This window comes from Notothenia rossii, assembly GCF_949606895.1.
Source record: "Notothenia rossii genome assembly, chromosome: 2".
NCBI lineage: Eukaryota > Metazoa > Chordata > Actinopteri > Perciformes > Nototheniidae > Notothenia > Notothenia rossii.
The window spans coordinates 81,379,035-81,523,213 of NC_136904.1; the positions used below are offsets into that span (position 1 = coordinate 81,379,035).

A 144,179-nucleotide genomic window follows, 5' to 3' on the forward strand; every position below is an offset into this window, starting at 1 on the left:
GTGCTGATGTCATCAAACTCCATATGAATCACACTGCAAAGGTGTAATCATCCAACCATAACAGGTGTGTAAAAAGTCCCTCTAACCCCCCCACTTGTTTTTCCTTTGCGGTAGGCAGAGCCAGGCAGGCATATTGAAAGCTGTTGCAAAGTCCAACAACACAACAGGCAGACTGCCTTTGGATGCTATTTTCCCTAGAATAATTTAATCTGTATGAAAGTTCAAGATATAATTCAAACTCCTCCTTAATTAGTTGAATGAAACAATGGGAGAAAGAGGGAACATTGGAGGTTTGTGTTATATACACAAGGCAAGTTTATTTATATAGCACCTTTCAACACAAGGCATTTCAAAGTGCTTTACAAAAAAAAAAGACATTAAGAAACACATTATAACATGGCATTTAAAAACATTCATTTAAAAGCAAAGCATGAATAACAAAAGGTAGATGAATTAAAGTTACAGTGCAGTGTGCCATACACACATCTGAAATGTTTAGGTCTGCATTGCTAACTTTTTTGCAGATATAGTTTTTCTATGACCTCGCTTTTTTTCTACTTTATTTTTTAACTTATCCTTTAGTTATTCCAAGTTCATGCTAAAAGAACCCCCCTTTGGAAAATGATAATCTGACCCCATGGTACCTTTTAGTTTTTGCCGAAACTATTCCTCTTTTTTAACCATTCAGCTCACAGGATGCCCCCAACGCTGGGTTAATGTTGAACCAAACTGTTGCCCGATTCAGTGGTTTGGTTTGTCTTGGGGCAGGATTCAGCTGCCCAGTGTGGGGACATTGGCCATAATTGCTACCAGAATAGTTCACTCCACGTTCTGTCATCCGGTTGATGTTTCAAGCCTTCAGCCACAGCAGAAACACAACAAAACATCGGCCACATTAAGAAGGATTCCTGTTCTGCGACTGGGGCAAAAAAGGTGATCGGTGCCAGAACCTGTCAGTGATTTTTATTTCATGAACAACCCACCAAGAAGTACCTTTGTGTTTGGGAGAAAAGGTTACTTTACCTCACAATGCTGGACTATAGACTTACCTCCACACATTCAGCAGCATTTCTCACTCAAGTGCTGGTCAGGGACATCACACAATAAACATATGAGACCACATTGTGTGGGAGTTCAGTAGTTTATCTTTGGTGTTTCCTCGCCTGCTTTCATGTAACAAAATCAATAGAGAATGTCTAGCGGTTTTGTTTTAGTTTTTCTGGTGAATCATCCTTTCAAAGGAGTTCTCACAAATCGTTCGCCCAAATTCATTGTTTATCTCCTTCACTATTCTCTCTTTTCTTTTTAATAAAGTCGCTTTGTTTATTTCATAACCTTTTCTAATCCATTTTTCAGTGAGTGTGTCCTGACTATTGCCTGACCTCATAAGCTTTCTGCCCCCGTAAACACATCAATTTGAAGCGGTTAACTGTTAGATAGCATCTTTTTTGCAAGATGTGATCATATAGTCGGCAAATTGTATTTTATTAGGAGTTTTAAAAAGAGAATTCCTCCCTGTAAGAGAAATGCTTGGTAACCTTGACTTTGTTTGTTTTTTCACTTGAGGGATGTACACCTGTTCCCCAAATTTGATCTCATTATTGCAAGTGTGGAATTGTTTTCCCTCCGTCTCATCCATCTCACAGGATGAATTCTCATTAGAGTGGAGAAAACCAATTCTCTTTTGCGATATTTTTTTTCATTGCTGCCGTCTGCCTGCTGGCTGCTGGGGATCCTTGAGTTTGATCCTTATTTCTCAACACCTGGAAACTCAATGGAGCCGCCTGTGGTGACGAAGAAAAAAGCCTTTTATCCTTATTATCTGCCGGTGACTTACATTGTATCAGTACCAGGTCCAGACACTCATTTTCACCCATTGCATTCTCCTCTCCTACAAGAACCACTTATTATCACCACCATTGCCAGTTCTACTGATTCAAAAAGAAATGCAACTTTCTGGAGTATTTTAATGGTAACGCACGGAGATAATGAATGTCTTCCTTAGTTTATTATTCCACCCAATGCCAGCCTGTTCATGGGTTAAGTAATCTCTGGAGCTTGCATTGCTCCTGTGTGAACCTGTAGAGCAGATGAGAAGCAGAGTGTATGTCAGTGAGGTATGTGTGTCTACACACCCTGATGAAGGGGAGTGTACGTGCAGACAGAAAACCTACAACCTCCTGTCTCCTCTCTGTTTCACCTCAGGGAAAGTACAAGCTGCCTAAAAGTCATACTCTGTAGCAGACCAGTATTTATTCACCAGGGAGAGACACATACCACCACAGCCATGGGGAAGCAGGTAAGATCTGATAAAGCACTTAGTGGTATCGGGTTAAGTAAGTACATTTTGTTTCAATTGCTTAGCATTGCTAATCGTCTCGGACTGAGCAGTGGGACACATGGGTAGCAGTCATATAAAGGTGACGCTGAAGGCCTGAATACTTACACGTTAAGTTTTCTGTAAGAGTTGACATAGTTTTAACTTATTTTATAGAAATACTCTCTAATGACTGCACGTTATCTATAATACTTTAATATTGATTTCTCGAACATGTGAATCAGCATACTGCAGTCTGCACAGTCAGGAATACATCAGAGACACACAAGCATAGGAGTTACAGCAATTACCATTTGTCTTAACAACAAGTTCACTCTTGTTTGCTCATGAATCACATCTGCTGACTCAAATCAGCTTCCTCATTAAACAACTGAAGATGATTAAACTAGCAAATATATTCAACATTTCCTATGCACAGGGAATCATTTATTTGCATGACTTTGCTGCCCAAGTTTTCCACGGGCAAGCTCATGATTTTCAATGAGATTCTCATTATTCCTCTCCCGCTTTGTTTTGGTGAGAGCTAAGGCGATACCATGTTGTTTAAGAGAGAACAGAAATTGAAATTGTGCCAAATAACTGTGGATAGGGAACTCTGGTGAATTAATTTCAGTACTTTCCCTCTGGTTCTGCTATTGCTCGGAAGTGTCAACGTCCCTCTGTTTTATAAGCAAAGCATTCTTTCTTGGTATCAATCCTCTTTGTCTTTGGTATTGAATTATTACCGTTTAATTATTTTTTTTCATATCATAAACTGAACAGGGAATTTTTTAACGTTTTATTATAGTATTTTTCCAATAGTACTCTTCCTCTCATTACAAATCTCAGTTTCTCCAAATCCTCATGTGAAATGACAAAAGAAACAGTTTCTATCAGGTCTTAAGTGCCAGCTCCACCAGCAGCTGTGAGTTCTCTGAGCCCGCTTGTTGTGACAGGGAGAGAGCCAGAGCTGGTTCAGTCTCATTGTCAGAGCCAATGAGTGTGGATGGAAATGGGGTACTTGTGTATGAATGTGTGTGTATGGACTCAGTACACTGTGCAGTTGAGGAATATTCTTTTATCAGCAATACCTCTGCGGGAAAAGTAAATGTTTAATCCATTTCAAACTCCAGAGAATGTGCGTCATAGGCCAAGGTTGAGGAATGTGTCCTAGACTGTCTCGAAGGAATGCTTTGTTGACAAGTAGATGGAGTGAGCATACTTAGTAAGGCCACACTGAGCCAAGGCTCGCAGCAATTAGAAAACTGATCAGTTTGCCTGCCTCTTGACCTACACTGAGTCTGTTCACAGCAGAGACAGCCTACTTGGAGATATGTGCTTTAAACACTGACCGATATCAGTGTGACTGCAACAGTGACCACATATTCAAAATTGTCTTATTCCATCCCGATGCAACTAACCCAGATCAACAGCTGGGCTTCTGCCTTTGGCTCCAACTGTCTCCTTGGACACATGAACACATCTCCCCACAGCAGATGTGCAGACCTCCTCCAGCAGTTCTTGTTGTAGGAGTGCAGTGACTCTCTGACTACAGGATGGAGAAACAGCACAGGTGTTAATGTAAATCTTTATACGTCCCACACATAAGATTAGTTGTTCATTTAATTGCTAGTGCTACTCGTAAAAACAGACTTTATTTGGGATTTGGGGGTATAAGGCGGAGTTACTGTAGCAGATGTGAGAGTGATTGAATGCTTCACTTGCACCGTCTTTGATAAGATAAGTCGAGTGCTGTAGATGGGAGATTCTTGATAAAGACGTGACACTACTTTTCTTCAGTAGATCCCTCAGAAGCTGGAAGCAATTACAGACTCCTCCGAGCAGCAAAGAATGTAGCAGGCGTTCACCGCACCCTTTCACAAGGATTCATTTTTTTCAGGATAAAATAAAAGCCAAGACTTTCAGGCAATGGGGATGTGGTGTGGACTAAACACAACATATGACCTTACTTTCCCAAAAAACTCCTTCAGTGTTTTATTTCAATGAGTAATGCCAGACAGAGCAGTATTTTATTGTGTTGCTGTTAGCCACAAAGTACAACTGGTTTTCCAGGGGAATGATGTTAACCTTGGCCTTCCCTTTTTTCATATTATTTTCAAAATCTTTATATTGTGGCTTATTTTAATCATTCCATGAAAACAGATAATGAACTAATAATACATATCAGCTGTACGGTATCATGGTACATACATGTAATTGTTAACCAAGTCTACCTCTTAGGCCCCAAGCCTGTTTTTCAGGTTTCAGGCTCGAAAATGACATTCCCAGAACAAATGATCATATCTTCCCTTCTACAGTAAAAGGGTTAAATTAATAATCATTTTTTCTCAAATTAATGATAAACCTGTGAGTTGGATGTAGAAAAGTCAGAATCAATATAGATGTTTTTTATAAAAAAAAAGAATCAGATTGAACATGGTAAAAAACTGTAAATTATAGTGTGGATTATTTGGGTGGATTTTCCATATCTCTGGCCCCCCTTCTTCGATTTTGACATGTGACATCTCTTCCTGACCGTTACGGCCCGTTCACACACAGATATGAAAAAAATCTTGAAAAATCTTGATGCTGGGCGTGTCTGAAGCTTGGCGATTTCACGAGTCCAAGGCAACCAACAACCAATCAGGAATCTCCCAGGAATCTCCCGCCCTCCCCCGGCATACAAAGCCTGTCCATTCAATGTTAGAACTAAGTAAACTGGATATAAACTCCCCAAACAGGTGAAAACCTACCAGTTTCACCAACTGTCTCTGCCACCTCCCTCCATGCCTGATTCCTCCGGTTTAGGTCCCGGTAGGTGAACAGAGAACAGTCGTAAAGGACCGGGACATTTCCTACAGCGATGATTAATTTATCCTCCATTTTATGACATATGGAAAAGACCGCAGCGGTATCTGCATACAGTACATACGGTTTGATTGGCTAGCGCTTGCACTGGCGGGATTTGCATAAACGGGATTTGATTGGCTGATGCCAGCTTCGCAACCATTGGGAGCATCAAAAGTTGAACATTGCTCAACTTTTGATGCTCACGATGCTTGCAAAGCCCTGCTCCGCTCCCCACAATGCAGTTCGGCGAAGATTAAAAATCTTCTACGTCACCCCATTCAAGTGAATGGGCAAAGCTTTCAAAGATTTTTGTCATGCCTGTGTGTGGACGGGCCGTTAGAGCCAATAGAATCGAAGGGAAATCGTCCCATAGACTCTCGTGTTAAAAAAAAAAAGATGGCTTCTTTGCGCATGCAAGCTTCTGAAGTCCCTGCTCTGATATCTTGAAACGAAAAAGCAGTTTTATTGCTTTTGGATTATCAGAACATTTCAAAGGGGACACAGTCACATTGGATATTAACCTATGGATTAACTGCAGCATCGTTTTTATCGTTTTAATGCCATTGAAGATCAGTTTTGACCAGACCAAGGTAAGCCATGTTAGCGTGTGTGGTTACCTAGCGCAACATGTTTTGATGTAGGTTTTTGTTATTTTCTCCACAAATTTGTAATCTTTGAGTGTTGAGGTGGGTACCAATAGATTCTGTGTCTCCTTACGATCATAAATGATGTGTTGGATGTGCACCTAGGATAAGTAATAAGGGTGCTTGGAGTGATTTTCGGTGCAGTAATAGGTTAGCATCTTCATCAGTTTTAGCAAATTTGAGTTTAAAAAAAAAAAAAAATGAAAAAGATCAGTTAAATGAGTTTTTCCCCATTATATGGATATAAAACATTCATAGTTTATTAAATATGAAGGTTCCTTAGACGTTGTTTCCTGCAAATGACGCGATTTCGGCCCCAGATATGGGTCCGTGGGGCTTAAGAGGTTGAGGCATTTATTTTAAAGAAGACTAAGCTTTCTTTCATTGATGGCACCTCTAAACAATGAATATACATCTCCTTGTAAATGTTTTTAACCTGAATTAGTTCGCTACTTTAGCTTAAGACTAAATTCAATCAAACCAGTTAAGCTGTAAGCTTTTATGTGCTTGTTTTCCATAATAGAGAGGAGAACTACGTTAACAATTGATTCTGTTCTTGTCAAATCCAAGAACACAGCATCCATTAAACTGCAGCATACAGAAGAGGAGAATCAATTCCAGGTCAATGCTCACAAGAGTCCTATATGTTCTACTGGCTAATCATAAACCACATGCATGTAGACATTGACTGAAGGGATGTACACAGCAGATAATAAACACACACGGCATCATGCCTGTGTGATAAATAGTTTAAACAATTTTAAGGGTGGAACTTTCTGTTAAATTACAAACCATAACACCTCCTTTCAGTGCTGAGGATAAATTGCAATATGTGTTAATTGGCTAGGTAGTAACGTGTTCATTCATTTGCTTGATGTTTGGATTGATTGTGTGTTGCTTACATGTAGTTATGGGCAGTATGCCTTGGGGATGAAAGCAATTATAAATCTTGAACCTTTGCCATGGTGAACACAGACTACGCTCTCATCTTATTGTTTACTGAAAAAAAAGAGGAGTGGCTGTTTTGTTTTGTCCTAGTTAGGAAAACAATCACTGCTGCTTAGATCAGCATTTAAAAAGGCAATCATGATGCCAACGCATGTGCTGACTCAATTAGGCACGTGCTGTAATTACAGGAGTTTCTAAGGGCTTAATAGCAAACATAACATGATAAAGATATTCTGTTTTGGGTAGCCTTTTATGTGGCCTGTGATCTGCTGAGGGCCGTTTAGTGAGCAGCAGAATAGCACATTTGTTGTGAGGATGTGTGGAGCTGTGTATTAGATGCAGCCATGCAGCAGAGCCCTGGAGACTGATCCCATCTGTTCGGGGCCCGGTCGCATAGTCACAAACTCATCAAAAAATGCTCCCCAAGGTTAATGCACCCCCCTTTGTCTGCCCATTTGCTACATCTTTGTCTTTTGGCTGAGAGGGTGGGCAGCCAGGGGCAAGAGCGCAACCCTGGGGAGGAAGGGGAGGGGGGCTGATGGACTGCATTAATGGCTACAATATCCATGAAATGACCCAGTGGAAGTGACGCTTCCTGGGCATGTTTTACGCTCGCATGAACACACGGCTGGGGCTGGGACAGGGTGGGGATCTCTAGAAATGAGGGAGGGAGTATTGAAAGAGACTAGCCAGGATGCTACTCTGTGTTTTGTTTAGTCTCTCATCCATGTGCTACTGATGAGAATGCTGAGCCTTTGATGAGAGTTGCATCTTCTTGCTGTGTTTGAGAGGATCACGCTGGACCATAGCAAGTAAGTTGAGCCATTTGTTTTTTTTTGCTTCTGAATTGAAATGAAAAGTTGTGATGATTTGCATGTCAGCACTGGGGTGATCATAGCAACCCTATCATCCTACTAATTAAATAGGACTTTTTTCCGTTCTTTCTTATGTTTTCTTAATGTACAAGGTGTATTTGGACATTTTAAGATTATCTATAGATTTCTGGATTTTTTGTTTAGTGCAAAATTAGATTGTCCTTTCAAGGTGCTTTGCACCAAGGTGAAGCATAACCTTTTAACATGGTGATCTATCTTTCAAACATCTGTGCTCCTCCTCCCTGCAAGTAATTAGGTTTCTCTCTAGCCCATCAAAGTTTATGTAACATTACATTTCACAGCCTATTTTTTTCCAACTTCTTATCTGCTTCTTCAGAAAGGCTTTTCTGGCCCTTTGCAGGTCTTTGTCCAATTAATACAGCTTGATGTAACCGCTAGCACGAGCACTGCCTCAGGCAGCAAATGGCCTTATTTAATGGGGATGAATATTCATTTGTTTTGATTAATCGTTTCGACAGTGCTGCTACTGATTGATAAGAGGATAAATGTAGTAAAAATCCACACATATTTCTGGAATACATTAGATAACACTCAGAACGTTGACATCTTGTTTGCCACTAATAAAATAATACACCAGAAATATATGTGTTTCCCAACCTCTGGACTAGATTCAATTGTGGCTTTGGGTCCTATTTTATCAATTGTGAATGTTGTCACAGTTAATACATTATGACAAAGTAGCTGTCACATATTCAAATTTAAACAATTCATCATATTGAGTTGAATTTCTGATGAGGCAAAGGAATAGACAAAAACAAATGTTTTCCATCCATTTTCCGTGCCGTTAGACTATATGTTTAAACTATGTGTGTTAGCCCGGACCAAGGATCAGCTTGGATTTCCAGTGGGTGAAGTGGGAACAGTTGCTCAAACCGCAGCCCAGACAAGTGTTTCTATTCTGGAATGGATAAAACAGAAACAGACATTTTTCCACTTGGTGTTTATTGCAGTTCAGAAAAGGGGCGGGGCTTTGAATTGAACTCAGGAGTGGCAAAACCATTTTCCCCTTTCAAAACACTAGCCCCAAATGTCAGTGTTATTCTACAATCCATGTAAATGTCATGGGTTTTATGGCATTTTATTGCATTGAAATGAATTTTAGTGTGCAAGAGTGAATAGGCAAAGTCATTATTTCATGGGCAATTTATGGATTTATGGCAATGTGAGTCCTTGGGCAGAAGCAATAACACTGTCTTGTAGATTTTCATCTGTATTTTCATGTATTTTCATTCATCTGGGGAGTGAAGTGAGAATAATGTATTATTCTGTGTGTGTGTGTGTGTGTGTGTGTGTGTGTGTGTGTGTGTGTGTGTGTGTGTGTGTGTGTGTGTGTGTGTGTGTGTGTGTGTGTGTGTGTGTGTGTGTGTGTGTGTGTGTGTGTGTGTGTTTGTGTGTGTGTGTGTGTGTGTGTGTGTGTGTGTGTTTTTACATAGGAAATGGATTTGTTCTGTGCAGTTTACAAATCCATTAGTGGGAGTAGAAAGAGCCAGGCAGAGGAGTCACATTGGAAGTCATGCTTAATTCGTCTATTGTCGTTCCCTACTTGTCAGCATAAGAGTTTAGTTGTGGTCCCTGGGAGCTGAGTGACCCGTCTCATTGTCTCCCCGCTAACACTTACCACATTTCTTTCCCTTACAAAATGCAGCAGACTTTAGACTGGCATGGGATGCTGGAAGGAACAGCAGAGTGACAGACAGCAGTAGGCTTGACTGAGAAACAAACAAGCTGTGAAGAGAGGGCCGAAGGTTTGCCAATGAAAAGATTAGAGTGGCATTTGGCTGAAGCGCCAAGATGCATCGTTGCTCTTCCGTTGCCATGCAGCCATGGCAACGGAAGCTTTATGCTCTCCTCCCAGTCCTCCCACTGAGTGTCCAGACTGTACCAAATAGTCATATAAAGGTCTCCATGTCGACCCTAATCTTAAGTTCTTACAACATAAATCCCATTGTGGCTGTTTTAAAAGACATTTGCTTTGATTACTCATTCCCATATAACTTTATCTTGCTTTCAATAAAATGGAAATGGGTGAGCCGCATAAAAGTCTAATATAACTGTGCATATAACCTCAGCTGAGCATCTCTGCTAGGCCCATCCGTCTCAGTGCTCCCATTTGTCATGCAGGGCACCTCTGTTCCCCGGTGACCAATCAGGAGTGCCTCCTCGGCTGTTAAAAGCGCCCCCCTCACCACCTCATCATCAGTTGTGATTGACAGCCTCCCACAGGAAAGAGGGGGGTTATTTACCTCCTTATGTTCTCATGGGACTAAGTTAATGATCCCAGCCAACAAAATAATACAAAGAGGGAAAAAGCCTGAGAAGTCGGCGCCTGGTTGAACCATTTGGAGCTGTTTCGGCTTGCTTTAGAGAGGATTAGAGAAGAAGAGGTTGTGTGAGAAGAATTTCAGAGATAGCGGTGAGACAGTCGATGCTGCAGAGCCCAGGCAGAAAGTAGGAGCTAAAGGGAGGCTTCTGAGGAAAGCCAGTGTTTTCAGAAAAATCCCTTCCTTGGCTTTATTGCTGCATTCATCTGTCACCCGTACCATGGACTGTCTGGTTGACTGACTAACAGACTGTGAGGTAAGGGATCATCTGTATTTCCCATGGGTGGCACTTTAAGTGTCTTAAGTTGGGCTTTTAGAAAGTTTGGGTTTGTTAAAATAAATACAGTATTTGGCATGCTTTTTGTCTATGTGTTTAAAATGTAGCAAATAATAATTGGATTTGCAAAAAATGTCAAATCACAATAATTACAAAATAACATTGATGATAAATTAAAGTGTGTTTGGCTTCATTGCACCTTATTGACATACTGGCGTAATCAGTCTTCAGAGGGGACATTATCTTCAACACATTTGCTGCTTTTACATACCGTCACTTCTAAGTTGTTTTCATGGTTCCCACAATTTTCAAATGTTCTTACTTTGTTGAAAACTGCAGGCTAAGCTCAAACACAAGGAGTCCTGGCAGGGGCATTAGGTTACTAGTCCAAATCAATCTATGTCTTATGTGCTGAAGTTTGACCACACAACATAAACATTTGCTTTACACAGTGGTGCCATATCATAACGTTGTTGATAGGGTCATTTTAGGTAATGGTCTCTAACTAAATACCTCAAACCTCATATTCAAATAGTGAAACAGGCTCAAATCCAGAGCTGAGAAACCGATCAAACTTTCTGTGATCAGAAACGCTGTTTTGATGCCAGTTGAATCAGCTTGCACATGTTTGTGTTGGGAACATTTTCACGTTGCAGGAGACTGGCGAACAGATGCCAACAAAATGAAAATACTTTCAACACTCTCTAAGTTGTGACCACAATACATTCCTGTGTATTTCCATTTCAGTGAATGTCTTCAAAAGAAAAAACAAAAGGGTGTTCTCGCTTTGAGGAAGTAAGGTTGCTGAACGTGGGTTCAAATGTGGCTTGCATCCTAGCACCATCTGTGCTAATGTAGTATGACAACTGCACACAGAGTATGAACGTTGTGTGGCAAAATGAGTGCACTGTGTGTTAAGTCATACTTCATGTTCTTCATGTTAACATTGACCTGGATACAAAGTGCCACTGTCCTTTCCCATCATTGATTTCTGATTTACATTATGCACTATTTCATTGGGCCAAATCGAATTTCGCCTTGAGCATGAATCACATTTTCCAGCTTTAGCAGTTCGGATTTGCTCTAACACGGCTGAAATAACTTGTAAATGTCATTGTACAAATTATGAACAAATCTGAGAAAATGTGTGATCAATTTTAATTTTTTGGCTCAGGATGATGTTTAGTTATGGATGAAAATAAACTTTGTTGAGAGTCATGGCAACACTCCTGCTCTGATGGCCTCCAGTGATCGACCAAACAGCAGGAGTCCTGCCCCTTCCATGTGATTGGCCAGTACAACAATTTTGCAGCCCACTGTGTGTAGATGGGATAGGTACAGTTCTCAGGGAAAGAAGAGGAGAGGGTGGAAAGTTTCGATCCTCCTACTGATTTTCAGTGTGCTTAGAGAGAAAGGGTTAGAGGGTCAGAAACTAAATGAGAGTAGGAGAGACAAGTCACTGTATAGTTCACACTGCTGCACTGGACCAGCTTGGACAGAGCCCACATATCCACTCTGACTGACTTTAAATGAGGCGGTATTCTCTCTTGGATGTAATCATGTGGCGGGTAAGTCAAAGAGTTGTTCTTAACTCAGTCTGTATTATATTGTTACTGCGTCTCTTTGTTTTGCAACCAAAACATTGAGTCATCATAGTTTCCAAGCCTTTAGGCAGTTCTCTGTGCAAGTGCTAAGGTTGTTTGGCCTTGTTGTGTTCAAAGATTCCTCTATTTGAACACATAATAATGCTTGAGGACTAAGATGAGTAAGTGAGAAGGCCAAGGGGAGTTTTTGTGATTAAAAGCCTCACAGAGAGTGGGAGTAGTTCAAGTTTCCTCTGTCAATGCAGCTCAGCACATGCCCATAGGATTTCTGTCAGCCTCTTCCCAGACTCTATCTACAGATAATCATATATATATATATATATATATATATATATATATATATATATATATATATGAGCAATCACTTGAGTGTTCCTTTTAATATTATTTCTGAATTTCCTTTAAATTTTCTGGTTCGTCATAAAACCGGAAGATATGCAGCGCCGAGGGAGACAAATCCAGCCTTTCATCCTTAATCTGGTGGCCTCATGACCTACAGAAAACCATTCACTCCGCTGATAAGATAAAAGATACTGACTTTTCTCCCCTGCTAGATCCATACATGCTCTAGCAATACATCAGGACACAGTTTGTGACATGCATACATAGGATTTCATTGTCATTTAATCGTTTATTTGAACAGGGAAAATGCACATTGCTGAACACTTTAATCAAATAATTTAAAGGATTTTAACTTTGAGCTAATTTCCATCCGTAGATTCATTCTACATGAGGCTAATGATGTGTACAACTGGGGCATTGCTGTTGGGTTCGCAGTGCCAGTTTCCCTTATTAATTAGTGACTTATCTTGTTCCTGCGAGAAGGAATGTTAGACATCTTCCCACCCGTGTGTGCAGCCTTTGATCACCAGTGTGACAAATAGATATCAAGCTGTCACCATGGTAACCCATGTGGAGGTTTTCATAGAGGACGCTGCATTGCTTTAAAGTGTATGGTATGGTAAGATTTGTGTTTATTTAGGGCTATGTTACGATTGTATTGTCATATATAATATTATTATGATTATTGTTCTTACTGCAATTCGTTTTTTTTAATTTGGGATGAATATAGCATTTGTATAATTAGACTCAATAATTTCTTATGAGTAATATAACTGCAAAATATCAAGATGCTATTCTGGAATTTGTTATGTTGAGAAATCTAAAGTAAGTATAGAAAACGTGTTTGATGTAGTTCATAAATCAGCCACACGATGTCGCTCTTTGAGTGTCTTCTCCATTGATAGCACTTGAGGCTATGACGTACAAATCCCTGATCAACACACCAGAAAAGACAGACAAATATGCTCAGAACTTGTGTGTGTTTTGATGTTAACGAACCTCTTCCCCGCGATAGTTTGGGATTGTATGAGGATTAATGAGCAGCAGGCTCATGCTTGGAAAGTCACATTCTGTAAAGTTCCTGTGGTTATGGAAAGGATGCGGTGTTTTCCCGACGATGCCACCTGCCAAGCCGCGGAGAGGAAATTAGAGTTTGGTGCAACTCTTGTTCCTGACCAGGATGACCTTTTAGGCTACAGCACAGACAGTAAGAGCACTGAAAAATGGAAGAAAGTGGAAAATAACTTAATCAGCTCAACTTCTCAGCCTGTATGAAACTCATTAACTAAACTTCATGTGCATTATAGATTTTACTGCCATTTCCTCATCTGGAGCTTTGTAATTAAAACATCCTGCATCCATTATTGGAGTACGCAGGATACTTTTAATGGAAAGTTAAATTGAGTATTTGTTACTTTCATACCAGTTTATATCTGTTGACATGAGTTTGCCAGATGAGTGCACACATGACAATCACACTTCTCATCATGTTTGACAGATGTTTACAGTATTTTAAATGCTTTTGTAGTTATTTTGGCCTCCACAATACTTCACAAAATCTGTAATAATAATAATACCCTATATGTCAGCCAACACCAGGCTTCATGCAGCTAATCTCAGTAATGTGGCATCTGCAGATCAGGTAGATTTGTCAGTCTAATCAGCTACTTGTGCTGCCACAGCTGTAAATCACATTAGGCCTGAGTGGGCCGCTGCTGAGCTGGCTGCTTTAGGGAGCAGCAACAGGCCACACATTGGTCACAGCCACGCTGAGAAGACAGGATTACAGATAAATATGTTAGATGTCTGCCCCAGGAAAGAAGACAAAGAGCAATCACACTCTCTCAGTCGCCCAATACGTGGTTCAGAGCCATCATTAAAGGTGATAAAAGACCATAACCAAAAGGATTAGAAAGTGCTTGAGCAGGAAATTGTCTTCCTATCTGAGAGGATGTAATTGTTTCATCTCTAAATGAGCCATTACTTCCTAATCAAATAAAACTCCAAATGTTAAATCTTTGTGCAAGTTCATCATTTGACAAAGCGCCACACAGTTAAAAGCGTATGTCTCACATCTGTCATATCTGCTGTTATCGGGATTTAAGACTCTTGGAGCATAATTCTGTAGTATGCAGATTATCTCTGACTATTACCCATAGCAAACATGGCTGTGAAAGTAATACATATGGATGTCATATTGGTTGTTGGGTTTCTTTTAGGACTAGCTTTTATAGGATTCTGGCATTATATACTATAGCTTTTGGCATTCTCTTGTCCTAAATGCTGCATTATAGTTTTTGACAGTTTTTTTATTGCCTCTGAAAAGCTATCTTTAAGGAGGCTCAAAGTGTCCTTTCTAATCCAATGGTCACATACATCGGAATCAGAATCAGAAACAGGTTTATTACCAGGTAGGTTTACACTTAAGAGGAATTTGACTTGGTGTCGTGGTGCATACATAGAGATAGAGACAGATAGAGAACTAGAAACAATATTAAACATAATACAAAATATAATATAATATAACAGTATTTACATTGCAATGGAATGGAATAAAAAAGATTAATATATGGAATAAAAATCGGCAGTAATAAGAAAAGAATAGAGTCTATGTGGCTGAGGTAAAGTGTCAGTGGCGGGCCGGGCCTTATTGATGAGGCCGGTAGCAGAGGGGAAGAAACTGTTCAGCTGGCGAGAGGTTTTGGTCCTTGATCAATGTATTGGTACAAGTATGAAAAAGTACATTGTGTTCAAATTCGAAATATGGTAGCAATCAGGAGAGAGGAAGAAGAAGAAGTTCATATTTTAAAAGACAAACTTCTAAATGTGTGCACTAAGTTTTAGGGTCCTCTTGCTGATTTAATCACACTAAACTCCATCCCAGTTGGGGACCTCTGAGAAGAAACTCAAGGAATGCCTGTCACATTCCCGTGCATCACCCAAGCAATGTAGCTCACACACCCACCACTTTGTCTGAACTTTAGCGTCTCTTTAATATTTACAATGTGTATCTGTCTGTCAGAGAAGATAGCCACTCTGGGGACTCCTTTTGAATGACAGGAGAATTCAAATAGAGAACAGTGGGGGTGTGTCTGGAAATAGAGCCACATGGTAAGCAGATGGTACATCAGTGATTCCCACACGAGGGCCAAGTGGGACAGAGTTTTGCGTAGCAGGTGATGTTTCTGTCTTTATTTGAAGTCTTATTTGTCAGGAAGGATGTTTGTATGCTAATTTACTTTAATTGTTGCTGTCAAGGTGAATTGAGATTTATAGAATGAATATAGTATTACTTTACTGTTGACGTCCATGGTGCTGTGTGTTTTTTCAGTCGGCAACTCATGAGGGGTATTACATAAAACAAGCCTCTGGGGACTTATTCTACGTCACCTTGTTTTGTGGAGGGAGTCACAGAACTCTGTCCCATGTTACAGATGAGTCCTGCTGCCTCGCTGATGTGTGTGTTTCTTTGGCTTTTCTCTTTTAAGTCCCTGGGGGCATAGCCAGGAAAAGTTCCAATCCACAGCATTGTGCTACTAGAAGCTAGAGGGATGGCCACACAAGGAAACCTGAAACAGATCCTGACGCTTTGAATTTCTGAATGGGCAGGGCGGAGAGGACAGTAACCTGCCTGTGAGGGGGAGGGCTGGGGCTCTGCTGGATCCTGCCCCTCCGCTTTGCTGATTTCCCCTCTCTCTCTCTCTCTCTCTCTCTCTCTCTCTCTCTCTCTCTCTCCCTCTCTCCTCTCTCTCTCTCTCTCTCTCTCTCTCTCTCTCTCTCTCTCTCTCTCTCTCTCTCTCTCTCTCTCCCTTTGGCTGTTGTCTGCTCTCTCTCCCTCTCTCTCTACTTCCAGTACCGGCCAGCGCTCCAGCTGTAGGTGGAGCTGGCTTTCCTGGAATTGTCGGGCAACTTTTCCTGTTGTGCTTTCTACCTCTTGCTCAATCTCTTGCTTAATGACAGCTCTACTGCAGGATTACAGGGGGCTGTGAGGACTTGTGCCATCTGGATGCCCGTATCTACATCCTGCTGGGGCTTATGGCTGGTGCCTTTGTTGTCATAAATATGTTTTCATGATTTAGGTCAGAAGTTTTCCTTCAGCAGAAATGTCTCGGCATTGCAAAGTGTGGCGAAATCCATCGGTGGGTAAAGTAAACTGTGTATGAATGGGAGAGCTTTCAGGAGTGCGTAGTGTACTTGGGACTGTAAGGCAGTTCACGTTGGCACTTTGCCACGGTGTTGTTTTACAAGCTTTTATAACTTCAGGATATTTTATAGCACAGGCGATGACATCAGAGGATAAGCGTCATGCATTGTGTTTGTTAACAAAGCTCTTTATTCATTTTGTATTGAGGACAGCTTGGCTGAAGCAACAACTTAACCTGACCTGTGCGAGTACAGTAACCGTTGTATTGTAGCTGGTAGCTTTGCTAAAAAGGCCATGGTGTTATCTTGTATGACAAGTAAAGTAAAAACATGTCAAGCACATGGATGAGTAACATAGTATGTTCATGTTTGGTGAGATAAGTTTGTTTTTAACCTACTTATACATTCATTCATTAATTAAGACGCACTGCATAGTATCTAAAATTGTAAAAAGTAATATAAATAATAAATAAATGTTGATTAAAGGTAATGAATGAAAAAATACCAACTTTCAAACAATATCTGTGCCAAAAGGCTTGATGTTTAGCATACTTTGTTAAAGACTGAAGAGTTTTCATGGTTGCATTTGATCCTCTGTAATAACTTCTAGACACCTGCATCGAACACTCTGTCTTTAAAGAACAAAATAGCACCAAAAAAAAGGGCCACCATAAGTATCTCATTCACTAGAGACAAGTGCTTTAGCTGCGTGTCTGTGAAGATTTGAATAGAATGGGAAGAACAAACCCAGGTCTGTAACTCAGAGGTAATTGCTGTATCCTCCAAACTTCAAAAGGCTACTTGTGCCTCACTGTCCTGATAATGAGCTTTTGCCTTCTTCACACATAATGAGTGGAGGTAGTGAGTTCACAGAAAGACGCTGTGAGCACAGTGTGTCCACTCGCAGCTGGGGTGTCTGACTGGCTGGGAACAAAGGCTTAGTGTCTGTGATAGTGTGGAGCCCCAGCCATCAGCAAGCAGGCCAATACACTTCTGCTTGGCTGAGCTGTCAGTCTCCCTGGCCTGCTGGCCTTCGGACTACGGTATTGAAAAGAACACATTGGGGTAGGCTAGACTATCCCTGTGCCAAATTAAAATGAGCCGTTGCTGCATTCTCAAAGTTGTAAGTTCAGACAAATAAAACGTACAGAAGTCTGATATATGTATAACATGCAGACACGTGTTATTGTTTGAATATTCTCCTGCTTCCTTGGTTTATTTTCAGATTTACTTGATTTCCATAATGAAATATCTTAAACAAATATTTACATACATTATATTTGAGGGTTGGTTTGCAATGGAAATCAAATGAAACTCAGGAAAAGGGGGAATCGTTTTGGTTTTATTATCATAAGTACACATAGATAGAGACAGGATATGCATGGCTTTTTCTTCACATCTAAACTTGGACAAGGGTTATTTACACAAGTGTTGTTATTTTTGATTTATCATTTGGTTCATAACATCTCAGAAAACATGCTGTTACAATTTACTGAAGCCAGAGGTGAATATTTGGTTTTGTCTGACAGCAATCCAAAATCCAAAGATATTCAATTGACTATCCACTAAAACAAAGTCAATCAGAAAATCCACACGAATGATATGCTGATACAAAGGATTGTTTTGTTTTATTGCTTAAAAGATAACCTTACAATGTAATACTTGCATATTAAAGTCAATCCTTTTTTTAATCCCTTTCTGTGTCATCTTTACAGATAGCTGATCAGCTTCCCTGGATTTCGCTGACGACCTCACTTTGTTTTGCCTGAAAATGGAAACACTGGAGTCGGAACTGACCTGCCCAATTTGTCTGGAGCTCTTCGAAGACCCACTGCTCTTGCCCTGCGCTCACAGCCTTTGTTTCAACTGTGCCCATCGTATCCTCGTATCACACTGCACCCCCAGCGAGCCAATTCAGTCCATCAGCGCCTTTCAGTGTCCAACCTGTCGCTATGTCATCACTCTGAACAAGAGGGGCCTCGAGGGACTGAAACGCAACGTCACATTACAGAACATCATAGACCGATACCAGAAAGCTTCTCTGAGTGGACCTAATTCTCCTAACGAGACTCGGCGTGAGCGAGCCGCGCCAGAAAGGAAAGCCATGACTTCTCCCGGTGACCGAGTGCAGTGTCAGTTCTGTGAGCAGGACCCCCCGCAGGAGGCCGTGAAGACCTGCATTACCTGTGAGGTGTCATACTGCGACGATTGCCTGAAGGCCACACACCCCAACAAGAAGCCTTTCACGGGCCACCGTCTGATCGAGCCCTTACTGGACTCCCATGTGCGAGGGGTGATGTGTCTCGAGCATGAGGAGGAGAAGGTCAACATGTACTGTGTCACAGATGAGCAGTTGATCTGTTCCTTGTGTAAGCTGGTTGGCCGACACCGGGATCACCAGGTCGCAGCCCTCGGTGACCGATTTGACAAACTCAAGGTAAGAAATGATCTGTAGTTAGAGGAATGCTTAGAGAGTTATTGTGCACCGAAAACAAATGTTCCTACTATCTGTGGACCAACACATTTAAAAGCTGATTTTAGTATTACTCAAAACCGTTTTACATCTTATGCAGTGTCACAGTAGCCTATGCCAATATAACAAGATTTTTATAATAAATATGTCAATTTAAAATCTTTAAAGTGAGCTTTTGAGCAGTTTGACTTGTGCGCAGATATTGAGATAAACTGGTTCATCAGCACATTTTGGAAAGGTTGCAATGGTTATGATTTTGGTCGTAACTCAGCGTCTTGTATTGTAATATTGGTAATTGGATACTTTTCACTGCAACTTAGCAGAACTAATATTTGTATAGGAAGGGTTCCAGTTTGGATCCAGGCCATGCTTCCACTGAATTGTACTGGAGTTAGATTCGATAAAACACATTATTATTCCGTTAAGAATGTATTAAGTCCTGTGTCTGAAGAGCGTGAGCATATGCATCAAATGGAAATTATCTGCAGTTTGATGAACGCAATGTTATGTTTCTTGCAAGTAAGTTGATAATGTGAAAGTTATTGGCAAGGGAGCTGCCTCTGTGTTTATTAACGTCATTGTGAAGAGATTAGTTTACAGTCAACTTCTTATGATAAACAATACGAAATAAGGAACGCTACAAAATTACATCACTCAATTAGATTTTCCAACAACTTCTAACGATATAGCGTATTCATTCTATGCCATAGAACTCGTAACCATTAAATAGCCGCATTATTGAACTGCTTGGCGTCATCCATCACTGTGATGAACATGGGCGCTTTAGTGTATTTTGAATCAACAAAACACACACACAGACCATCCTTCCTTCTGCTTTGAAAACAAAAAGACCTGCATCTATTAGGTAATATTTGCTAAAAACTACAATCCCCAGTTTTTTTTGTTTTTTAAATACTCTTTAAATTGGATTTATTTCGAATACAAAATACAATATGGCCAGCCCTGTTATTTAAGACCAAATGTGTCATAACCCACAAATAGTATAACTGAAGTGAGTTGGAGGCTGTCTCTCTCATGTAATAACACCCAATGCAAGAGAATGCTTTCACAGTTTTTAGGTTAAGTGCAGTGTGCACTTTCTGCAGAAAGACAGACATCAATAAGGGATGAGAAGATGCCTTAAGCTGGAGCATATAAAAAGGTGGCTCTGTATTTCTTCCATTAGAGACATGAATCAGCTTCTATCATAGGAGTGAGAATATAGCTTAGCGGGTCAGTGCTTTGTCAACACATTGTTGGTCTCTATTATGTCTCCAGCAACCTCGGGGGATAGTTTAACATCAGCACAGCTTTATAGTGAAGCCTTTGACAAGGATATAGCTAGTCAGCGTTGACCCACTGTATGTTACTTAGTGTATAAGGTAAACATACACATATTTACTTTTTTAGCTTTATTTCAAATATTGAGCCTTTTAACTCTGTCAAAGGTCATCCTAAAGTGTATGCTGAGAATTGCATGGCTTCTGCTGCATGAAATAAAAATGAGGCTCTGCTTTGTTTCCAGAAAACTCTCCCAGTGTTCATGCATGACTCACAAAAGGGGGGGTTTTCTCTATCACAACACTCGAAACCCTTTAGTGTACCCGCTCCTCTCTTTCACAATGCTTGGTCACAGTGGAGCTGGGATGCAAGCTAACCTTTGCAACATTTCTGGCACGATAGGTCAGAGGACCAGTCTTAACCTGTCTCCTTTGTTTGATCATGCTGTCATTGTGCAGAGCTCGCCTGGCCGCTTTCTCTATGTGGCGGGGAGTGGTCTTTCACACCAGGAGGCAGACCAGGTGATCATCATCATTTCTCTAATTCCACATTCAGGGACTGATTCAATAAACAATTGAACCTGAATGTTGCTTTTCAAAGGTTTATAAACCTTTAAAAAACAACACCATAGCAACTTGTGCCACATAGTAATGTGACATAGTGTAATGTTCTTTATCTTTCAATAAGCACAGAAGCTGAGTGGGTAAAGACAACAGGGTGTGGGATAGAGCGCTTTATCTGCTTCTTCCTCTCCCCTATAACATCCAGCCGTCGCTAGATGTTATTTTGCAATGGGATATGTTCCACCATTTTTTGTTGTTTTTATTTATGTTTGTATCTTGTGGACCTCATATTATGTGAACTCAGCTGCATTGTTAGATGCCTCGAGTGACACAGGAAACAGCAATTCCCATCTTAGAGAGAAATTGTGTTTTCTCCCGGCACGCAGGACAGGACCCAGGTGGTTTGCAGCAGAGCTTGTTCATAGTTTCTGGTTTTTCCAAACACATGTTTACAGCCTCAATGCTTCACTTTTCTCAAAAACTCCCACAGAAGGGGATGTTGTGTCATTGAAGTGAGTCTGCGTGTATTTGTGTGCACGCATGTATAATTCAGTAATTTCTTCAGGCTGGTTTGGCATAATGTGAGTTGAGCCTGGTCTGGTATTATATCTGGTATTATAAGCCCTTCGTAAAGTTTATATGAATATATTTTTGTGAAGCGTCAGATGAGTAGATTGAGCTTTTTCTAAAACCATTAAATACATAATACATAATATATTTAATAGTGTGTATTTCCCTCGATAAAGAAGAGGTTTTCAAAATCATAAAACACACCCTGTTATGGTTATTTATGAACAATCTAGGATTTTGATTAAAAAGCGTGGAACAACCATCCACATTTCCAAATGAGGATTGGACCCGGCTTTCTGAAAGCCATTATTAACAGTCCTCTTTTACTGCAAACATTTTGACCTGTTATATAGGTAATGCAAAGTTGTTACTTATAACATATATGATGGATCCATTCTGATTAAGTACCCCGTTAGGCCAGTGAACAAGCTGAATGGAGTTCATTGTATTATTTACACCTCTGCTTTACATAGCCTAACACGTGAGAATACACAGTAAAGTCACCTAAATTATGACATTTGTTTAGAATAAAACGTTGTAAAAATACCATTTCAGTATAGTATATGCAGCAGGAGTCTTGAGTAAATGGAAACTAGATTAAAAGTGTATATTTTTACACTAGAAAACCATACTATGATTTGTTTTGCTGGTTCAATGAGAGCTTAAACAGACCTCCAACAAAGCGAAAACCACAGATGTGTAGCGGGGTCCATGGTGTTCACAGGATGAAGGGACAAACTCTGACAATGGATACAATTTCTAATGTTGACACAGGATAAAACTCCAAGTCCTGTCAGTGACCTGTCAGGACTGAGAGAGGAAGGAAGAGAGACTGGCCAAAGCAAAGGTGTGGGACCAGAAGCAGTCACATACAAAAGGAAGCTGCTGTTCTTTCCTCTCATCAGTAAATGACTCTAGGAAAGAGACCTCCATTAGAGTGAGCTGTTGAAACACACAAAGGGTATTAATGTTGCAGGAGAAGCTGTATTTTAGGCGCTTTCAGAAATACTGTGTCCCTCCACCTTTTCCATTTGCTCTCCCTCTCTCTGTTTGGCTACATACTTGTCATATTCAGACATCAGAATTGCTGGAGGGGAGTTACAACCCTATACACGTGGCTATATTCAACAGCGATTTGATTAATATGTTATGTTTCATTTGTCCTTTGTAAAAGTTTCGAACTCGCCTCATCTGTGCCGTCAACTCTGCATCTGAAAAGGCTTTCATCACATTCTCTTTCATATCAATAAATTACATTTGTGAGAGCAGTAAAATAAAACCGTTGCTATTTTAGCACGCAGTGACGCACCCACCTTATGAAACTACAATGTGAGAAGTCACTGTTGAAACTTTACAGGCCTCTTTCAGTTTGGTCTATTCTTTTGACTATTCTGAGAAATGTCATTTTTGATCCAGGGAAATCCGGCGCAGTGCTTACAATTATATTTTAGGAATCTGTGTTTTATAATGTTTAAGCTTTCAACCTACAGTATGGAGATGAATTGGATATTGCATTTATCTGTGATTGTACACCATTTACAATGTGAACATCTCAGGCAAAAATGCATTCATATCTTAAACTTTTATGAATAGATTAAAACCAAAAATAGTCCGAGTTTATCTGATTTACAGATAGCACCTACAGTGTCAGAATTTCTTTTTTTTTAATAGTTTGTAGTTTTAAGTTGTGTTGTTAAAATGCCTGTCAATCAGTTATATCATTTTACAAGCCTCTGTTGTTGGTGGGATTATACTTTTGCTTTCATTGAACTCATGGATAGCACCCTTATGTAACTTAACATCAGAAGATGTCTAGCACAACCACAATACACAGTCATTGTGCTCCCCAATTACAGTTAGAGATTAAACTTGAAACGTAAGCCTTTGATCTGAGTCAGTGATTAACACAGCCGGGGTTTAGTTGTCCAAATTACTGGCAGATGCTCTGCTAAGCTCTATGGCCTCAGCAGGCGGTACGATGGGGTCTCTGGCACAGGGAGGACGGGGGGGGGGGCTACACCGAGCCCAATGTGGCTGTTCATATCCAGTGGCCGCCTTGAGTATCCTTTCCTGTGCCCATTACACTCCAGCCAGATAGGGACCTTATCACCTAACTCTCCTCCTAGATTTATTCAGCAATTTTCTATTTGTCGAGGGGGCAGGGTGTAATGAAATACTAATTTTGTTTTAATTTTGTTTTGCAGCATGCTTTGGATTCCAACCTTAACAGTCTCATCAAAAGGACCACTGAGTTGGAAAGTATAATGGGCAAACTCATCCAAACCTGCCAGCATGTGGAGGTGAGCTTACTTTATCTGTTCTCTTTCAGATGCATCTCCTTGCTTCTGCGGCATATCGTTAGAAACAAAATAAATGAATAAAAAAACGTGTTAACACAGTGATGAATGACTGTTTCTCAGAGAGGCTTTTACTCATGTCAACAAGACTAAGTGCTCATGTGTCTATACAGTAGGTTAATACATTTAGTTATCTGCATGCAGTTTTAAATCAAATCTTTTCAATGCAAGTGTCGGCCCCCTTTGGATGCTAGGAGTTTTATATACGAACATCAAGTAGATATTATGAGAGTCTTTGAAAAGCATATCAAATCTAAAATTGTGAACGTGTGCATTGCAATAGCTGTTATCATGCATCTAATCAAATGGAGTTGCGCCAAAAAACATTGTGTCAAAGCACAAAAATATCATCATATCTCTTATCTGTGCTTCTGTCCAGGTAAATGCGTCGCGACAAGAAAACAAGCTGCTGGAGGAGTGTGATGTTCTGATAAATATCGTGCAGCAGCGAAGACAAATCATAGCCACCAAGATAAAGGAGGGGAAGGTACTGTTATTCACCTTTTGTGTTTTGATAACCTTTGTTTGTTTATCACCTTGTGCATGATGATAACCTTGCCTCCCCACACATCTGACAAGCTAGCATACAGCTAAACAACAGCTGATCATGTTGTCCTATAGGAATACTGCAGTATCAAATCACTGCTGTCGGGTAAAACTAACTCAAAATGATACTTTTTGAGGTGTCACTTTGAACTAATCAGAAACATATATCTCCCTAGGAATAAATTAAATTAAATTCTGAAACTTCCGTTAAGTACATGAAAGGTTTTGCTGTTATAGCCTTGCTTGGTCTGATATAAACAATAGTTTATGGTGGCTAATATTCACACACATTTATGTACACATTGTAACTGACATTTCCTTTCCATAATTTCATTAATGTTATAACTCTACTTTGTGCTACTGTAAACTATATTTTGGCAGATACTTTCAATTTACAGAGCTAAGAAGCAATAGATATTCCTCAAAATGTATCCTTAAAAATCTTTGAATTAAATGTGCTGCTGTTTCCGCTTTTTGTAATTTCCCTTAAATGTTATGTCCTATGTAACTTAGGTGGAATGAAAAAACAATGCATTGAAAATAAATCTTTCTGACATCTTTTAACATTAGTTATTTCGGACTGTTGCAAAATGTCCTCAGATCTGTTAAGATAAATTCTTCTATGTGGTTTTGTATGGTCTTTCGAAGCTAACTGCTCTGAATTACCACCCTGTTAACTGCTGTTTTTCATCTCAAGTATCAGCCCTTTGCTTTGGAGTACTGCTGGCACACTGTCCATATATTTACTGTGCCTGTGCCGTGCCTCTTGAATCGCTTCCCTTCCTTTCCCATGTCAGATGCCATTAAAGGGGCAGTGGCATGCTGTGCCATGCTCAGTGTCAGAGTAAGGTCAGCCCTGCTTCCTGTGATGGCCCTCTGGAGGAGGTGGAGGAGGACCCTTTCCTTCCTCACCCCATGCCTAGTGTCAGCTTCTGAGTGTCTATGACAGTGTTATGAGGGATGTTTCATAAACACACCTTGTATGCCAGTACAGCTTTAATAACAGGTTGAAGCTCACAGTATTGTGGGTTTTACACATCTGTAACATCGAATTGTTCACGGTGTGAATCATATTTTCCATTGGAGAATTCCCTCATTAGAGAGGTAAAATCAAATCTTGCATCTGGAAAGTTAGAGCCCTGTGCATTAGTAGTACATTTGTTGCTTATTAACAAAGTTGTTCATCTTTTAACAGGCTGTGCGTATGAGGAAACTAGCCCAGCAGATAGCCAGCTGCAAGCAGTGCATCGAGAGGTCATCCTCCCTCATCTCTCTGGCCGACCAGACCCTCAAGGAGACGGACCAAGCTCGCTTCCTCTTAACGGCTAAAAGCACCTGTGAGAGGTAAGGGAACAAAGACAGCCAGCACTTTCAACAATCATTACGTGTGGTGTGAAAATCTGTCACCATCTAATAATATACTTCTTTATTAAAGAGTTTCCATGGCAACGGCCTCCTCTCAAATCCTGTTACCAGAAATGAACCTGAATGACACCTTTGACAGTTTTGCCCTGGACTTCACGAGGGAGAAGAAAATGCTTGAAAGCTTAGATTACCTCACAGGTGAGTGTGCAGGTTAAGCACACAATAGGATTTTGTTTTTGCCACAAAGCCTATTTGTTAATTAATTGCTCACTCATGTTTTACTGCCAGATGAGGTTTCTGTTTCTTGAAACTCAATGATTTGTTGTGTTCCTTTTATCCGAACGGTGCATTAAAAAAGTATCTTCATTCATTTATAAATGTACACTTTGGCATGGATAAAATAAGGGACTATATATTTAAATTAAATGTGTAACAAAAACTGAAAAGCGTACACATTTTAGGCTACACTAAGCTTATTTTCGACTGAATAAAACGTGTTTGAGTGTTTATGCTAAGAGCCCGTTGTGTAGCCAGAATTTAACTCTGCATGAGGGCCGTGGCTGTAATAGCTGGGGGAACTGCAACCTAGTGTAATTACACTTTTCAGAATAAAAAGACACAAATGGATTGGTGCTACTTACCACCACTTGTCTCTGTTACATGTTGTGAGTGAGTTTTTATTGTTTTGTCGTGTGCAGCATAGAATCAGGTTTTTTTACTGCTTCATAACAAAAAACATTTGTCTTTTTTTTTCTGATTGCAGCACCAAATTCACCAGTAATCCGTGAGGAATTATGTACAGCCTCATACGACACGATCACAGTTCACTGGACAACAGATGATGAGTTCTCTGTTGTATCATATGAACTCCAGTACGCCATCTTCACCAGCCAATCAAATGTTGTCAGTAAGTCTATATGCAGCTCTCTGCTGGGAGTGCTCTGCACTGTTAGTGGTGGAAACATGATGGAGGGATTTGAAAGGGATTTCGCTCAAGGACTTTAAATTGTTTGGGGCCTATGTTACAATATCCAACCATAATAGTAAATTATAGCAGAGGGAAGGGAGAGCTCTGTCCATGATTATGTGTAATGACGTTTACAAAAATACACTGACATTTTTGCAGTGTGGAAGGGATGTGGGGAAAAACACCTGCTGGGTTTACATCCAGATAAACATCATAAGCTCAATATTATCTGGGGGTTGAAATGAGCAGCACACTGATTGAAGTGATAGCTTGAACAAGGTCACAACATGTTCGATAAAGCAATTTATTCTCGTCTGCCTCAGTACTCCAGCACACTTGAATGAGTGGTAATCTGACTTTATTGGATAGTCAAAAATAAGACGCATAGATTTAAAGACTGCTCACAACTACACTGTATTGTCCCATTGAATGAGGCTCTGAGTTTTCATTATAAATAGTTTTACTAGTCAGTGATTTTCTGCCTGTCTGCGCTCCAGGTTTGTGTAACTCTGCTGACAGCTGGATGATTGTACCAAACATCAAGCAGAATCACTACACCGTGCACGGGCTCCAGTGTGGCATCAAGTACATTTTTGTACTGAAGGCCATAAACCAGGCTGGAACCCGCAGCAGTGAACCGGGGAAACTCAAGACAAACAGTATGTGAAGAATTCATTCCATAATTCATTTTCCATGAGAATTGATAGGCATGTTACAAACTAGCATTTTTTCACTTTTCTTTTAAGGTCAGCCATTCAAGTTGGATGCAAAGTCAGCTCACAAGAAGTTGAGGGTGTCCCATGACAACCTGACGGTGGAGAGGGACGAGACGTCTTCAAAGAAGAGCCACAGCCAGGACAAATTCTCCACCCACAGCAGCTACGGTGTCACAGGAAACGTCTTCATTGACAGCGGCCGCCATTACTGGGAAGCTCTGATAGGAGGAAGCACATGGTAAAGACATTTGCACATTTTCGACAATGCTAGTGGCGTAGGCCTACATTTTCTCTATTTAAATTGTACAGTCATAAGTGGTCTCAAGAGGAAGATTTTTTTTTTACTTTGATTACATGGGATTTTTGCTCAAGCGCGACCACATTTAACTCAGGAATGTCAAATATGTGATATATTTATGAAACTTAAGAGGGACAAATAGTGATTTTTTATTAATACAAAATCTACAGTATCTATGTAGAAAGGTTGTGATGACATAGCTTCACCCTCATATTTGTTTGTGCTAATAGGCAGATGCTATTATGCTAACACGCTAAACTAAAATGGTGAACATGGCACACCTGCTAAACATCAGAATGTACACATTGCCTTTGTGAGCATTCTACAGGCTGACAATAGCATTTATCTGAAAGCTCTGCTATGAATAAGTAAACCTCCCAAAGCCTATAGCATGATGCTAGTCTTGTTTATTTATTTATCAATAATGTTTAGCTTTGCAACTATATGTACATGTTTGCATGAAGTTTCACAGTGTTTTTCCATTGGGCATACAGGTTTGCAGTGGGCATTGCATATAAATCAGCACCAAAACACGAATGGGTCGGCAAAAACTCCGCCTCTTGGGTGCTGTCTCGATGCAACAACTCATGGGTGGTGCGTCACAACTGTAAGGAGATGCCCATCGAGCCCTCACCCCACATGCGTCGTATCGGAGTGCTGTTGGACTATGACTCTGGATCTCTGTCCTTCTACGACGCTGTCGGCTCTCAGCACTTGTATACATTTGATGTCTCCTTTGCTCAGCCGGTGTGCCCCGTGTTCAACGTGTGGAACAGGTGTTTGACGATCCTCACCGGGCTGCCCATCCCAGATCACTTAGAGGGGAAAGATTATAACCATTGATGAAACTTCTCCTGCTGGATTTTTCTTGTGTACCCAACAATAGACCATACTGCTTGCACCTAATTGACTGTGATGCCCACGTACTGTTAATAAAATAAAAACAGTAACCAAACTTGATGCAATTAATAGCTCAGATGTACATTCCTAATCAAGCCTATGTTGAAATTAACCTGAATTATTGAAGAAATTATTTACAAGCATTGTAATGTATTTCTTTGCTTTGCACATGTACTTTATGTACATTACACTGCTGGATGGTTTTAGGGGTTTGCTTACAGTTTGAAATTCATATTCAAATAGATTCCACGTTTGTTTTACCATCCATGTGTTAAGGGACTCTTCGACTCTTTTTTGTTTCCGGAAGGTTGTTTTGTTTGCTATTTTAAATGTCATGTATTGAAAGATTTTTTTAATCATAGCACTTTGAGCAGTTGTCACTATAAAATGAATTTCTAAGCCACTAATAATGCAAGTCATAATGTGAATGTTAAAAACACTTAGATCAGATAACAAAAACAGTCATTAATAACATTAATCAGTCAATTCAGCAATTTACAAATATTTATTATCTGCTCAGCATTATGGTATAACTCATCACAATTTTCCCATTTTCTGTTTTTCTGTGACAAGATGTAATAAAAGTGACTTAATTTCATTCCGCGTGTGATTTGTAGTCCTTTTCGTATAGCATGCTCCAAATCTGTCTCAGTAAGACGATAATTGAATACGTTGTACGACCGTTGTTAACACTAATTTTTTGTATCTCTCAGTATGGCTTTAACAAGCTCTCACAACACCACAGTGAAAAGAAAACAACAGCACTATAGAGAATGCTGTCAGTCTTGCTTTACAGGACTCCCACCGAACCACACTGAGCCAAAATACGCCTTTTGACAAGATTTGCTTTGACATCTCTTTTTGTTCAGGAGTAACGTGGCTTGTATTCTGTAGCATCCCCTTTCAACTAAAGTAGACAAGAGCAAAAAGAAAAAAATGAACTCTTGGTGACCTCCCCATGAGACAGCCTGCAGACAGATCTGTAATATGTGAACAGTCCCTCCTCCATGTCATGCCACCAGGTTTTTGTTGGATTCTTAGTTTACCTACTGTAAAAAATAGATACTAAGTAATTTTTCTCAACTCTGCATATAGTTTTGATAATAATTGGTCTGAAACAAGAAACAATTATTTAAAGACCAAAGACATAATTTGTCATACAATGTTGATGTGAATAAGTTGATACAGAATCTTTTGGTTGGCTATTTTGTATTATTAACATGTTTTAGATTCAAATCAGCATAGATTGTAATGTGTTTGCAAACATTTAATGACTTTATATTGAAATAACAAAAAATGATAACATGTTTCCGTGTCTGCTTTTCATTATGACATAGAAAAACAGCCTTGTGGTAAAGAACACATCTACACAAAGAGACCTGCTTGTTTTTCTTCTTTGTTTTACCTTCTACACGCCTAAGCAATGAGTTGGCTACCAGGCATTTATTAAACTAAGGCTCTGCATGTCTGAGGTAAGAAAACGTGTCCTTGCTTGTGTGATTGCAACACTTAGGATAAGTCTGATCAAGCGCTTTAAACTAAATTAGTACTTTAAGAAAAGAAAACAATTTGCAGATGTAATGAGAAAGAACTGATTTTAAGTATTAAAAATGAGCCACAGGGCTCCACCTGCTGGATTTGTAATTTCTTTGATAAATTATTGGGCTAGAGGCCATATCTCTCCCGCCCAGAAATTCCATCTATCACATTGGTCTATTTGTCTTGTGGTGTTATTGTAGCTTTGTAATCATGATATAGTGGGCTTCAGATAAGATACACACATACAATAGATACAGTGCAGTACAGTAGAGGAACTGGATTGAGGTCCTCGGTGCAAAACATAAAGTTTTTATGATGCAACATTTAATGTCATTTAGTGATATATGAGGCATATTATACACTCAAGGGAACTGAAGATAAAATTACTTCTTGGTCAGGAATAAGACTAATGTGAAGTGAATCCCTTATTAAGATTCTTATATGGAGTTTTAATAAATAATTATTAAATAATACTATAACAAGCATTTTTCATCGTTTATCTATCTTTTATTAATGTATTAAAATATAACCCTACTACATTATTTCATTTATGGACAGTTTATTATAAAGTGACTTATTTGATTTGAATGTTGTAATACAACACACTTTTAACAGTTAACATACTTACAGAACAAAAGAAAACAATAGACACAACAAAACACATGCAAATATCAAGAGAAAATGAAATAAAATAAAACAAACACATATATCCTAGCATTAAAAACAAACATGTTATGCTTATGCATAAACGTGAAGAAAGGCACAGTACTTTTTCAATTTTTTTGAGAGGATTTAACAGTATTACTACATTTAGCATATATGTTTGAGTTAGTCATGATAAAGTTGCAGTAAATACATTTTATAGTATAAAAATAATATGAATAGATAAATCAATTATTTTTGGAAAAATTCTCCAGAAAAAACAACAGTACAAGGGGTAGGCTACACATTTGGAAAATGACAAAAATATTCTGTATTTATGAGAAATACTTTTGTTTGTTAAAATATGTTACATATTGAAAGTGGAAAATGTAAATAACTATATTAGTAGATTTTTTTATTCCAGTTTTTTTGACACACACTTTTGTCCTCTAATAACATCATACCTAATATTCAAAGTGAGTCCCAAACGCGTTAAATCTATTAAAGGGGGTTGTGTTTTAAGCCATGTCTTTTTACGAATACAATATTTAGCTAAAGAATTGTTCAAAAGAATCATACAAGCTCGATCTATAGTTTTGAGACGATATTAAAATCCCAGTAGCTGCATGACATCGGGAACCTTACCAAGCTCCGCCCCCTCCCGGAACAGGAAGTACCTGCTCGCTGCTGCTGACGTTGTTGCTGTACGAAATGACGATGGCGTCCACAGATCAGTCCCTCTTGGACTTAACAGAAAAAGACACCCGGGAGAAACTGTCATTATGGGATCGACGGACCGATGCCATGGCTCCCCTCACGGAGAAACAAATGGACGCTGTCCTGGAGATCCGAGCCGTCGCAGAAACGCTCTCTGTCCCGGCAGAGGTAAGTGTGACTCCTGAGCCAGCTAGCATGCTAACAGAGGTTGCTAACTTACTTTCTTAAAGTCAGTGAGGTTAAATGACACCAGAAGTTGCCTCTTTGTGAATTTAGCTCAGCTATGTGCCATGTAAACATGATGTTACCCTTCATATATCAAGGGATGTTAGCTTGTGGGCTAACTAGCATGCTTACTCCGCCACGTCAAGCCACTTAGCTAGCTTCATGAGGAGGCAGGTTTAAAAACAGAGAGCTTTGCTTTGTTTGCAGCTTCCCATCGAGGATTTGTGCAGCCTCTCGTCGCGGTCCTTGCAGTCCCCCTTCACAGCGACTATTCCCCAGTCAACAGAGGACGTCCTGCTCAAGGGTTTCCAGATGCTGGACATGGAGAATGACAGGATAGACACTGCACAACAGGTGACTGTCATTGCCAGCAGGAAGCACTACTGTAGAGAGTCAGACATACACTATCACAGTAAGATACATGTTGTTAATACAGTGCCAATTTGTGTGTTGCAGTTTTTTTCTTGGTTTGCCAAGTTACAGGCAAACATGGACCAGGACGAGAACGCGAAATACAGGTGAATAAAAGTGCTTTACCCTTTCTACAGTGTTCTGAATGTATTTACTGTACATGTGTTTAGGGGAGGACTGTCTTAACAACACACTTCTTGAAAGGATTATGCAGAACCAACTCACTTGCACAAGGCAAAACTGTGTTCTTTACTATTAATATAAGTATTTCATGTCAAGCCAACTCAATGCTCTACATTGGAATGCCGCAAAGGCTAGCTTGACATAATTCAGTGACAACAATACTACAGACATATTCATTTTGTTTTAAGAAAGTTGCATGAGGTGGGTCAAATCTCAGGGCATCAGATTACGATCAAATTAACAAAATCCATAAATAATCTGCTACTAAGCTGGCGCTGCCCTATTAGTTACACTCTTACTCTGCATTACCGGCCACACTTACATTGTTGACAACAAAGCCAGTATTTTGCCTTTGACAGCTAGTGAAACACCTTCAACAACAGCACATCAACTTTTCTGTTAATACTTTTATCTAAATGCTTTGCAAACAAGAAGCATGCCTCACTTCATCATTGTTTTCTATTTGTAAGCACAACAATAATAATTCTGCTTCACCTTCAGGAAAACAAGAGATGATCTAAACTGCTACCAGGAACAATGCGATGCTATTCTGAAAGATGTGAGTGCCGCCCTGGAGCACTTGGACTCTCTTCAGAAACAGTATCTGTTTGTGTCCAATAAGACTGGCACCCTGCACGAAGCCTGTGAACAGCTCCTGAAAGAGCAGGTGAGCTGCACGCTGCTCTCTAAAAGCCACACAGCAGATTCCTAAAAGATATAATATGTTTCAATTCTAATTTCACTGAATGTATTTTTCCTGAAATACAGCACATGCTGGGTATTTAGTCAAAGTCAACTTTATTATCAATCTTTCCGTTTGTGTGTACAGACAGAGAGATCGAAATACCGTTTCCCAGAATCCTGAATACAAAAATACAAATATATATAACAATATGTATATCCTATATATACACAATCAACAGACACATTTATACATATGCACACATTAAAGGTAAGGTAGGTAATTCACTTCTGAAACACTTTTTGTTATATTCTATGGAATGCTCTTAACATCCCGATAGCAATGAATATATATAATGCTTTGACAAAAAATACATAAACAAATGTCATCTGTGGAAGCCGTGACGCTGTAAAAAGCACGACCAATTATTTTCACCGGCCCGGCTAAAATAACTGGATGGCCTACCTGCCTGTCAGCCTTCCATCTGTGCACAAACTTATCTCGTGCCCTCATTGGTCATGTGCGCGTTCCTGTGTGTTGGAGGAGGGGCTCTGTAAGGAAGTCTGAAGGAAGAGGCTTTTTTCCGGCTGCGTACTTTCAAATTCTAGCGCACTCGAGCTGGTTTCTCCATTCCTACCTACCCTACCTTTAAGATAGAAACACAACAATCAATATATACAAAATAACAGTCACTTCAATATCTTTGCGAATGTTCATTAGTACAGGATTGTCCATAGCATCATATCATACTAGCATATTATTTGAAAACATAAAATCACTCCAAACCAAGAAACTTCAGAATTAGCTTTCTCAATGATTGGAGCTGTTCGCAATCATGTGAAAACGACTGATAACACTCAAAGTAGTCATTGGAGATGACCCAGGCATGCAGTACACTATCTGGTTCAGACAGCCTGACATAGTTGTAAGCTTGTCTGAATATAAGATAGCTGGCGAGCATTCTACAGCTCCAAAAACCTCAGCTGCTCATTCTTTCTGCGGCATATTTCATTTCTTATCGGAGCTGCAGTATTCCGTTTCTTTTTCTTCCCGCAAACAGCTGCTTATGTTCACAAATGTATGTCAATTGGACCACTGGAAGAGCTTGAACTGAGCTGCAATTAAACTGTCATTTTGTTTTGTGTAAACTGTGGTTGGTTGTTTTCTCTCTTTGCAGTCAGAACTTGTCGACCTGGCGGAAAGCATACAGCAGAAACTCTCATACTTTAATGAGTTAGAAAACATAAACAGGGTATGCTGCTTTTTGTGTTTTTATTTGACATTGTGTAACATTTGGTAAAAACATGTATGCATTGTAGATGATGTACATAACAAGTAATGATTACATGTTAACCAAATTATTATTATTATTAAAGATCAGCAGTTGTTTCCCCTAGGGATGCATATCGTTGACTTTTTTACGATACCGATACAGATACCACTGAACGATACCGATACTCAACCGATACATATCGTGATACTTTGAAAATGTATCATTCCACAATTACTCCCATGAAGCGCTTTACGATATAGTTAACATGTCAAATTAATATTAAATTCAATTGTGGGATTTCTTGGACCTTTTTAGTACTGAACAAACCATGAAAAATACATTAAAAATATGAAGAAAACCGATTATGGAATATCTTTTATAACACCCGCCATCAGGTGTGCCGCGTGAATAGCACATCTTGTTTGTTTTTTTAAAGTATCGAAACCGGATCTGATTTCGGTACGGTATACCGTAGCCGCCAGTAACCGGTATTTTGGTAATACCGGATACCGGTATGCATCCCTAGTTTCCCCACATTAAAAACATTTTCTGGATGTCAGCTACATATCTTATGTTATTTTTTCTAAAATGTTTAATTACTTTATAAATACTTTGGCTTGAGCTTAAAAACCCATGAAATAACACATTTGATTGTAGTTTTTGAAGTTTATAATTGTAACTGTTTGTAATTAGGTTAAAACTTGATATTTCTTTGTCTTTTTGCAGAAACTGAACTCACCAACATTGTCTGTAAATAGTGAAGGCTTTATACCAATGCTGTCCAAATTGGATGACTGTATTGAATACGTTTCTTCAAATGTAAGTAGCTTGACAACATTCCTATTCTGCTTTTACAAATCTCATTTAAATACCAGAAATGTAATAATCAGCTACTAAATATATGTTCTTAAAAAAGTGCAGTAATTACACCTTCTGTGTAATTAAATGCATTATTTATACAAGTGGGAAATGTAAATCAAGTCACTGACAACACATTGTTTACTTAGCATAACTATATGACTCATGCATTGCAATCTACGGTATGCGATCACAATAACAGCCGTCTAACAGTTGTTTATCTCTGTTCATGCAGCCCAACTTCAAGGACTATCCGGTTTATTTGGCCAAGTTTAAACAATGTCTTTCTAAAGCTATGCACTTCATGAAGATCCACATTGTAAACACTATGCAGAATCTCACAAGCCAGTTAACCAAAAGGGTACGTTTCCTTCTCCTACAAAGTCAAAAACAATATGAAGAAGCATTCATACCATAAGTGCATAGTTTAATGCCAACACTTGATATTATATTTCTCTCCCCCAGGACTCAATGGGCTTGACCAACGCAGACAGTGCCTTTACTCTTTACTATGTTAGGTATAGAGCAGCTGCACCAAAAGTCAGGGTAAGTTGTTTTATCCACTGAACTTACACATATCATCTTTTCTGTAATAAAATATTGATTGATGCTTTTTTCTTCTTTCAGTCACTGATTGAACAGATAGAACAACGAGCAGAGAAGATCCCAGAGTGAGTGGTAGTGTCTCTCCAGAATAAACGGGCATTATTCCGGTTGTATTTTGTTTTTGGTGCCAAATCAACCCATCTTTCCTTATATTGATGTGGACAGATACCATCAGCTCCTAGATGAAATCCACCAGTGCTACCTGGACCAGAGAGACCTGCTCCTCAGTCCCAGCATTACATCCACCATTACTGACCTGACCAAGCAAAACAGCAAAGACCACTGCGCTCTGGTAAGGCATGACTGGTTCAAAGCGCGACTGGTCTTTATGATCTATGAAGGTAACATTTGAGCTTGCGAAAAAAGGCACACTATGCTCCCTCAGGAAGGTTTTCTTGGATTGTGTGGTGCATGTATAGCTGTGCACATGATACATTAGATTGTGAACAGCAGGCACTAGGGCTGCTCGATTATGGCAAAAATCTTAATCTCGATTATTTGGGTCAATAATTGTAATTGCGATTATTAAATGCGATTATTCATTGACTTTGAAAACATCCATTTATTGGAGAATTTTTTTTGAACAGTATGTTTTTAACAGTTGATTACCCTGATCTTTAAGTATAATTCAACTGAAAAACCAAAAAAAAAAAAAATTCTTAAAAAAAAAAAAAAAATCGTTTTTATTTAGATTACGTTGTTTTCGTAATCGTTGCAAGCCATAATCGTAATTGCGATTAAAATACGATTAATTGAGCAGCCCTAGCAGGCACCTAAAGCTTACTCCTAATTTGTTGAATTTGAGTGTTGTTTATATACTCTGTAATACCTCATCTATAAAGCAGTGGCAGTTCCTTAACTGTTCAAACATGTAACTGACCTCTAGTAAGCACACTACTGTAGTTTGAGGTTCAATATTTGAATTGTAACTCATGCTTCAAAGATCATTTTGGCAGCCGACGTATGTGTTTTGACTCTGCTGTGGCATTTCAAACTTTTCACTAATTGGCTTGAAGGGGATGCTATCATTTAAAGGTCAGAATTTCATACAACGAACGTCATAATAGCGGCACGACCTGTCCGGGTTATTCCTTTTGATGAAACTTGAAAGGTTATGCATCTTGTTAATCATTGCTGTAATGTGAGCTTGCATTATTTATGTGATAGGATCTCTCTTGCTTGTTTGAAGTGGAGCCCTAGTATCGGGAGTCACTGCAGTAAGCGATCATTGTGTGTGTTTGTACAGGTTCGCAGTGGCTGTGCCTTTATGGTTCACGTCTGCCAGGACGAACACCAATTGTACAACGAGTTCTTCTCTAAGCCTACACCTGCACTGGAGTGAGTACCTCCCGCCTCTTTGGGTCCGTGAGAAGTGAACACACACAGAGGGAGCCATTGTTTTGCATTACGCATGCAGGCAGGACTTGTTTGTTTAAGGCGTGACAATTCAAAATGCGTGAACGCCATTTCAAGTTTGGTTTGATATGATAAGCGCTTGAATAACAATTTACACAGCATGGGTGGACGATCTGTATTTCCATTTATGGGGTTAACGATTTAACAGTTTGCATAATTATTTCTTTATTCCTTAACTTGGAAGAGAAAGTCTGAGCATGAAATGAGCAGGAAGTGTAATTTTAGACTCCTCTCAGCTGAACAAAGCAATTACATGTTGTTTAATGTCTGACAGCGAGCTGCTGGAGAAGTTATGTCTGTCCCTGTATGATGTCCTGCGGCCTCTCATCATCCACATCATCCACCTGGAAACCCTGTCTGAGCTCTGCAGTATCCTCAAGAATGAGATGCTTGAAGACCATGTTCATAACAACGGTAGGTCAGAGCTTTTGTTCTCCTCAAAGCTTCTCACTTGTCACACAGGGGAGGTAATTGCTGCGTTACAGGGATAGAGCTCGGCTGGAGTCTGGACTGAAATATTAGCGAAGAAAAGTTTGGGAAATCTCAACTTTTTAATAAAATGATTTTTTTCCCTGGAATCGTCCTTATGTAAAGTGTGTGCAAACATTAAAGTGCTTGATGGATTACACACGTTTTTACAAGATGAATTTCTTGGGCGTTTTTTTTCTTTTTTTGACAGAACACAGTGCTCACTTTTAGAAATGAAGGAGAGAGAGAGAGAGGTTTATGACTCAACAAATGTCCCAGGGTCCTAATCAAATCTGGGAGGTTGTGTCTGTATGGTAGCACTGTAACCAGAGTCCCTGTGATACACACTTTTAATAAGTAAGCTTTAGAGGCCCTAATAGGCTGATATTGTGCCAGGTTAGCTTTTTCCTCAGTTTCCAGTCTTTGGTCTTGGCTAAATTAGCCGGCTGCTTTCAGTACTTTAAATATTTAATGGAGAGACTTCAGAGCCGTAGCGAACACAAACTCCAGTGAAAGTAAACACTCTTCTACTTTCTTTTTTAAAACAAAGACTTCCTGGGGCAGTAGCTTGCTTTCTGATTTCCCATCACATCACAGACCCTCGTATAACTTTAATCTGATGTGTTAAAGGACTAAAAGACACATTTGTAGTGATATTAAAGTGGGTGTATTAAAGTGACCTGTCACCTCTTTTATGTAGCCTCTCAGCTGGGATCCTTTGATGGATTAGTGAATCAGATGCTGGAGGATGTCCAGGAGAGGCTGGTGTACCGGACTCACATTTATATCCAGACTGATATCACCGGCTACAACCCGGCTCCGGGGGATCTGGCCTACCCCGACAAACTGGAGATGATGGAGGTGAGTCTGTTGCGCTTTGAAGGGATGTTGTTTTGTAGAATCTTTAGAAACAAAACCTCCATTAATTTGAATCAGTTTCGCTTATACTCCACCGGCTTAACGCAGCATGGATTTAATTATGGCTGCGACTTCTAAATATTTTAATTAATTGTTAATATATGCAGTATTTTTGGGTTGATCGTGTTGTTTATGAAATGCGAAAATCAGGGAATAATGCCTGTGAAAAGTTCCCAGAGCCTAAGATTATTTTAATTTGTATTCCTTGTTGCATTGTAAGCACTTTGAGCACCAGGAAAAGTGCTATATACATTTAATGTATTATTATTATTATTGGCTAAATGCTTTAAGTTGAATTTACTGTAAATGTGAGCTTTATAAGGCTTGGGAATGTCTGCACATATAAATAAATATGCAAATATTTCTGTCATTGTTGTCATAGCAACGTTTTATTTTACTCAATGTATGTCAAGAAAGGAAAAAACTTTACCAACAACAACATGTTTTACCAAATGATTGTACAGATGAAGGGCCTTGAAAAGTCTTTAGTCTTGTGAATATCTGTACTTGTTATTTAATATCTTTCATACCCATATTTAACATCTCTTAATTATGTCTTACATCAGGACAGTTTTCCTTATTTGAAACGTCCAGGATTCCCTTGATACTTCTTCAGTTGTTTATCTGTCTTTCTGTGTTTCCAAATCATTGTTTCTGCTGCTAGAATTGTTTGTTTTGTTAACTTAGTCTTTAAAACTTGTTGATAGAAAAGGAAGAATCTAAAACTTTGTATCTTTTTTTAAATCCTGTTTTTCCCTTTCTGTCACCCAATAGAGAATAGCTCAGAGCTTGAAGGAAGAGCAGATGAAGCAGATGTCACAAGAGGCCATGTTTTCTGATGTTCAGCTTGAGAGTCCTGATGGCAGAAGAAACAGTAATGCTGGTCCGTTTTTTTCAGACCCTGGCTTCTTAAACATTCTACAACAATTGGTGTTATCGTTGCCTGCACTTCATCCTTTTGTTCCATGAATGCAGGGCATGTCGAAGCATCGCGCCTGCAGTCATCTATCTCTCCTGCTGATCTACACGGCATGTGGTACCCCACTGTCAGGCGGACGCTGGTCTGTCTGTCCAAGCTCTACAGATGTATAGATGTGAGTCGTCTTTCTTCATCGTAGCTGATTTAAAAGTGTTCTATCCTAAAATATGGCAGGATTTTTGGTATATATTTTTTCTGATGTTTGTATTTCTTATTCCTGAGTTTCTTGTTTGTGATTGGTCTTTTTCCAGAGAGCAGTCTTCCAGGGTTTATCTCAAGAAGCCTTATCTGCCTGCATCCAGTCGCTGCTTAAAGCTTCAGATATCATCCTTAAAAACAAGGTTGGCACACATTCTTAAGAGTACAGTGTGGTTTTGCATTTTTACTGAACTTTTCAGATTGTTATTATTCTAAAAATAGCTAGAAATGTGCTTTTTCTTTTGACGTTGAAATGAATACGATCTCTTAAGATAAAATGTGCTCTGTTATTAAAATTCCTTCTGGCTGCAGACTCCTTAACTAAAGCAGCTGGGATGTCATTTAAAGTTTATTTTAATGGGTGCTTTATTATGCTCTACAGAGTATTCAGCAGACCATCTTTTATTTATGGGCTTCTCTCACCTTCACATTTGCTGTCTCTCTGTGCTAACTGGCCCGTTTCAACCTAACACTTCAAATTAAAGCGGCAACATCAATCTCAGAGGATGTTTTCCTACCCCATGTTGATGATGTCTTACTCCAATGTTTTAACTGACCAATGAATGCTTCAGCTGCCTGTTCCATCACAGTGTCCCTTCCTAGCTATGGTTATCATTAGACATATTCCCTCATCGTCTCTGAGATGGTGCTTTTTGTTTCTCTGTGTAGCTTGGGTAGTCGGCAGATGCCCTTTTTGTGTTGGCAGCCTGCAGTGTGGATTTAACACTGTGCTATCACTTTCTGTAGACGCAAATAGATGGGCAACTTTTCCTGATCAAGCACCTGCTGATAGTGCGTGAACAGATTGCCCCGTTTCACACCGATTTTGCCATCAAGGAAATCTCACTGGACCTGAAGAAAACGCGAGGTAAGATAATTAAAGATGGCGGGAACATTAGTGTTCAGCTCCATAAAGCTAGTCATTACATTCTCATGCTCATTAAGCAACTTGTGCCTATCACATGCACCAGTGGCAACAATTAATGTGGAAAGTACAGTGCAATCCAACACCATAATGAACATTAACCGACGGCTCACAGGGCACATCCGCTCCTCGTATCACCCTCATCTCAGTCCAAGGTCATATTAGATTTGGAGCACTAGAGGGCACTCTAATGCTACACCAGCTCTGATTTAATCTCTTTGCTTTGTGCGAAGATGCTGCCTTCAAAATCCTCAACCCTAAGGCTGTTCCCAAATTCTTCAGACTTAACAGTCACAACGCCATACTTGAATTCCTGCTGGAGGTAGTGTTTTTATTTTTTTCTTCCATTTTATTTAACCTACCATACACTTAATGTACTTTGATAGCACCGTGCCTTAGGGATTCTCCGCTTGACAGTGCTAACGCCTCCGTCTGTGTGGCCTTCAGGGAACGCCAGAGATAAAGGAGCACTACATTGACTCCAAGAAGGATGTGGACCGACACCTGAAGTTCAGCTGTGAGCAGTTCATCCAGCAGCAGACTCAGATCTTTGTGGGGAACCTTGAAGAGTTCCTTACCAAGGTAACAGTTGGAGCACTTAGAAGGCAGATTTAGCCTCAGGCAGCCAAAGCTCATCCTGACCTTCACGCATTAGTTTTCACCTTTTAAAAACCTTTTTTTGAAAAAAGGAAAATTCCCATTTACTCTTCACTGAAGGTCTCATAGCGTTCTTGCAAACTCGAGACAAAATTGCTTTTTTTGATCCAGGATATTAAATTATAATGCTAGTTATTACTGTGTGTAAATATGCATGTGTTTTCTATAATTTATTATCTTTCTATGCAGTATTTGCGCTGCAATTACCGGTTGCTTTATTGCTTCCACCCACTCTTATCTATTATTATTTAAGTAAATACAGCTTTGTCAAATTCAAAACTGAGTTGAAGTTGCCAGAATGGAATCCCAGCTAGTTGTGCTTGGTTATAGCTTATAGCAGCACCAGTTCAAATGAAGTCTTTTCAAATAGTAAGGTTATGTTTTGGCTGTGTGTGCACTCAGGTCGCAGCTCTGAAAACGATGGCCATCCAAGGTGGTCCCACGTACAGTCTGTCTCAGCAACCTTGGGCACAGCCAGGTAAGATTTGTCTCAGGGAATGCCACTGGCATCATACTGTAATTCATCAAAACGTGTAAAGTGCATGCTAGAGGGCATGTCAATGTTTTTTCTGCTTCTCCTCATACCTTTTTTTCCTTCCCTCTTTTTTAGCAAAGATCAACGATATAGTGATGGCTACCTACCGGGTGATGAAGAGCAAGCTGCCAAGCACTTTACAGAGCATGTCCTTGTACTTATCCAATAGAGACACAGAGTTCATCCTTTTCAAGCCTGTCCGGGTGGGTAGCGGAAACGCTAAGATGTAGCATGTTTCTTTAAAAGTGTTACAGCTCAAAATATGTAAATTAATTTTGTTTCATGTGGTGGTTTCAAAACAGAAATACCGTGCGCTTGAGTCAGTGGTCTAATAAGTCATTTTCTGAAAATATGTAAATTAGAGGCTATTCCAATGAAACTGAATAGTATAGGTCTGTTGTGCATTGGTATGTGCAGACATGTAAACAAACCTCTCATAGCATCAGAAATCATCATGACTAATATTTATATTTCAGCAAGGTCTAGTAACTTTAGTTAGAGCTCTTTCAATCAGTTATATGTCCAGGTAAAGATGAGAATCCGGTGCTTGATGTTACTCTTGGACCGACCCTTTTGTTTAAATCTGACTTGAGATTGTGCCTTTAGCTATACATGATCAGCGGGATTGAACTCTAATAGAGAAGTCTTTGTGCCGCCTGTGCACTGTTCATCAAGGTGCCAGGTGAAGCTGAATGAGAGGGTAACACAATTCTGCCGTTGACATGGAAACAAGATAGTGAGGGGACATAGGCCAGATGGAAATGTAGTATTAATTTCCCTCCAGCACTCAGTAACATGATAGCTTTTTTTCCACAGAATAACATCCAGCAGGTATTCCAAAGACTGCATGCCTCGCTTCAGGAGGAATACAGCGGAGAAGACCTTCAAATCATCGCGTGTCCATCGATGGAGCAGGTACAGCACTGTGGGATTATCACAGCCCAAGGGCACCTCACATAGTTTTAATAATACTGCTGCAAGTTCCACAAACTGCTGAGAGCAACTTAAGTGGGGAAACGGTAGATAACGTATCCCAGCTAAGTCACAGTGAACACATCATTTTTTTTTTTACGCCTCTCTTTCAGATTAACCTACTGCTGTCTGTGAATAAGTAATGTCCAAGTTTGGAAACACCCTCTGGATACAGTAGCTATGGGATGTTGCAACTCCAACCATGACCAGTTGATGTGACGCTGCCGATCAACATGAACAGAGACTGTAACCTGGACTGGGAGAGATGAACTGAACGGAAAAAAAAACCTACACAAGGCCAAAGATTCTTCGACGGAGGCTCAAGTAGCTACGAGTATGTGGAGGTTCAGGTATTCTTGTTGAAGTCCATAACTGGGAAGTGGAGGGTATTATTTGGGTACTGATGGTTTTGCTCAACTTAAATCAAATCTGCTGTTGTGGTTAGGGTTGTCTTCATGTAGGAGAAATCCATTATTTGACAAGGGTGGATTCATGATCTCAGTTGTATCTCTCTTAACACCAAATTGTTCTGGATAAAACCAATTTGCACACTATGTGAGGGCTGGGGGGGTTGCATTGTGTTGAGAGTGTTCAGACAAGGACACTTTAAGTGTACAAAAGGAGGCACTAAAGGGTTGTTCTTCAGCCTGGTAGCTAAGGGCCAGTAAAGGGGCTTCAGATGCCTGGATTCCCTCAATAGGTTTGGAAGGATAACAAGAAAAAAGAGCAGCACAATATTTTATTCCTCTATTTTAAAATGCAACAGCCTTTGTATCATTCAGTAGAACTCGCTGGTCTGATATAGGACGCTACAGGTTTCCTCTCTGGTCATAGCGGAGTCCACCCAGCTGATCTTTACGGACGTCTCTTCCACGTTTCTCTCCTGAATGTTTTTGTTATTCTGTTGCAAATATGTAAAAAAATACAATGAAATCTTATGTTTTATACTTTTTCCTTTTTATACATAGGTTGATTAAAAACTAATATGCTTTTATTTTTGCAAAAAGAATGCACCTTTGCAGTTTTGCACTGTGTACTGTATGATTTATGGGTTGTGTTTCATGGTGGTCTTCGACGAGTTAACAAAAGTAAAAAATATTCTAACAATGTGACATTTACTTCGGTGTGTCCCATGTGAAATGACGTGTACAGTTAAACTATTTATGAATATTCTGATTAAAAAAAAAAAGAAAAAGGTTCATGATGTTTTTTGCTTTTATTGGAAGCACTTGAAAAATCAAATGATGTGAATAGTACAGTTTGAGTCACTTCACACAAAGACCATCGTCTGCTTTAGGGGTCTTCTTGGCAGACTGTTGCTGTTTCATTGGCAGCTGCCGTCTTTCCGTCTGTGAGATGAGGCTTGGCTGGGGCTTGACCTTCCGTGGACTGACAGTCTTTTGATCGGGGATGAGGGACTGGATGTTCTGGAGCAGGGCGTTGATCTCTGCACTCTTCTGCTGCAGATACCTCTGGAGCATGTCGAGCCCCGGCAGTGTTAGCCCTTTGCCTTGATTCAGCTGCGACAGCAATATAAAGTAAAGCCCAAAAGTCCGACAATTTGGTCTTTTTCCTCAGCTTTTGTATTTCTACCATGAATATTAATACCACGGTGACCTACCTTCAATTTTGCCCCTACATTTAGCTGTACGCTCCGCTTCCCCGAGGTGAAAGCGATGCAGATGTGCTCCTGGGATTGGATGCGGATGTTGAGGTTAGGGCTCAGTGTCAGAGCGAGGGTCCGGTAGGGCGGAGCATGAACATGTTGCTCTTTGTCCAGCCAGTCCCAATGTTTCTTCAAACCACCTGTGTCACTGCAGTAGGTGCCTCCCCATGGAGAAAGATTCACACTAAGAAAGAGAAGCAGGTTGTTAGCAATAAGCCTTTCAGAGGGTTTAATCCTCTCAACCACACAGGTTGTCATTTCTGCAAATTCTATTGATAAAAATACAGATGAGCTCCTATGGATAGCTGTTGATTGTACACAATTATGTTGGCTATATACACATATCCAATAATCAAGCATACCAAATACAGCCATTGTTGTGATAACAGGTTGCCTGCCCTTCAGTGGTGAAAACTGCCTGAATGCGAGGCTGTGGATATTTGTCCTCCAGGACCAACACGCAGCACCAGTCAGATGATTGGGCAGCTGATACAAGAATAGCAAGCCTGCCTGATGGATAGCTTTCAATTAAGATTAAGGTAAAAACATTCAGACACTCAGTATGTATGATCTCATGCCAGTAAATTGCCGGTTAAAGGATACCACACATGCCCAGTTCCATCAGGAAAAACCACGATAAATATCTGACCATTGCTGTAGTGTTTCACAAGGGGTGACGTCCTCTGTTGAACCAATTTCAACATTAATAATCAGTGAAGGCGTCTATGCTTAATGAGGCGTTCCACATTGATATCATTATTTATACCTGCCGTCCAGCATTTTGTCCATTGAAAGAGAAAGTGTTTCCAGAATCCTCGATTTCTATATATTCTATTTCAGGGAATAACACCTTCATCATGGCGGTCACAGCATCATCTGAGGGTATATTGTGTTGGGGGGCACATATTTGTTGTTAGCTTGCTGTAATGTAGTAAAAGATATCAGGGAATGTTAGAACAAGAAGTGTGTGTGTGTGTGTGTGTGTGTGTGTGTGTGTGTGTGTGTGTGTGTGTGTGTGTGTGTGTGTGTGTGTGTGTGTGTGTGTGTGTGTGACCTGCTTGAGGGCTCTGAGGATCTGAGCTCCTTTCATATTCCACACCTTTTAACCTGCGGTGTGTCAAGGAAAATGTAACATCAGAGATTTTGGGCATAGAAATTACATTTGAAAAGCGTCCAATGGTGGAAGCCCATAATGGACGATTGAACCTGACCTTTGATCTTTCCGCATCGCCGGGTCCCTATTCCGTGCCTTCTGGCAGCAGAGAACCTGCCACAAAGACAGAAAGAGAAACTCATTTAAATAGATATTCAGCCACAATATTCAAGGTCCTTAATGAGTCAAATTCCTACATCAAGGCAACTAATCAGGTTGCTCAAGACATTCAGACCCTAACATTGTATTGAATGCTTTTGTACAGTTCTGGTAGCAGACTCTTTCCACCTTCCTAAACTCAAATGTATTTTTCTATAGATATAAAGATGATACATTTAGTGTGAATTATTTTCGCCACAATTATTATGGAGTAGAAATGTATTATATGAAACTAAAACTACTGATTGAACAACTTAGTTTGTTGGCATGCCAACATTTTATAATTAGCACAAAGCACAACATATAGCTGAGGGGGAATGACATTCGTATTGCCGTTCATTAGTCATAGAATATCAATGTGTTTATCTTTCACGTTTAGATGCTAAGCTAGAACTAATATTCACATTTGCATGGCTTCCATAATCATCACAAGTCCAAGCTGCACACATTGACACTAAATGCAACTCCTCATTTAGCAACATGAGCAAAGTAGCACGTTTTTTGCCAGTTCTGTCAGTTTGTATTTAACATGAGCGTGTCACCATATGAACAGTAGTGTTAGCTGCCTGCTCTCTCTCACCTCCTGTGGGTCGACACTGTTGGCGATCTGATGGCTGGCCACTGGGGGTTTCTCAGGCTGCTGGCAGTGCTCACAGCGAATGTTCAGCACAGTCTGCAGCTTCTCCTCTGATGAGTCTGATCCACTTGAGGATGAGATCTGAAAGAAATCATTGGACAGGCATTTTCAGTTTTTTCTTAAATCACATTTTCTTTTTAAAAACACACTGTCACCAATACATAGCATCCAAATATTCCAGCTAATGAGGTATTCAAAAAGCATGTTATAGTCTGGCATGTTTTGAAACAAGCTCCAGCGATGACAGGAACGTTTTTGATTCAAGACAAACGCAGACTAATTGCATGTTCCATAAATGAATTCGTATTTCTGCGATAAGAGAAAAGGGAGCAGTTTAAAAGTGGCATTTTCCTCCATACCTTGTCCAGATGAGTTAAAGACTCCTCAGTTTCTCCTTGGCAGGCTGCGGGAGCTCCGGGAGTTTCCTCGCTGAACGAATCCAACACTTCATTATCTGGGGATATCTCCAACTCAGACTTCATGTTTTTAGGAACGCTCTGAGGAGAAAAAACAAAGACACTTCATAATTTATTAACTTCTTTGAGGTCTTTAACTTGTGCTTCATGAATAAATCAAAACCATGTCTCCCGATACCATGTCATATCATCCCTCACAAGATCAAACTCACGCTGTGACAAGTATAGACAAAGCTATGAAAACTTCAGTATTTCTCTAAAACACACACAAAGACTTCATATATGCTAATTACATCCGTTCTCCATTTGTCTAAGGTGTCTCTATGAAGTCTCCTTCAAATGTTAGTTAAATGACATAAAGTTATTCTACTTTCTGTCCTATACATCTTTTACTTTGTCAAGGACATCATCACTAAAGTTGAGAGAAAAGGGATACCTCATTGCGAGTTTGAAACCTTAAACAATCTTCGAGGTTACTGCACCTTACCTGCTCAGATGCAATCCCCACATTCTTATGAGGTGCTTTTGATGTTCCTACGTTGGAGTATTTATAGTCTGCAAATGCAAAAAATATATTTATATACATCTCAGACATTCCCAACCAAGGTCAGATATTCATAATTAGCATGAAATGTGAAAAAATTGTACCTGGATTTTGCTCTTCCTCACATCTCCAGTCAGTCTGTGTGCCAGCGCTGATTCTGGTGACAACTCTCCCGTCAGATGCGTGGATCGTCAGATATTCAGGTGAGCTCGTGCTGGAACCAGTTCTTAATGATCAGTTTAAGAAAGCCTAATACATGCAGGGGTAAGATGCCATAGCAATAACTCATGTGCTTTCAGGATATGATACAACCCTACACAACTGCCCTTCAATAACTGTATGGGAGTCCTAGTGTTTAAAGAAGGCCTACATGTTTAAATGTATAACTACATTGTCTCTTTTCATCATCTTAAATGACGTTACATGTTAGCAAGATTTCTGTTTTCTGTTCTGGATTGCCATGTTTAGTTTAACTACTGTTCACGATGCAGTTACTAAATTATATTTGTGGCATTTCTTTCCAGACCTCTGTGTGTTTTCAAGTCCATGTTTTGTTGCCGAATGCATCTCAGGTGATCCGCCTGGCGTGTCAAGTGTTGGTTCTTCATCCTCTTCATGTCCTTGACTCATTGTGAGAGGTGAGCAGAGAAAAACCACAAATGAAAGAATTAATACAAAAAACATTTTAAATCTGGTACAGAATGTTTTGCACCCTAGTGATCCATAGCAACCACATAACAATAAGCATGCTGTTTCTATGGCAGAATCATTATCAGAAATGGAAGAGAAGGAGAGGGGAACTGTACTTTCACAGTACGCCTCTTCTTTCATTTGATCTCTTTTCTTTTATAGTTCCTACCACTGCCATTAAATTCAGTTCTTCAGATAACATAAGACAAGCCTTTGAGTGATCTCCAGAGGGGAAATTCAGGTGTTTTCGCAGCACAATGACAGAAATCTGTACGGGTAAAGTGAGAGGGAAATAATTGGAGTATCAAAGAAATATACATATTGTAGGGTCTCGCTAAAGGAGCTCAATGAGGCACAATATGAAAATAAGGAACCAAGACATGTCATAAGGGTAATTAAAATATACATACAGTACCAGTGTTGTACTTAAATGTAAAATGTAATATTGTCTCAAGCGAAATTACATAGTGGTGTTATTCATCTGCGGTAATAACACATGTTTTACTACGATCATATTATTGGTAGTAGAACCAATGTGCTGTACTTATTTTTTTAAACATCTAATCTACCATGATTCATACCTTGTTCTTTTGCATACTGTCAATGCTGTACATACAGTACGCGGGTTCATGCTAAAGCAAATAGAAATCTGACTTATAGAGAATATAACAAAAAATGATGGAAAGAGAATATTATTTATTTCACTTTAATGTGTTTGCAGCTTCTGTAATTGATGTAAAAAAACGTGCACATAAGCCAACTGTCTACATCCAACTTCTATGAGCACGATCATTTTCATTCTGGGTATAATCGTCCAACAGTGAGCATATAGTAATTATATAATGGAAATAAATAATTGCAGTTGTTTCCGATACCTACAAGTCAAAGAAATGCATTGAAAAAAAGATCTGACTGATTTTTTTCTAAAACTAGTTGTGCTTCTTTTCAATTTAGATGCACTGTAGGTGTTTCGGTATGGTGCTTTAAAAGCCTATTCGATGCACTATAAGCTTCTTTGAGCATTAGGAACAACGCTTTAAAAATCCCCTGACGCATTCAGTTTTGAAAAGAGATGATAATAATGTGTATTTATCATAAACATTCTGTGGTTATCGCTCTCTGTCTCCCTGCCTTAAATGCAGCATGAAGGGCTTGGTTTTTAAAAAGGATATTCATTTATCATATTTCTTTTGATTGTGCTTTTAACTAGATAACAAGTTAAACTAGATGGAAATAGTTTTAACTCTTACATTGGGAGTATTGTTAAGCTTTAATACACCACAAAATATTGTTCTATGTGTATCTCCTGATGATATTTTAAATAATATACACTATCAAAATGAAATAGACTAATATAAAATGTATGCAGGCAGATTAACGGCGGGTGTTTTTCAGTAGCTGGATTTCAAATACATTTCAAGGAATAGGTAATTGGATATGATTGGAAAAAGAGTTACAGCATATAGCTAGAAGTCAGATGTTGGAAACAATACTTTGGTTTCCTGAAATGTTGAAGGTCATCATTTAATTATGTGGTGTAGATATTCTCTTTTATTCGAAACTATCCATTCACAGCAGACGAAAGATAACTGTACAGATATCTGGAGGAATTATTTTGTGGTGATATTTGATAAACGGTAGAAAGACATTCTACCAGTGCTTCTTCACAATCGTCCATAAATCTTTTTCTATCGAACTCAAGCTTTACACTCAGAATATAACCATGAAAGACTAAGCACCAGATACTCAAGACGTTTTAAATAATACAAGGCAATAAACTGTAACACAGCCATAACCGTTTCAGCTTTTTTCCAATTTTGTATTTCTCACTTAATTGACATGGGCCTTTATCTCTTCAGGTGACTCCTCCTTTTCCATTTGTCTGCTAAGCCGCCGTGCCTGGGCGATGAAACTGTAATGTGGCTTAATGTTCCTCAGCCTCGCAGAGTGGTGGGACATGAAGGTCTGCATCTGGCCAAGCAGAGAGTGAATCTCTGAGCTCTTCATTTGGATATATCTCTCCAGAACGTCTTGCCCCAGCTTGTCATGGCTCTCTGGAGAAATGAGCTGCATTGAAAGAAAAATAACAAGTAGTCCCTTTTCAAAAATAAATCCCGGCACACATTGCAAAGCGTTAATTATAGCTGTTATCTGCTGCATACAGTTTGGTGTGCTAAAACACGTACAGTACATCACTGCATGCATTTCATATCACATACCTTTGACCCCACATTGAAGTGCACTCTGTTTTGCTTATGTGCGAAGGTGATGCTCACGCGTTCCTGTGAGTGTATGCGCACACTGATGTGTGGGGCCAGGGCAAAGGTCAGAGGCTTGAAGGGGAGGTTACGTACATGCGGGTCACCGTACAACCAATTCCAACGCCTCCTCAAAGCTCCTGTCTCACTGAAGCAGAGACCTCCACCAGGGGTCAAATTCAACCTTCAGACACACCACAGAGATTAGCAATAGACAAATCCTCCCCTGGAGCGTGTGGGCAGCAGGTTAATCAAAAAAGTGTCTTCGGTCAAAAAGTCATTTATAAAAGGTCTTAACCATGTCGTGTCTTACACAATAGATTCGTTTTTGATATTTGATTGGTATCTGTCTGTGTGAGTTAAAAGCTTTCTGGCAGACAGTTGGATGAGAACATTGAGGTGCTGTTCCTTTAAGACCTTATTTTAGTAAGACATTTGCCTTAATGATTATAATAGCAGTTATAATAGAGTAACAATTACCACATCATTCCGGTGCGATGATAGCATGTGGCGTGGCCTTTATTTGTGAAAATGCCTTTGATGCTGGGCGATACATCATTGTCCTCCAAGATGATGTAAGTGAAGTCCGCAGCTTCTGAGGAGGATATAATAATGGCTGCTTTCCCAGAAGGGTAACTTGTGTCTATTAAGGATCATTAACACCGTGCAAACCTTTCATCAAAGGGAACAAATGTGTAGCCTCTCATTAAGGATGTACTCCTTGATCTTACACTTCTTAAAAGGATACAAAACATTTCCAGTTCCATCTGGACATAGGGTGAGAAAGCCCTCCCCACTTTTGTAGAACTTCCTAATCAATTCCTTGAGCTGTGATGCAAAAGAATCAGTTATATTTCTGTTAAATACATTGAAGATAGAACAGGTATTGTTAAGGAGTATATATAGGTATTGTTAAAACATGCAGTGCGTTCTTACATACCTTTGGCTCACCGTCTGTTTGTTCTTTTACTGAGAACAAGTCAGTAGTTTTGTTGATATTTATCTGAGGCATTGAAGGCTCACTGTTGTTGTCTATCGGCAATACAGAGATACAGAAACAAAGAGGATATCCATTTATTGATATTTTTCATGGAGAAGCATGAAATACTGCACACTTATCTTTTTAATGTATACTTATTTGTGTAATTCAGGGCCCAAGGTTGCATACTTACCAAAGTCTGCAATTAAGTTGTCTGCTTTTCTCCGCTGTCGCAAAAGCTTCAACCTGTATACAAATGTATATTTTGTTATTTTGAGTAGGAATATGTGAAAAACAATGCCAACACCTGAAGGGTATGATAATTAAATTCATACGCCACCTGATTTCTCATGCTACTGGTATAACAATAAGAAATATGGCTTTTTTTATGGCATGCACTATGCCACAAACAAAATCAACATGCATGCAATGTATGTTTGTCCTTGGCAGCCAGCCACTCGATCCATAAAATATAATAAATGCAGAAGGCAACAGGGCATTCATGTTACTCACCTCTCCTTAGCCTGCTTTTTAGCGGCTTCCCTCTCCTCCTCACTCATGACAGGATCATGCGGCTTCACATCAATCTTCCTAGCTGACTCCTTCTGTGCCAATGTTTCTCTCTCTCCCATAATAAGCTCTCTCATTTGTTTAGCTTGTTTGCAACAAAAGAGCTGAATAATGGGACATTTACAACAAAACACATTATTTTTTATTTGCAATGCTTCTCACTTTTTTTAAACACAAATCAACATTCTTTTGTCAAGGTTAGCCGAACAGTCCTGATTTCTACTCTATTTCCATTTATTTTCAATTTCTTGTTGGAGGTAAAAAAAAAAGCAATACTCACCCTCTTAAAGTGTGTTTCATTTTCCAACATCTCACCGTGTATGAAGGGCTGACAGAGCTGCTGGCAATAGTCGCACTGTGCAAGAAGCCCATCCTGTTTAGACTCAACCTGTGGAACCTACGGTAAGGGGGAAAAAACAGACTCACAATCACCTCTCCACCTCTGATATTACAGCCTCAACTCGCTGCTATTACTGTGGAAAATGAAAAAGGCCATCACTGTCATTTCCAGGCACTATCGGCAATATAGAGATACAGGACAAAATCACCAATACCTCTCCAACATGAGGAGTTTGTTTTGGCTCTGGCTTGTGTGCTATGAGACGAGGCAGACCCACACTCGGTATATTGTGCTCAATCTCGGCCATCTTTTCATCTCCTGGCTCCTGATGTGAATACAAAAAAGCAATACTCTTACAGATTGTTGAATTCAAGTAAAAATACAACCAGCTTTATATCAATAAACCTTGTACATTTTCTTAACAAGCATCTCAATCTGTTTGTTGCACATGTTGTAATGGCTTTGTAGAGACAACATTTTTGATTTTGGTGGTGGTGGCAAAAATGCTAAAATCTTTTGGAAGTAAAAAAATGACATGGACATTTGTAAACGGTCAGAATGTTCTCATGTTTACAAATCACAAAGTGACTATTTATTTATAGTACACCGTAGGGTATTTTTGCAACTGTTGCATAGTACAATTTTTAAGTTTAATTTAAAAGTCACGATAAACCCTGTGTGGATATAAAAAAAGAAGTTCGCTTAATCAGCAGCTTACTTGGCTAAAGCAGATGTGGTGTGTTTTTGACTGCAGGAAGATTCTGGGATACTGGCGCATATGGGCATGGCTTATAGTGAGTAAAGAGTACTTACTTTAAAATGACTCTCAACCACAGTAGGTTGTGAGTAAGCATCACAACCTTACGGGAATGGCAAGCATTAATGCACGTATTGTAACACAGCCACAATGTTGTGTCACCAACAGCTGCAACCCTGGTCCAGCTAAAATGATTTTTGATGAGTGCTGTCACTAAGGAACTTTTTCTTGTGAAGACATTTTGCTGTTTTTGACTACAAACTCTTATTCAGCTCAAAGTGTTTGAGAGCTTTGAGTAATGCATTGAGACAGAGAGGCTGAGTGGACAAAGTCAGCAACACGGCCCCGACACAACCGTTGTGTGTGCGCTACACAATGTGTAAAACAGTCTGTCCTTTGCTTATATGTGTGTTTGTGAATGCAGTTTTGTATACACCTCTGTGTTGTCTGCTTGGGTGATGTTTTATTCTGCTTTTGATTCGATATGCATCGACTATTTATAATTGACGTTTTAATTGTTGTAGCCCATTGCTTGTTCCACCCGCCGAGGTGTTATTAGGTCTTTTTATTTATTGTAATTTTTGTTTAATTTTATTATTTGGTCCACACTGAGGAAGACAGTTGAATAATTAATACATATACTTTATTGTTAATGCAATGTATCACCATATTACCTCTTTATTAACCACCCCCTTTTAACCCTTTAACTTTTACTCCAACATTTGAACAGTCCTCTATTTTACTTACGTACATTTTGTTTCAAAACTGTTGTTTTATTTGAGTTTTACATTGTAGTACTCTTTCCATTCTTGAGGCAAAACCCTTATGTACAAAATAAACTCTCTAGAAATGATTACTCATTTACATTGACTAATTAATATACCAAATATTACCATGGAATATATTATAGTAATAAAACCAAAACTAAAGCACTTGTTATGCAGAATGGCCAGTTTCATTATAACATACAGTGTATTATATTATTGGATTTTCATTATTGATCCATAGATTTATAATCATCACTTGCCGCTGATGCAAGTTATGTGTTAATTAATTTGGGGGTCATTTTAACTAATTTAGCTACAGTAGTGTTTACTGCTTTTGATTTTCATTCATTTCTTGATTATATTTTCTATTAATCATTGTTTATCTGCAAGTACTGTAAAAGGTAACGAGACAGAAATACTGAATGAAGTACCTCAAAATTGTACTTAACTACAGTACTTAGTTAAATCTAATACTACTACTGATTTTGAACGGCTTAGCGCTGTATGAAGAAGATTGACCTAACTTGACACTGCTTAGTTGAAACACATGTTTTGCTTTGAGCAGGTTACCTCTGAAGAATCGGCGACAGCCTCCATGTTCACCACCTCTGCCTGCAACAACGGGGGATTTTCAGTTTCCTTTTGAACTGCACAAAAAAGAAATAATTAGGAGTTTGACAGATGTCTAAGTCATGAGAGACAAGATGGGGCAGGAACAGGTGACCCCTTCCCACCCAAACTGATGACATGGTTTACCTTGACAGCTGAAGAAGAGGCTCTGCTCCACCCACTCCCAATCTGTCTGGGTCTGAGCGCCCACCAACGTGATGAATCTTCCATCCAGTGAGAGAACCTCCATGAACTCTGGTGAGCCTGGACTGCAAAGATGAACAAAGACAGAGTTACAGCAATGCTCTACTAGAATGGCTCTACTCATCTTAAAGCTACAGTAATTGATGTTTGTCCTCTTGGGGACATAGGAAGTCCTCAGCAGGAAACAAAAAGACACATCTGTCATTATATCATCATGAAGTAATTTAAGTCAAGTCCTAACTCTGTTTCGCTCCTCAAAAACTAGTATTGAGTATTTATGTATACAGTCTACTGTATGGTGTTTACTGCATTCACCAGTCAACCATTCAAGGGATTGTTAGCAGAAAAAAGCTAATTTGTGAAAACAGCTGCCTTCTGAGCTTCAATGCTAACTAGATAAGAGACTACAGTTGAGGAAGATACATTTAGTGAAGCTTTAAGGCCTCATTGTAGCCCTGATATAAAATGCTGGCTTCAGTACCACTGAAGGGAAATGATCGTTTGTCGGTTTTGGTTTCCGTTGTCCTTGAGCCAATGTCATACCCTAACTTCATGCTCATGTTTTGGGACTAGGCCTTTACCTTTTCCATCAGAGTGGGCGATAGCCAACCGTTATAATACAAAACATCCCGGTTTTCAAAAGAAATAGCATTCACTTTGACTATTCCCCTGCAGTAATGGTGGTTTAGTGAGCACTACATATATATCATAGAGCAGTGACAGTGCTCAGTTTCTTTGACCCCGTTTACTAGCTTCACCAACAATAATATGACAATAAAAAAAACATCATAAACAAAAAGTCAAGCATCACAAAGTGTAACAGATCAATTTCACAGCATATCATATTAAAACAAAAAACAACTGCAGTTGATTGATTAAATTTTTACAATGCAGTTCAAATGTATAGTCAGAAAAAATACACTGTGAATTCTTAAGGGAATGTTATATGAATGCTACTGTCATATTTATTGGACTTTCCGTCATGCTACAGTAAATTAGCAATGCTCCTTACGGATTCTCTTTTATAGGCGATGTACTGAAGCGGCTTGGGTCTCTCCAAAGGCCTATGGAAAAAAGAAGTTACAATAATAAAAATAAATAGACAGCCTGAATGTTAACAGTCATCAGACTCTTTCACATCCAACTCACTTTTCTTCAGTTGTTCTTGTGGAAATGTGCCGGCACATAGTTTCCCAAGGTCATTTGCCACTAGCGGAGCGCACATTTGAGCGTTCAAAAGAGAGCTGGAGTAGTTGTCGGTTATGATATTGACAATGGGATCTCTCTGGTTGTCGCATGTCTCTTGCTCCTCCAGGCTCTTCAGGTTGTCATAAAGCTGTCGAGGGGAGAAGTCACCTTCTTTCGGACTCTCAGGAGATGCAGAGGCACAATCCCTTTGGTAGGTTGGAGACTGACTCATCTCTTATACAACGTGATATGTCGACTCAAGCAACATCTCTAGGACTCTCTGAATATTGCACAGTTCCATTTGTATCACTTCTGTTATTGTTCAAGTGCAGTTGCCCGGCAGTAGTTTTGCATCAAACCCAAGTACATCCAAAATGTCATAAAGTCACAGAGACAAGCGTTCCTGTTCTCATTACATTACTTATAATGACTTTCAAGTGCAGTGATAGAGACTCTGTGGCTTCAAGCTCTTTACTAAAATAGACATATTGCTACACTTAGATTTTGTGTGGAAGATTTATGTCAAACAAGATAACGGCCAACTTTTGAGTGTAGAGTCTGAGACAACACTGTAACATAATATCCCTACCGAAGCCAATAAAATGATCTCACTCTGTGATAACAGACAATACACTTCAACGCTATCCTTTCATTGAGGATGATGCATCAGGGGAAGTAATTACAGTCGCTACTGACAGATCGATGACTAAGGCTGACAACAATACCTTAGTCTATAAAATCCTGATTTCCCTCTGCTGGGTCCTATCATTTATAGCAGGCGATGCAACGAAGCAGAAGTATAGACGTCTTTTGTATTGAACAGTCAGCCTATTTTGTAGGTATTACACAGACTCATTTCATACAGAGTCTGTATGTGTACATCTAAAGGTAAGCTGGCAGAATTCAGTTTATCATATTGTCTCAGTGCTGTTATTTACTGTTGCCTTTTGATCTGTGAATTCAATTAATAACTTGCCTCACCTTTAAATGCTTTGATGCAAATCTCAAGGCTGTGCTAATTATTTTCATTTTCAATTTCACTCCAGTGCTGGAAAAACCATTTCAGGGCCTTTTGAGAAAATCATCAACAATGTGGACTATTGCTCTCGTTCTTTGTTTGGGGAATATTCTCATCGGAGCAGAGACCAGTGATCAGCATTCAGAACCGTTCCCTGTAATTGAACTCTCTGAAACGACATCCCCTGGTCTTTTAATATTGGAAAAACAGAAATCCAACAGCTCAATTCATCCCCCTCGGGTAGACAGACCAAAAGCACCGCACCCTCCTATGTGCTTGCAGTCAGCTGGAATCAGAGACGCCTTCAAATACATCCATACTTTGGTTTCTCTTGTGGTATTTGTCGTTGGAATAGTGGGAAATTCAGCCTTGTTGAAAATCATATATGTAAACAAAAGCATGAGAAGCGGACCAAACATTCTCATTGCCAGTCTTGCTTTGGGGGATCTAATCCACATAGTGATAGACATTCCCATCAACGCATACAGGGTGAGTTAATCACATAGCGCTGTGTTACATGTACAATGAGAAAAACAATGTTGCACCTTGTCCTGTTCTCGGCTCTTTTTTTTAATCCATTTTCAAACTTCAATCTCACCTTGAATTGATTTTGGGTGTTTTCTCATTGAAAATGTTCTTTGCTTTTTTTCTTCAGATCATGGCAGAAGATTGGCCATTTGGCTTAGTGCTGTGCAAACTCGTCCCCTTCATACAGAAGAGCACTGTTGGAATCACTGTGCTGAGCTTATGTGCTCTGAGTGTCGACAGGTACGGAGATAAGCAGCTCTCTCCTGGGCCCTACAAGGAAATAGTGCTCGCTGGCTACTTACTGTATTTCATCAAGCAGATTTGTTTAGCATGAGTCCTTGAAATATTCTTGAAAAATGTATTATAGTTACAGAGAAAGAAGTCCCCCAAGCCATTACATTTTCCCATTGATTTTGCAGATACCGAGCTGTAGTATCCTGGAATCGAATCAAAGGCATCGGGGTTCCAGTGTGGACGGCAATCGAAATAACTCTGATTTGGGTTATTTCTATCCTGCTGGCTGTGCCTGAAGTTGTCGGCTTTGATTTGATAACAATGAACTATAAAGACAAGCATCTGAGAATATGTCTGCTTCATCCCATGCAAACCACACCGTTCATGCAGGTAATATAATCGTCTCGAGACTATGCAACAGGACAACACAAACAGATCAACACGTGTTTGTCTTGTCTTTTCACATCCAACTTACAGCAATACTCATAAGTGTTGACAGGAAATGACAGGAATAATAGCTCTAATATGATTTTCTCATAACTTCATGTAATAGATGCCCACACATTCTCGTAGAATCCCTTGTTAACGTGTGTGTCTCAGATATTGTTTTATGCATGCTGTAACATAGCAACCATCGGACATCATGTCATCTGCAGCAGTGTCTGACTTTGGGCTTATGTCGTGTTAAATCAACAGTTTTATAAATCAGTGAAGGACTGGTGGCTCTTTGGTTTCTACTTCTGCATGCCCCTGATTTGGACGGCCGTCTTCTATGCACTCATGACCAGGAAAATGCTGAAACATTCGGAGAATACATTAAGCGACCACACCAAGCAGGTTATTACTTTTAAGTACATTTGGCCATTTCTGGGGCATTTTTCTCATATTTTTTTAAATAAACAGAAGTCTAATATTGATTATATCTTTCCTTTTGAAGAGAAGAGAGGTTGCAAAGACAGTCTTCTGCTTGGTGATCGTGTTTGCACTCTGTTGGTTGCCTCTGTACCTAAGCAGAATCTTGAAATCAACCATGTATGATCAGAAAGATCCTAAAAGGTGTCAGCTACTGAGGTGAGCAGGACAGATTTAACAATGTTTTTCTCATTGTTCGTCACATAGTCCTCTCTCATTTGACTAATTGATATTTTATTTATTCTTCTTTCTCAGCGTCTTTCTTACCCTGGACTACTTTGGCATTAATATGGCATCACTCAACTCGTGCATCAACCCTATTGCATTGTACATCGTCAGCAATAGGTTTAAAAGATGTTTCAAAGTAAGTTAGATTTTTTTACTTGTTCCTATGTATGGCACAATTCACTTTCACACAAGTCTAGTGAGGCTGAAGGCATTGTGATTTACATCGGGTGAGCTATCATATGTGTCATCAAGGCCATATGGAGTCATGTCTGTAAAACGGCCAGTGTGGAGAAAGCAATGACCCGAGGGAGTAATAAGTGAAAATGGTCTGGAAAAACATTGTCAGAAAAAAGCAGACACTTGGCAATCTATCAGGCAGTTTGTCACTGAATCAGAGTGATGTGTTATGAGGGAGAAGAAAACATAGCTTCAAGGCAATTTCCAAAAGAAAATGTCTTTAAAAGCCTTTATTGTATTTCGAGCTCAGAAGGACATGTCTAAAACATACTTTGATTTGTTTTGGCTTGTGCACACCACAGTGCGTGAAGAACTACTCTCCCCATCTAGTAATGGTATTTTCCCATTTATTTATTTGTTATTGTGTGTTTTCCGCTACAATTTATCCTTTTTCCTCTAATTAAAAGACAATCCAACTGGAGATTGTTCTCAACAATTGTCTCAACAAAGACATTAAACAGAATTGATTTCTATTATACCCTCTCTGAAGTCTGCAGCAACAAGGCTTTTAAAGAAGAGTCATTATTCAAAGACAAGCAACAAAAATTGCACTCTGATTATACTGTGAAGGCTCCACACACAGATACACTTCATTATAGGCCATTTTCTAAATGTGAAGTTGATGTTTGTTGTTCTCTGGCCAAACGTCTTCGTGTTTGTGGTCCCTCAGGCATGTCTGTGCGGTTGCTGTCGTCTTGGAGCTGTCACTCATGACGATGTGCAGTCTGTTTTGAAGTCCAGAATGCAGGATCAAGCCTCGGAGCAGAGCAGCAACATCAAAGCTCACAAGCAGACGTCCACGCCCCTACCTGAGCAGGAGAACACCTTACCGTGTTAACCGAACTCTAAGAAAATGTATTGTGAGTTCTTCTTTTTTTTCTTTATTACATGCATATTTGGCAATCAAAGTTACCAACACACCTCTAATGGTTGCTAAGCAAACTTGACATGGCAACCTAATAAAATAAATCACCATTTGAATAACAGGCAGCATTGTCTGTTGTAGTGCTGTCGTCAGTTGAACATCTGCTTTAGTATGAGCAACCTGGAGTCAGACTGTTCAGACTATGTGCCCCCGGGACTTGACTCGCTCCCAACCATTACATCATATATTACCTACAGTACTACCTATCCTGTATCATGCATCACAGCTCCTCAAATCACTGTTTTGGGCACGATGTTAACCTGGCACCCATCAACAGAAATCTTGTCACGGCTTACCGCCTGCATACAGTATTTCTTTTAAATCTGTTTCTGGATTCTGGTAAGACACTCTGCCGTACGAAATCAAGCAAATGGGAATTTAGGATTATTACGGTGGGTTTCATGTGGAACGGTGTATTATTAGCACATAAATGCCTGTTTTGATCTGTTAAGTTTTCCCGTACACAAAGAGTTTATAGCGTTCCTTTGGTTCTTGAACCTTGAGAAACATATTAAATTGGTGCCAAAAGTAGATTCTGTCTCCAACACTGAATGACTGATTGATGGTGGCCTATTTTTAATGCATTGTTAAATGTGTAATGCATGGAGACACTTTATAAAAGACCTGAGAGTGGGGAAGAAGGAAAACGAAGATGACAGAATGAGGTCAGGAGGAGAGCGGGAGGGGTGGGGGGGTGAGATGAGCACCTGATAGGTCTCCCTGTCATAGGACAAGGCAAGCACAAATAGAGCGCTGTTCTTCACGCTAACGCTGTTTCAGTCTGCAAAACTGTCTTCATGCTGTGCACTGGAATGCCTATTAAAAGTTTATCTTGTCTAAGTAAAGAGAATACTCTCAGCTGTTTGAAGATTCAGTTGTTTGTTTGAATAAAAGCTTGTGATGTGTGTAAGGCTTATAAATATGAGACGTGTAAAACTGAAATGACCTAGTGGTGTTTTCTCTAACTAACTTTCCAGTAAAGTAATCTTTATTGCTCAAATTAAACTTTTATATCATAGTAATACACATTAATTGTAAGCACATGTATTATAGACATGTCTGAATGAAAAATACCTTATTTAAACCTTAGATAAATAAAGCCATACACTTTTTGATGAATGGTTCTCATAATACCATCCACGTAAAAATGCCAGCTTTGTTTTATATCATGACTTTTTCATAAGAGTGCAATTGTAAAATGTGTTTGTTGCTGTAATAGCTCTTGGCATATTGAATAGAGAGGACAAGGAAATGCTGGTTGCACATCACATCTCATCAAAGCAGCAGTCTGACATCTTAATGTACCTAATCGGCTCTCCTTGCTTTCCTTCACACACAAACACTAGATCAATTAAACAACAGTTTTTTTCAATAATCAATGCGATCATTTAAAATCTCAGTGCATCGCTTACAAGCTTTGCCTTCAGAATTGTAAATGTATCCATAAAATCAAGCTGTTGTAAAGTTAATACAAATGTGAGCCATCTGACTCTAAATGTGTTTGTGATTAGAGGAGCCAAAAATATGTTTTAAGAGAACAGAGAGAGTAACATGCGTGCTTTCCAGCCCACACAGTCACATTTCCTGCTGCGCTACACACATATGAACCTCTCTCTGTTCTGACATGAGAGACAGTGTCTCTGTGTCTCTCAGGCTTTGACTGTTGGATACAACTCTGTTGGACAGGATATGGGAGTTCGAATACGCTCACTTGTGCTGGAGCCAAATTGTACTGTTTTTGATCCCTCACAACATGGTCCATGTATTTGTTGTGTCTTATTTGTGCACTTTTTGAAATCTGTCCTGCTTTTTTTTAATAGGTCTTCTTATTTTGTCATTTTTAAACTCATTTAATTTAATATCAACTGTGTATGTTAATTTAGATGGCTTTCATTATTATTATTTGTACAGTTATATGACTAAATGGAAATCCAAAGTTTACGTTCTTTTAAAAAACGTTTTTGTTGTTGTATAAGTTTGCACTATTTTTCAGTTTTATTGTGTTTCACTGTTGATGGCTTGTGACCTAAGATTTTCATCGTCATAACTACACTGTAGCTATGTATGTATGACTAATAAAAGCCTTGAACCTTGAACTGCAGTGGCACGCTTCTGTCAGATACTAATTTGAGTCAAATTCAGTCACATCCTCTCCTTAGTTGATGTAAATGCCAGCAGATAACTCATTTTAATGGTGTGGTGCTATCATGTCCGCAGCAGTACATTTCACAACTGGCGAATGACACTGACACAATCATGCACATCCACAGAAGGTTGACGTCAGTGTCAACATGGGCGAGAAAGCAGGTGTCTTAGACCTTCGTTAGTAATCTCTGTACACACAAGGCTTGGATAGGGGTCCCCACGGAGCTGCCCAGACTCCCCAGACTGTGGATTTAATTAAACAGTGTGAAATTAATTAATCAGTGGGGTGGCAGGTATAAGGACTTCTCACTGCCACTGCTCACACAGCCAAGACAAGCATTTCATGTGTGGTGACAGTTATTAATTTGCTGTATGTGTTATTATATTGTTTCTAGAGATGCTGAAATTCAGGGAGATTAAAAAGCTTGGCATGGGAAAAAAGTCATGCAAATTATCAAAATAACAGCTCCCGAAAATCAAAGTGTAAACCTGTGTTTGATCTGTTCTATCAATTAATTAAAATGTTCAGTTCTGTATAATAATGTGGTTCAAATTAGATGGAAATGAGATAAAATATTCATTTAGTTATCTGGGGAATCTGCCTGGAGGGCTTTTTAGTCTTCAGTCTGGCTCAAAATGCTGTCCATATGGCAATTATGTACAGTAGTGTTGCAGGAGGATTGGTCTGATGCCTACTGGCAGAGAGGAGCCTGCTTGTGACAAACTGCTGCTAGGATCTGATGTGAGTTGAGGGAGATAATGAGGCTGTTGTAAGCCTTAAGTATAGCGCATGCCCCCGGTGTGGCATATCTACGGGCTCAGGCTCCTTCATTGTTGCACGTGCAGCTGAGGATTAAAACACATTGACTTTTTTTTCTCCTAAACTTTGTTAGTACTTTCCGCAACTCTTTGGACAACTTCTGCTTTCATGTGGCAAGCCTCCTGACATTGCTTTGAGAAGGATCTGTTTTTCTTCCCCTTTTTTCTTTTTACAGTTTGTAGATGTGAGTTCTTGATTTGATTCTGCTTTGAGCTATGCATAGCTCTTTTTAAACACCCCAACAGACGACGTGTACATTCTTGGGTACAACCTGCGGTGACTGAAGTTTTGACAAATTCCATATTTTGATAAAGAATCTTTTTATATTGTACCCATGAGGTATGCCTTGGCTCTTCAACATGAACATTAATTGTCAGGCTAAAAAGAATTAAGATACAGTGGTGGAAATAATTGTTGTTGATATACTTTACCGTGTCTTCTGAGAGAATACCATGCCTGCTGTGTTGTAAAGATAACTTTCCACTGCTTGTGAGGAACTCTTGACATCCGATGCAGGTTGGATGCCTCCACCACACTAACTGTCACACATACAGAGCGTTACTAAGGAAACAATGGTGCAAATTCCAGGACTGTGTCCAATTTAGACCTACACCACACCACAGGTTTTCTATTTGTGTGTAACAAGGACACCATGCAACCAAGTGCAATACACAGGGAAAAAAAATCCCTGCAGTGTGTGCAGAGTAATTGAGTCACCCGGGGAGAATTTCTATAATGTTTCATGACGGAGAGTGTTATTCACTTTATACCGGACCTCCCTGAATAACAACATATAGACCATATTTACAGATAATAAACAAGACACGCTCCCTATTAATACCAGCAGGCATTTAATTAATGCTCATTATGGGCTTGCATACTAAAGAGGAGGGTGAGCGTGTGAGGGAGAGAGAGAGAGACAGAGAGAGAGAGAGTCAATCGGATACTCAAGCCAATGGCAAGGAAACTTCAGAGAAAACTGCAAATGGCAAACTACTGGGCAGAGCTGCAAGTGGTCACTCAACCATGGGATTAAAACGCATTTAAGCCTTGTACTCGCCAAACCCCCCACCCCTCATTCAGCCATGTTATTTCTAGCCATTCAGGAGAAATGAAAGACAAATGCTTGGTGCCTGGGTTGTTATTGCCGTTGCGAAACTGCAGGTTACAGGTTCTTCACGATGTCAGCATCTATAAACATGTTGCAGTGCTTTCTTGCAGAAAAACATAATGAGCTAGCTAGTCTAAAAGGGTTTCTGTGTTCTGGTGAAGGTGCAAAATGGACTGTCACTACTGCTTATTTCATTTATGTCGGGATGTAATGGAAAACATGCAATCAAATGTAGGACACGTTTACTAGAGTGCTTCACTTCACACTCCTATTCACACTTCTAAAGCCTCTTGGGCAACAACAGGCAAATGTATGAAAGGCTATCGACGTATTTATATGCAGCTCTATTGAGTGCATGGGCTTGATTAGCACAAATCCATGCCACAAGATAAATCACCAGCTAAGATATCCCAAATGTATTGTGCTGAGTGTTGTTGCCAACAGGATGTTGGTGGGAAAGCTTTTGATTCAGTGGTCACCAGAGTACCACAGACCCCTGCCTGACTGTGCTTGTTTTGATGGGCACTGATGAAAGCGCAGGTGGATGCGAGAAAGCTCCCCTCCCTCGGCTGCTGCGGACTCTTCTGTGGTTTCCTATTAGCACAGGAGTGCAGGTTTGCAGTCTGGCTGCTGGGCACAGTGGGTCAGTGCTCACAAAGCTCTGTTTGTTCCCTGGCCTGCAGGGCTCCCAGGGTAAGCTTGGCTCCAGAGGGAAGACAAACAAAAAGGCACCACTGTCTCAAACACTGAAGCTGCTCTCCAACACATTCGTCTTTTCTTCTCAATGGGGCTACATTTATCTTCTAAGGAGAGGAATGGTAAAAGGAAACATGTTTTTTTTTAACAGGGCCTCAGGATAACAAAACTGCTGTTGTTTTCAGCTATGTGTTTTTTCTTAGTTTAAATGCCATTTTGAGTTGTTGCTTATGGTGATATGTTTTTTTGCTTTTTGCTTTGTGCTTTTCATCTCCTTTTCTCTGGCTTAGACTCAGAGCTCTTTGTCTTGTGCTGCTGTATCAACATATTCTGAGTGAAACCCAAGGAAACCGCCGGCAGCAACAGGCACATCACACATCATATTTGCATGTCAGCTGCAGTTACTAACTTTAGAGATGTTATATATATATATATATATATATATATATATATATATATATATATATATATAGCTACTGAACCCCAGCTAGCACAGCCTAGATATGAAAGGTTTCATTTGATTAATCAACTATTTCGATGCATCTCTTACCTCCATACTCACTGTCTGTCTGTGATTTCTGAAGATGAAATAATGTGCAGGGTGCTCTTCCAGCTGCTGTCAGGTCAGACATTCACTGTTGTGCTGCAATCTGCAGTCCAAGTATAACTCCATTATTGAGGGGACTTTAAAATGGGAGCTGTGTGACACACAGCGGGATGATTTAGTTTAACGACCATGGCAGTGACAGTGCTGTGATGGAAATTGGACTCCCCCTGCAAATTTACATCACTTGAGGGTACTTGGGGCTCTTTTAGCGGCTGCACTCCAGAGCACGAACCATCAGGAGGTCCTGGATATGTCATGCTTGTCACCTTCCTTTAAGTGCATCGGCAGACGTGGGAGAGGGATTAATATTATATAGCCTACGGAAGCACAGAGGCCGTCTTATCAGCACTGCAGATGTGATAAGCACCTCTACCCCCATGAAAACCAGGAAAGATCTCCAAGCAAAGAGACAAGCATCTCTTTGTGTTGTTTCCTCACACTGCTTCAGAGTTTCAATGCGGCTTTAGTGGCAGATATGGTGTAATTTCACATCTGTTGTAATTTGATGTGCCTGGATCACCCTCTGTGAAATCGTCTTGATCGCAACATGGCTCCTTTCAATTATTTAGAAAGTTGGCATATGGCTTAAGAGATCTAATCGGACTTCTTTTGATTTTGAGGTATTCAGAATAGTCACACCACAATCCCCAATAACAGCTTTGCAAAAAAGCCCTGTCTCTGTGATCCCGTTATTTTGTAGCTTATCCAGACTACTCTGTTTTTTTGGGAGAGGAAAAATACATGGATTTATTTATTTAATAAAAATGTCACTTTTAAAGAAATATCTTCCATCATTGCCGTGACACTCATCTCACATTAGTTCACATCAATGCAGATGTCAGTGTGCACAAATTGCATTGCCCTCAAACGGATTCTGAGCTGTGAATGGAAGTTATGGCAACCATTGCTGTCACTTCAGTTTTATCAAAAAAGCACCCAGTGGAACCATGGAAACAAGATGTGACACCAAAAAATATCTACATCAAAGCCAGCATATACTGTAATTATAATTTATTGAAGCCTGCTCGGTCAAAAAGGTAATTGATCTGCTCTGGATTCAGTCCCACACCTTCCATTAAACATACAGCTCACTAAGCTTTAGTATTACATGATGCAAAAATGAATGTGCTCACAAATAGGAATATGGCATTCATGTTTTCCACTTGTATTGTACAGAATGAAGCAGCATACATAGAGAAAGCGCCTGTTTATATGTCAAATATTTTGTCTGGATAAAAACTTGTCAAATTATGTTTATTGTACTATAGATTTTCTTACATCATGATCATCATTTCATGCTAACAGCCACAGCTTTCTGGCAGCATTTACAGTCAAACTGAAAATAAATATCTGCATGCATAACTACACAAAAGAAAAGTTTAGAGACCTTGCCAGTCTTTCCCAAGAAAAAATAAGATATGTTTTATCATGAGTGTTGTGTGATCAATCAATCAATCAATCAATCAATGTGTTACACAATCCCTAAAATGCGTGCCACCCACCAGCGACAGGGCATAATGACTCGGCAGGCAACCTGGCATCCTCTGTAGTTGTAAGGCCAGGGCCAGTAGCCATTCAGAGGCTCACATATTCTCTGACAGTGAGTGTAGCTGCGCTGGCATTCTGAGCAGCAGATCCCTTGGTGGTCTAACATGGTGTCAAAGGTCATGGCGCCTTCCTCTTGGACCCCTTCGTTGCGCTGTAGTTTTAAAGCAATGTTGTTTTTTAAGAGCAACCTTTTCCTTACATTTTTCACACATACTCATTTGCAATTCAAATCTTGTTCAGAAACTTTCATCCTCTAAAACATGTGACCACATTTCTCTAAGGAAACATGCATTTTTAAAAACCAATGGGAATTATCACTTCAGTTCATAAGTTCATCAACTTAAAATTACAGCTATTACCCCAGTGACCTGCAATCATAGCCACTAATACGACACCTACTCAACAGCTGTAGCACTTTATTAGCTGGCAGAGGTTAGCACATTTCCACACAAGTACTTCTATTTCTTTGAAGATTAATTTTTTAACAAGACTTGCATTTTAAGCATTATGAAGTCATCTGAAAAAAGTGTTAACAAAACAGAGAAACTTTTCCAACGTTACTTTAAGGGTTGCTTAAGGGCTTGTGCGTCTCTTGATAGTTAATAAAAAATTCACAAGCTCTGGAGCTTTGTTTATTATAAACAGTGTTGTTGATGGAGTTGGTACTCACATGGTAGGGGTTTTCGGGATTGTATGCTGACCCCCCAGCAGACTGCGACCCCTCCTCTTCCTCCACCACTCTGGAGGTGTCGTCTACTGTGTGACTCACCGGGTTCCTCTCCTCAGCATCTGCCTCCAACTCCTCCGTGTTAAACTGTCGTTTGGATCGCTGTGTGTCTCTCTTCCTCCTCTCCCCATCTGTTACAGCAGCCACGAGAGGCAAGAGTATTGGGTCAACATCCACAAGACGCCATGCATGTCCTCAGAGCTCAATCCTACATTGCCGGAGCTGTCTCAGATGCCCTGAATAATTAAATTAGCAGCAGTGATTTCAAGCAGTCGTGCATATTTTAAGATCATTCTTTTTTAATACAGGACCGGAGCCTTTTTTGGTGTACTCTAAATGTGGAGTATGTTCAAGATGTTCCAGTGTTTCACCGACTTCTTAGTTCAAGGCTCTACATTTACAAGTGTGTCAGCAGAGAAGCAGGGCGATCACAACCAAGCTTTAAATAAACTACAGTATGAAAGAATGTACACGCATTTAAATGGAATACACCATAACCTGTGTTTGCAGGTGAGTTTTATAGACTCTTTGGAATAGAGTAAATCAATACATAATATGAAAAAGTGAGCAACCTTTAGGATAGGTAGATTGGAGCCAGTAAATGGGGAGTTCCCCGCAAAGATTCAGAATTGTATTGCTCAGGAAGCTGGTGTCCTTCAGCGGCTGCTCAGCGGAAACCCATATGAGATACTCCTCATCAAACCTCACTGGGATGACTTCATCTGTCTGGCAAGAAGAAAAAAACATTGTCCTTGAATATGATAGAGGTATGAGCAGAGGATACGCTTTATTTTAACGCTGTCTTAATGTTGTGTATTAAGTGGTGTGCATATACCAGGTCAAACATCAGCGACTCTTTGTTGTGAGCTCCCATGTGTGGAAGGCTGGCTTTGATTTGAGATTTTATATAGCACTTGTCTCCTCCAAAGAAGCGGATTCCGGTTATTCCCTGCACAAAATCACAGAGATGCCATGTTTACACACAGCTTTGCTACTTTGCAAAGCACACATAAACTCCCAGCTGAACTACCTCAGGAGGAGAGAACAAGGACAAACTCACTCACTATTTCAAAGTCATGAATTTCCACAACTTCCCCAGCTCCACTTCCAGTTTTAAATCTCTCCAGGTTGTTGTCTGAATCAATTTCCACGGAGCCTTGCCTCGCCTTCCCATTGATGTTCATACTGTAACGAACATTATAAACCTGGCAGGATTCAAGGAGAAACGTTAAAATGACTGATTCTAAAGTTATGTAAATCACAGTGTAGCACACAATTGAAATGAGATACAGAAAAAACCAGCTTAATAGTGCTCATGAAATCCCCACGCACAGTAATTTTGTTGCTCCTCTTACAGAAATCCTGTGTTTATTTTAAGCATGGTGAAAATTGAGCAAAGCTCCACAGGATATGCTGTTTCAAACCTTAATGGGAAGATTGCCCTACAGGTGCTCCCAATACGACATTTAAACAATACATGATTTTTATATAAAATGGAGTACAAAAATTGAAACAATTTATGTGGTTTGTATTTCATTTGTAAAATAATGAAACAGTCTTAATTGATATTGATACGTTTTCTCTGGTATTAACATACATATCTTTGCTATAATGCCTATAAAAATGTTTTTTCATGATCTTTTCAAGCTAAAAACATCCTAAAGCATTCTTGCAGTCACTAGAAATATGCTATTGAAGCAGCGCTGTAATACAACATAATCCCCAGTCAGGACTTACATTCTTATCACTGACTTTCCACAGGTAGAGAGCAGCCATGGATGCACACAGCATCAACACGGCACCAACAATAAGAGCAGCAGCCCCAAATCTCAGGAGGCGACTGACGGAGGCAGAGGTTGGCGCACTTTGCTCCTTTGGTTCAGAAGATTCAAAGTTAGAGACTGGACAATCACATTACATAACAATCCCAAAAACGTTTCCCATTCCAGAGTTTTATTTACATGTCACAGATGCCAATTATATTTATCATCAAAAAGGTTTTAAGCCCTTCTTACCGGAGGCATGTGCTCAAAACAGCCAGATCCATGAGTGGTATATTGGATTTTTTCCATAGTCCCTCTTCTGATGTCCTCTTTAATTCCTCCACTAATACTGAGGCTTCTCTTCGGAGAATCAGGTTATCCACCAGGAGGTTTTTTGACATTTGAGTGTGAATGACGCACAGTTGATATAAATTCTTTGAGCTAAATTCTTCATCTAAATGTTACCTGTGAGTCCCCTAAAGCAATGTGGCCATCCTGTGGTACCAAACCTAAATTAGACTTTTAAAGATGTCTGAACTCAGGTTGCTTTGTGTCATATGTTGCAGTCAGTATTGTTATTGGTGGAAGAAAGGTTGTAACTAATTATCAGCCATTGTTGGGAATAAAACATTAACAGCTATATTCAAGTCATTTGTACTTTGTTCCTTTCATTTAATTATCCATGTATATGAATGCTGCTGATTTACTGACATTTTTTCTCTGGCAATTGTTGAGAAATGGAACAGATTGATTTCCCTGTGGTAATACTTATATGCAGAAGCGTGTCTTCTTAGGTCTTTATATTGCTACACAATTGTAGAAGACAGCCCTGACTTGCAAAGCCAAACACACAGACACGACCCTTGCTTCATTATTAATTTTGTGATTTGACAGTGGGAGGAAGGTAGTTTTGTGGTCAAGGTTATTCGGTCCTTATCATTACTTAAAAAGAAGAAACATAGTAAAAGAAAAAATCAAGTGTGCAGTGCTGCTGTTGCTTGGAAACAGATTGAACCACATTTTTGGATAACATTTTTTTTGGTTAGCTTGGAGGCAATCAGAAAAGGTGAGCAAATTTCTGACCTCGAAGAAATATGTAATTATAAGAGCATTTGATCAGAAATGCAGTATTTGCATGCATATTGAGAAAGCCCAGAAAGTACATTGTGTACCATGAAAAGAACATGACATTGGATTATGCTTGCTGTTAATTTAACTGTGGGCAATTGAGCACCACATTTTATTTATTGGTTTATAAGCCTTTCAGGCAAATGAACTGCATTCAGTTGGCTAGTTAGGGTTATTTTCTGTGCTTTTCCGACTATTTCTCAAGTTAATAGGTTGTACTCTTCATGTAAGATAAAAGTATTTAAAACATTTTTTTAACTCTTGTTCAACAGCAAAACATCTTCGGTTTTCACTCTTTATTTGTGCAACAATGTGACAAAATCTACCACAAACATGGTAATCTTTCATATTGATTGTTTTCCACAACAGAAAGGCCCCATCAGCCTAAAAGTCCATAGGTCATGCCCCTTAAATAGTAACACATGCTCTTGAAAATTCATAATAAAATCCTTCTTTACATTGCATCATTATGAAAAATATATTATTAATGTACAAAATCTTGCATATTACACATGATACAATGAACAGTCTTGTATGAGCCAAAAGACACATGACAAACTACAAAACACTGCAACAATTCAACATAGTCAATTAAGATAAAAGTACTGTACAGTATAAAGACGGGATCCCTTTTGATGACTTTTTAATCTTTAAGAGTTTGTGTACTCTGGAATGGACATCTCATCTGTCTCTTGTATTCTGGCTGGTGTCTGTGGACCAACGAGAATATAGTCAAATTCTTGGTGTTGGACTTTTTCGTACACACTTTGCAGCGCGTTGGTTTTGGGTAGGAGAGCTGGGTAGTAGTTTTCCCTTCCGGTGTTCCTTGGAAGTGAAGCAGTCTTGCTGAAAGTTGACAGATGCGGTCCGCATGCCATGCTCGTGTTGGGCCTTGTAGCCGAAGGGCTCCAGCACCGGTCCGAGTGTCCCAACACTTTGCACTCGCTTGTACATGCCCAGAGACCTGTGGAAAACAGCAGGGCTGTCAGGTGTTATACGAATACATTTTCTGGTTCACCTGCTGGAGGGCGTTTGGTGTTGAAAGACCCCAGTGAGCCCAGGTAAGATCAATCATAATATGTCCAGTGTATTAGAAAATACATTGCTGTACCTCAGAGGGTACCATCTGGCTTAGATTAAAATATGAACCACACTATCAGAAGCAAAAAAGCACACCACTGCATGGATTTCACCTTTACATGTTTTTTTTTTTGTACTAATTGATCTGAATCTGCACTGTAATATTATATTTTATTATGCCTTTGTTCCACTCACTGTTTGTTGGCGGCGACTCTTTTTTGTGCACATCTCCACTTATGTCAGAATCACTGTCATTGAAGTCACTGTCACCTTTTCCACTGTCCTTGCCACTGATGTGGGGATCTCTTGCTGAGATTGTTGTGAATGAATTACCCTTCCATATAGTTATCGGTCTGACTGTCTCTTTCCCATAGCCCGGTAGCGTAGAATAACCCTGTGAAGACACAAGCAAATCGACACACCTTTTGAGTCAAGGTTCAAAAGATGACAAAGTTAGTTTGAGAGGAACTTTAAATATCTCTGAAAAATAATGACTGACCTTTAATTTACCCTCCATCACCCTGCTGTTTGACTCAAAGATGCCTGCTGCTGGCCTGCCATCCTCACAGCCTGTCTCTGTTGTGTTACTGCTGGCCAATGGAGGGTTCTCTGGAAATGGATGGGCATCAAACACTTTTCCATTGTGGTTGGCAATCAATGAATCAACATGACCACTTTCCACGTTCTCCACATTTGGTATGTCTTCTTTATCATCATCCCTTGTCTCCTTTTTCCGGCGGCTGCAAATGGTTGTGATGAGAATGATAGCCAGCAGGAGGAGAGAGCAGCTCCCTGCCAGGACAATGATTATGGCTATGGACATGTCCCATTCAAAAAGCTCCACGTTGCCATTTTGAGCCAAGGAAGGCATACTGGGTACGGTTCCTTCTATAAAGCTGAAGTGTATAATGGCTGTGGAGGAGAGTGTCGGGGATCCATTGTCACTGACCGCCACTGTGACTTTGACATTGTCTGTGAGATCATACGTCAGCTGTCTGCTCACGTGCACTTTCCCTGTGTCTTTGTTGACAGAGAATCCCAGGTGACCCCCGTCTGTAATTTTATAGGACAGCTGTGCATTAATACCCTCATCAGCATCCGTGGCCTTTATCTGAGTTACAACATATCCTGCAGGTGCATCTTTGGGCAGGAAAATCTCAGCAGATCCTTTGTAAAGGGGGGGCTCTATGATAGATGGTTGGTTGTCATTCTGATCAACTATTTTTAGTCGGATGACAGCTGTGCTCTGCAGCTGTGGTGACCCCCCATCACTTGCTTTGATATGTATGTCTAGCAGTTTCATCACCTCATAATTAAAACTCCTCAGTGCATATATGGAGCCAGACACTGAATTAAGAGACACAAAGGTATTCACTGGGGACCCCATGATAACACTGTCCACAAGTCTGTAAGTAATTTTCCCATTATTGTCCAGATCCGCGTCGCTGGCTTGCACTGTGGTGATATAAGCGCCCGGGGCGTTGTTTTCCACCACTGAAACTTCATAGACAGCTTTAGTAAAGTGAGGGGCGTTGTCATTCTCGTCGGTGAGCCTAATGGTGTACTGAGTGATCTTTCTCAGCGCAGGTGACCCAAAATCCTCAGCCATGACCGTCAAGTTATACTCACTGATCCTCTCCCTGTCTAGGGCTGCTGCTGTAACTATCATGTAGCTGTCCTCGTAAGCCTGTCGGAGTTTGAAATGGTCGTGGCCGTATAACGTGCAGTGGACCTGGCTGTTAACACCCGAGTCTCTATCCAGGGTACTGATCAGCGCCACCAGACTGTCCTTCTCTGCAGACTCACTGATGTATGCAATGCCAGTCGAGATGGAGGTCATTGGGGTGATACTGATTTCTGGGGCATTGTCATTAACGTCTGTGACGTGAATTATGATTTTACACACGGAGGGGGTTGGGTTTGGTCCCAGATCAGTCGCCTGCACGTCTAGCTCATATGTGCTTTTGTCCTCAAAATCCACAGGTCTCCGGAGTGTCAGCCGACCTGATTTATTATCCACTTGAAAAAGTTCTCGTATCTCATGAGAAACCTGTTTCCCGAACCCGTAGGCGACCTCTCCGTTTAAACCCTCATCTGCATCAACTGCGTTCAAGTCCAGTATAACAGCGCCAACCGGTGCGTCCTCTGGCAAACTGACTGAAAAACTATTCTGGTCAAAAACGGGACTATTATCATTAAAGTCAGTGACTTTGATAGTTATCTTTGTTGACCCCGATCTGTAAGGGTTTCCACCGTCTGTGGCGACCAGCTCCACAGTGTATGATGACTGAGTCTCCCTGTCTAGCTCTTTCATTAGCACCAATTCCGCATATTTAACCCCATCCGCTCTCAGGAGCACATCAATGGTGAAATGACTGTTGACAGAAATTTGATAGCTTTGGATGTAGTTTGACCCAACATCAGCGTCTGCGGCTGGGTCTAAAGGGATACGGGACCCCACTGCTGCATTCTCCGAGATCTCCACTACAGATTCCTTGTTTGGAAACTCCGGAGAGTTGTCATTGATATCCTTTATTTCTACCTCAACGTGAATCAATCTGTAGCGCTCTTTGGAGAAATGTACAACGTCAAAAGTGATGAGACACTGTGGAGTGTGCCTGCAGATTCTTTCCCTGTCAATTCGTTCCCCGACAGTGAGTTCCCCGTCGCTTTCTCTTACCCTGATGAATGAATCATTGAATTGTTTCATCATCCTGAAATTGGTCTTGGAGGAATGAGACAGACTCAAGGACATATCCTTGGCAAGGTTTCCGATGACAGTACCTGGTGCGTCCTCTTCATAGCTCTGGTAACGAATAGTATTTCCCTCGGACTGAACCAGTGAGGCAAATAAAAATTGATGGATTAAAAATAAAAAAATCCACCGGTGCCAATAAGTTATACATTTTCCTCGTATCATCTCCGTAGTAATCTTTCCCTTGGTAAGCAGCTTCATTGTTAGCTGAAAAGATGAGACCAGTTCACCTCCTGTGTAAGCTCTCCATACAGCTCCCGCTTTTCTGAACTGAAGAGTGCTGAAAGTGAAAGTTGCTCGCTCCTTGTGCGCAGCCAGCAGATACGCTTGTTGCCTCCCCTTCAACACAGCTCAAAATTCTGCAGTGGCGGGGTTTATACAGCTCCTCATGCTAATGAGACGAAGTGTGACCAATCCCTTGCTTAAGAATTAAAAATACCCCCTTGTGAAAAAAAGCTCTAAGCCTGTTTTTGAGAGAGCATTTGCTGAAGGAAGTTGCAAAATAGAAGAAAAGGGCAGAAAGATATGGCATTGCTTGAAGATAGTCGATGCTCTGTGTACCGCCTTTTTACAGCCATTACCGGGTGATGGTTTTATTTAGCAAGAGCCTATTTCTTCTTCTTTTGATGTTCAGTTTATTGTCTATTAAGCATGCCTCGGCGCGACAATGTGTGTGTAGGTGCGCGTGTGCAAATGTGTGCGTGCATGCGTGTACAAGGCCAGCTCAATTGTTTTGTTTTTTAGTAAACTGAGCGACGTTTTGTTCAGGGTGAAGCTTAGCGCATTAGAAAACTAAATTAACAAAATAAACTCGAAGAGTAAAAACATCCAGAACACTTCTGGAGGAGCTGTGGTGCTAGATCGAACAGTTAATATGGCAATAGTTGCATTTTTTGAGGTTTTACTAAATTAACATGTCAGTAGACACCATCTACTTGTAGCCTCATCTGAAACAACAAATCATTAGTCTCTATAAGAACCTTTTCTCATGAGATCAAGAGGTTTGTTTTTCCAATTATATCCTGTTTCTTTCCTGGATTATAGGAAACATATTTGGGCTCCGTTTTTATTTGTATTCTATTGTTCAAAGCCAATATGTTTATCTCCTGGGTTTTGACTCTAACATCTCTGAACCTCCAAATATCTGTTTAAATCTCCTTAAATTGACATTATGAACACCATGATCTTTGCATGTGTTCATGTAGTCTACAATGAACAGAACAGTATTGAACAGAAACACATTATCAACAAAAGTAGGTGGACATGTGATGATTAGGCTTTGATTATTCATTTATGGTTTGAGGCTGTTTGGAGCTTAGCCCTTTGGTTCCAGTTGAGGAAAATCTGAATGCTAAAGCACACAGTGATATTTAAAACAATAGTGTGCTTCCAACTTCCTGGCAGGGATTTACTGTTTCAACATGACCATATCCCGGTGCACAAAGCGAAAGTCAACAAAGAGATGTGCTTCAGAGTGAGGTGTTAAAGAATGTGATAGAGCCCTGATCACAGTCCCAGTCCCAAACCACTGCAGGTCTCATTGCCCAATCAGCAGCGGACCTCACTAATGCTCTTGTGGCTAAAAACAAGTGAACATTTATTTTGTATTAAAGTTCAACAGCTGTGTTCGAATTGCGTTCACTAATTGATCTAATGCTAGGTTGTTTACATTCTTTTAGTATGGTAGTAAGCTCTTTATTAAACTGTTTTTCATGGGACACAGTAAACACCGTTAACATTAATAGCATTTAAATCAAACCACTGCTTTAAAGCATACTTTTCTGGAATTCAGTTCAATGCAAAGTATTGTCAGTTAGTGTGTTTTGCGGATTAAAATGCAAGCAGACATTTCGATATTTTTTCTTTAATGCAAGTTTAAGAGTGTTTAGGAATGTTCATAGGCATCATTAATTAGATAGCCAATAATAACCTATGCAGCAACGTTGCATTGAGGTGCATGTGTTTCTTTATTTCCAGAATGAAATGAAGTGGAATTCATTGTAAACGTATGCACGCATGGAATTCTCTTTTGTGTCTCAATATGCAACACTCCTGTTTAGATATGCTGTCCAAACTCTAGCAGAGTTTATTAGATTTGCTAGAGTCATTTTTTATTCTAACATAAGTGTTTGTTTAGTTTGTGTTTCTTTGTTCTTCTGCTGTGGAAAGCACATAGGATATAAACACGGAGAATAATTGTTCTTGTACCCAGCATCTGGATAGTCTCTTGTTATTGGCCTCTGCTTACAATTTATCTCTGACTATTTACTTCTAACTTCCCCATCTAGGCGACCATATATCTTAATGGGGCGTGGAGGAGAGTTGTAAGCAGTTTGTGTTTATTTTGCTCATAACAATTTGTTAGTCAGCCATAGGCTACAGTGCACAGCATGCTGTGGTTTAAGCACTTACAATAATCTGAAATACTAACAATATAGCAATAATGATCTGAAACGATGTGAAAAGCCCACAGAGACACAAGGAAAGGGAAAAGGCTGCAGTAAACAACACAGGTAGGTTGGCAATGTTATATTATAAGCTTCCAGCTAATGGAGAGAACAACTGTGACAGTTTGTTTTTATTTCTTTCAGCAGCGTTTATCACATTTGCAAATAAACTCTGATCATGTTTGAGAATAGGGTAATATTTCAATTGCTGTAAATAAGGCAGTTTAATTATTTTCAAACTTAGTGAAACAAAACTTTACAAATGAACCCTTACCATTTCCAGATTTCAAAATATTGTATCGGGTACAGTATAGCTCGAGTTCAGAGGTGAAAATATACTAAAAAAGAAACGTGAGATCCTTTTTTTGTTTCATCCTTTGATGCACTTCTTCCCATGCTGAAAACACACTAAGTATAGGTTTAAGCAGCAAATGTAATACCCAATCAATCAGTGAAAGGTAGACATAGTCCTTTTTACTGGGTTTTACTGTTAACAGTTCTGTAAAGGTCCAAATTCCCACGTGTCCTGATGAGATCTCTTATATTGAACTTGTGGTCTCATTAAGAGGCTAAATCTGAGGGTGAAATTGAGAAAACATGTGTGTTGTTAACAGCACACTTGGGGTGATTTTGTGAGAAAACTGGTTACAATTAAGGCTCTACTTAGCAGTATTTTCAAAGTAGAATCTATCAAATGTTCATGTGCAATGCAAGGTGTTGCTGGCAGTGACAAGGCAGATAATTATCTCCTGGAGTGTTTTGTTTTTTTGCTCTCACCAGTGTCGTTTCCATTCGCAGCAGGCAGCTATTTTGAGCAAAAAGCACCAAACAGCAGACAGACAAAGTTAGAAACTGGTCAACACAGCGGAGTGTTTGGCTGCTAAAGAGCCAGATGTTTTTTTAAGGAGTTGGTGAAGATCAAAACAGAGCCTGAAGGGGAGTGAATATTGATCTTACATTCATCAGGTGGACACAAGTACATGGCTCCAAGTCAAGGTCAATGCGGCTGCATATCTGCTGGATGTGTAATTAGGCTACATGTTAGCCATATCAACTTTGTAAGGTCTAGTCAGTGTTGTTTTTACATTTAGTTGAAATAGCAAGAACAAACATTTTCCAAAGACAACTCTCTTTGGAGTTTATATCATAGCGGAAAGCTGATTACATATCATCTTCATCAACATAATGGATAAGCGAGAAATATCTGCATAGCTGTGATAATATTCCACTCAGTCTTCTGTGCCCAGAGAAATGTGTACAACTGTTGTCATAGATTTAATACCAAAGTGGCAAAAAATAACATTATGAACATTTATCGCAGGAAGGAAATAAGTGGAAAGCATTGAAGATCATTAAATAGTTTAAACACTTGTTTCAGCTCAATTTAGATCCACGCGTTATGTAGGCTGATTTTCCCTTTAATGAGAATAGAGGTGATCATAGACTCAGCGTGGGCGACTCTCTTTGGATTACATTAAACCGGGTCAAATGCCTTCGGTGATAGATGGATTATTATACTACAATACAGCATTAGTTTGAACTGGGACACGGAGGAGTTTATGTGCATTTATGATAAGTGATGGTTGTTTATGGTTAAGAAGGTTATTTAGCAGATGGTTGTTTTTATTGTGGTGTGCAAATTCCAAAGTTGGCTATAGCGCTTTTATTTACTTGTAACATAAAACTGTATTTGGGGACAATTGGAAACATAAAATATATAGAATTCTTTTTGCAGGGATTGATTTTCTGCTCATTATGACGACTCAGAGATTCAAGCTGCACGGATGTCTGTCTTTAAGATAAGCAATGCTGCATAGTTAAAAAGGAAAGCAACACAGAGAGCTGAATATTATTCTGACAAAATATTATATTCTAATACATGAGCTCAAGGTCACTTTCCCAGGAAGATTTAATACTGCATCCAAGGCTCTGCATTCAAGCTTCATTTTATATTAATATTTGTACTTTATTGCTTTGTGGCAATCTCTATACCTTTTCTTGTATTCAGGGTGAAAGCAACCAACTATCACAACCATCAGAAAAATGTCTGCATGGTGCTGATGGAAAAGCATGATAGCATTTTCCTGATTTATCTTATATACTGTAATTGTGTCGAGTGTCTATTTCCATGAAAGTTACTGGCAAATTATACACAGCCTCCAACAGATTCACCAACAGAGCGAAGGAAGCAAGCGGCACAAGGAAAATGTATGAGAGGAAAAAAGACTTTAGCAGGGAAAGATATTTCAAATGTACGGTTGGCCCACAGACACAATTCCATATTTAATGGGATTGTAAATGCATTCAGTTTCAAGGGGTGCCTTTGCATTTTAAGTTCTCTAATCACTCTGGTCCATAATGTGCCTGAAGAAATGCCATGATAGTCTATACATTTGTAGAAGGCACTTAGCCTCGCATTCTTTCACAAAGATTAGAAATCAGAGGCAAATTATAGGCTACTGTGGTGGAGCTCAGCTCAACTCGGTTTCTCTAGTGGGAGATCACTTCCCTTAAAGAACTTAATATTCAACGTCTCTGATACACTCTCCTCTTTCCGTTTGCCCCTCAAACTCTTTGTTGTTCAGCTTATAAAATGTGAGTTACATTGAGTTTAAGTGGGCCTTCTGACAAACCATCAATAGTTATAAGCAAAATGAGTTGCAAGTCCCTGCTTAGGAGGAATAGTTAAAAGCATTTGAGACGTAAGACAACAACAACACTGTGTTCATATAATAAGCTACATTAAAGATTCATTAACTTTTATAAAAATAGATTTATATAATAATATTTTCTCAAACTCTCACTATATTCTGTCAGCAGTGTGTGAGACTCATAGTCTTTGATAAATCATTCATCTGCCTCCTCCTGTTGCTTCTAATGGATTCCGCCGCCCCCATAAGAAAACAACATCCATAGCAGAGGAGTCTCGTACGCAGTGTTAATCTCTGCTAGTGAACTCAGATCAAGCTGTTAAACTAGGCAGCGCTGATCGAATATGAATCAAAGCTCTCTCACTGCATCGTCTATGTCTTCGCTTAAATGCCTTCAGAAATATTTAGGTGTATTGTTTAGTTTTTAAACAAGAAAGTTTGTTCTGGTGGTTTCAAATGCAGGGGCCGGGTCCCTTCAAATTCAGGGTACAGATAGTAGACCGGTCTTTTTCTACTCTGTTGTCTCCCTTTGTGGAAATGTTATTTATGGAGTTATTTATAAGATCTGTATTTAACTCTTACATAAGTATCGATGACATCTGTTCAGTATATTTGAGATGAATGTGGTGAAATCTTTGGTTAGTAGGTACACATATGATAGGCCTTAAGCTAGCAGATGAGTCGAGGTTAAAAGATACATTCCTGCTAATGTGGTACTATGAGCTCCATAGTTAACTTGTGACTGATATTGTGAATTTGAATTATGCTTGAGTTTTTTGTACTCAAAAGGTCTCTATTAGTAGAATCTAAAATAACAGGAAGATGAAAAGGTCTGGAAAGGAATAAAAGGTTTTGTAACGTTGGTAATTTATGTATTGACAATGCCTTGGGGATGAATATAATGTTGTGCTTTAATTAAAAACACAAACATTGGTGATAAAATTTGAAATACTTGCCAAAACACTTTGTAAACCATCCAATCTAGTTTTCAATTGACATTATAATTGAAGAAAGACAAACCATAGTTATACTTCAAATACAGTTGGTGCTTTTTTATTAATGTTCTGCCTCTTTAAATTGCTAAGATCATGCTAAAGATCTATTCAATTATTTGTAATTCTGTTTTGTTCAATGTTTGTACTCTGTTTTTACCAAAACAATGCAGTGAGTTTAAGAGAGTCTGCATCTTGGTTGGGGATGGGAGACAAAGCAGAAATGATTTAAGATGTGATTTATTATGTACATGATCTTATCATATGTGTAATATTAACATGATATCAATTTTTCCTTCTTTTTAAATATCAGTTTTCTTCAATACCGGCCGCCTACATCGTGACACCCTCAGTCTAGAATAAATACATCTTAATCTGAAAGGATTTATTTTAGCTCTGAGATAACATGGTAATGGGGTCAAAGTCCCCTCCTTTTTTGTCTTCATTGTGTTCCATTGGTACATATGTTGACCCGGTCTGCATAATTGCCCCATTGTGTTATCACAAGTGACACACTTCACAAGGGCTGCTTAACCTTGGCATGAACGTTGTGTTTTTAACATTATATGCTGTGGGGTTATCGAGTCAGCACTCATTTTCAACTCACATCTCTGAAGTCAGTTTTACTCACCAAAGCGATAAATCAGGACATCAAAAATCTGTGGTGTGCCAACGTAAGGATACAAAGATTGGCTGAGTTTTGTAGAACAGATATGAAAGGGAGTATAGATCGTCTTATTATGGGCTGTTGAAATGCATTCCACAAAACATGCTTTTAAATACAGGCTGTGAAATCTCAGGTGGCCAAAGATCCCAAAGGCAACATCAGATCTTTTTGTTCTGAAGATGCTCTCAGCTGATTAATTCAAACATCAAAATAAAACTCTGGTGTTTTCATATGCGGGAGTAAAGCCTCGGAACGTCACAAGGGGGTTTCAAAACCCATTGGAAGCCTTAAACTCAGAAAGAAGCCAATGTTATGTTTTATTGATTCCTCTGCTGGAGTTTGGAGACAATCAGGCGGGTGAATATTTCATTTCTCCCTTTATGTTTGGACTGAGTGCCGTATCCCAGTGTTCAAGGTGTCTCTCCAGACATGTCCCGCAGCAGACATAAACAAAGTTATTAGATGAGCAAGACAAGATTTAGAGGGAAATTCAATGCTGAGAGCTTTAGAGGAGACCTCTGACAGCACGTTTGGGCAATTCAGACTGTCATGCCTCATTGTTCTGTGGGGAGGATGTGTGTTGTTTGACTTTGAATGTTACCATGGAGCTTATAGACTCATTGGTGGTGAGCCACGTATTGCAACCTTGTGCAAGTAAATTATAATTTATGTTTCAGAATGAGGTGATACACTATGGGTTTTGCATATTGCAGATCAAGTTAAATATGTACAGTAAGTGAAAAGCATTGTCGAAATGTAGGTCATCTTTCTCTGGAAGTGAGATTTTCTCTTTTCGTGTGTATGTTTTAAGAGGAGGCGGTGTTAAGTGTGTACATATATGGGGGGTTGGGGGTTATATCCGTAATGCAGCGAGACCATCATGCCTCATACAATGCAGATGGAGGAGGCGGCTTCAACATTTAGTGTTTTCATGCCACAAGCGTTAATATGGCAGTTTCTCCTCGTGCCGTTATGCTGCAAGCAACACGGTGTTTGAGGCATGTGCTCTACAGGACTGGAAGAGGTATAATTATGTAAATTACATTCAAAGGAATCAGCAATAGCTCATGTGGAATGGATGTGTCAACAAGGTGTCCACATTCGCTGTGAGAATTTGCTAATTAAACATGACACCGTTTCTCTCAACACATGGGCTCAGTGAAACATTTGTGGGATTTAAAAATATATACTCTGGTGATGTATATTGTATAGCTGGCTGAAAAATAATCTTCTTGGAAAAATTCTCTTTCATTTTGCCAGTTGAAGTGTAAACAAATTGCCCCAGAGTTCACTACAGGACCATTAAACTGTGTACATGTTGTTGACATGTGTGTAATGAAAGGGCCAACACTTCAAAAAGCCTCTCTGCTCACCAGCCTCTATGATTCCCTGCTACACACAAAAGCATTATTTATTACAACGCTTATTCGTCTGACCCTCTAAATGCTTGAATTATATTTGTCAGCAAGCGTATATAAACTAGCGTGCCCGATTGTCTGAAAAGCACATACCTGAAAAGCAAAGATTAATCACGAAACATAAACACATTTCCCTCCTTATTGTGGGATATCTTGCCCCCGATGAAAGAGTAGGTGCAAACAGCTCCTTGTCTTGTGAACTTGGAGAACAAGAGGGGAATAGCCAAGTTACAGTGCGATCTCCTCAGCTTCGGTTGTATTCAGGGCACGTGACATGGGTAAAGCACAGGGACAATTAATGAAGGAAAGACAAAGTGCTTAGAGAGCTCCTGAATGACACTTGAGTGTGGGCAATGAGTGAAAAAATGACTTTTGAAGTTTTTTCGTTTATTCCTCCCTCCTCCTGCGTTTGCTCAAGATGAATTGGCTTTTCAGATTTAAGAAAGTGCATGGCTGAAATACAAAGAGAGGCTCATCTATCAGCCTCTGAATAGTGAGAGAAAATCCTATGGCTGTGCGAAGGGAGGGGGAGGGGGGGGGGTGCGTTGTTGGTCTCTGATTAGACCTTGGGCCAGTTCTACTCAGGGGCTCGCAGCGCAAACATCAATCCTCTCTTCTTCCACTTCAAATCCTTTGAACCTCTTGAGACCATTTTCTAAGCCCCCCTTTAAAAGATTTTCTTTATCAAATGCGCCAGCATATGCGTCAATGAACACTTATGGAAGCTCGGCTGTTTATTGTGTAAAATCATAACTTGACAATGGAAACTCAGGGAATTGGTAATGGGGGTAAAAAAAATAAAAATAACATACAGCATCTGAGTACACCATCACTCAGATGCAAACTGTCCACGGTAGAGTGTGTATGTGAGTGAAGCTGCAGATGATGCGTTTGTGGAGCAAATGTCTCGACGGTATATTGGGATAAGTCAGTCTAAACCGAGAAAAGAGAAAATACTGATAACATTTCTAACAGCTGCCATCCTCTTAAAACACACACAACACAAACACAAGAAGAGCATCACACAATTACACACCGAGCAGAAATATAGAAAGCTTTTATGATGTTTGCAGGGCGTCAAGATCTTAATTTTTGATGCCGCTTTATGTGCATCCAGAGTATAAATTGGCCTCCCCAGTTTTCTGAAGTGATAAGAGGTAAACACCGAAAACCAATAACTGTCAGCCGAACATTAAATCAAACTGACAAGTCTCTTAAAAGGTACGGCCATGAAAAATTAACTGCAAGGTTTTTCAAGAGACCTAAAAATGTGGATTATTTTTTTCACCATCCATCTCGGCTGGGGTGATCTACATGTTCATTCAGTCTGAGCTAGAATACAAACAATTTGAAGGATATAGTTTAACTCAGTAGCAACTTAAACAAGATAAAGTAATTATTTTCTTTCATTTACTTTGTTAAAATGTAATTATACCCCATGTCTTATTATCATATTCAACAGACGGGAGGCTCAAAGGAGGCTATCTTGACATGGATGTATTGACCCAGGTTGAAATGGTCATCTTGACATCCTGTTATACAGCCTCTGAACATCTTGTCCCTACAAGGCTTATTATGTGACCCATGAATGGAGACTTTAAAGATTTCATGGGCTCAGTCAGTCTCAGCTGTGTCCCAGGCTCAGGAAATCAAATGAAACCCCAACAGAGTACGAGTGACATTAAATCCTTAATAGTTATTGGTAAGATATTAAGGGATTAAAGCACCATAGGGTACTAAAACCAAATGGAAAACTATCTGTCAAATACCCTCTCTCAGATTACCAAGTTACATGCTGATGTGTCTGTATGTAACAGAAGTCTTATCAAAAAAGCGCGTATATAGCAGTTCTGGAAATGCAGACTAAAATTAGAGAAGGGAGAACTTCATTGCCCTGACACATGTAGGTCTTGAGTCACTTGGTTTCCTGAGAGCAATCACACGAAGATTGAGCAAAGGTGCGGCAAACTTAAACATGTCAGCCAATTTCAGATGTGTGAAGCAACAGAGTGCTTCAGCAGCGCTGGCGGCTCATGGCCTTGGGCCTTGGGTTGTCTGAATCTGAAATTCACAGTTCAGAGCACACCCGCAGATGGAGCTGTAGAAATCGTTGATGCCCTGCACAATGAGGCCATTTCATAGTAGATCACTGTAGTCTCTTGCTGGTGTTGAAGGGAGAGGAAAAGCATTTTGACAGGTCAATGAAGAATTTATTTGAAATGTCTTGTGGTGTTGAGAAGATTTACGTGCTCTTCAAACTGCTATGGGGGGGAATTAGAGGGCCCTCAAATGTGAGTTTTTGACAAACACCCCTACTGGTTAGATTGTTTAATACACACTTACAGTTGGATTTGAAGATGATCAGTCCTTATCCACAAAATCTTGGCGTGTTTTTTTTGAATTTCTGAATTGTCAGTTTGATTCAACACTTCTGACAGTGTGTCCACAAAGCCGAAGCAAAACCGCAGAGATTCCACGATATCTAGCTGTGAACAGCAGTTTGTATGGGAGCGAGAGAGACGCTGAACATGAGGGAGCATCAGAGGAAGTGATTTAGGCTGACAAGAGTGTTCTCTGCTTGATTTTTGTGACGACAGGCTGTGACAGTGCTCAGGTAGGAAACAACCGTGGAGAGATCTGCCTTGGGTATTTGTACAAAGTATACCCGTAGCCACACATGAACTGAAAGGATTAAATAGTTTGGATCATCCAAATTATAAACCAAACAAAAAAAAAGATATTTTTTGCCAACAATCCAATGAAAATACAAGAACTATCAGTGCGTTAGTCCGTGTCTCGACTGTGTCTATGGCGCTCTGCAACAAGCTCATTTGTTCCTGCTAAAGACACACATTTGTGTAAACAGGTCAACAAAATGGAACAAGTAATCTCCCAAAACAGTAAGGGCGCACATCAGCAGCCTTATTGTTTAATATCCACTGATTCTAGACATACAGACATATTCGGCTTCATGTTTTGAAACATCCACTTTCACTTGTGCAATCAGAATGGAAACATTTAATTTCCATGGAAATGTTTCTTCCCAGAGACAGTGCCTATAGTTACAATGCATAATTCATACATCTATCCAAAGAACTCATAGTGCATAGTGAGCGTTAACCTTGGCAGGCAAGTCGTTTCCTAAATAAGCCTCAGGTGAAAAAAACTATTTTAAACGGATAATAATTATTTGTAAGGAGACTGAGAGGAATATATATAGCAACAATTACAAATCAGTGACATCTATCTCGTGGTATCGTATTTTGTGGAGAAACGACATGAAGTATTAGTTAATATGTTGAAAATGTGAAAGAGGGCTGGCTGAATGTCTTGTTACTTGTGTAGCATTTTACTGTGCCTCGAGGACATGCAGACCTGCAGCTGGCTGGGCAGGGTGAATATCTGCCAAACAGACAGTATGTACAAGCCAGAGGGCATGTGAAATAATTTACTTTTATGCTGTACTCCTGTCGAACTGTCACTGTCTTTTATTCCCAGTGAAGCGTGGATTATTATGTGCTAGATTATTTTCAGCACTGTTGGTTTTTAATATTTGAAGGCTGCTTCTTCTGTTGGGTTTTTCCTGGTGGCAGACTGCAGGGGGCACTGGGGACAGTTCCCATTTAGGCGTGGCACATGACATTTACTGAGGAGAGGTGTGACGTGGGAAATGTGGTCTCACGTAGGATAAGTGCTTTGATTCACTGTGGTACACATCTTGTCAGTATCTCTCTTCTCTTTTCTTGCAGTACCTGCAGACTCTCTGTTCAATCAATAAAACAGCTCGGAACAGCGCCTTAGTTAAATATCTGATTTTGTATCCATTTATGAAACAATCATTTATATTAAGGGGTATAAGGCTCAAGCTACCAATGTTTAAATCATTCCTCTTATACATCATTTGTTTTCGACTACATGATCCGCATGCTTGGTTAAGGATGTTGTAGTAGCAGCTTTGTGTAGTGGGCTTTGTGTAGTGGTGTATGTTCTTTGTTTTTACTCCAACTCACACACACAGGCGTGCTGTTAATTACGCACAGGTGTGTTTCGTTGACCTGCTGGATTGCTCGTGGCTCTTTTCGAGGTTCATTGTGTGCCCTGGTGGCCATACAGCTTTAACTAGAGACACCAGCTCCCAGCAAAGACTGAGGCAGCCAATTAAATTACTCACTGCATCTCCACCACAGCACTGGAGAATTATTAGTGCTCTACAACATACAGTGTTCTTTTATCCTGCCATGCATGCTGCTGGAGACCTGTGCCCTAACAGCTGGGGTTAACAGGAGACACTGTATATGTTGCTGCAAAACTAAAATGAGTGTGTATTATTATTAATTCTCAATATTTCTAGTCTAAAACACTGTACTGTTCAAAAACAGTATTTGAATGCATTATGTATGGAAGACGATAGCTTTTCTCATCTGGGCTTTAGATATGCAATTGATTGTCATGTTGTGACTATTCCACCTGCCATACCGTTGCTCTGTTAACATGAGGAGAACAAGGAGGCATTGACAAGCCAAAGTAATATACTGAAAGCTCCAGACTGTAGAAAAGGTTTAAATATTAAACCAGCCGTACTCAAAGCATAAAACAGATCTCCCTCTGTTAGCTGTCTCTGTGTGTTGTTGAATATATTCATATGGGCTGGCTGACTGTGCTGATAGCAGGTGAATTAAAAAGCTCAAGTTTATAAATGGTAGATAGAAGAGCAGGGAGCCATTCAGATTTCTCTTTTATAAGGTGAACCGATTCAGCTTGTGCACTGATTATTGCTCTCGCCCTTGAACTAATATCTCCAGGCCTCAGCGTATGGACAAAGCATTGTGGGATATTCTATTCTTCGGTTTCAATTAAATATTTATTCTGTTTTGTGAGAAGGGTCATTTCAATTGTGCTCCTGCAGGCTGGTCTAGTCGTTCTATTACATAACTCACAATGGAAACGCTAACAATAGTTTACTTCCTGCTCCTGAAGCACCATAAGGTACTCTCGCTGTTACCTGAGTTTCGTGAAAGTTGATCTCGGTCTTGCATTCTGAGTGAGTCCTGCTCTTTGTCTATACTATGCTTCACTGTTAACTCCTATAACTCTTAGCCCAAAGGAAAACAGACGCATAGCATTACATATTCAGCCCTGGCACAGCAACAGAAATATTGTGTGGAGGGGGGGGGGGGGGGGGGTGGTGGTGTGGAAATGCATTGCTCATTTATATTGCTCTTATGCAGCCAAGGCTTACATTTCAAATGTAAACATGTCCAATGTGTAAAATAGAGTTGAGAAAAGAAATCATGATACATTTCCAGATTTGTAAAACATTGTGTTTCTGGCTCGAGATTCAACATACTAATTAGCCCCTAGGAGATCCATCTAACAGTTTGTGATTTTCCCCTGATTTTTAATCAGTCTAATTTCTCTCTCCAACACACAGGCACGTACAGCGCCATACACACAAAGCCTCTGTTTGCATAATGTGCTCACTGTCTGCTCCTCTGAGACTAAGCACTGTTTGTGCATCCCTGCATCTATGTGCCTCTACTGCTGTGTGTGTGTGTGTGTGTGTGTGTGTGTGTGTGTGTGTGTGTGTGTGTGTGTGTGTGTGTGTGTGTGTGTGTGTGTGTGTGTGTGTGTGTGTGTGTGTGTGTGTGTGTGTGTGTGTGTGTGTGTGTGTGTGTGGGTAAGAGTGTGTGTACGCTTGGGTGCATGCATGGTGTGTGTGCATGTGCAAACCTCAGATTGTTCAAGTTCATTTGTATGTGTTTTGAGAAAGAGGGCTCAGCCCCCTCCCCTCCCCGACCCGACCCCCATTCCTTTTAGTCTACTACCCTAGCTGTGGCTCCACCATGATTGCTCTGACAATTCAACAGTAAAAAAAAAAACCCACCTTCTGCCAGACTGTTTTCCCTGTTCTGTTATGGAAATGAGATTTTCCATCTCACTTCATCTTCAGTACTTAAATACCTCTTTGCTGAGAATAGGACTGTCTAGCCTGTTAACACATTTCCTCCCATATAAGATTGCTGTTGTTCAGCAAAGCTTAGTTGAATTTTAGATTCTACCTTCACAAAGAAATTAGATTTTCTACAACTAGTGTGAAATGCGAACTGTCCATACGTGTATTGCTCTGTAAATCACAGTTAGTGTGAGTTGCTCGATGGCAGACTGCTGAATCTCCTGTTTGCATTATTCCCCCAAGTCGTGTCTTATTGTTGTCTTCATTCACTCATCTACTCAGACATGCTACATTGTGAGGTCGTGGGTTGTGATTCATAGTTAATATTTTCGGTCCCAAAAGCCCATTATGTAATTGTATCCTTCCTAATGCCCTTTTATTTATATTGCACTTTTCAAATTGTACTTTAAAGTGATTTACCAGATAAATGAAATAGACAAAAAGACAAGAGCTACCATGGAAAAATTACCAACAACAAATAAACAAAGTGGAAAAAGCAATAAAACAATAGAAAGCCTGACCACAGTCCAGACTCCAGGACAATCGTCAGGTTTTAAACCCTCAGATACAGGACATCAGCTGTCATAAATCTGCAGGACCATCAGACAAATAGCACCATTCACCAGCCTCCTAATCTATAAGATTTACAGCTGAGTGTTTGAGTAGGGGCATGTCAGTAGTGTTATCAAGTAGGTGCTTGCCTTTACTGATGCTTTGTTGCTTTATGCTCAAAGCAGCTCTAAAGAGAACCAAAAGGCGCGTTCACATCGCGGTACTTTTCCCACTTTAGTTCTGATATAGTTCCGAAATATCGCGTTCACACCAAAAAGAGCCAGAACTAAAATTAGTTCATCAGAACCTTTTTTACCCCCTTTTCAGTCCCTGCTAGAGAGCAGGGACTTTCGTGGGAGAAAAAGGTTCCTGTGTCTGATTGACTGGGCGGAATGCAAACCACGCCCCGTAAAACTCCTAATAACCAGCGCCGCTGCCAATAACGTTTGTGAAGCCGCCATTTTATTATCATTATTAGCATTAGCATTAGCCCAGCGCGGAAACGCAGAGAGACTAACTTATGTCAACACAAAATGAAACATGGGAGCGGTGGAGATGAGGAGGTGTCGGCGTTCTGGCCGTTTACTCGGAAGGCTTCAGTAGAAGCTGCTGGGACTCCCAGCAGTCCCTAACTCCGGGGACTTCCGGCCGGGGATTTTGGGCGAAGAAGTCTAATTTTGGGCCGTGAAGTTGTTTGCGGCCTGCCAGTAAACCCAAAGCAGAAGAAGACGAAGTGACGTCAGCGGCTTCATTTGCCTAATACTCCCTCAGGGATTTATTCCGGTGTGAACGCGATCTGTACTTAGTTCATGAGAACTAAAGAGTTCTCATGAACTAAGTTCTGATGAACCTTTGTGGGAAAAGTACTGCGGTGTGAAAGCGCCTAAAGAGTGCAATCTGCCAAGACACAACCATGTTCGATAATAACACTGCCTACCATACGTGTCGAGATTTACAAGTAAGGATCTGCCAATTAAGCAAATCCATTCAATAAAGCTAATTAATTGAGCTACTACATAACAGATATATTGAAAGGACAGGGTAATTTAAAACAATTTTAATTAGCTGAAACAAAAGAAATCCCTAAAAAGTATATGTGTTCCCCCGTTGTATGCGTAGAAACTGATAACATACTAGCTAATTTGTGCCAGTAGATGTCATTGACTCACAATATGAAATTAATTTAATACTTTTAAAAATCAATTAAGATAATCTGCCCTTAATAGAAAACTAAGCTAACATGGGGAACATTGCTGCAAAGCTGGAAATAGTTTTTCCCCCTAATCTCAGATAATTAATAACTAGGCCCCCATAAAACACTCATTTGGTTTTACTCCGGAGAATAGGAAATCTCTTCAAATGTACACCAACACTATTCTTTATCAGGCCTTGTTCTCTAAAAGCACAGAGCCCAGATTCATTTTTACGAGAGCTTACAGTATTCTATTCATAGAGCCCTTTAGAAATAGCAAGCATTCATAATGGCGCTGGGATCTGATTAACCTCCTCGCTTGCCGGCACAATGGCAGGCTACCCTGAGACTCAGCCCCGTAATGGAGTCCGCTATCACCAAGCACACTCTAAACATTCTTCGCACCGCAGGACTAGACGACCAGATTGGAATCCCTTAACTCCCCTCTGCACTCGGCACACAGTGGGGAAACAAAACATCCTCTAAGCTGATGCCCCTCAACATTAATCTATCTCTCTGCTCCACTCCACACATGCACGCACACATTAGACACCGTAGGCTCCTTTTCAGTGCCTTTGTTGTAATTTTGCATTCCTAATTGTGATTTAAAGGCTGAAAAATAAGGGAGCGTTCTGCATATTTAACCATCCCCATCTAAGAAGCTTTTGTCTATGAATGTAAAACCTAACGGTACAGTGTGCACCACTAATGTTAATGTAATAGTCCTAAATTAGACTTTATATGTAAAGCCTAACTCTCAATTTACTTACTGCTGTAACATCTGAGTCTTATTTTGTGTTGAATTGACTATTATATTACCTGTTGTTTTTGTTCTCTTTCTCCAGTTAATACATCATTTCCTCTAAAAGGTGAAAATATGAAATTCAAAGAAATACAATCATATAGAGGACCGTTAAGAGGAAAACTATTGTGTTGGTTATTTTTATCTGATTTTCCCTAAACTGTCATCACACTCCAATCCCTCGTTCCTGTCTTCAGCCTCTCATGTGATTTGAACCTCCACAGGGTGGATGTGTTTCAAATGTTTATCTCTCACCTCAATGTTGCCATCTCCTGGCCTAACAGTATTAAGCAAGACGTTCACACAGGCAGGCCTTTGCTTTTTGTGGAGCAAATGGATAGCTTGTGCCAAATATGTCATAGGGAGTGATTACACCCCTCAGCGGCCAGTTGGCCCAACAGTCCGCCCCCAGTGGCCAGCCCTGTGGGGGCTGTCAGGACCAGGCAGACTGGAGCTTGGTTAGGAGCCAGTCCCACGTTGAACAGCCAGCTCCTGCTCAGCCCAAGTGTCATCTGCACCTGCCAATAGGAAGCGGTTCTCACCCATCAGATAATGGCGGGGAGGAAATTGCTTCAAGGAGGCGACATCCTAGGATGGCATGGCAATATGGAGATGTGAAATATTCAAGAAAGGCGAGGAGAGGGGAGGAGAGGGGACCTGGACCACAAATTAGCATTGACTCTCACATGAACTCCTACAGACACACACGAACACACACACTTGGAGGCAAATACAAATATACTTATGCACATACACACACACACACACACACACACACACACACACACACACACACACACACACACACACACACACACACACACACACACACACACACACACACACACACACACACACACACACACACACACACACACACACACACACACACACACACACACACACACACACACACACACACACACACACACACACAGGGAGCAAGGAGGCTATACTTAATCTTCCCTGCTTTGAATACTACAACCGTCCAAGATAGAATCACATTTATTCACAGCCTGGTATACCGAACACATTTTTATTTACCTGATATTGGAACAGCTAACATGCCACAGGAATATGGATTGCAAGTGTGTACATCCTCGCTGCAGACGCACTGAAACAAGGAGATTTTCAGCGCAGTACAATGATCAGTTCAGCTGTGTCGTGGAAAATGAAAATCGAAGTGAAAGTTGGATAGGGATATACCAAGTCAAATATGTGCCTGCAATCGTCTCACACCGAATATCACTGAAGGTTAATGTACAGGCCCGCTGATCTTTTGGGGCCCTAATCCATGTAGCTTTAGGCAGTGAAACTCAATATGAAGCATGAAATGTGAAGTAGTCATCATAATTGGATTGAAACCCGCAGTGGATCCTTTACCAACACAAAGTATAAAAGCCCACACCAAGGCCACACTTCACACAAACAGGAGGGGGGCTGGTTTTTAGAAGAATCCTTTTCTTTGGTGCACTATTTTTAGGTTGCTAGTCTCGGCTCTAATTAGCCTGATGCTCTGTCAGGACTTTGAGGTTGTCCATCAAACAGGTGGTTAAAACATGCATTCGTCATCTACAACTAGAGCCTTAATGATGTGTGTCTGTGTTTGTAAAAAACATGTGCATGCTTTCAGGATTTATATTTGCTTGCAAGTCATCTCATGTCAACATGGCAACATTTCAACCTGTAGATGGCACTATCATCCCTGGTTTTAATCCACCCCTTTAGGGTCGACTCCCTATTTTTAAACGACTCGTCTCAAAACCAAAATCTATTTTGCTTTGTTTGTCATTATGATCCTTTAGCAGGTATTTGTCGTACAGTTTGACAGGAATTTAGGGTTTTTTAATCAAGGCATCATTTGTTATCACAGAAATGTGTGTGTGCAACAGTAGCATACCTGATGTGGTGATATGGTCTAAGCTTATTTAAAAATGCTTGTGCATAATGAAGAGCAGATAGCAACTGTTGTTCCAATCGTTCTCAGGCAGCGAGCACTAGTTACACAGTGGGGAATGGTTGGAGTTGAGTGGGGGTAGAGGAACCTCAGCCAAACATGATTTGTCTCTGAATACTAATGCCTCTTTTGATCTGCCTCGGCTTTTAGGAGATTTAAACAACAAAATCTGTCTTTCCAAATTTCTTAATAGCCTTTTGTGGCCAACATGAAAAAAATCCAAGAAACATGTTTACACGGCATCCATAATGTTCTGGATTTGTTTGAAACATGTTGAGTCCACTGAGATCTTATTACAGGGAAATCCTTTATTATTCATGCTTGGCCCTAATAGACTAATTAATTTATAATAAAATAGAAATCCGGTTTTATGACTTTTTTGTGTTATGCATTTATTTCCATAATAGTCCCTTGTTTTACAAATATGTATTTTTAAGTTGCTCCTCACATGTCCTAAATTCAGTAGCTGTGCAAAAGAGATTTCATCCCTCCTGAAATGATCCGAATGTATTAATTACAGAGCTGGAGCAAAACAAAAAAAGGAAACTCACAGAAAGAAAAAGACAATTAGACCTAATAACATCAAGGCTACAAGCACCTTTGTGTTTTATGGCCTTTAAAGCTATTTAGAGGCATATTGTGAGAGAATGTGAGGTGTGATTAGGGACAGTATGTTAAACATTTGGCCAGTTGTAATCAGTTGGAGGGCTGTGAGGATGAGCTGTGGTTGGGGGGTTATCTGCCTGAAGCGCCGCAGGAGGTGCCAAAGGAAACAGAGACCACTAGCCAGTCTGCGCATTTGGCACCTCCACAGCTGCTGCTCACATGCTTCCACCCTCGTTTCACCAAAGACGAATACCAAGCACAGGATAATCTTGTTTTATCTGCCTTTCAGACAGCCCAAATGGCTGAGATTAAACCCTCCACATGACCCTCACGCTTAGAGCAGTGACATGTATACCCCCAGTTTATTGGAGCACCTAAGGTTAAAGTGAGATGAGGAAACTGATAAGGTGCTGGCCTGAAATGGCTTTCCAGTCTCAAAGCAAAAAGGCTTTACCAATCTAAATGTAATAAATGCTGTGTATGGAATACAAGTCAATCTCTTTTCAAGGTTGTATTGTTATCAAAATAACTTATTTAGTTATTGAGCGGCAATGTTCGCTCAATTATTAAAGGGTCGAGTCCCAGAATATTTACAGCTCTTTAATAATACCAGAAACTCATCGTAGACATGAGAGAAGTAAGTCTTGGATGATTTTCAGATTTCATCATGGTGTAAAAACCTGTGTATCATGCAAATAAACCTGTTGAGTGAATGTCTTTATTATTTAAAGATGCAGCATCTGTGAGGAAACCTGATGTTAGAACATTTCCATGCCACAACCGTCATTAAAGTAGATGGTGTTACATGTAACACACAAGCATCGGTTGTTGTCCCGAGCCAGAACTGTGGAAACAAAGCCAGTCAGTGTTTTTATTCTCCGTCATGTTCGATACATAACAGCTTGGTTGTGATCTTTTTTACATGCTGTCATACATGTATGAACAAGTCACTCTGCTTTTTGTTGTCTTGTGTTTTTGAAGAAATCTTTGAATAGATTTATAGCTGAATTAATCCAGAAAAATACCAATTTAATAGAAAAAACTGCGATATTCCGAGTTTACCTGTTGACCTCTATAACTGTAGATGTAGACATGGCTAACAGTTTAACTCAGTGAGACAGCTAACAACATCCAACAAAAGAAATATAGATAAAAATATCATTTTTATAAAGTTCTTTCAATCTTTTAAAGTATTTTACTGACAACTGTGGAAGCTCGAAACTGTGGAAAAGAAAAGAAACTTGGCTGACAATTTTCTAGCAGTGGGTGACATGCTGGCTGTTATCCAAAAGGTGGGCCTTTGAGACATTTGTTCCCAGTGGCATATGCCAGGATTACTGCTCCTAGTGACACCAAATGCTTTTCCTGCCTTCCTACCTGTTGTCGGTTGACGGGAAATATCTTCAAACCGCCTTCATGTGAAATGATGTCAAAGACTGGCTGAGATCAGGATGATTTCTGCCCATCATTGTGATCACCGTAATGTTGACGGCCAAAACAAGATGAACAATATTCTAACCATTAATTAAAATCACCTCAGTGAGAGAACAGATGGCCATTCCCATTAATCTGCTGTAATGCTCCTACTGTCTCCACACACGTCTTAATCAAGCCGTGATCTGCATTAATCACCTGATTTAAGTGACAAACAAGTATCACTTCTGTGTGTTAGCCAGGCTTTGTTGGTGCACGGCCTCTGTTGACCTTGTAATGATGTATTGATCAGAAAAAGACTTTGTACATGAGTAGGTCGTTTTTTGTATTCATGCAGTATGCTTAACACAACTGAGTACACATGATCATAGAGGAGCAAGACATCACTACCTGTGCACTTGCTGTTTTTAACATAAAGTGTGTGCTTTAATTTCAGACTGAAATATTTGTCATCCATAGCTGCTCAACTGTTACCCTGACACCGTTGCAACACAAAGTGGTAAGTGCGTGATAAGATTAAGGCGTAATCCTCTTAGTGGCAAACCACTAATTTGGCTAATAATTCTGCATTACCTTCTGCCACCAAATCGTGGATTGTAACACCGAGCCAACACGGGACTGTTGTGCTCAAGGCTTTGTGTGTCTGGTAGTGGCAGAAAAGTATCTTATATTTGATCCTCCTCTACCTCAGTGTTCATATGTTCAGCCTGATCTTGTTTGTAATAAAATATATATGGAGAGGGAAACAAACAAGAACGGAGAACATAATGATAGATAGATGCAACATTTCCTGTTTACATTCAACTCAACATCAGAAGATTTCTCACTCCATATTGAAAACCATGAGCGACGATTGCAATGCTGTTGCACTTCCAAGATTAACGATTTAAGTTGTATTGGCCTGCTTAGTGTATAGCCCTAAATAACAGTTGCTGTAATGACTTGTGGGGTAATACTAGCTTTAACAATTGGGGATCAACACTTGTTTGCCTTATGCCTTGTGGATTTTAGAACAAATGCTTAACACTTCTGTTGTAATGTGATGCAACTGAGGCATTTTCCAAGTTCAATATTCAGAATAAACACTGCAGTTTTCAATGGCATACACGATAAATTGGCTTGCTGTAGACAGTCTGTTATTATAACGTGTTTGTGCTGCCTATTGTTGCCAAGAACAAAGCAGCCAGCATTATCGGAAAATAAAATCCATCTTTACATTTAGTACATGCTAAATATGTCCCAATCTGACAACATGGGTAGTGTTGTTTTCTTTTTATTGGATTTTTTTCCTGTCAATTATCATCTTCAGCAAACACCATTTTCTAGCATAGGATGATTCACAAGTGTTATTGTTAGAAAAAACACCTAATGCCAAAGATCTGCAGGGGACATGGAGTCTGAGCCAAAGGCCATGTTGAAAACTTCAATTTTAAAGGCAACTGCTCAGAGTTGTGGTCTAGAGGTGTTCTCTGCCTGTCATGGCGGCAACCTGAGAACACGCTTGGGAGACAGTTTGGCTGAAGAAGGATGCTTTAATGGCCTGGGGGTCTCTTGAAGCAGCACACCGGAGAGCTGGCTGCAGCTTTGAGTTAAATAAGGCATGATAGAGACAGGATGAGTGGATGATTGGCGCTGTCAGCATTATTGAGAGCATTTTGTTGAAGGAGCTAAGCCAGAGAGCAAAGATTTTCGATTTAAAAGTTGATCTAAGTTCCAGCTTTAACCCAGTGTTATGAGCTTTGTGTGATGACAAAAAGCAGTCAAAATGAAATTCCCCTGTAGGGTGGATAGGGTGAGGAGCTCATGCATCATAAGGGAGCTTGGAGTGGAGCCAGTTGAAGTGGTTTAGGGAACGATCAGGAAGCTTCCCGTAGGACGTTTTTTCAGGCATGCCCAACTGTGGGAGACCCAGTCCACACTTAAGAGATGTTCTCCTCTGGCTTTGGTACATCATGGGTATTCAGGAGCAGCTGGAAAACATTTTTTAGGGAGAGGGATGTGTCGACTACCTTCCTCATCCTGCTGACACTGAAAAAGCAACAGCATGTGTGCAGATGGATGGACATTTATTTATAAAACATAAGTTAGCTCGTAAAACTCTTCACATATGGCAGCACAGAGCGTCTTATCACCTCCCGCCGACACAGCATCAGTGGATCTCTGGTCTGTGACTGCTGTGTGCCTTTTCACACCTCCCTGTATGTGCCCACTTGGGGGCTCAGACAGATTTACTCAAACTTTTGTAAGGTGTCAAGAGTCCTTTGAAGGGCCATAGACGCCTTTTAATCAGCAGAAGCTAATCACCCATATGGTTGACAGAGGTCTGGTTGACTCATGCTCTTTTGTTATCACTATGGGAGCTGTTGCGTGTGTGTTACTGTGTGAGTTTGAGGTGGGAGGGAGAGTCATTCAATGGAGTTTATTCTCCTGACTTCTTTGTTCTTCTGACTTCACAGGATCTTGTTTTGGAAGAATTGCTGAAAAGGGTTAATTACTTGCGTTTGAGTGTTTATTACAGTAGAGATGGTCTTGATTATACAGGCAGGCTTTTCCTCTAAGGCGGCGCTACTCTGATATTCTATGTGTAATTAACATTGTGGGTGTCCAAAACACAACAGTAATCAAATGACACTTGTCTGGCTTTGTGAGTTCCCTTCACAGCATTATACTTAAATTCTTCCCCTGCTATTTAAACAGATGAGACAGTGTCTCTGCTGCACAACAAAAATAATGACGTTTGCTTTTAATGTAAATTAGTTATGTGGAATCACTTGGATAGATGTGATTTTGAGAAAAACATAACTAAAGAAAGGTAAAATAAAAAGAAAATATTGATGGATTCAAAGCTTGGCTTTTATTAAGCCAAAATGCCAGCGTAAGAATTTTGAGCGGACTGTCTGATTATAATACTTATAATTCATATGTTTGTATTTGAATAACAATAAGAGTCATTAGGCTCTGGGAACTTCAATGAATAGATGTGTTTTCCAGTTTCACATTGCATATGCATTTACTTGTTGGAAAGCAAATAAGTACTTTTATCAAATAAAATTCTGTATCTCAAAGATTTGCCGTTTTATACATAGACTACTCTACATGAAATAAGGATAAACCAATATTAATGCGTTAATTTGACGTTTTGAGGATAATCATTGTACTTTTACCTAAAATAAACGTTTTACCCTTGGACTTCTGCAGTGTACTTCAATGTAAAGAAAAATGAATTTCTTCCTTTACTGCTTTTGCTATTCATATATTGTGTTGAAGTAGCCTACAGCAAATCATGATCCTTTCTGGTGTTATTAGGAGCCCTTGTTTACTTGATCAGCAATTGTAATTTATTTGACATAAAGGCTTTTACTTACTGCTATTTTTCTTTCCACCCCGTCTTCCGCATCATTTCCTTTAACTGCCTGACTAACATACCAATCCTTCAGTTTAGGCTTTTAATAGGTACTTCAGATACATCTACTGGCACGTGGTCCTATGTAATACAGGCATGTAAGTGATTGAATCAGCTAATTAATTACCATGTGGAGATTTTTTTTTTTTAAGTAACACTATTAGCAGCAAGATTAAAGTTCCACAATCAGTTTATCTAATAAACCATTTGCTCTAACAAAAGTACAACAGTTTGCTGCAGAGCCAAACGTGCCCCTGTTGGTGGACCATTGGAAGGCCATTGGTCGATGGGGCAGCCTATTTGCATATACCGGGGTTTAAAGTCCGACAGCGAAGTCACATTACCACAGCAGTGTTTCGACCTAACACAGCACAAGTGGTGGATTTTATGCACAATTCGTGACTTTTTTTGACAGCACTCTGTAACCCTTCAACATGGGATTTTGCAAGATTGCAGGAGTTAGGGTGTGCATTGTGCTTTCTTTATTTGTATACTCTGTTCGGTGTACAACTACAAGATATTTCACCTATGAAGAGGATGCACCCGGGACGGATATAGGAAATCTATCCCAAGATTTAAAGATTGATCCAGCTGAAGACTCCGACACATCGTTCCGCTTCATGCAGGAAAACAACTCCTCTGTGATTGAAATGAGGGAGATCGACGGACTTCTGAGTGTGGCAGAAATAATTGACAGAGAGCAGCTCTGCCCGAGGTCTCCGCGCTGCTTCATCAGCTTCGACGTTGTGGCCTTCTCCAAAGAAAAGTTTCAACTCATCCACGTGGAAATCGAGGTGAAAGACATCAACGATCACTCTCCTCATTTTTCGCGCAACGAGACACAGCTGGAGATAGTGGAGAATGTGCCTCTGGGCTCAAGGTTCCCACTGCAGGTTGCCCTCGACCAGGACGTGGGTGAAAACTACATCCAAAGCTACAACATTTCCGCTTCTAATAATTTCGCCATTGAAGTGCGCGATGGGGATGATGGAGTGAAGTTTGCTGAGCTGGTGCTGGTGAGGGAGCTCGACCGGGAGGTGGAGGACTTCTACACCATCGAAGTGACTGCAACTGACGGAGGGGTGCCTTCAAAGTCCGGGTCTATGATTGCAAACATCAGGGTGCTGGACTTTAACGACAACAGCCCCACGTTTGAACACAGCTCGCTGAAAGTTGAGTTGTATGAAGACTCCCCGGTGGGTCACCGAGTTCTCAAAGTGCACGCTTTTGACCCCGACCACGGTGTTAACGGTGAGGTGACGTACGCGTTTGCTGAAGTGCTGTCACCTGAGACTGGACGCCTTTTCCACGTCGACCCTTATTCCGGGGACGTGACTTTGAAGGCGCTGGTTGATTATGAGAAAAGGACGTCATACGAGCTGAATATCAAAGCCTCAGATTCGGGCGCAAACTCTGTCCCGTCCAGCTGCAAAGTTGTGATTGACATCGTGGACGTGAATGACAACGCACCTGACATCAGCATCAAACCGATGACTTCCAGCAGTGATGGAGTCGCCTACATTACAGAGGCTGCAGCTGCAGAGAGCTTCGTGGCTCTGATCAGCACCTCGGACAGAGACTCTGGCTCCAACGGGTACGTGCACATCAGCCTGCTCGGGCACGAACATTTCACCCTGCAGCAGGCATATGGGGACTCTTTCATGATAATTACCAGCACTACTTTAGACAGAGAGAAGATCCCAGAGTATAACCTGACTGTGATTGCAGAGGATCTGGGAAGCCCACCCTTCAAAACTGTAAGACAGTACACCATCCGTGTAACAGATGAGAATGACAACCCCCCTCTGTTCAGTAAGTCAATTTTTGAAGTTTCAGTAATGGAAAATAACATCCCAGGTTCATATATTACAACTGTTGTCGCTCGAGATCCTGATGTGGGAAAGAATGCCAAAGTCTCATACACACTCATAGATGCAGAGGTGCCAGGAGGAGCTCCAGTGTCCACTTATGTTTCTGTGGATTCCCTCTCAGGGTCTTTGTACACTTTGAGGTCTTTTGATTTTGAAACTCTACAGCAGATTGAGCTGGTCATCCAAGCTGAAGACAGAGGTTCCCCCTCTCTTTCAAGCACATCAACAATCAGAATAAAAATGGTGGATCTGAATGACAATAGTCCTTACTTCACCTTCCCCGTCCTTATGAATGACTCTGCTGATATCCCTCTGCCTTTTAATGCACCTGCTGGCTACCTTGCCCTTCGCGTCTCAGCCGAAGATGAGGATGAGGGAGTGAATGGCGAGCTCCACTACCAAATTGTACAAGGTGACCCACATATTTTTACATTGAACAAAGACACTGGAGAAATTGCTTTGAAACAATGGCTGACGTCTGAAATTGGAGACGTGCTAGAAATGAAAATCGCCGTGAGTGACAATGGCAGGCTCCCGCTCTCTAGCAGTGCCACCATTAGGTTTATTGTCTCAGACACACAGCCCTCCGAAGACCAAGTTGTCATTGTGTTGCGGTCAAGTGATGAAGAAGGCACTGGCTTTGATGGCTCGCTAATAGTCATCATTATGCTCAGCGGTGGTTGTGCATTGTTGCTGATTGCAATAGTGGTTGTTGTTGTGACATGCAAACTCAGCGATGGGGGAAGAAACCGAGGCTCCAAGAGAGAAGTGTGTCACAGCATGTTCGACAGCAGGCCCATGCCCATGCTCGGCTCAACAGAACCCAACATTTACACTGGACCAAGAGGTTTCTTCCACGAGAGAACCTCTTCATCTCTGGATGATTCCTGCCTGTATGAGGAGAGAAGTGGGGATGCTGAAACAAAGGTGAGTCAACTAAGAGAGTATTTCATTTTCATATGCATATGATGTTCCCCAGAGCTGCCTTGATCTCTGTGCCAAAAATGGAAGCTAAGCTCTGTGCTGTCATTTTGTTTGTTGTCTTAGATGTTCCTGCCCTCCAAGCATTTCCAACCAACATCTGTGTGGCGAGGTGACAAATACTGCTTGCAAGTGAGGTAAGACAACGAAATGTGATTTATTTTCTCAGATATGATGTGCTTTATTCACAGTGAAATCTCACTGAACACAGAGGGTACTTAACATGCAACATGCATGCATTATGTTGCTTTTGGCATTGCAGTGGAGTGAGGTTGGATGGGGGGATGAAAACAGGCCTTGTGTGTGGAAAAAAAATACATCAATAATCAAGCTAATGTGGTGCAATGGTGGCTCATACTGTATCTGTTGATTGTATTTGCAGTGGCATTGGCAACAGCGACCAGCAGAGCGTGAAGGACAGCGGCAAAGGGGACAGTGACTTTAACGACAGTGACTCTGATATCAGTGGTGACGGAGGGAAAAAGAACTTCAGTACCTTCCAACCAAAGCTAAAAAGTGAGTTTTCAACTCTTAATTTTTGAAATTAAACACTACTGAATTAAACATAAATATTACTCAGATTGACATAAATAATACATTTGAGTAAAAGCTTCATCAAAAATGTCTCATCTTTATTTAAAAAATATTTTTCCCTTTTATTTTAGGTTCATCCAGCACTGCTCACAGCTTGTCTGGGGAGTGCCAGAGCACGTACGGTGTATTACCACCACAGAGCTTTAGAGGATCCGGGGATAATGCATACACAATTGGCTTCGCCCCAGTACCAGTGTTCAACAATCTTCACAGCTATCCCAACTTTTGGAAGGACTCTGGTTATGGCACAAATCGCCCAAAATCCAGAAACAGCATGCAGACCTTCTCTACTGGGACCCTTCCTTGTTATTTCCCTCAGCAGCATTGTGAGGCAAGTGTTCGAGGAACTGAAATCCAAAACCAGAGTCCACATTTTGTAACTGTGGCTACGGCCCTCGAGGTTGCAACCATCTTTTAAAAAATGTGTTGAAAAACGAAATGACCTGAACCTGTTTTGTACATATTTTTGAAACTGTAATTGCTGTTGCTCCAGGTGTACATATTTGTGTACTTGAGGAATTATTGTAAAACGTATTATTGATCACTATTTAAGTGTACTGTATTCTATGATGCACACTGGTGTCCCTTTTTCCAATAAAAGTCTAATTTATATCTTACATTTTTTTTATTTATTCCACAAATGTTATCAAATTGTTTTACTAATACAAGATACATCAATTCATCTAATACATATTTCATTTTGAAGAATAAATATCACTCCCTTGCTAGTTGAAACTCTATTCTGAATTTGTAAACATGTAAAACCCCCTCTAGTTTGAATCTACATGATCAAGACTCGAGTCAGTGATGATCAGATGTAAAATCTCAAGCTGCTGCATTACCTGGGAGACTGGCTTTGAAGAGTCTTAGGTTGCTCCGTTGAGTTTCTTGCATGCAAATGAGAGAGTAGAGCTGGTACCGAAGGGGAAAATGAAGTATAAACCATTATTGCTACAAAATCATGCTGGGTGCTGTCAAGCCTGCTTCGATTCTTCTAAATAATTTACATCACCTTAAACAACAGTGTACATATTAGACTTCTTAAAAAATCTTTCATTTTTTGCTATGAGAAGCAAATGCTGAGCTCTGTATTGATTTTGTTGTCAAATGGGACAAACAATACACAGGATGATGTAGAATTTCCTCTTATTAAACTCTCTTTTAATACTCTGACATTGATAAGGCTCTACCCAAAGCTTTGCTGTCCTATTTGCAGAACGGGTCACTTTTATTCAAAACAAACCATGAGTATGTAGGGCAAGTACAAACTGTCTCTGGTCCGGAATGATTTATTGATGAAACATTGATGTGTGCACAAACCATAACCAACACTGACAAACATCGCACTGAACCCTGGTTAGTGGTCGTTGACTGAGCTTACTTGTAGCTGTTGCATACAAATTATACAACATTTGCATTAGTTTCTTATGTACGTCTCCCAAAATAGAGCAGCAACATAATTTTTGTAAATCCAGGACACACAGATGCAAGAAACCAGAAAGTCTGACTAAATTATGCAAGATAAAATCTGTTAAATACATCTCTCAATCAAGGGACCATGTCCATGGGGAGGTGAATGTGTTTTCACCAACAACTTCATAGGCCCACTTTAATATTGCTTTTCATCAACACTTTAGACTCTGGAGTTAAGATACTGAAAATATGCATTTATATGCTATTAAATACCTGCTGATTTATATCTTCCAATGGACTATTTTGTTACAGTATTTTGTCCTCATTAGTTTTTAAGGTCACTTTAAATGAGCTTTTGATGTATGAAAGCAACTGAGACAAGATAAAGGGTTGTTACAAATTACATAATAGCTATCTAAGGGCCAGTCCTGAAAAGAAAATAAATAGTTTCCAAAACTGCTGCCAAGGAAGTGCTATCAGTGGAAACTGACGAGAGAAAAGAGCCATTACTTTTTTTTTGTTTTCTGTTCATCTGCAGGAAAATGGGCTAAGAGCAGTGCTCATTTGCATAAGCATAAATACCTGCTTTTTTATATCCTTGATCAAAACTGGAATAGAGTGGATATAACTGTAAAGCACTAAACAGAGTTCTCACACATTACCACCATTTCGCTCATGAATATATGACATTGTTCAAACATTTTTTTTCCTATTTAAGTGGTTCTGATCACCTCTTCTAAAAGATGCAATACCCCTGGTCTACAATGTCACAACAGTTTTGGAAATTGCAAAGTTATGAACTTTATTTTAGGCATAGAGTCCACTGAGGACTCAAGGCCATTTGGTACAAAAGGCACGCAATAAGAAAGAAGGTCATATTTGTGCCCCTAGTGATGTGCGCTGGTCTGACAGATAGCCAATTGCACAGAGAGGGGAAATGCATTTATCAATCAATACAATATGATTCTCTTCATCACTGCTTTGTGTGCTCCTTGTAGGTCAAATAGTTGTGCATTGACCTGACAATTTGTGCCACAAAGTATATTCATCTGCACAGTTTGGTATTACATTTGTGTTTGTTTGAAAAGTCACTGCTGGTAGACACTGTTTTCTTTCATATCAAAATGGACTCCACAATAATGTTGTGCAGCAGCTCTAACAATAATCTCCCTAGGTAAAAGAAAATGGACATTTCAAGAGCTGTTTTTCAGCTTATCAGGAATCCACTGACAAATTAGTTGGATCTGCCGATGTCACTTCGAGCCTTCGCACCTGGTGTTTGGTTTATTTTTGACAAATGGCTAACTGTAGGACTGTGATTATGTTGTTATAGCCTCTTAGCATCTCAACTTGAAGTCCCCAGTGTGCCGAGTGTGCAAAGATGAAGCCTTTCTGAATCAATGTAATTTGATGCTTCAGGCCCGTCCCACAATGCAATGTTTTGTACTACACGCACCTCATCTTCATCTTTGTCTCAACTGCCAAGTGTGGATATTGACTTTTGGATGCTTTGAATTGTGTGGCTGGTGAGTGAAAAAATAACACCATTTGTTTCCCACTTGACAGTTTGTCTCGAAGGAGAAGTTGTTTCGATTCATTTCACCATTAAGATGTTGTCTGCTTCATTTACAATAAAGTCCCATCAATGTCTGATACCTTGAAATCATTAAAACAGGTGGCAGGCAAAAGTAGCAGTTTCTACTAAATTATGGGATGTTATCACTGGGTCATTTGTAGGTTTACATACAGCATGTCGTAGATAGAAAGTATCCATTTCGAAGGCCTCGAGTGATCTATAGAATACTTTGGTCTTATGGTACCCCACAAATGAATGTATTAAAAAGTAAAGAACGACAATGACAGTCCATGTGAATAGTTTGCTAGAAGTGATTTAAAGAAATAGCTCAATATGCTAATTTCCTTTTGGGAGATACAAGAGGTTTCATACCACTTTTATAACTGTCTGTTGAATATGGTGCTTGAGCCAACAGCTATAGTTAGTTTAGCTTTCGATAAACAATTGAAGGATGGGCTTAGCCTGTCTCTGGATTTCTGTGAGGTTCTCAGGTAACCAACTGAAACTCCAGAAAGTCACTTTACTCTCGCAAACATGTGAATTGTTGTGTTGACACTTTGGTTGTTCTTTGGATTAAACAGACAGGATATGTGTCACTATTGAGCTTTAGAGGTGCTGGTAGGCTAATGGTGTTACGTTTGAAAGAGAGCCAGGCTAGCTGTTCCCCCCTGTTTACAATCTCTGTGCTAAATTAAGCTAACTGGCTCCTGGCTCCAACTGCATTGAAGGACAGATATCTGAGAGTGGTATTGATCTTTTCATCCAACCCTCGGAAAGAAAGCAAATAAGGCTAATTCCCCAAATGTGGAATTATTCCTTTAACCTAAAATTGACTATCAAACACATTTCCTCTGTTTCCTTGCAAATCATTCGATAAACATTTGGATCTTCAAATATAAGAAAATTGTTTTCTCTCTTTGCCAAAAGCCTGCAATAATACAGTTGGAGTCTGTGAGCATGTTTTTAATTCTGAACTGCATTGTAGCTTGTAACACTTGAATAATAGTATGCTAAAGATATGCTGCTATACATTATTTTGTAGACCTTAAATCCCAGGTTTAATTTGTAGTTTTTGCAAAAACTTATTTGGTGTAGTCCCATATTCCATGCAAGGGAGGGTTCACCAAATTGAAAAACAACGGTTTACTTGTATTCAAAGACTTTTCAGGCTACTGAGAACATGTATGGCCGAATAAATTGCTAATTTTATCTGCATTTTATTTTAGCTCTAATGTTTTAAATGGAAATCTGGAGAGCTGAAGTGTTTTGTTGTGAAGCCACTATTATATGATAATATGACACTATTGTGTGCCGCGTGACTTGGTAGTGATAATTGGAAAATGGAACTCAATTAAAAATCTAGAAGCAGTTCTAGCTTTAATAAAGATCGAGGACATCAAATACAAGCAATACTATTTCTGTATCTTATTTTTCTAAATCTCATAATGTGCCTTTGAGCACAAAAGGATGTAAATATTGTGTTGAATAATTTTAAAACAAACAATGAGGGGATGTGTGACTTCGGTCTAGACATCTGTGCGTGTGTGGGTTTGAGTTTAGTCATTTGATTTGATTGATTTGATATATTTACTGCTTAAATATGATGTGTTTCTTCCATATCTGGAAAGTGAGATACAGATAATGACATAGAGAGAGAGAAGTAGAAAGACATTATCATCAATTCATCATGATAAAAATAACCCATCTTAAAGGAAATGTTGTCAGAATGTATGATGTAGAAGTCCTCTAGCCATTTCAGCTGCCCCATCAATCATTCAACGCATAAATGTTCAAAACACTCCTGAATTCCCCAGGTCAGACAAAATAAAGTTGTATTGTGTGAATATTGTGCAAACCGCTAGACAAACATTCACACGCGTCCTTCAACATATAAATATACATTATCAGTAGAAGCTCTGTGCTGAAGCAGCATTGAGCAACTTTACCAAGGTTTGTCTGTTTTCTTTTAGTTTTTATACCACTAGGGGGAAACATCATGCTGTATAACCTCCAACATTATAGTGTTCCCAAAACATCATCTATAGGTATGATGTATACATGCAAACTGGCAATAACCAGTTAAAAAATATAATTTAACAAACATGTTAAACATGCTTAACGTTTTTCTACACTGGTTCATTGTAACTCAAGGGTATTCTCTGCTAAAGCAGTGAGATATTATTCATGAGCGGTTGCTATGCTATTACCAAATGTCAGCTTTTAATGGAGTTCTAGTTTGTGGAACAGGAAGCCTGTGTTCAACAGTAACATCAAGTAATGTAGCAATAATGTGTCAGTACTTTAATATTCATGTTGCTGTTTAAGATGTATGTTTCTATTGTATGACAGTGGTGCTTTCAGTTCACACAACAGCAGTGTTGCTGCTTTTTACACAATTCCAGTAAGACCAACCAGTGATATAATTTGATCACTTCAGGGTTGCATCATCTTGTGGGTTTACATATGTTGAATTCAAGTCTGGTTAACAAACAAGCGATGAGTACCCTTTTAGGGGCTTCAATAATCAGACCACTGAGAACTAATAACCAAGCCCACACACAGCATAGAAGCAAATTAATATTCTAGATTATGCTTTCACTGAAAATCCTATTCATTATTCCATAGACACACTAGAGATAACTAATTCATATTCCTATTGAGCATATTTACAATTCTTACAACAAAAGCTCAAATCCTAATTGAGCTTGTATTCAGGATGAGCTGTTATTATGTGTCTTTATAAATATCAAATATCATTGCGTTCCTGAGTGAACAGAGTGTTCTGAATGCTACCTCAGTGACAGAAGATGCAACAAAAAATACCAATAAACATAAGTGATGTCCCTTTAAGCCTCTTTGTTATATGGCGTCCATCCAAACCGATTCAAAAACAGAATGCTTCATCTCATCAGGCTGACAGCCAGAGGAGTATTCATTCACTTTATTACTGCATAAATGTACGCATGGAGTGGCTGCCGCTTCCACACCCCAGCAACAGACTGCTTGACCTCTGTCTTAAGCAGAAATGGCAGTGCCTGCAGTTCTCTGTCTGTTTGTCAGCTCTCACATCGGGCTATGGTCCCGATCTGATGATGATAAATCTTTGCCAGTTGTTCACCAGTTGATTGTGGTTTACTGCTGAGCCGCGAGAGTGTCTCTTTGTGTCAGGTCGGGCCGTCATAGAGACAGCTGCCAAAGGAAACAGCCTTTATGCTGTTCTCTACTATAAGGAAGAGAGAAATTAGGAAGAGAGAGTGAGCCCAGAATACTATGTTAGATCAATCAGTCTAAATGATGTGCTTATGTAATTAGCTAACAATGTTTTGTTTCTCCAGTTCCCTGAAGTTATTAGTGGCTCACAGTTAACCTTGAAGTAATTGGAAAGGCTCCGTTGATGTTTCCCTATCAGTATGGGAGTGACAGTTTATTTTTCTTCTCTGGATGGCTTCCCTCCTCTTTCATGTTGCTACAGTATTTGTGAATTAGTTTCCTGTCACTTTACAGTACAGCCTAATACTAATTGGTGTAGAGATATATGGGTTATTCACATCCCACTAGGTGGCATGCTGTCTTCCTTCCTTCCCAACATTAACATGAATGAGAATTGTCGAAACTAATAACATGGTGTTGCTCCGGTTATACCACTGCACAAATTACACCTTCCTTGGAAATGGCATAATCTTAAACATAAATCCAATCGCTAACTCTGCAACCACTGCTACCCCGACTAGTCTCTGACATTTTAATTTGATGCTTCATTTGCAATTAGACATGCACTGCATGGCCATTGAATTATTTTTATTTGGTGAGAATCAAACATTCACTTGGACTCCTTTTGATTTAAAGGAAAAACTTGGTGCAGGGTTTTTTTATGCCTTCAGATTTGTCAAAGTACAACGTTGGATAGTTTTTCTCTGAAAAATGAATTGAGCTGTCATGGTTTTGATGACCACCACATCAGTGGCATGCTACGAGACACAATCTAGGAGCAATAGAAAGACTGACATTCTTATGAAAATGAGGATGATGAGCCGGGTATGTGAGAAAAAAGTCTGCTCCTCATTGTTTGAACTTATGATAAGAAAAACATCCAAATACAAAAAAAAGAAAAGCAATCTGTTCGTGACCATCTTGGAATGTTTGCATATCCAATGCTTTGCTCAGTTGCGTTCCATTTCTATTCCAGACAGAAAAATGTTACGCACTTTTTTAATTTTCTGATAGTCCCTTGCCTCTGTCGGCCACTTTGCTGGATAGATATCTGCCCGAGAAGTTAATTTAAATGACTTTTTGAGGATGGCGATTGATCCATTGCATACTAAATAACTTTCCCGGCCTTAGATAAAGAGCCACTTCAGAAAGAATAAGGAAATGTCATGAGCTCTTCTAAATTGTATCTATCTATTATCCATTTCTTTCCATCTAATTATGTAAGCGCTGCTCGTTCCAGTAATCCCCAGCCAGACTACTGAAATCTAGTCATTGTCAACATCAAAACTTTTTAAATGAATTTATCATACTGTTCCTGTCGTATACTTCTTTAAAGCCCTAAAATTAAAAAGCAATTTCTTCAAGGGCTTCTCACTCATAAAAACAAAAAGTGCTTTGTTTTTTGTTTTCTTTGGGATTGTCAGGAATCGTGGAGAAGGAGGCAGATTTTCTTTTGTTTACCCAGAGAGATCACGCCTGGGTCATATTAGAGATGTTTACTCCTCCTGTCAAAGGATAAGTTGTAAATTTAAGCCCACAGGAAATGAAAGACGTAGTGGCATGCTGAGTACAGACACCAAAGTAATGTCACCTTGAGTGAGCATTGCTCTTGTCTGGACTGGCAGGTGATATCAGAGGATAAACTCCATTTTGACCTTGTGTTCACTCATCACAACAAAAACACAAGAGACGAACAGCTACAAAAACCAAACAAAACAGCAGAAAAAACCACACCTGTCACATTTCAAATATTATTGCTTCAGCCAGCTGATATCACCCGGCTCGGCTGCAGATAAATGCACTTCACTCTGTCTGGATTAATGGATGGCTAGGTTTGATGTTAACACTGTTATTAAAAATGCAAAAAACAACCAAACATATCTTCATTAAAATGCAGTGCCATGGATGTGTGATTGATTCCATCATCAACCAAGTCATTTTCGTGGCCAGCATAGGAACATCAAACACCATGACCTCCATTATTTCCCCTTTGAAATTGCATTCACTTTACTCGCCTCTCTGGCTCTCCAATACCTTGAATCATTTCTCCTGGGAGGGGTTTTTTCTAACCTGCTGCTTCTCTGCCAGTCCTAAGAGCAGTGTAACCAGCAATTCTCCTACACTGTATGTGGGACACTTGAGCTAAGAGTGAGACGAGGCATCTGGCACAACCTTCCCGAGACAGTGAGCTAGATTTCAGCTCAGTGAAATTTAGGCAGCCCAAATATAAACCGGCACACATATTATATTTATCTTGATAATATGAATATATTGTGGCACAAATCAGACTCACTCTTCGATACAGAGTTTTAGAAAACTGATATAAATAGATTTAAACATGTACACGTATTTGATATGTTTACTCTGAACTTGTGTGCTCCCAGAGTCCCATTTCTTAAATACATAGGCTTTATTCTTTTCTTTATAACATTCTAAAAGATTTGTTCAACATCTGGGGAAATGCCCTTTGCTTTCTTTCTGTTGGTTATATTTGAATATTGATACCCCTTTCATGTTTGTGCTTCAAATGTGGGGCTGAAGCCAGGAGGAAATTAGCATAACTAAGCATAAAGTGCTAAGTGGACAGATACGGAAATGTCAAAATCCCATCTAAAACCGGATATTCAAATTTGTACGTAACTGTTTTTGGTCAAATTTAAAAAGAAGACACACGGTATAGGTAAAGGCCTTTACACAACGAATAATCAACACCAAATGCATACACTGCAAGGCCTGGAACTATTCATAATTCAAATTATTCAAACCTGTAACGATGCAAATTTGCAACAAAATTGATTGATGCCTGTTCTTTCAGTGTGAAAGGGTAGAATAATCAATATCATTAGGGAGAAAAAAAACACTTTTTAGCTTCTCTGCATTTTAGTAACATAATGCAAATGTTCTATGTGAAAGTGTTCACGACCAAAAACAAAATTACCAAGTTGTATATTGATGTGCAAATTAACCAGACTAGCTAGTTCTTCCTGTTTCCAGCTTTTTTGCCAAATGAATCCCTTCAGATGAGAGAACCTTTTTTTATTGCTCCTGTAATGAAAGTGACTAAACATTCTTGTCAAAACATCAAACTATTCCTTTATGTCTTGCGCAATGAGAGCAAGAAGACTCATAAAATGTGTATGTTGTTCCAGAGCTAAAATAGGCCCATCACTTCTCTGCTTCCTTAAAGTTGAAGTGCACTTATTTTTTTCAATTTATTTTTATTTCTCTTAAAAGTTTTAAATGATTGTAAACTCTAGGTTGACTTATTTTCCGAAGCTTCCAACCGCATCGATGTTCATCATGGATTTTGTTTAATTGAACAAGGTATGAAACCTCAACGTATCAAAACCTCTGTCTGCTCGTGGATGGTCCCTGGCTTCAAGTCTTTCTGAAAACGTTAGATCCTTTCCCAGGCGTTGCTGAAATGTTGCCCAGTGATCGCAGACAGCGGATGTTGTCTGTTTCTAGTTTTCATTCAGTCTGTTGTCCAGGTTCCTTGCCATTTCATCAAAGTAGAGCTCCCCAAGGCTGTCACATGGGGTGTCATGCACCACTCCAGTTCTTCACTCCAGGGGGGTTTCTATCTTTAGGGAGGACCAGCACAGATCTTAAGGTGTTGAATGATTTGTGGTAAGTGATGATGCCTTGTGCTCATCCCTTTGGCTGGGTGTTCTGACATTACAATAGACTTGTCAGACATAAAATTACCTTCAATAGCGCTGCCAACCATTGTTGAAAGCCTGACTAAAATGTTCAGCCTCAAAAATACAAGACGATATTTTTAAATTCAGAAAAAGATACACTCTCAGTAATTGTGAACATGTGTTTAAAGCTTGTTTCGAAATCTGAGCATCCAATTGTGGAGCCTCTGAAGGTACGCGGTAGGTTGTAAAGTGCTGAAGTCTAACAAGTTAGGACATAAGGTCATTACTGAGATGAATAATCAATGTATCTCTGCAAGGGTGATTCTTCCTGATGACTGCAATACTGTAGTCTTGCAGTTTAGGCAATTTACAATTACGAGACTCATTTGTGATACAAATCCAGAACTTGATTAAATGTTAAATATTATGGATTGGCTGAAATATTTAAAATGCATGTGGGTTTTGTTGATGTTACCATCCTCTATTTAACCAACTAAGTATCAAGAGACCTCATTTGACTGTAATTGATTGTATTTTATTGTGTTAATTAGTTTGAATTAAATCTATGTTTATTGACAATTGACAATTTGTGTTGTAACAATAGACCCAAATGAGCAACCCTGACAAAGTGGAGCTTTGGGATTATTTTAATGTGAATTGATGTTAATCCTAAAGTATTTAGTTTTGTTGTCCAAACTGATTTATGAGCATGTCAATGACAGTTTAGGGCAGATGTTTGTATTCAGCCGTTAAAAGGCACATCCTCAACAGACAGTCACAGTTTTAGCTCCATCCCACCATATGCAGATTAGGTTCAGAATTCATTAAACCCATCTTAAAGTCCACCAACAGAAACTCTCCTGGAGGCGGTGAGAATCCAGAATGCTTTCAAGTCGGACTTTCAGATTTGAGAATTTGGCAGAGGGTTGACTTAGCTATAGGAGCCCCTGAGAGTTTCTCTAAAATTATAATCCAAAAACATCAACTCCTGGCCCCAGATGCACTGCAGAGCAAGGCTCGACTCCTGAGTTCTGAATTGAAATGTTGGAGAATTGGCACATTGACCCTTGAGGATTTGCATTTACATGCAAATCCACAGCTGTCTGTAACAACAAATAATTTATTCAACATGTATCATAATAACAAGGCTCATGAAATGTATGAGCTTCCCTTTGTTGCAGCCAAACTCAGGTTGTCCTCTCTGTGGAACACCCCCAGGACAGGTGTCAACCTACAGAAATGCTGGAATAATGGCCAGGAGTGGAAGGTCAAGGGCTGATCAGGATGTGTAAAGAAAACTAAAGACAGAAAGTATTCAAAATATCTCTGTCCTGTTCACATCTTTGGTCTTAAAATCATGACGTGTTTACATTTAAAGTTGACAGTAGACACAATGGGGAATTTTGCAACAAAGGACTCAAGCAAGTTTCAAAAAAAATAGCAAGTTATGCTCTGTTAACTATAAGGCTATAGTTCTATATAAATGTAAAGTTGGAGACAGGGCTGGCAGTGTGGTGAATCAACAAGTTTCTAGTAGTTTTTGGTCCCAAAGTATAAGCTTTAACGCTTTGATGATACAGGCCATACTTGCAGGATATATTCGTTGCTGGTAGTGCTCTTGTGGGATTTGTTGACGATAAGAAAAATATAGAATCACCACACTTATCTTTGATTAAAATAAACACACTCACGTCAAACATTGTAAAAAAAAAAAAAAGAAGAAATTACTATACAACTGTCCACCCCTTAAAGCAGATAAGAGGACTTTGGTTAGTCCACATAATAATAATTTGCCCACTTTTTAATACTGAGCAATGCATACAGTGTCAGTTTTATCTGATGCAGTTTCAAGATGTCCTATTCTTCCGCCAACCTGTCAGAATGGAAGGGAATTGAATTTTGTTTTGGTCAAAGCTGGGAAAATGGCATGCAACAGCAAAACTGCTTCCTAGAAACAATGTCCCGGTCCCATTGGACACAGCGACCGACCTCTGTGACAGACGGATTTGATCTCGACTACTTTCTGCTAAGAAAGTGAACCCCATTATAAGTGTGGACAGTATGTTCTGTGATCTATCCAGAGTATTTGGGAAGCTCAGGTTCTTGACACATGGAACTAAACTGTTATGCATGAGAAGAGTGAACTGACCTTTTACATTTGGTAGGCTACTCTGCGGAGAAGTCATGACACATGGATTATGCAGGGATATGGATCATTATTACAGGATATAAAAAGCATGATACCGGGCTATGAGAAACTGGATAAAGATATTGATGCATAGTAGAAGCAGAGTGTTCGGTTTAGTATTCAATTAGCTAACTTTAATTTGTATTTTGAGAATCTTTGGTAAATGATGTTGTTGTTTAACACTCTTTTTTTCTCTTTGACTGAGAAAGACTATTTTCTCAGCATCTGTTTACAAAAGCCTTGCTGCACATGTTCTTGTTGGTGTGAAATCAACATGTTAATACAATGTGTCATGGAGAAATTGGTTCTAACCAGAATTTGTTCTCTCATGCTTTAGCTCTGCGGCAAATTCAGTGACTTGAGTTGATCATCATTCCCGCTCAGCACCATCAGTATTCCAGTCTGCTGCTTGAGGTGTGGTGCAACCAGCAACGGGCACAAAAACAGAATGATAAACAACTTAATCTCACCTCTAATCATGCTCGTGCGGAGTGGTAAGTGAATCGCATGAAAGTGATGCCAAGATATTCCACGTTTGTCTAAATGAGCATTGTTATTCCAACTTCTGTGGAATTACAACAGGTAGGATTTACACCAACATAATAATGAGCTTTTAAGTACAAAATCAATTCGTCATGAAACAAATGATGAATCCGTGTCTTTTTTACTGCCAACAAAGCCGAGGAGATGGCAGTTCATTCCAGGTTAGGTGCAGTGGTCTCATAGGAGAAAGTTGTCCATGACAATGTCGCCAGTTTGTGAGAAAACAAGGCAGCCAAAGCCACACGTAAGGATGTGGCCTATTTATTATGGATATGAACCACCCTCTCATTCAGAGTTCAGATCATATTAAATGGTATGACTGTGACAATAGAGACAGTTGTCAATAGCAGTCCTTTCCTGAGGTTTTAACATAGACTGAATGATAATTAGTTCCCCTTTGTTGTCCTTATCTCTTACCTGCAGAAATGGCCAATTTATGCAGGCTGCACCCTGGCCAGGCAAAGTTGATGCTCCCCACAGGAGGAAAGCAGCAATGGTTCAGACAATGGAAATGAACTCAGGGACAACTCAAGGTTGATTTAGATCCTGAGCAACATGGAAATAAATGAGGAAACAGACCACACTGAGCTTGCCCTAATGTTGACACAGCTTCCTCTCTCATATAGTGCACCTGCATCCCCAAGGAGCCCCATGCGTCACTGAGATCTGGTCAAGTGAGAATAAAAATGCAAATGTCATATTGTTGAAATACTGAGTGAACTAAATGTCAGTCCATCTTTTCAATATGAGGTATAAGATTGATGTGGATAGGCCATTGAACGCAAGTGTGATAGCTGCAGAAGGCAGGTTATACCAACAGCTGTGATATTTGAGCGTTGAAATAAGCCTTGTTTTTTTCAGAAGCATAAGTAAATCTCTAATGTCCTTTACAGAGATTATCCTCAAAAACCCACAGTCTGTCCTTATCTTATAGCTGGATTTTCTCAAAACGTATGATAACATGGTGGATCACATATTGTTCTCAATTATTGGTAATACACTTTAATTTACAATATGCAGAGCTTCAATTTTACTGAACGAATAACTTCAAATAACAGTTCATCTTTATAAATCAACCCATATAATCATCATTTTTTCATCTTACATTTTACATTTTCCACCCCACGTTGCACATCTGATCCAATTCTCCCAGAATGACCACTTGTTAAGTACTCACTGGCTACTACATCCTATCCAGGCACATTTCAGCGATCTATTCATAATCCCCAGTTCTCATCCACATGTATTAGGAGCAACATCCACCAGCACGTTTTTTCTTCTGATGCTGCTCCTCTGTGCGCGCACATCAGTAAATGAATCACGTAGCACTAGAACAGCCCTTCTTCATGCGATCTTGCCAGACCTATTGGAGAAACCCCCCAAGGCAAGATCTGTCACTGTTCACTCATTTGCTGGAAGACGATCAGAAACTATGTTAAATGCACCAAGAAATATACTGGAGTCTGTTATAAAGGCGTCGAGAGGATTCCGGTCAGATCTCACTGCGAAGGGAGCAGGTTTCAACAGTTGACGCGGAGAGAACTGAGCGCAGGAAAAAGCGATTAATTTTGATTATCTGAAATCTTCCAGTGGCTCTTTTTCGCGTTTTTCTGGCAAACGATCACAGGGACAGTGCAGAAGAGCATTGTCCGAATGAAGGATGCAACAGCACTGGGTCCAATTGGACTGGATTATGGGATTACTGGACTGATTAAAGGACAATCATCGGGCAAAAGTCGCAGCCGTGCTATATATGCTCTTGAATGACGGGAACACAAAAGGTTGGACAGGATAAACAGCTCTATATCCCGCTTTTATTCTACTTTGTGGCAGGGGCACACTGTATGCAACACGAGCAGAACCCATATGCAACAGTGTGCCGCACAGGGGAAAAAGTAAATGCATTGTGAATGGTAACATCGGACAATGCTGCATTTTGAACGGGCATGTCAGTATGCTGTAGCCTAGGTGTAGATGTCGCATGAGGGCAATGCGCTTTTGTAAGCTACGGTCTAACCTTCACCACAGAGATTCAAACGCTTTAACCTTGGGTGCAGTAGGGAATATTAATACTTTATAGTCATCGATTATTCATTAAGTCCCCCCCCCCACCCCGTGAGGAAAAACAAAGCATTTCTCGTATACTATGTTGAATTTGATCTTTTATTCATGCATAGGGTGTCGTAGGGCGGTCATCTTTGTTTACAGAAAGAGTTCATTTTAGCCGAACGGCATGTGAGAGAGGTTAAAATAAAGATTAAAGGCGATAAGGATACACACATCGATTTAGCACCCAATTAATGTGAAATCGGCGTCAACCAAATGCCTGGTTTGGGTTCAGTCCTCTAGGTTCACGTAATCAACAGGTTGAAAGTCAACGAGGATTTTTTTTTCTGTCTGCCACTACCGCATATCCAGTTGAAGGGATGCGTCTCTCTGTACCCTTTTTCTTTTTGCTGTGGGTTCAAGCCCTGACATTGAAAAATCTCAATTATTCTGTTCCGGAGGAGCAAGGACCCGGCACTGTTATAGGTAATATAGCAAAAGATGCCGGATATGGGACCATGGAGAGGGGGAAAAAATCCAACTTCAGAGTACTGGAGAATTCTGCTCCACATCTGGTGGATGTTGACCCAGAGAGTGGACTAATCTTCACGAAACAAAGGATTGACAGGGAAACATTATGCAGGCGCAATCCAAAGTGCCAGCTCTCTATGGAGGTGTTTGCAAATGACAAGGAAATATGCATGATCAAAATTGATATACAGGACATAAATGACAACTCGCCTAGTTTTCCCTCAGATCATGTTAATATAGATATTTCCGAAAACGCTGCTGCTGGGACACGCTTCCCCCTGACTATTGCACATGACTCTGATTCTGGGGAAAATGGGATAAAGACCTACCAGGTCACAAGAGATGATTACAATACATTTTCTTTGGATTTAAAAGTGAGGGGCGATGGGACTATATATCCAGAGCTGGTTGTTCAGAGACCTCTGGATAGGGAGGATCAGAGTCATCACACACTCCTCCTCACAGCAATTGACGGTGGGGAGTATCCAAGATCAGGCTCCATGCAAATCAACATCAGAGTGACTGATTCAAATGACAACAGCCCAGTTTTTGAAAAATCCTCTTATGTGATTGAGATTCTGGAGAATTCACCGCCCGGAAAAATACTTATAGATTTAAACGCCACTGACCAAGATGAGGGAAGCAACGGGCAGGTGGTCTATTCCTTCACTGGATATGCATCTGAAAGAATCCAAGATTTGTTTTCCATTGACCCCAATACTGGCGTAATCAAGGTCCAGGGAGAAATTGACTTTGAGGAGAATTCAATCATAGAGTTTGATGTACAGGCTAAGGATCTCGGGCCCAACCCGATACCAGGACATTGTAAAATTACAGTCAAAGTGCTTGACAAAAATGACAACTCTCCAATAATAAGTTTTGTCTCTGTACGGCAGGGAGCCATCAGTGAGGCAGCACCTCCAGAATCTGTCATAGCGCTAGTGAGAGTGACGGATAAAGACTCTGGCCGAAATGGCCAACTTCAATGCAGGGTGCTGGGTAATGTGCCCTTCAGACTGCAGGAAAACAATGATAATTTTTACACTCTGCTCACAGACAGACCCCTGGACAGGGAAATGAAGGATGAATACAATGTGACAATCGTGGCGAGAGACAATGGGATACCTTCTTTGAACTACACTAAGTCGTTTACTGTGAAAATCTTGGATGAGAATGACAATGCACCACGTTTTACAAAGACAGTGTACGTGCTACAGGTGCCTGAGAACAACATCCCAGGGGAATATTTGGGCTCTGTTCTGGCCCACGACCCAGATGTAGGTCGAAATGGAACAGTGTCATACTCCATTCTGCCTTCACATATAGGAGAAGTTTCAGTGTATACCTACGTGTCTGTTAATCCCACCAATGGAGCCATATATGCCTCACGCTCTTTCAATTATGAGCAAACTAAATCCTTTGAGTTCAAAGTTCAAGCTAAAGATGGAGGATCCCCTCACATGGAGAGCACCTCCATAGTCAGGGTCAATGTCCTTGACGTAAACGACAATCTCCCAGTTATTATTTTACCACTCCTGCAGAATGATACAGCGGAAATCCCAGTGCCTCGAAATGTAGGTATCGGCTACATAGTGGCTACAGTGAAAGCAGTGGACCATGACCACGGAGAAAGTGGACATTTGACCTATGAGATCACAGAGGGAAATGATGACCACCTGTTTGAGATGGATCCGGTGGGAGGGGAGGTCAGAACTGCTCAAGCTCTTTGGGAAGAGGTCGCCCCAGTGGTTGAGCTGGTGGTGAAGGTAACAGACCATGGCAAGCCCCCCTTATCTGCCGTGGCTAAGCTGATCATTAAGGCGAACACAGAAACGGCAGCAGGCGGGGGTTCCAGCGCGAGCGGAGAACAGCAGCACTGGGATGTATCCCTGCCCCTTATAGTTACCCTCTGCATTATCTCTGTCATGCTCTTAGCAGTCATGACCGCCATCGCTGTCAAGTCCAAACATCAAGATAAGGAGACTGGGAATTATAACTGCCGCATGGCTGAGTACTCCAATCCTCCAGTGGGGAAAGGCAAAAAGAAAAGGATCAACAAGAGTGACATCATGCTGGTGCAGAGTGAGATGGAGGAAAGAGATTCTGCGAGCCGGATGAATGTGGTGAGCAGTCCTTCTCTCATCACTTCACCAATATGTTTTGACTACCAGAGTCCTCTGCCACTCACACTGCCCAGGTCAGAGGTCATGTACCTGAAAACCACTCCAAACAGCCTGACAGTCCCCCGGGCAGGTTGCCACTCCAGCTTTGCCGGGCTTAGCACAGACACTCCAGCAAATAGGATGTCAGTGATACAGGTAAGGAGGATGCTGCACTGTTTCCTTTATCTGCCCTTTATTCCCGCTTATCTGCACCCACTGCTTTGCCTTACAAATCTGACAAAAGAAAAGTAATCGTCTGAAAAAAAGAAACTCTGTCACTGTGAGACGTCCTTATTACCACTTTTTCTCACTCTGTTATGACACTTTAAAATATTCTCTGCATGATGCGATAACTGATGTGATAATGTATTCATGTGTTTTTAATGTTATTTCACTAAAGATACTTTCTTCTTTCTGTTTTTGAGGAATCAGAATCATTTTGGAAATTCTTCCAAGTACTCTCTTGCAAAATGGTACAGGTGGCGTGCATAATTAGAATCCTCTCAGTTAGACATGCAAACAGTGTGAGTCTTGAGCAAGGCTGCTGTGACCCTGCCAGATCCACTGCTATAGAGTGAAAACAAAACCCTGCCTGAAATGTGGGATTGGACAGGTGTTTGAGCAGCTTGTCCGATCACATTACTGAACCAATGTGCACCAGACAGCTAGATGCACACAGCATAACCTTACAATCGCATTTTTCGCTCCCAAAAATATGGGCCAGATCCACCCATCCACATCCAAAGCTGGCATGATAACACCATTAATAGGGTCCATCCATGCCTTGCAGAGATGGCAGGGTTGTAGCCAGCTAACATGCTAATTTGACAGCATGGGCTTGTACTACTGTTTAGCACAACATAAATATCTGTTGTAAACAATGTAAATATCTAGGACAGTCTCACAGACTTGGAGATGATAACACAGATGACAAGGCCTGGCACTGTCACCAGTCACTAGGGTACGTGGGTGTGATCAACACAAACACTTTATTCTCAAGATAGAGGAAAAGGATGCTAATGACAGTGGCTAATGCTTTTCTTCTTTCCCGTGCCAAGTCCCCACATATGGTCAAAAGGAGATTTGTTCTTATCATGCCATCGTCACTGCCAGGCGCTTTATAGGGAAATTGACAGCTTTCAGATGTCATGATGAAGATATAACAGTTGTTTATATTCCTGTCTAAATGTCATGTTACTCTGGGATTGTTTAACCTTGAATGCAAATGTTACTACGGCCAATGCAAAATAATATGTTTCTTTCATTTCTAGACTGAAAATTTCCCCTCAGAGCCTAATTATGCTGGCAGCAGACAGCCGTTTGTTCAAAGGTAAGAGCTTGTTCCAAAGCTTTCTGACCAGTGCATTTAGCTTCTTCATCTTTGTATCAAGCCAGCTGACTGTGGCTATCAAATGGGAGCGCTCACGCAGAGGTAATGGCAACTTATGTTTCTTTTTTTCTCCCTTCCATTCTGCTGCAGCTCAACATTTAAGGATGCAGAACAAGCAAGCCTCCGAGACAGTGGCCATGGTGATAGTGACCAGGCTGATAGTGACCAGGATACTAATAAAGGCTCACAGTGCGACACGTCTGCTAGGGAGGCCCTCAAGATGAAAGCAACAGCAGTTAATGGCCAGCCTTTTGAGCAGGGTGAGTGGATGCACTCTCTTCCTGACATCTTGAAGATGTCTTACTGACTCTTGTACCACTCATTTCTATGCTTTATGCGCTGAGAACATGCAGCTCACTTGTGTTTAAGTGGAAGTCCACCAGCCTCTGGGTACAGTCAAACCAGACATATGGTAACATGGAAGATGTAAATCCACAGTGTTATTAGATGCAGGTGCTATTACTTTGTACATTGTAGACCGCCTGAGGTGAGTTGCACGGATGACATCAAGGCAGCGGAGTGAAAGGTAGATGGTAGTTTAAAAGATAAAAGAGTCCATTGGCTGAAGGTAGAATGTTCAAACATCTTGTGTGGGATTTTGCCATCAAACAAGCTCATATGCATGGCAAAGTGAACCACCGTCTGTGTCTCTTTTGATCATGTCATTATTTGAACACAGGTTCGCTGCATGAATGTTTTGAGTAACACGACAGAGAAAGAAAGCATGATAGACACTTGCAGTGCAAAATGACAGGTATTTCTGGTGCAGCATGACAGTGAGAGAAAGTGTTTCCACCTTTTGCTTGGAAATATTTGCTCAGTTATTATAAGTTTTGCTGTGGTTACACAGTCTTGAAAAGGAGCTTTGCTTTGCAACTGAAAATAGAAATGTAAAATTTGTATTTTGCAAATATGAAACAATCGGCACTGCCGCGAGTATAATCACAGATGATTGTCAATCTGTTGCAACCTGGCTGACCTGATATGGGACTGATATATTTAACTATTGTGGTTAAAAAATGAAAAAATGAAAGCACCTCTCACTGGTGAGATAAAAGATAATGGGTAACTTCACTGAAGTGGTGGTGTTTCTCATTTCCTTTTGTGAGCCTTGCAAGGGAATGGCTCTGGTCATCAGGTCCCTGTGCACTACTTTCCACACCTTTACATTGCTATGGACGGTTTGTTTGTGGCATGCTCAGGAGGGCAGGGATGGAAACACTCTTGCAGCTACCAGTAGGATGTGTGAATCTCTCTCTCTCACTGTCTCTCTCACTTGTGTGTGCATGTGTGTCTGTGCACACACTATGAGGAATTATGGGAGACCAAACTTGACTCTGTGGGAGGTGTAAATTCAATCACAATTTTTGTGCAGCACATTTCTGAATCTGATTCTGTCCTAGTTCTAAGGCCAATCAAATAGACAGACATTGCAAGAGATGTTTTGTACATGCGAGACAGAATATTTACATGTGCAGCGCTGACTTCTGATTGACAGGAATGTCAGTTAATTTATAGCCCTGCATTTGTTAGATAAGAGAAATGCAGAAAAGTAGGGCATTGCTTTTCATATTAATAGGTTTTGCTAATGCATTTCCTGTTCGCATGTGGGGAATAGTTTAAAAAAAACAACAACTAATGGCTAGATTAAATGGTGTTCTCTCTCGGGGGTTGGTCAGTTGAATGGTGTCAGTGAGCGCTGAGTACAAGATGGAAGATCTACATTACGCATAATGCCTTAGACCTGATCACACAAAGCATCACACTTCAACCCACACACTCCTACTGTCTCTCACCCTCACTCTCACACACACATACACACATGCAGGTACATGTATTGAACAACAAAGCCACTGTTTTGCAGATTCCGACAAGATAGCACTATTATCCAAAATGGAGACACCGCATCATTTTTGTTCTAAATACACCAACATAAAAGCTTGTGGGTTAAGTAGTATTGCTTTTATGTCTTTACCTTTACCATCCCTCTAGTCTCCTGGCTGCTTTGATACAGGTAATATATGCACCTGTGCAGCCTCCACTATCATGCACTCTGAATATTTATTCACTCTCACAGACGCCAGATGCACAGTGGGTATGTTGCTAGGCTTTCTCTGATTCTATTTATAATGGGCAGGCAGCTTCTTTGTTTTTTGAGAACATGGTATTTTTCCGCTCACAGTTGCCCATCAGATCACAGCTATTTTGTCACTTTGTCATGATTCTATTACGTGACTATGTAAATGCAGTGGACTATATAAAGCCATTGTATAACTCTGTCATTGTAGAGCCATTATTTAACACATTTATTCAGAGATAAGATGTAAATGGAAAGCCAATGCCATTATAGATGAAAGCACCCTCACTTCCCTTTCCCCTTTAATCTCTGTTTTTGTTTTTTAAACAGAAAAAAATATAGCGTGACTCACAGTCCTTTGTTACATATTTTTTATATTTTTTATGGTAATTAATACATTTTATCCTATAAAACTATAGTGATTATAAAGGTGTGAACAACTAATTCAAATCTGTATCTCTTGTAAACATTATGGATTTAATATAAATGTGCAGGCATGATCCTTAAATTGCTCCTGGTTATATAGCGAGACAAATAACACAAAAAAAGAAATACCTTACTGGGTTTTTCCTTAACCTTCTAAGCACATACTTCCCTTTGCATCAGCATCATCTGCAACCCCTCTGCAGTGGTGATAGGCACCGTGGAAATGAATTCAGCATCTCCCTGCTTCTCCCCGCTTATGCTTATTGTTCTGGCTTCGTGTATCCCTGTACAAAACAAAAATACTTTTCTCTATGGCACTAGAAAAAAAGACGGGAAACACAAATGCACGGTGCACAGAGCTGTAATCTGGGCTGTAGTTGCTTCAAAGCGTAGCAGTTGAAATATGCAGGATCTGTGTTGCAGTTTTGCCAAATCAAAGCCATCATTTAGTTCTCCCGTTTGATGTAAAATACGTTTTGAACTCCAATGTGCATACTTTTTTCTTCATCTCAGTTCTGAGATAGCACCAGAATGGTCTATGCTAAGAATGTAACAATGAAAGTTCCCACAGTATGTAACAGGACAAAGGAAAACAATACAGCTTGAAACCCAGAAAGCAACATTAAGGTAAAATACAGTTGGTCTTTCTCCTTAAAATCAATAAAGCGTTAAGTAGGCTTACTCTCATCTGTAATAAGTAGTATCAAATAGAAATCTTCAGTAATAACTTGCACATTTTAATTTGATAGCAATTAAATAGTCTACTCTTCGTCTGCAACATGCTACTCAGCTGACAGTAAACGTGTCCATATTTGTGAAAGGCATTACACTTCAAATGCTGCGCTATCAATGTGAACTCCTATAGAAAGATTGAAAAACCCTGAGTTGATTGTTAGGGTCATTTAAGCCAGTTAATAAAAATATACCCTGTGTATGTTGAACCATAAGGGCCCATAAGGGTACCATTAAAACATGTGTACAAACAATAAATATACAGCCCAAGCAGACCGTTACACACTGCAATGGTATACACAAGGTATACATAATATCCAGTTAAATTGCAATAAAACAGTGTAGTCCGATCCAGTTAGGATGTGTGAGGTATAATTGTATCTGAATTATTATATTATCTTAAATAGAGTTTAAATGTGAAGGCTCTTTAAACCTGATTGAGTTTCTTGAGGAGCAAACCATTTATTTGTATGTGAACATTCTTTGTATAAAACCAAACAAGATGCACAGTGGGCACATTCATGGGTACAGGTGCAGAACAAAAAGCAGCGTGCACAGGAAAGCCGAGGTTCTCCGCGCTGTGACATTTGCCATCTATTACTTTCTCCGGCAGACACCCATGTGAACACAAAGCTGTACCTTCACTTAGATCTCATGATACAAAATGACACCCATAATCTCAAAACAATTTACTACGCACATAAAAACACATAATGTCATAAAGAAATATCTGTAGCTCATAAAAGTCATGATGTGATACATATTTTTTGTGGCAGAAAATGTAGACATGCCATTTCTTTTAACATACTTAATGTAAGCATTCTTTATTACATCTGTAAAACAGTTATGGTTTAAAATGGACAGCCCCATTTAGCATGTTAAATCTCTGCCCAGTCATCGAATAATGAACTGTTCCATTTTGTCCTGTGGCTGCTAGTGGGAGTATGTGTGTGTGTGTGTGTGTGTGTGTGTGTGTGTGTGTGTGTGTGTGTGTGTGTGTGTGTGTGTGTGTGTGTGTGTGTGTGTGTGTGTGTGTGTGTGTGTGTGTGTGTGTGTGTGTGTGTGTGTGTGTGTGTGTGTGTGTGTGTGTGTGTGTGTGTGTGTGTGTGGGTGGGTGGGTGGGTGGGTGTGTGTGTGTGTGTGTGTGTGTGTGTGTGTGTGTGTGTGTGTGTGTGTGTGTGTGTGTGTGTGTGTGTGTGTGTGTGTGTGCTAGGGCTGCTCGATTATGGCTAAAATCATAATATCGATTATTTGGGTCAATAATTGAAATCACGATTATTAAAAACGATTATCCATTTACTTTGAAAACATCAATTTATTGGAGAAAAAAAATTGTGAACAGTATGTTTTTAACAGTTAATTACCCTGGACTTTAAGTATAATTCAACTGAAAAACCAATAAAAAACTAAATTAATAATAAAAAAATAAAAAAAGTATGTGTGTGTGTGTGTGTGTGTGTGTGTGTGTGTGTGTGTGTGTGTGTGTGTGTGTGTGTGTGTGTGTGTGTGTGTGTGTGTGTGTGTGTGTGTGTGTGTGTGTGTGTGTGTGTGTGTGTGTGTAGGAACTTAAGCAGCAAAAAAAAAAAAATGCAATGTAATGTGATACTAGTGGTACTTTTCATTTTAGCTTGCCTTATGTTATGTGTGGCACTAGGTGCTGGTTTTCCCATCTCTGTAGCAGGGACGGTGTCTTTTTCATTTATCTTTTTTTGTTAGAACATCCTCCAGCGAACTGGCCGATGCTGGTGTGTGAGGAAGGTACTGCTGCCTTTGTACTAGAGGAGCTCCCCACCTCTTCTAGGTAGAGCCTATCGTGTAGCGCCTTCACTCGTTCCAGGCTGATATTCTGCTCCTCATCAGGGTTAGGTTTAGAAATGAGATCAAGTGCCTCTTTCACAGTTGCTCATAGTCTTTGATTTCACAGAATGGCATGGCAAGCAAGATAGAAGAAGCCTTATTTATAGACCAAAGCTACGAGAGCTGATCAGTGGTCTATCAAGCCATGTTGTCATGAGATGAAACAATATTTTTATTTAAATAAAAAAATAAAAACATGTTTAGTGTTTTTGGTAGAATTTCTTTAAGACTATTCGGCTCCTGCAGATTATAATATCTTTATAAAATAGAACATGTTCTAGATGTGGTGTGTTTAACCGGCTTATTAAATCATTTTTGTAGAGTTGTAGTTTGACAAAAAACATTGTAGACATTCTAAATAAATAATCAAATTCTGACTAATTCAGCGATCATAGGCTTTCTATATTTTGTTTTCATTTCTAGCGTTAAGGATGTCATTACCGCCTCATGGCAATGATAGCAAAGAAAACACATTTATTAGAGGAAGGTTAAATCAGTCATCAAAACAATACATGCCTGCATGTGTAACAAATGAAGGTAAAGTGTCATTTACTAGCAATTTACTATGACATGTTTGACATTTTGCCTTATGCCACTACAAGCTAAATATCTCCATGCATCATTGTCAAATTAATTTTGATACCGTGGTGTAATGGGAAAAAAATGACACCTTCTTCATCATAACACCGTAGAAATTGGCTCATTCTATGATGCTCTCTGTGTGCTTATTTCATGTCTACCAGGGTTACATGTGGTGTGAAATGTAAAAGACTGATTTACAGCACCAAGATAGAGCCTTACCCCTGGCACCACATTTTTCGACTGACACTAATACACAGTCTCTCGCACATGTTGTATGCTCCTGCGGCTGTTGGCTTGGTGTTCAGTGTCAAGTAATGCAGCTTAACTACAGGCATGAAATAAACAGGGAACCACTTTAATCAATGACAAAAGTTGTCAAGAATAAAAAAAAAGTGTTTTGTTCTTCGGATCAAGGGACATAAATAACAACCTCTCAATTTGAAATTCAACTCGTGTTAGTCTGGTGGCACTGATTCTTTCAATGTGGACTTCATTTAAAGCTCATGTACCCTTTTCCTCCAATTTTCACCGCACACCCGTTTCCACACAACACAAACTAGTTAGTATTTCAAGAAAACACTGTTGACATCTATTGTCAACAAAGTCCTCTTGTGGCAAGGACAGGTCACAATTAAGCCTCATTAATAAGGAGTATAATGAAAAATGGGCAAAAATGCAAATGAGCTGCTCACAAAGCAGAAGAGTCCTTCAAATTAATTAGAAAAATTACTAAGGGTCAAACTAATGAGTGTTTGTGCTACAAGTTATGATTCCAAGATTCAATTTCACCTTGAATTTTAATATTATAGTTGTTTCATCCAATGTTTGATTACCCAACATTCACACCTATAAATTCCCGTTTATAAATAGTGAAAAAAACAAAAATAATGAGCCCTAACAATATTATAACTAACAGCATAACACCAACAACCGAAACAACAGAATTTCTCAGCACTGATCAGAAACAGTGAATGCCACTCCTCATGCAAATTCCACAGTTGTTTTTCTGTCTATTCAACACAAACTGCTGCTGCTGAAAATGTAAATGAACTTCACATCACTGCCTCTGCACCAGATGATATTTTCCAGGAAACACCTACACAGGTTGTTGAGGATAGAAGGCAGAATAATGTTTTTAAAAAGGGTGAATGACTAGTTTGCTACTTGACCAGCATGACGTCTGTATGATGTTGACATTTTAAGGATGAATTGTGAATGATGTCTGGAACAGAAATGCCTGATTTAGAAAACCACATTGCTACATTTGAACTCTGCAATAGCTGCTGCAACAGGCTGCTTCTTCTTATTTAAAGGTCCCATTACATGCTTTTCCGGTTATTACCCGTCCCCTTGTGTGTTATGTAGCTTTTTCTGCATGTAAACGGTCTGCAGAGTCACAAACCCTCAAAGTACACCCTGTAGCGAGTAAAACTCAAAAAGACGTGTCTATGCTGCCCCAGAACGCCTCGTTGGAGATTTTTCTTTTTCAATTTTTTCCTTCTGTTGCATATTGACGTAACGAAGTCCAATGGACCAATCCGCGGAGCTCCGCACACACACACACACACACTTATCTTTTCTCAGCCGCGGTGCTGCGTGGAGCTCCGTACACACACACACACACTCGGAGCTCAGGCTGCGAGTGTGTGTGTGTGTTCAGGCTGAGCTCCGCGGTGTCTCGCTGTCTCGCAGACCCCACGCAGCAACCAGGAAACGACACCAGTAATCCAGCTCACACTGTCCACTCCTCGAGCCCCACAGGGTGGAGCAGCGATGAGCAACGTCCCGCCAACACGGCACCCAGACCCCACGCAGCATTCTCATCGGTTTGTCATTACTGGTGTGTTTTCTGGTTGCTAACAAACGCCGTTGTAACACATAAACACTGATGTTCAGCTGTAACGGTGGTGGACTCATCAGAACAGAGTGGGCGAGCTGACCAATCAGAGCACAGTGGGCTCATAGGGAGGGGAGGGCAGGAGCTCCAACAAGCCGTCCAGGACAGGGAGTGAATACACATAATATACAGAGATGCTGTATGAGAAACCAATGTTAGACCCCAACAATGGAATTATGATCAGTAGAAATGGCCATGACATGGGACTTTTAATACAGGAACACGATATATAGAAAGACACTATTCTTACAAGGTTTTCAGAAATAGTATGAATAGAACAAATGTGTGTTTGTTGAAGTGTTTTGTTTTTGTCGCTCATCCTTCAAAATGTCATCTATATTTTCTTCTAGGTTGTTTACTCTTACCCCAGCAGGTTCCAATAACAACTGTTTAACTGTTTTTGCAGAGCAAGACAAATCAGTCCACTGCACAGACGAATGTCGTGCACTGGGACATTCTGACAGATGCTGGATGCCAAAGTTACGGGTAGGAAGCCAAGCAGACAGCGCCGATAATCGTACCAACCTTTTCATCCCTGTGGGAATGGATGCCATGGTAGAGACAGAGATTTATGGCACCATCAGCTGCAGCAGCAGAAAAACCCTCAGCACGTTTGGAAAAGAACAGCGGGACAGTACAATCCTCGTGGCCAATGTCAAACCTTACTTAAAATCGCAGCGTGCACTAAGCCCACCGCTACAGGAGAGTCTCTCTGCCTCCAATAGTCCCACCAAGAGTAGTTTGCCCCTGGACTTGACCAACCAAGAGTCCAAAGAAGAAAGGGAGGGGGGCTCAGACAGCAGTGCCTATGGGCCTCCAGATGGCCAGTGCTCCCCCCTGCACACTGGGTTAGAGGAGCCCTCCTATCTGACCTGCGAGCTCAGACCTAAGTCCCTGTCCAGCAGCCTCATCCACAGCTCCGTCATCAGCCAGGAGTGTGGGGGGTTAGATTTTGTGCTCGACCCGAGGGACTCTGGCAACTGACAGGTCAGGTGATCCAGCTCGCTCTCATCTAACAGAGGTGTGACGATGATATCACAGATTGATGATCAAGAGGTGATTTATTTTGACCCACAAGAGGTGTTCAGACACGCATTGTATAACCAAAAAACATCTGCTTTGTCTGTCTGTTTTTTAGTTTGTGACTTGTTGTGTTTAGGTGAAATATGTGTCTTTGACTGCTGTGAAGGTTTGGGGGGGAAATCAGTGCTTCGCTGACTTCAAGTGTTTTCATGGTGTACTGTACCTGTCAATTTAGATGTCTGTATTTTACACATTTCAAGCTCAATTTTGTGAGGCTGTGGAACAAATTGCTACTGTTAAGCTATTGAGTCCTGTCTGCTTTTGTACAGTGAAGCTTCCTGTCTCCATTTAGTGTATAAGGAACATCTCTTTGAATATCACAGACAACTGAAATACATATCAGTGACGTTAAATACAGAAGTGAAGTGTCTTATGAACTGTAAATGGTGGTGCAACAGGGAATGTCCCTTTTCATAAAACCATTTGAGGTTCCCATAAAACCAGTTTTCTAAGAATGTATTTGTAATTTTATTGTTGTCCTCTGCAGTTTATGTGAAAATAAGCTGAGCTTACACGTGAATGTGGGCTTCTGTATGTGTTGTGTATTTTATTAAATTTGTATACACTGTGTGCATGGAAGGCAATTATTTTTGACTGGTGACAACTTCCAAAGCTGTCATGTTTTGTTTTTTTTATGTGAGAAAAGTGAATTTGTGTTTACAAGGTGCTTAATACGTGTTCATGACAAAAAGCCCTCTGCAAACGGGCCATCTTTACCTATTTACAGTATACCAGTACATGTTATCTAGCAGTAGTCTAGAGCTTAGTTTACTTCAAAAGATCCCAATTAACATTTTACACAGCTATTTATATTCAAAAGCGCAAATAAAAACAAGCACTGTGTATTAGTGCACCCAATGAAAAAACGATTTGACTTCATCTGCTCAATGCTTTTATTACACGTATGCATCACAAGGTGGAGATGGAAACCCTGCTCACATTTAAGTTCCCTCAAAGTCATCAGTTTATTTATGATTTTGTCTGATAAAATAATACATCAGAAGGAAAAGAAGTTACCAGTTACAAGCAAATACCTTTTTGCAATATATTCTTTGATGAATACAAGGAAATTTGAAGGATCTCCTTGGGGGAAAGTGGGTCATCGCTACGGCAAAGGACTGAACAAATAGTATATTAAAGGTTATCAAAAGTACATTTAAAAAAAGGATTTATTCAACAAATAAAAAAAACTGCATATATGCAAAAGAGATTTCCAGTTGTCAATCCTTTGCACAAGAGCACATGTGCAAATGTTCATACTGTATGCACTCTGTACTATTTAGTATGCAATCAAATGCGGAAAGGGTGGGTGTAGTGACAGAAGGCCATGGTCTGCAGACATTCGAACAGCTTAACTATTGCAATCCATCCATTTTCTCATTTCTTTTGACCTGTTTTTCAAAACATAGCTGCTTCTTAATATTTCAAGCAAAGGAGAGCGACATAAATGTTGCTACAGTATGACCAGAGTAATTTTATTTTTAAAACCTGGTCTACATAGAGTGATTAATAAACATGGGTGTAGCCATGTTTACCGAGGCAGATGACTAAACTCAAGAATCCTGGAAATATAATTTCTTCTGTCTTTCATCTGCAAAACAATCCCACAAAAGTCTGTTTATTTTTTTTTTCTTAGTTTAGTTTCTCCATCTGGAGACACTGACTTCTTTACCCCAGCTCTGTGAGCGGTTTGAGAATGCCTTGTTTTTCATGCGCTCTGGATAACAGAATCCTGTCATCTACTGAGAGCTGACTATAAGTACGACTCAGTTTCTCCTCAGGGGAAACACATTAATTTGGATTTTGATTTGCATTTGTTTTGGTGCTGGTATTGACACAATTTCAGACCTAGATGTCTCATCTCAGCATGCAGCTCTGATGAGCTCATCTGCATAAGTTGAAATACTCTTTGAGAAGGAGATTGCGTGGGTCACAGCAACTCATGCCATTGAAATACAGACAGAAACATCACATCATTTTATATGTATCAGTCCCAGGGTATCTGAACACGGGGGATGAAGACAGGTGAGCAGAATGTCAAGTAGAAAAAGGGTTGAACCATTTGCTGCGACACTTATTTTTTAGCCCTACTGTTTTAAATCACAAGGAATTAAAACAGGTTAAACTTCCACTTCTGCCGTAATTATACAAAATCAGCTTGAACCAAACCCTTTCTTATTTAGAAATGTGCATGCTATAGTACTGATGCTTTACAAAAAAGTGCTATGTGGTTGAGGAGAGCTGAATGCAGATTAAGGACTAGCATGCAGTGGGGAATGAATATGACTTGTCTCTCAGAATGATTACATTCACACTGAAAGGGAATTACAGACAATGAAACAGATCTGTGTAATACCTCCATTCTTCTACATTTTATATACACAAATGATCTATTCAGATGAAAATGGAATGAGCAGTGTACCATTCACTTGTGTAAAATTGACATGCTCACCCTGAGTACTTAAGCTTTTAATTCAATAATTCAATAACACAGCCAATTAAGAGCTTGTCTTCCACCTCCACCAAATGCTATGGGAGATGGTTCCACTTGGCTGGGAACTGTTGGTGGGGAAACAACAGTGAACACAACACATACGCATTATTGAGAGTGTAGTTTTCATTTGAACCGAAAGATGTCATTGAGCACAGCATGCATGCCTTCAGGGCACAAATAATAAAAAGCAGCTTCTAGGTTCATTTGCATGTTTGTTTTAGGCTTGCACATAAAGAGCAGAAACGGTACCCAATTAGATAATGTAAATGTGCCGCCTCTGAATTTAATGTTAAAGAGGTGTGAGAATGACTTTGTGCGACTGCTAATTCATTCCTCAGTCATTTGATAATTCATTGACGCATTCATTTATTTTTAATGGCAGAATTTAAAGTCAGCTAGAGACATTTATTGGTGTGAACATTTGTCATACTGCTTTTTACAAACATGTTCACACCTAGTTATAAAATGCCTTGCCATGTTTAAAAAGATGACACCAATATGTTTTATTACTAGCAGTTTGTTCAAATTTACATTTGATTAAATTTGAATCAAAATATCATTCAACATTTTGGAAAACATGCTTTTTGTATTGCCAGGAATTCTCAATTGCAAATATGAAGCTTAAGCCAGCAACTGGTTGGCTTTACTGAGCAAAAAAGCTGGAAGCATGGTAGAAATGCTAGCCTGGCTCTGTCTGAAGGTAACACAAAATGCCATTGAATGCCTCTAAAGCTCACTTACTAAAATATCCCATTGGTTTAATTAATACGAAAAAAACCGAAATATCATTTATTTTGTATGTGTAGACAGAGCCAGGTTATCTTTCTTCTGTCTGTCATTGTTCTCATTAAACTCTCATCATAAAAGAAAATGTACATATTTCCCAAAATATCAAACTATATTTGAAACCTTTTTGACCAACTTTATACCAAAATGCACAGTCACATTTTTTTTGCGGGGGGTTCTTAAATTACAGAGACAGGGAGGAAATGATCCACTGACAGCTCACATGTTGCATGTTTTAAAAAACAAATCGCCAGGTGAAGAGAATGTGATCCGCATTTCAACCATGCATTATCTCACTATATGTAGGTTACCTTAAACATTCCAGAGAAATATAAAGTGTGATACTTGGTGATCTATATTTAAAGATGTATGAATAGCCTATGTTTCATCTCTTTGTTGTTGCTCCGTATATTCTTTCGCATTGGGGGAGGCTTAGAAAAGCACCAGTATATTCTCAAAGATAAAATTGTCAAATGTCAAAAGAACGGGTCAAAGGAGAATATTGTGTAACTGACAACACACAGAGAAAAAGCCAAAAAGCTAAACAGATTGATTAATATGTTGTTGAATGGAGCACAGTGACATCATCATACATGTAAAAGCAACATTTCAAAATTCAGTAATGATTTCCTTAATTTGAATTCAAACATTATTATTATTATTGCATTGGGAGATATGCATGTGTTGAAGCAACTGCACTTTCTTCCTTTTGTGACTCTTGACAGACCTGACAGAGCAATATGCGAGACATTTGCAAAAAACTATCCTTTAAACATTGTTCTGCTCCCTAGTATGACACTGTTTAAACATTTCTCTTCCATTCAGACCCACAGGAATCAACGCCCCTTTTATTGACACCGTCTGAAAATTCCAGACTGCACACAGCCATTTCTTTTTGAGCGCTTGTTAAAAAGGTGTAACTAATGGTATTCTCCTCTGGGAGGAGTTCAAATGAACGGCAATCTGTCAATCATGATTAATGTTTAAAACCAAGAAAAGCTATAACATAAGGGAAGCGATCCGGCAGGACTTCACACAGGTTTCACTACGTGTTACTGGGTCATGACATACTTTCCTCACTTTGATTTGGGCAAAAATAGTCCTCTACACGCCTTTTTAGTGACAAAGTGGGCCAATATCTGCATAGAGTGGAAAAGCTAATGCGCTCTGTCATCTGCTCAAAAGTCCTGAATATAAAAAGCTTCACCCTTTAAAGTGCTTTGTCTGCCATCACAAATAAGATGGAGAATTTAAGCTGAGACAGAGAAAGGGAGTAAAAGGGAGCAGTAGGCAGAGAAAGAATATAGAACATGCCCAGCCTTTAAGAATCAATAGACAGTTTATTGAATCAATACGCAGTTTGGTGTAGTGCAAAACCTGTCTCTCGACGAAAATGGTAGATATTGAATAGGGTTGCCCGATTAAGTGTCATGCAGGCATAAGAGCACTATCCCTGGGGGGTTTCAGACACAGCAGGGCTCCACACTATTCCACTTTCAAACACTGCGAAGGTAATGGTGAAGGTAGTTTCTGCACGGAGACCATTGAATGTGAAGCCTTGCTTTTTGTACAGCTTTGTTAGCCGTTAAAGAGGAGATTTCTCATTAGCATTTACTGTGATTTAACTTTGCAGTTAATAATGCAGTCACCTTGGTTCGAGGCGTTTTGAGGGATTTTTTTTTACAGTTTGCATTTGCATGCATAAGCACATTAACTTCACAAGTATTTGGATTTATACTTCCAACAGGCAACTATTAGTGGTATGTCTTAATTTATATTTCAAACCAACTTGCAGAGAGCTGAAACATCTAAAGACAGGTTATCTACATTGGCAAACTGCACTGATTTGTTTGACTTACCATTGTTTTAACTGTGGTGGGAACAGTGCTGACCTCTCTTTGGTTTGTTCAAAAACACTCTAAAATCCTTGATTTAAGTGTCCGCTCTCATTGCCTTCATGACAATTATTATCAGAAAATCAATGCTACAGTACAAGACCAAAAATAATCAGAAATGCATGTTGTGAAGAGGATAAAGTACAGTAGTTTATTGTGCATTGCAAAGATTGCTATTTTGGAGCAGTTCCACATGCATTATAGCTTTTATGTACCAGTGGTCTGCCCAGGTGTTTTCGCTCATTTGTCTGATTAAACCTCGCCTAAGGACTGTGTGGGTGTGCAGGCTACAGTCGAGTGTGCTGCTGAAATCCCTCGTTCCCCTGTTTTATTGCACCTGTTAGGGTCAGTCAATTTACACCTTTATGATTATTAGTACATCAGAGTTTTGGAACCTCATATCCAGCAGAGGTCTGATGCACCAGAATAACTGAAAACATCTTTGCAGAGTCTGAGCATCACAAAATGCACCATTTACGTTTATACTAACAGATATACAAGCATAACATGAGAGTTCCCTTGAATAGATAAACCCTCTTCAACAATTATCATAGTTTATGTAAAATATAAGCAAATTACAGATGCTTATGGGAGAATAAACAAACACTTACAATGTATTGATTGTATTCAATGTTTTATCATTAAGTTCTCGACCCTAAATTAGCACATGAACTAAATTATTCCTGAGTTGCTTTTTCTTCCTCTGTCCCTAAGACTCTCCCCTCTTACAGCTTTCTGCTGTAGTGCTTTGTAAGAAATAATTGACTATTTCTATTTATCTAACGTTAGTCTGTTTAAAAATGCTACATTATGGATTATTCTATTATACTGATGTACTTCAGTTTTTGGGGCATTTAAGTGCTTGAGGAAGGATGTTTGTATTTGTAGCCAAGGATGAGTAAGCCACATCTTTATCAAAACACCACGCCATCCCAGTCAATAAAACATTAAACATGTCGCGCCGTGATTGAAATAAAGTTTTCCGGGTCACATGTTGGGAACAAACCAGCAATTTCATTTAGCAGCAGTCGTGTTTAAGGTTCACTGGTTGCAACAACTTGGAAAATGGTACATTTCAATTCATGGAGATGTTCTCTTACACACCGGCAGCTTTTTGTCCATAGATAATCTTGCTATTAGCCATTCTCTGGTTAGGGCACCTAGGTTAAGCTGTTTTCATACAACTTTGATACCTCCCTCAGATGAGAAGCACTGTCATCATAAATAAAGCATTTAAGAGAATATCCCTATCCACCTATCCTGTGTTTCGCCCACAGTCCGTTGGCATAAAAGTAAGAAACGCAGCTGCCAGCACCCCCTCCCTCTCTCAATGAGCAAAAGTAGGTTAACCATAACACTGTGCAAGTCGGGTAAATATCACCGCAAGCCGAGCCTCTTAACCTCATAATGAGAGCATTTGTCTATATGAACTATTGCAGGCCGGATATAGCATCTCCACACATCTAACACAAGAAAGGGACATCAATAAAAGTGAAGTACTTGTTTTCCCTGACCCAGCTCAGAGCAGCAGGGGTTAGCACAAGTATCAATGTTATTATACTGGATCTCATTATTATTGGATTGTTCATTATAATATGTAACCTATTTAGTGATAACTAAACTGTGTTGATGAGTTGATGAATGTTGCCAGTGTTCTTGTTGTCACCAGCAACTGCTTGATGATGGATAGCTAAATGCATCCATCAACTACAATGCAACTTTGAGACCCAGATTTCACATTGATGTCCTGTGGTGCTGTTGATCCACAAGCAAAATGCGTTTATAGATGTGTACTGGATTCATTAGCAATGCCCAGGTAAAGCAAATTGCTACTCATAACAGTCTCCTATATGTTAAGAAGTAATGCCAACTAATCATTTTGGCAGCTGAAGAAATACGTGTAAACAGTGTGACCTTATGCAAAGATAAAAATATGATTTGTTTAAAGAAGTGCATGACAAGGTGCCATGGCACTTGAGTGGATTAGTAGAACCCTCTGGGAAATCATCCATTTTCAGCTCTTGCATGGGTCTGAATCTAATTGAATGCAATAGTATTACATCTCTCTTTTCAATCCTGTTCATCATCACTACATCTTCTGAAAACCAAACCAAAATGATCAAGACTGATGAGTTCTTCCTGTAACAGCCCGCATGCCCTTTAAAGTATCTATTAAGGGACAATGAATGCCTATTCATCAAGAGTTTCATGATGAGATTGAGCTCATTTCTCTTAAAATAATCTTAAAATGTGGGAGTGAAAGGTGCATTGCCTTTTTTTTGCTTCTCCCTCCACCTATATGCCACTGAAAGCTCACAAAGAATATTATTCTGAGCTGAGAACAGAAACAGAACTGTGAGGGTCAATTTTCAAAGATTCAGTGACCCCTGTGTTCAGCGCACAATGATAATAATAGTCCATAATTAAAGTCAGGAACCTCAGCGCCTGCACAGCGCTACATCTATGCTGATTAGAGGTTCAAACGTTGACCTGAATCTTAAACTCAGTCCGTAGGCGAACTGTAGGGAAGCGGAAAAACATTATCAAAGAAATATTCGACAGAGAACCATGTCAAATGCTAAGTCATCAATCATCCAGCAAATCTTTTAAAACCAGCCACGCACTGCTTGGCGACGGCCTGCTTTGTGTTTACAGGCAATACATGAGAGTAAATCTGAATAAGTAAATGTTTGGATCAGTGGGAGCACTAGGATCAAATTGTTTGTGTTGGACTCAAAACAATGTTTGCAGTATTGACCCCAACGCGGTGACTCAAGTCAGAGCTCTGCTTCTTGTCCATCTGGCTGCTCCCAGAATTTGTCACAGTAACATGTAAAAATTCTTCAATTACGTTTTTCAAATAGTCCTTTTGTGAAACGATTATGCTGTCAAACATCTGAAGTCTAATCATGTGAGCTCTGTTTACTGTTTATCCAAAGGCTGAACGAAGCCAAAGGCAGAGGCAGCTCAACTGAATCGAGCTACATCCACGTTTCAAACCTGCCTGATTTAACTGGCACCGACTGAAGACTCTGCATCAGACAGTGATGCAATACCTCCTGTCCAATCCGCTCTCATTTCAATTCTCATTACGGCCTGTCTGCAACAAGGACGCAGCATCTAACCCAGGAGACAAAAAAACAACCTTAAAAAACCCCCACTTTAACTCGTCTGAATCCTTCTGATTATCATACCCTTGGTAATTAGACTACTTCTTCAAGGTCACTATTTTATGGCTGATCAAAAAAAAAGTGCTTTAATGGCATCTAACAAAGGCTTTACTGACAGAATGTAAGTGTCCCTGAACTCTTATCGCTAAATCCCGGGCAGGACTTCATGCAATTTATGAAGGCAAATGTGTTCTTTTCACTATTCCCTTTCCTGAAACCTCCACATGTATGGATGGGAATGGCAGCCAGAGTGGAGTTTCATTCTGGTTTAGATGAGGTGAGGGAGCATTTACATTCCCTTGATCCCTTATTTTTTCCCCTTTAGTCTGGCCCATAAAACGTAAGCATCCAGCGTGACGTTTTAAATCCCCAAATCCAGCCTCTCTATGAAGCTTCCTGCAGATCTAAACAAACAAATCATGTCAGTGATAATGTAGTTAATTCAATGCAGTATTTAGCTAGATTCGCTTGAATTAAATCAGAAGGCATGTCATGACGGAAGCAGAAAAGCAGTTTCCAGGGTATGTGATAGGTCGACATGAAACCACAGCGCTATGCACCAACTGTACTATAAATGAGAAACCGAACACATTTTCAGCAGCCTTGGACAAATTGAATGTTTATGAGGAGTTTCCTTTGGGGATTTAGTTCTTGCACCAGAGGCTGGAGTGATTGCGTGGGCTCTCATCATTTTTTTCTCCAATCCATTATAAGACTCTTCCGTCATATGTGATCCTTTTCCTCCGTCATCTTGAAAAAGGAGATTCTGAATAAAATGCTGTGAGATTTTGTTTTTTGTTCACAACCGCTTCTCTCTGACCGTGATGGAAACATGTCATGGGTTCAAGTGTGGCATAGAAATGTAAATTGTGAAGAGAAAACCACCAGACCAGTGCTAGAAAAATGCAGCTAAAACAAAAACAAATAATGAAGTGACAATAGTTGGAACTGACAACCTTGAGTGTCATCTTTAAAACCTTGCTGGAAAAAGGACATGTGGGGACTGCAATATATCTTTCCTTTCAGGACACTGCTGTTTTTCTCCGGCTGAAGGAAATGAAAGGGAGCACCGAAAAACCTTATATGGGAGTTTAACAATTGACTGCAGCATCTGACAGCCACTTTAAGAACTTTATCTCAAGGCAGTTTTGCATGGAGCGCCGAAGTCACACTCCTTTTCCAAGCTAGCCTTTCTTCTACTGGCCTTAGTTCCATAACACATTTTCTCACACTTTCTGAAAAGCTGTAACGTGATAATCTTTTCTTTTTTCTCTCTGTGCAATATTTTAAGCTATTATTAGTATTGCTCAGTTGTGCATGAGCAGGTATTTTACTTACATTAAGGTAGCAATACCACAATAGAGAAATACTTCCGTAATTAAAATATCCTGCACAACATTCTTATCACTTAAATGTTTTCGCTGTAAAGGTATGGATACTTCTAATTACTGTTGCTGAGTAGATGCACCAATACAAATGCATCATCACTTATTCATATTTTGTATTAATATATAGGCTATGTAATGAAGTAAAAAGTGAAATATTTACCTACTAAATAAAGTGAAGAAATAGTATTTAGTAGCATAAGATAGAAATATTCAAGTAACTTTAAAAGTATACTTGACAAAGATAATGCATTCCACCACTGATCTTCCAAATAAGACTTGATCTTCCCGGCACTAAAATAAAACAGCAATTATTTCTTCAGTATTCAATAACAACTAGTCCCATGAAGCCTTGATAGCACACTGATCCTGAAACCTGTGGTTATCCTCGCTGTCCCCAGGCCAAGAAATCATAGGAAGCAGCACCACGGTGCAGAAGGGTAATTGGCAAGCCATTTCAGAGGAAGAAAAGTATTATAATCATATTGCATCTTCAGACAAACAAAATAATAGGAATCTGAGCCCGGAAACTATCATCACAACTGGATACCAAATATAAAGTTTACACCCTCAGAACAAGTCGAAGGAAATGATGATGTCTTTTTTTGTAGCCAGATTTGTGTTCGTTTTTCATTGCATTTACACACAAACTCTCAACTGACAAAAAATGCTAAATAGTACACAAAGTACCGACCCCCACATCCAATTCACCCTCTCATCAAACCACTCCACCTTGCTTATTACTCTTGCAGTTTCACAGGTCCTAAAACATGTTCGTCATAATTATCTAGACATACAATTCCCATGCTTAAGTATACACACGATATGCATAATTTCCATCGGATATTCTTTTTTGTTGTTTGATGAATTAGCCCACACTTCACACATGTTTGCGTTTCCTACAATTGAGGAAGAAAAACAAGAAAGCGAGAAAAAAAACAAGGAAACAAAAGGAGAATTAATAATCAGAACCATTTCCAAATTAATTCAGTTTTATCTGTCATGCTTGGGGTGGGGATTTTAGATATCACCCGGCCAATTTGAAGGGAAGACAAAGTGTTTGACATGTATGAAACAAAGCATTATGGGCAGAGGCAGACAGAGTGTCTTATGATCAGGAAATTCATATAACCATTAAATCCCCAAGGGGAATAGATTAATTGTGTCCATGTTGACGCTCTGGAAGAGGTAATGTAATGTTTTGTTTCCAGTGCCCCATGCAGCTCTTATGTATATTTCACGTTTATTCAGTTTGACAGCAGTTAATGGGCTAACATACCGTATGAGTCAGGCTTTGTTTCCTGACTTGATGTGCTCTGAAAATGATTATGTGTGGTCAAAATGATTAAAGGTCTAGGTCTGTTAGGAGGGAGTCCAACTGCTGTCTATCACTGCCCGAAACTATAAGCGTCTACAGCCCATTGTTTCTCAAACAAGACACATCAAAACATCGACATCTACAGTGGGTGACCTTGGTCTGTCAGAACAACCTTTTCTGACAAACCTGATATGACATTTTGAGTGTCTTGGGTTATTCTGTGAATGAGAGTTCAATCATCACATCATTAGTCAGTTTGGAGTGGGGCCAGTCATTCATGACACTGTGCTTTATAGCTTCGCCAAATCTCCGTGCTGAAATGAGAAGGTTGTAGATATTTTCTATGGAGCTATTTCCTGACCAGAGGGTGCCTTTGATTAATGGGCCTTTCCCTGCAAAGCCATTTAGGTAATCCAAAAGAATAATCTCCTCATGTCTTTGATACCTTTAAGTGAGCAGGTTGACCAGGGCTGGCTGCCCCCTCCTGGTCAATTACTGGGCTAATTAGTATTTATGGCTTTTGTCAGCCAAGATGTTTTAAGTCAATTGCTTTATCATGTTGCACTTCATTTGTTTTTGCATTTGTTTTTGTACATGAGGTATTTTATAGTTTCTTGAGTCTGTGTCTGCTGATGTAATAATAGCAACATCACATGCCTGAATATATGCCCCCATATAACCAATAGATCTAGGCAGGCTATTTTGCATGATTATATTTATACAGTTCTAGTGGCTCCTTATCCAACAAAAGCAATTTACTGGCATATTGATCATAGGCTTTGTTTTATTAGTCAATCAAGTCAGTTTTTATCAGCAAAGGATTTTTCTTGCGCAGGAGAACCCCAGTGTTGACTGATCCTAATGTCTGTGTACTGAAGTTATTGTTTTCTGTTTTTATTTCTTTTGAACGCCATGCCTCCCATCACTCTCCGGACTGTTGTATGGCTTTATAAAAATTCCCCCCAAAATCCATCTCAGTAAGTAAATATAAGTGCTTCCCTTCAAAGCCTGTTGAGTGCTTCTCTTGACTCGCATTGACTCTGCATTGCCTTGGAGACTCAGCCTGCGCACTACACCACAAGTGTTAACGCCAATTAAACTCCTGGCACCAACCTGTCATTCTCCACATTCTTTGACATATGAGTGATAACACAGACCCTTACCTTCAGCCCTCATCTGATGCACATTAAATGGCACTAGACCCCAGCGTTTCCTGACATTTTGCAGAAATCGATTGCAATTTAATCAGTGTGAGCATGCTGCTATCGGCCATGTTTGCACAAGCTGTTTGTGTGTTACCTGGCCTGAACACTCTGTGCTAGAAAAATTGTCAAATATATATAAATAAATAAACCAATATAAAATTGTCATTAAATAAACCCCCCCGAAAGACAAGATCACAGCATCACAGTTAATCAAATTAATCACAGATTTGATGTTCCTGTGAAAGCATGTTTCCATTCAATTTGCACGCTATTAGATTTATTGTCTATTTTGAACACTCATTACTCCCTTTCTCCCTCTCTCTGACTCTCTCTCTCTCTCTCTCTCTCTCTCTCTCTCTCTCTCTATGTCGGTTTGTCCCAGTGTGTGTCTCCCTCTCTCCATTTCTCTTTCCCTCTGGTGGTAAGTGCAATAATTATCCCATTATTCTTTGAAGTCTTTGTGAAATCCAAGGCCCCAAAATAATGCCCAAACACGCCAATAAACAGCCCTTTTAAGTATTTGAGGTCCTAGAGGTAGCCCACAGCTGGAATATTCTCTTTGAAATTCCAGCAGGTCAAAATAAAACCCAAAATAACATTGTTTTGAGGAAGAAAAAGCAGGGGCCTGTCATTTCCAGGAGCTTAAACGAAACACAAACCTTTTCTTAGAGAAGGTGTACTGAGGCCAAAACCCTATTTCCTAAGATTATCTGTGAACTCCATAGCGTTATGGGCCTCTCCAATCCTCATAGCTCTACCATTGCCTACTGAAGGAGGATTTAAAGAGATCACACAAACACGCAGACGCCTCAAGGTAAGAATAAATACAATCCATAGAGCTTGGTACTGAGATGAACAGACTGAACTTTAAACAGACTTTTCACTACTAATTTCCAAATGGCTTAATAGGTTAATAATGTGCTAAAATGAATATGTGTCTCTATTTTAGGACGAAATTAAGATGTATTGCCGGCTGCAGATTCTCACACATTCACACATTTACATGCACACACGTTATTATCCCCTCATCCTCTGAATTTGCAATTAGGTATGCAGTACAGACTGTCATCTTCTGCAGAGAATTCAGGCTAAATGAATGTACCGGCGTATGCTCTGATTTCTATGCATATCCAGATGAAATATTGATTATGAATGGCAGAAAGAAACCTGGGCTATTGGTTGGAATAACATTTTACAAATACCAGCCTTCACCTTAATGAAGTTGAAACATTAATACGTCAGTGATGCACAGCTATCTGAGTCCTGCCTGCCACTAGGCATTACTCTGGGTTACTGCCTAAGGCTATACAAATATGAGCTGAAAATGAAAGCAACTCCATAACTGTTTGGATGGTGGATGGTCTGATAAACGTGATGAAAATACTCATGCTGTTTATACCGTCTCAGCTGGTACTCCTGCCTGCTTTCTAACTAAATCCACATGAGAGCACGGAGAAAGGTGATGGTCAGCTGAATGATCATCGCTGGTGCGGAACAGGGACATAACACCCAGCAACCGAAACAACATGTTGATACATGCATGCAAACATGATGCACACACTCTTAAACACACAGCACCACCCTGTCAGACAACATGACACAACATGAATGCAAATGTATACACTGCAAGCTAATTACCATGTTAACAAGTAAATGACAAAATATGTTTCCTCATTATAACAAGCATACAAAATTAGTAAAACATGACCAATCCCATGACTTATTCAGCACAGAGAAAGAGTGCAGTGTGAGTAGGATACTATCATGGCTGCAAATGATCACCAAAGAGATGAGCAGAGGCTGTCACTAAAGGCACAATGTGTGTTACCGTGGCAACATCACAGAGGCCTCCATTTTTGTAATGCTCTGGTTGTGAACAATCAACGTTGCACCCAATCCCCCTGTGAATGAACAGCACATAGCTAAATAAAGCTCAAGTACCCTGCTGCCACACTTTTGCAATCCACTGTTTGTCTCCTCTCCGTGGGGAACTCAGTAACAACCTGTTTCTGTGGGGGAAAGTCGGAAAAGTATCAACACTCGACAATCAAAGTAGCTCTGTGTTAGCCAGAATTTGATTTTAAAACAATTACTCCAAAGACAAAATGACAAAACTGTCACATTTTGATTGTCACACATGTAGGTCAAAGTAATTGAACGACAACACAACACAGCTGTTTCTCTCTTCACTCCTTTACAAATACGACGATTAAACACTGCTGACATATTCTTTCTTCTCCAGAAATTACATTCAGTGTCCAATTGCTCCCACGGTTAAATGTAACTAAGTTCAACTCCCCACACAGTTACTTTTCCATTATGTTCCACAACGATCTCTCTGACCAAGGTAATTACCTCCACTCTTGAGTCACTGGAGTTGAAGATAAAGCCTGCAGAGATCTTTCTGCATCAGATTAGCAGTGTGGTTTTTGCAATCCTCAGAGAGCTTTGGCACATCTTGTTCATTTCTAGACTTGCATGGTGATTGTTGTTTGTTTATTCATTAGCATTTGATCTTTCAGCCAAAGGAAAGATGTCTTTAGTTTGCCGAAGAGTATTGTCAGCATGAGTAACGGAGATAAGGTGGAATAGTATTTAATTAAGAGGGTAGGAAGCATCCCTGGTATCTGGGTACATACAGACACTACACAGCAATTGACCTTAGTGAACATGTCAAGACTTTATCTTTCTCCCATCAGCTCTAAGCAGGAGCTGTGAAGACAGTAAATAGCTGTTCTCTCAGACAGCCCTCTGATTTCCACATCCAGAACATGGAGCATTTTCAAGCGGTGGCTGTTTGGAATATATTTTTTCCGCCAAATGAGACAACATTTTTAATGCTTCTTGTCAGTTTATGAAATACTTAAGCGCTAATTAATTAGTGTCATGTGTTTTTTTTTCATCCTGCACAGCTAAATTCAATGTTTTCTGTCTTACTTCCAAGAATTGCAGAAAAAAAAAAAAAGAGACAGATTTAAACGGGAAATGCACAAAAATGTAATGAGCTTCTGTTGAACCATCAGGTCATTAACTCCAAACAAAACCGTCACCCAGAGCTGCAAATCAGA

The 144,179-nt window shown here is 39.9% G+C and overlaps 7 protein-coding genes across 15 annotated transcripts; 5 read left to right on the forward strand and 2 right to left on the reverse strand.

The window, feature by feature from the left end:
• The first annotated feature begins 2,152 nt into the window (after positions 1 to 2,152).
• On the forward strand, positions 2,153 to 28,976 carry mid1 (midline 1). Of its 7 annotated transcripts, none has more exons than XM_079667351.1 (11): positions 2,153 to 2,299; positions 18,058 to 18,779; positions 20,555 to 20,617; positions 23,434 to 23,529; positions 23,966 to 24,073; positions 25,328 to 25,476; positions 25,568 to 25,695; positions 26,261 to 26,404; positions 26,962 to 27,123; positions 27,211 to 27,418; positions 27,973 to 28,976. In XM_079667351.1, the coding sequence occupies exons 2-11, from the start codon at positions 18,114 to 18,116 to the stop codon at positions 28,319 to 28,321; spliced, it is 2,073 nt and encodes a 690-aa protein (XP_079523477.1). In that variant the 5' UTR covers positions 2,153 to 2,299; positions 18,058 to 18,113; the 3' UTR covers positions 28,322 to 28,976. The 7 variants fall into 7 exon arrangements, with proteins under 7 accessions (XP_079523477.1, XP_079523483.1, XP_079523482.1 ...); XM_079667356.1 differs by lacking the exon at positions 2,153 to 2,299 and adding an exon at positions 7,434 to 7,571; XM_079667354.1 differs by lacking the exon at positions 2,153 to 2,299 and adding an exon at positions 9,891 to 10,232.
• A 2,226-nt stretch (positions 28,977 to 31,202) lies between these two features.
• cog3 (component of oligomeric golgi complex 3) lies at positions 31,203 to 42,907 on the forward strand. Of its 2 annotated transcripts, none has more exons than XM_079666181.1 (23): positions 31,203 to 31,444; positions 31,709 to 31,855; positions 31,958 to 32,019; positions 32,597 to 32,762; positions 33,955 to 34,029; positions 34,777 to 34,869; positions 35,144 to 35,269; positions 35,374 to 35,454; positions 35,536 to 35,579; positions 35,680 to 35,806; positions 36,761 to 36,852; positions 37,205 to 37,344; positions 38,099 to 38,259; positions 39,091 to 39,190; positions 39,292 to 39,410; positions 39,547 to 39,636; positions 40,241 to 40,361; positions 40,652 to 40,740; positions 40,866 to 41,000; positions 41,478 to 41,553; positions 41,686 to 41,813; positions 42,427 to 42,525; positions 42,696 to 42,907. In XM_079666181.1, the coding sequence occupies exons 1-23, from the start codon at positions 31,271 to 31,273 to the stop codon at positions 42,723 to 42,725; spliced, it is 2,475 nt and encodes an 824-aa protein (XP_079522307.1). In that variant the 5' UTR covers positions 31,203 to 31,270; the 3' UTR covers positions 42,726 to 42,907. The 2 variants fall into 2 exon arrangements, with proteins under 2 accessions (XP_079522307.1, XP_079522308.1); XM_079666182.1 differs by having other exon boundaries at positions 31,209 to 31,444; positions 39,091 to 39,199.
• Positions 42,908 to 56,324: 13,417 nt separating this feature from the next.
• Positions 56,325 to 60,165, forward strand: ednrbb (endothelin receptor type Bb). The gene is made up of 8 exons (XM_079667421.1): positions 56,325 to 56,407; positions 56,566 to 57,026; positions 57,193 to 57,305; positions 57,485 to 57,689; positions 57,996 to 58,136; positions 58,237 to 58,370; positions 58,467 to 58,575; positions 59,347 to 60,165. Exons 1-8 carry the CDS (start codon positions 56,392 to 56,394, stop codon positions 59,512 to 59,514), a joined length of 1,347 nt encoding a protein of 448 aa, XP_079523547.1. The 5' UTR covers positions 56,325 to 56,391; the 3' UTR covers positions 59,515 to 60,165.
• A 5,843-nt stretch (positions 60,166 to 66,008) lies between these two features.
• On the reverse strand, positions 66,009 to 69,884 carry cnmd (chondromodulin). Its single transcript, XM_079666745.1, has 7 exons — positions 69,271 to 69,884; positions 68,993 to 69,127; positions 68,320 to 68,460; positions 68,091 to 68,204; positions 67,828 to 67,981; positions 67,199 to 67,386; positions 66,009 to 66,679 (listed from the first exon to the last, which is right to left on the reverse strand). The coding sequence occupies exons 1-7, from the start codon at positions 69,325 to 69,327 to the stop codon at positions 66,452 to 66,454; spliced, it is 1,017 nt and encodes a 338-aa protein (XP_079522871.1). The 5' UTR covers positions 69,328 to 69,884; the 3' UTR covers positions 66,009 to 66,451.
• A 543-nt stretch (positions 69,885 to 70,427) lies between these two features.
• Positions 70,428 to 74,240, reverse strand: LOC307030389 (protocadherin 8). Its single transcript, XM_079666759.1, has 3 exons — positions 71,726 to 74,240; positions 71,422 to 71,620; positions 70,428 to 71,110 (listed from the first exon to the last, which is right to left on the reverse strand). Exons 1-3 carry the CDS (start codon positions 74,180 to 74,182, stop codon positions 70,797 to 70,799), a joined length of 2,970 nt encoding a protein of 989 aa, XP_079522885.1. The 5' UTR covers positions 74,183 to 74,240; the 3' UTR covers positions 70,428 to 70,796.
• A 24,249-nt stretch (positions 74,241 to 98,489) lies between these two features.
• Positions 98,490 to 101,919, forward strand: LOC307028943 (protocadherin 8; the record flags this gene model as incomplete). Its single annotated transcript, XM_079664353.1, has 4 exons — positions 98,490 to 100,853; positions 100,974 to 101,044; positions 101,290 to 101,423; positions 101,573 to 101,919. 4 exons carry the CDS (start codon positions 98,490 to 98,492, stop codon positions 101,917 to 101,919), a joined length of 2,916 nt encoding a protein of 971 aa, XP_079520479.1.
• A 13,507-nt stretch (positions 101,920 to 115,426) lies between these two features.
• LOC307030753 (protocadherin-17-like) lies at positions 115,427 to 129,428 on the forward strand. Of its 2 annotated transcripts, none has more exons than XM_079667392.1 (4): positions 115,427 to 118,970; positions 120,086 to 120,144; positions 120,295 to 120,464; positions 128,182 to 129,428. In XM_079667392.1, the coding sequence occupies exons 1-4, from the start codon at positions 116,502 to 116,504 to the stop codon at positions 128,757 to 128,759; spliced, it is 3,276 nt and encodes a 1,091-aa protein (XP_079523518.1). In that variant the 5' UTR covers positions 115,427 to 116,501; the 3' UTR covers positions 128,760 to 129,428. The 2 variants fall into 2 exon arrangements, with proteins under 2 accessions (XP_079523518.1, XP_079523519.1); XM_079667393.1 differs by having other exon boundaries at positions 115,427 to 118,775.
• Positions 129,429 to 144,179: the final 14,751 nt, after the last annotated feature.

Bases quoted from the DNA above. Each gene is read 5' to 3' on its own strand.
- mid1 (XM_079667351.1), top strand. From the start codon at position 18,114: ATGGAAACACTGGAGTCGGAACTGACCTGCCCAATTTGTCTGGAGCTC. The intron at 23,530-23,965 runs GTGAGCTTACTT...GCTTCTGTCCAG, and splicing joins AAACCTGCCAGCATGTGGAG to GTAAATGCGTCGCGACAAGA. The intron at 25,477-25,567 runs GTAAGGGAACAA...TCTTTATTAAAG, and splicing joins GCTAAAAGCACCTGTGAGAG to AGTTTCCATGGCAACGGCCT.
- cog3 (XM_079666182.1), top strand. From the start codon at position 31,271: ATGACGATGGCGTCCACAGATCAGTCCCTCTTGGACTTAACAGAAAAA. The intron at 39,200-39,291 runs GTCCGTTTTTTT...CCATGAATGCAG, and splicing joins CAGAAGAAACAGTAATGCTG to GGCATGTCGAAGCATCGCGC. The intron at 39,411-39,546 runs GTGAGTCGTCTT...GTCTTTTTCCAG, and splicing joins AGCTCTACAGATGTATAGAT to AGAGCAGTCTTCCAGGGTTT.
- ednrbb (XM_079667421.1), top strand. The intron at 57,690-57,995 runs GTAATATAATCG...TTAAATCAACAG, and splicing joins AAACCACACCGTTCATGCAG to TTTTATAAATCAGTGAAGGA. The intron at 58,137-58,236 runs GTTATTACTTTT...TTCCTTTTGAAG, and splicing joins TAAGCGACCACACCAAGCAG to AGAAGAGAGGTTGCAAAGAC.
- cnmd (XM_079666745.1), bottom strand. From the start codon at position 69,327: ATGGAAAAAATCCAATATACCACTCATGGATCTGGCTGTTTTGAGCAC. The intron at 69,128-69,270 runs GTAAGAAGGGCT...TCTGAACCAAAG, and splicing joins GTTTTGAGCACATGCCTCCG to GAGCAAAGTGCGCCAACCTC. The intron at 68,205-68,319 runs GTGAGTGAGTTT...GATTTTGTGCAG, and splicing joins AAATTCATGACTTTGAAATA to GGAATAACCGGAATCCGCTT.
- LOC307030389 (XM_079666759.1), bottom strand. From the start codon at position 74,182: ATGAAGCTGCTTACCAAGGGAAAGATTACTACGGAGATGATACGAGGA. The intron at 71,621-71,725 runs GTCAGTCATTAT...GTGTCTTCACAG, and splicing joins TGATGGAGGGTAAATTAAAG to GGTTATTCTACGCTACCGGG. The intron at 71,111-71,421 runs GTGAGTGGAACA...TGTTTTCCACAG, and splicing joins AGAGTCGCCGCCAACAAACA to GTCTCTGGGCATGTACAAGC.
- LOC307030753 (XM_079667392.1), top strand. From the start codon at position 116,502: ATGCGTCTCTCTGTACCCTTTTTCTTTTTGCTGTGGGTTCAAGCCCTG. The intron at 118,971-120,085 runs GTAAGGAGGATG...TTTCATTTCTAG, and splicing joins ATAGGATGTCAGTGATACAG to ACTGAAAATTTCCCCTCAGA. The intron at 120,465-128,181 runs GTGAGTGGATGC...CTGTTTTTGCAG, and splicing joins TGGCCAGCCTTTTGAGCAGG to AGCAAGACAAATCAGTCCAC.